This window comes from Castanea sativa, chromosome 6, assembly GCF_040712315.1.
Source record: "Castanea sativa cultivar Marrone di Chiusa Pesio chromosome 6, ASM4071231v1".
Classification (NCBI taxonomy): domain Eukaryota; kingdom Viridiplantae; phylum Streptophyta; class Magnoliopsida; order Fagales; family Fagaceae; genus Castanea; species Castanea sativa.
The window spans coordinates 15,678,628-15,822,806 of NC_134018.1; the positions used below are offsets into that span (position 1 = coordinate 15,678,628).

The window sequence follows — 144,179 nt, forward strand, 5'->3', positions numbered from 1 at the left end:
AAAAGTTCCTTGATTTTAATGCATGTTTAAAGTTTGGGATTTGAGGACAAATTGATTGAAAATCTTGTTTTTGGAAGATCTGGCTTAAATTCAAGGGTTTTTGAAAAACTTTTCATCTCATACTCATACATTTTATTCATAAAACATTGTGCTTTGAGGAGTTTTTGCATTAGAATGCTTTGTTTTTCAAAAATTTGATTTTTCCAGATTTTCAATCAATCGAACCTATTGCTCAACCAATCGAAATTGTGATTAAAAATTTGGTTTGAATTTGTCTGGCTCAATTGCTGCTCGATTGATGTTGGATCGATTGAACATGTTTTTCGATCGATCGAACCTATTTTCTGACCAATCGAAAATCGGTCAGAGAGTTTTTTTAAAACATGAGCTTTTCACGTGTTCTTCTCCATTTCAAAAGTTTTCAAAAAGCTTTTCTCTCTCTCTTCGACTGATCTAGATTCAAAGACAAATTTTTGTGGTTTCCCTCAATTTTTTCTCAAGGATATTTGTCTTCTAGTGCTGATAAGACTATTCTACCATTTCTTTTTCATTTTTATTTTCATTTTTCATGCATTTTAGGTGTAATTTTCGAACCTATAGAAATTTGGGATTTTTGATTTTTGAGTTGGTTTCTTTCAAAATTAATCATTGGGTTTTTGTTTTTAGATGCTATTCACATGATTCCCATGCATTGATTTGGTTAATTTTGTGATTTGGAACAAATTGAAATTTCTAGGGCTTGAATATCTAGGAAATTGGGGATTTTGTTCAATTGGGCTTAATTTGATAAAATTGGTTTGTGTAATTGATTAATTATATCATTATATACTACTCTTTAACTTGTGTAATGATATATTGATCATTTGTTGGGATTTTTTGAAATTGGATTTTTCAAAGTTTGGGTTTTGGTTTTAAAACTCTAAGCTCAAACCAATGTTGTGTTTTTTTAAAGTATATTTAGATTATTCTTAATGCATTAGAGCATGCATCATGTGTTTAATCTGTTCATGCATCATTTAGATTGTTTTTTAGGCTCTAACCATGTCTAATGTAGTCTGCCCTTGGGTTTTCTTTGTTTTTCTTTCTTTAATTTCTTTTCTGTCTATCCTATTACAACCTTAACATCATGGTTAGGAAAACTAGAGCCCATGGGACATCCACCTCCACCTTTACTCCAGCTTTTGATAGTGAGAGATTTCTCAGTGAGAAAAACCAAGAGACCTATGAGAAGTTGAACATCCTTAGGTTTGTGTGGGCTAAGAGAAAAGTTGTTTTAGATGAGCTTGATTCGGAAATTAGGAGGAACTTTGAGCATAGGGGTTGGTTACATTTGTTAGATATAGACCATCTTCCTTCAGCTACCTTAATTAGAGAGTTCTACTCGAAACTCTCTGTTCACTCCACTTCATCCACCATTTAGTTTGTGAAGAGTTAGATAAGGGAGGGAGAAGAGTATACCATTACTCTTTCAATTGTGGCTTCTGCTCTTGGGGTGCTTGTGGTACAGCAACCTGTGTATTCTTATGATAAGACCCCTCCTGTTGATGATATTATGTCCTATATCACTGGTACTTCCATTTAGTGGGGTACTAATCCTCGGATTACCTCTCATGAGTTAACCGAGATTCATTATTTGTTCTTCCAGATTTCTTGTCATTCTATTTGGCCCATCTCTCACCTTCACAACATTCCTATTGAGCGTTGTGCATTTTTGTATCCCTTGTGACAGATGCTTCTATGAGTTTTCCTCATCTTTTCATTCGATCCATGGTTGAGGTTCATAGGAGTAGTTCTTCTGCTTATGCTCTTTTCTTCCTTGTTTTTCTTCATTGGATTTTATTACATTTAGGTTTAGATGAGTTTCCTACTTCTAAGCCCGTACACATTATTGCTCCTATATGTGCCACCTTCCTTAGGCAGAGAGCTGCTCAGATGAGAGCTAGCTTTAAACGCCCTAGAGTTGAGTCTTCTTCAGGTGTTGCTCCTCCTCATCCTTCTTCAGGTGATCCCACTACTGAGGAGTTTGTTGATCCAACTGCTGCTGCTGCTTCTCCACCTTCTACTTCGAATGATTCTAGCATTCGTCGTATGTTGGACACTATCATAACCGTTCAGGCAGCCCCTGGTCAACTTTTGGTGGACGTGCTCATGGAGCTTCAGGCTTTGCGTGCAGATTTGGTGAGTTTTAAACGATTCCCTCCACCACTTCCTTTTGATGATGAGTCTTGATTGCCCTTTGGCAATTCGTCACAAAAAGGGAGATAACATATGGATGGAGATAGGGAGAGATTTTTTTTTTTTTTTTGGGAGCTGTGGAGCTTTAGATTGTATCTGGGTGCTTCATCTTTTTTTTTTTTGCTCATGATGTATATTATTTTTTTACAGGTTGTATATGTTAAGGGGAGACATTATGTTTTTATTTCTATTTCTTGTTTCACATTGTGCTACATTGACTATTGATTTATATTACGAGGTTATTCATGATGTATGTCTTTTTATTTTATGTTGTGTGAAATCAAGAATTTATTTTGTTTTACTTGTATTTTCTACACATAAGTTTATGTGTTTGTTGAGTGTTTCAGGAATATACAAGTTGATTCAGTCGTGCTGTTGTCTACACTTGCAACTGAAAGATAGTAGTTAGGTCGAATTGTTTTTGATTGGGCAATTTTAATGTAATGGGCTGTTTGTTTTTGTAACTTTGAGCATTTTGTTTTATTATGTGTTTTGTCACGGATTATCAAAAGGGGAGTTTGTTAGGTTCTAAGGATTTATGATCTAATTGTATTAGAACTTTAATATATAATGTTGGCAAACTATGATCAAAACTTAGAGTCTAGATTTAGGCTGCTTAAAGTGATGTATGTGTAAAGTTGGAATCAAGTAATTGTAGAAAATTACTGTTCAAATTCTACAAGGCTCGATCGATCGAAAATTAGACTCGATCGATTAAAACTCGTGGAGAATGTTTTTTTCTACAGAATTTCCAACTCAGCCCAAGCCCATATGACGTGTAGGGTTTTATGTTTTGCCTTATAAAAAGAAAAACCTTAGCCACGTTTTGAAATTGTTGTTTATGTTGTGTGTATGAATCTTTTATGAGATCTAGAGGTGTTTGCCTTCATACACACTTAGGGTTATCAAGATTGAGATTGATGTTGACAGCGTGATGGTTGTTTCAGTTGCTGCACAAAGAGCTTAAAGAAAAGCAAGTGATATACTTGTGAATGATGTGAATCTGAGAAAGAAATAGTCTGTGGACTTGGAGCTGTCACGTGATCATAGTAGTAAGTTTTCTACTCGAGGTAGCAATAAGATGTTAGTGTTCTAAGTCGCTATTGTAAAATTTCAATTCTTTCATAGTGGATCTGTTTTACCTTGAGGATAGCTAGGTTAAATCCTCCTTAGGTTTTTTACCGGTTTGATTTTCCTGAGTTATCATATTGTTGTGTAATTTACTTTCCCTACTATTTCAATGATATGATTTACTTGTGTTAACCTAGATCCGAATAATTTACCTAAGTTAATTACTTCGCTAAATAACTAAGTTAATCTATTTGTGTTTAGGGGGTTTAAAAACGTACAAGTGGTATCACAACGGGTTAGCTCTAGTGTTTAGATCCTTTGATCTAAGAATTGATCATTGACCCTTGTTGTCATGGAACATGGTCACTCTCTTGTGATCTCACCTCACTTTGATGGGAACAATTATGCCTACTGGAAAGTAAGGATGAAAATATTTCTGAAATCCATTGATGAGAGGGTTTGGAATTCCGTTGAATTCAGATGGGAGAAGCTGAATACTCATGTAAGCGTGTGGCAAACTTCTCAAAAAGAAGCAGCCGCTTTTAATACCAAAGCCATGAATGCTATTTTCAATACTGTTTCTATGGAGGAATTCAAGTGAATCATAAATGTTGAGGTTGCTCATAATGCTTGGAATATTCTCCAAATTGTGTATGAAGGCACAAAGGCAGTTAAGATCAATAAGTTGCAGCAGTTAACAACTAGATTTGAAAGTATTAGGATGTCTGATCGATGATAAAAGTTTTGATAAAATCTATGCTAAGCTTAATGACATTGTTAATTTTGCTTATAATTGGATGAAATCTATGATCAACCTAAAATTGTTAGGAAGATACTTAGATCATTGACTGAGGACTTTAGACCCAAAGTGACTGCCATTATTGAAAGCAAGGATATGGACTCCATCCCTATTGATAATTTGATAAATGGACCTTAAAAATATTAACTTTAAATTCCTTGATATGCTCTTAGGTTATGATGCGTTGATTCAAAGACAAATCAAAACAATTGGTTGATATTATTATTACTTCTTTCTTCATAAGTGCCATGGGGCATTGCAGATGCATAATCTATACTATCAATTATTCAACTATGTATTGTTTGTTTCTCTTCGTATTTTTGTTTTTTTCATATACAACATGACAAACAATAGTTAGGAAATACTTCCATTTCTGTCTATTTGGTTGCCGAGAGAACAGAAGATGTATATATGAATTTTGCTTATAAGTCTGGAGTGGAGCCTTAACAAAAAAAAAAAGAGTCTTGAGTGGAGCACTTTTTCTGTCACAATTTCCCAAAAAAAAAAGAAAAAAGAAAAAGAAACTTAATTGTACTCCTTACCTAGAGTTTCTTGGCCATCATTTTCTTTTCTTTCCATATTTTGTAAATTTTTTATGCATGATACTTCGCAAATTTTCATGTTGGATCTTTAGTCTGATTTGCCATGTTTGATGTGTGCAATCGGTTTGAGATAACTCCATTTTCATACGATTTTTTGTATCAGATTCTATGTGGCCATAGAGGTGGAACCTTATGAAAATGGAGGTGGAAGAGCAATGGAGGAGAGAGAAACATGTAGTGGATGAGAAAGAGAAAACAGGGAGAAAAATATACCTATTTTTGGAATTAGAAATAGGTATAGAATGTTATAAATAAATATTATAAATAAGATCTTTATCAGAATATCAGCAATAATTAGTGCATTTTTTTTACCATTGAATTTACTTAAATCCAATAGTTTAGAAAATGTGTAATTCTTTAGAGTTACACCAAGTGTAACTTGAACCTATCTCACTTTTTATATATATTTTGAAGGGTCGCCTATCTATCATCAAAAAATAAAATGTAAAAGGAAATTTAAATATAGAAAGGGAAAATATGAGGGCAATTTTTTCAAACCCTAATTTGGAATTTATGAACCTACCTGTGTCACTCCTTTCTTACCGTATCTCCTTCGACCAAATGTCACAAATAGTATATCAAAGATTGTTTTTACTTGGTTAAGACTTAGAGATCGTGATGTAGAATGGAAAGCATGATAGATTCTAGATCTTATTTTAACTTTAATGAAACCTTTAAGTCCAGTAGGAGCTGTTACTTGAATCCACCTGAAAAGAGAAAAATCCACTGAAATTTTATTAATGAAATTCTCAACTTCGGTTTCTATGTGGTTCTCATGGATCTCACATGAGAGGCTATGCAGGTGAAGTAAAAAAACACAGCGAAAGAAAAAATCCAAAACCAAGTTGTGCTACTTGAACTTATGTGCATGTGACCCATCAAGAAGTCTGGAATACAACAAATTAAGAGAAAATAACATGTGAGGAGAAGATTGTTAGATACAAATGCGTGTGTGGAGTCCCACATGAAAAAAGAGAGTAAAAAAAAAAACCTAGAGAAATTGATATAACATTATTTGACCATAACACAGTCTCAAAGTATTGGGTTAAATTGTTACTGTATGTTATGTTAATGCCTCCTTTGGAGTCTCCCAACTATTATCCCCCAAGAGAGCTTTCCAGCAAGGAATTACATAAAAACTTTCAAATCTAAAATATTCTTATTCACAACATTTCTCTTGAATATTATTGCAAAGCTTCTAGATTATCAACATTCATTTATGAGACAAATTTTTTTACTCAAATGCAAAATTGTCCTGTCACTCAAAATCACTCTAAAATAGTTTGTTGTAGGGTTGTAACAAAAACTAAAATATACGTTCTCCAGCATAATATAGCTTCCTATATTAGCATTGCCACTTTGAAGTGACAAAAAACACCTTGAATTTCATTTCAGACATGCTTGTCTCCACCAGAGCAATGCGAGAAGCTAATCTCTTGAATGTCAGGTACCAACGGATCTTTAGATGATACATGTCAGAACCATAATACATTTGAATAATGTTGTTAGGCCATAGGCAAAGAAATTGAAAGTTTTTGGATGATTTACTAGGATATACTAATGCTTATGGCTTTAATTCAAAAATGTTACCGGCCTTCCATAATTGAAACAGTTGCATCACTCACAGAACAGATTTCTGCCCTGCTATTATCTAGGTTGGCATTCATCACACTTTTCATATTCAAGAAAGCAGGTTGTTTGGGATAAGGTAGAGCTGCACTTTCGTTGCTAAGCATTGCGACAACATCAGACATTGTAGGTCTATCCGCTGCACTTTCTTGAACACAGAGGAGACCTATGTTAACATATTTCAATGGCACACGGATAGAGGATACATCATCAAGTAGTGGATCCACCAAGTCCGATCCCCTATCACTTGTCCATAACTCCCATGCCTTAAATATTGGGGAAAGAAAAAAATAAATGTTAGTGTAATAATATAGTCAAGTTTCAAACTACAAATAAGAAAGAAAACAAATAAATCAGTAAGTATAAAGCTTTTTTTTTTTTTTTGGTGTGGAGCTAAATTTGGTGTATTTTAGAATTAAAGGAGTTAGATTCATACTAAATTAAACTAATAAATACATTTTGTTTTTGATAGGGAATAAATACATTTTGTTAGGTTAACTTGTACACGATAGTTTTTTTTTTTTTGGGAGATAGTTGTACATGATAGTTTTAAAAATTATTTATCAAGTTACCTAGAGGCTAGAGACCAAATAATCTAGGTTTCGTTTAAGAGTTCATAGAAATGGAATTAAATAGAATGATCATAAATGAATTGAAATTAATGAAATGTACTTAAGTAAGAGAGTGAAATGAAATGGAAATAAGTAACATTGTTTGAATATTTTAAAATAAATGAATGAAAGGTAAGTAAATAACCTTGTTTTGGAGTAACATAGAGAGAAATGAATTGAATTATTTTATAAAAATATTATTATTAGATCCCTATTTTAAAATAATTAGCTAAATATATAGGAGCATTTTAGGAGTTTAGTAAAAAATTCATTAAATTAAATTTCATTCCCTCCAATTCCTTCTAATTTATGGAAGAATGAAAAATTGAAATTTTGAGGGAATAGAGAGGAATAAGTCCCCCCAACTATTCTATTTTCTTGTGATGAGCTACTGACGTGGTAACATAAATAATAAATTATCATGTTGTTGTACAATCTCTTGAAATATATATGGGAAGATAAATAAATATATAAATTATAGATATTTAAAAGTTAAAACTACGGAATCCCAAAGCAATGTTTAAATGCTTGTTATTATTGTAGTCCCTTTAGCTTTTATGGTTGAAAACCATTTTTTTTTTTTTTAAATGGATGTAACTTGGAGTTACATGATATCTACGTTCACAGGCGGCAACAAGGAGAACTTCTCTATGAAGATGGGAAGAAGTTAAGAAATTCAAAGTACAAATACACCCAAAGAACACTCTCTATTAAACATTAGCACACGAAAAGGTACCTGATTATATCCTTCTCAAAAAAAAAAAAAGTACCTGATTATAACACGCACGTAGGAGTACTAGTTAAAAGGTTGAATATATGTTCAGCACATGGTAGACACAAGGGAACCTGGAAGGCTGGAACCCCTTGCGCAAGTCGAATTTAGCTAAAGGTTTGCCAACTTTCAGGTGACACAATTGAAGCCACAAGCCACATCAACAAATCTCCATCTTAGCTTGAGTTGGATCAAGTTATACAAGGAAAAAGCCTATATTGCCTCGACTAAAGCCATCAAGGGTATCATAGATCTTGGAATAATTACATAATAAAATCTAGAGTTTAATATTATTTAAGTTTAGGTTCATAATTGTTCTGAGTATGATATTAAATTTTTTATAAGTTGGGGTCCATTTAACAACTAAAAATTATTTCATATGAATGCTAAATGAAATTCTAACTATGAATTAATTATAACAATAACTGATTCATGTGAAAAACCATTCATAGAAAAGCACAAATAAATTAATATATTATTATTGTGTGGGTTTCTTTGGAATGAAAATAGGGGGTGCATAGGTTGGGTCGGGTTGAGGGGATTTTTTGACCCAACCCACCATGATGGGTCAAAAAAAATTCAACCTAACTCAACCCAACTCAACTCATCACATAAGTCTAGCCCAACCCAACCCACATGAGTTGGGTTGGGTTGGGTCAGGTTGAACTTATGGGTTGAACAAATTTTTTTTGTTATTATTATTAAATTGAGTAAAAAAATATAAATATAAATATATTAAAAAAAACCCAAAGATTGGTATCAATGTAACTCCTTAAAGGCAAACAACACTAATGACTAAATAACAATAGTAATTTACTAGGGTTTGTGTGAATTAATTGGCTTTTATATAGGATAAGAAGAGCTGCTTATTTTAAAAATTTTATTAATTATATAATATATTTTAAATATATATATATATATATATATATATATATATATATATATAGTAAATTTATGGGTGGATCGGGTTGGGTTTGGTGGGTTTGAAATTTTATGACCCAACTCGACCCGACCCACTATAAAAAAAAAAAAAAAAATTTGAAACCCAACCCAACCCAACACAACCCACCAAGGCCTAAAAACCGACCCAACTCGGCGGGTTGGGTTAGGTTGGATTGGATCAGCTGTGTCGGGTTAGCTGCACACCCCTAAAAAATACTATATGTATAAGGATTTGAAATATTGTGCACGTTTGTGTGTGTTAGGGGGGGGGGGGGGGGTGGGGAAGTGAGATGGGGGGATTGTTGAAAATATTAATAAATAAAAAAACAGTAACTGTTAATAAGAAGTAAAAAGTAAATTGAACTTTTGCAAAAACAAGTGGCAAATAGGATACTCACATATCCAAGACGATGGAAAGAATCGGTTTGATAAAACCCAGTGTTCTTCCTACCACTCACAATCTCTAATAGCAAGACACCAAAACTAAAAACATCCGACTTGATGGAAAAGAGGCCTTCCAAAGCATATTCAGGGGACATATAACCACTGAAACCATAATCAAGTTAAAATATTAGTAGTCATGTTTTGTCTCTCAATCTGTTTGAGCACATATCATGTTGGTTTGTACTTACTAAGTGCCAACGATTCTATTTGTATTTGCTTGTGATTCGTTTCCTCCAAATATTCTTGCCATTCCAAAATCTGAAATCTTTGGATTCATTTCGCTATCTAGCAAAATGTTGCTAGCCTTTAAATCTCTATGAATAATCCTCAACCTAGAATATTGATGAAGGTAAAGAAGCCCTTGTGCAACACCTTCAATCACTCAAATCCGTGTTTGCCAATCTAAAATCTTGCGTTTTTCTAGATCTATTATACAATCATGAGAAATTAGTTGTACACAATTAAAAGATCATATGCAAAGATCGACCATGAAATCAATCACAATTATATATGTGGTGTATATATATATATATATGAAACATTACTAACCAAAAATGAAGAAGTCCAAACTTTTATTTGGCATATACTCATATATTAGTATCTTTTCATCTCGTTCAATGCAGCAGCCCAAAAGTCTAACAAGATTGTTGTGTTGGAGCTTGGCTATGAGCATAGCTTCATTTTTTAGCTCTTCCCATCCTTGGCCCGATCTTCTTGAAAGCCTTTTCACAGCTACCAAATCCCCTTTTAGTAATATTCCCTGAAATCGTTTTCCTTAAGCTTAGTTTTGTGGCCACCATGAACAAATTAGGATAGCTCAATTATACTTGACAGAAATATACAGAGTAGGGATTATAACAGGCGCAGTAACAAATTGGCAATGCCTGTTTGTTCTCATTTATATGGCAAGTGTAAAGTTGATAAGAGTTAAACCTTTGTATACATTCCTCATCCTAAGCATTGCGTTCATGGATACTCATACCTTGTAAACAGGTCCAAAACCACCCTCTCCAAGTTTATTTGCATCTGAGAAATTATCAGTTGCAGCAGAAACACTTGCAAAACTGAATAATGGCATTTTGACTTCCTTTTTCCTGATATCTCCACGCTTATTTTCTTCCAGCTGCTCCGAATTTTCAGACTTTATGGTCATGCCCAAATCTAACTGTACCAAATCCTCACCTGAACAGTGAACAATTACAGCACATATATTTATGGCAATAATTAAGGATTTACATTTTGATTACTTAAATAGCCTTATCAGCAATTCTTTTCTCACCCTTGCTTGTCATCCTGAGTTTTCTCCATACACAATAGACAAAGAGGCCCAACATAAGCGTTGCAAGAGGCAGAGATATAGCCAGAATGGCGACTAATTGCTTAGTTCGTACAAGAATTACTCCTTCAGTTGCTCCAGGGGTTGCTACTGGGCTAGATTCATTCCTTGAGATTGGGACTGTCGAAGAAAATCAGAGAAATAAATAAATATATGCATTGTACTGCTTTACAAATTGCAATGCCCACTATCTCAGATAATAATAATATGGCAAAGCCAAGAATTATCCGGTAAAAACTCTGAAACTCAACAAGTGTAAATGTAAAGTAGTGACCGACCTCGAATTAAAGAAGATTTTAACACTTGTTTGCGATATAGTACCTTAGATATAACACATTAGATTATCCAATTAAAATTTAACACTTGTTTGCAATGAATTTAATTGTCCTTACTTTAGGTTACCTAATTAAATTTTAAGAGTACATTTTCTAAGTTTTTGTGATTTATTGGTCAATAAAATCAATATATATATAAAAGCAGAGACCTCATGCAAGAGAGCATGAGGTTCTACCATGTGGCACTCTATTAGAGTGATTTACATTTAGCTTTTGTCTCCTTCTTCTTCTCCTTTTTTTTTCCCCAAATTTGCTGTAATCAATTACAATTATTCAATTTTTCCCTCTAATATTTCCAATAACTCTCCTTTCTCATTTATTACTTCAACTCTCTATTAATTCTATTCAAGTGTCCCACGTATTATATGTTATCCATCCACTCACGTGACTTCTCATCTCCTTATCAAAACACAAAATGGTTAACAATTCTCCCTTTATTTACTTTCCCATTAAATCACATTCATCATTTTGGCATTCCTTTAACTCTATCTTTTTGGGCTCTTCCTCTCCTTATCAAAACCTTCAATGCCTGCCCCTTTGGAATTAAAACCCATTCATTTGTTTTTTTTTATTTATATATAGATTTCTAATTCTGTCTCGACCCCTGCAGAAGTCGCCAAAGTACAAGCAGAGTTGGAAAGTCCCTTTGAGGTGAGTTTTGCCTTTTTAGTTTTCCCCTCCATCTTCATTGGTTTGTTTGGTACAAATTGCATTTTCTCCCATTAGAAGATTAAATGTTTGATTTCAACGTTATAAAAAATCTAATTGCTCGCTGCTGGACAAAGGAAAGTGTTGTGGTAATAGAGAAGATGCAAGTGTAAAGCATTTGTAGGTGGCTTTTTGTGTAATGGGTCTTTCAAAAATATATTATTATTGTTTTACAAGGCTCACGGCATGATACATTATTGTTCAATTCCTGATTCATTTGGAATATTAAAAAATGTGATAAAAATAACATAGATAGATAAAATAGGAAAGCAACTAGACCATGTCGATATATTTTATAAAATGTCAATGTTTATGCTTTTTTTTTTTTGTGTGTCTCTTTATATTCAATTATATAAACATTTTAAATGTTCTAAAAAACTCTTTAAATTGATTAGAATGGAGAAGGTTAATATATGAAGCTCAAGAAGTATTACCAAGATAATAGGGACGATCTTTAGCGTTAGCAAATCAGTCAATACTACATTGCTCTCCAAGTATGACTCAGAAAAATGGTATATGCATATAACTCTTTTGGTGTTTTTTTTTTGGTAGGAATTTTGATGTGAAGTAAGGAATAAGTTTTTCATAGCCAGACTTCTTACTTGGATGTTTTCCAATGACTCTTTGTAATGAACACATTTTGATTACTTAAAATTTTTCTTACAGATGTTGAATTGGATCTGTAGTTAACTTTTTTGTTTAGGCTTGGTGCATCACAAAGAGGTCCCCTCTTCTCAACAATGTCCAACTCTCTGTGCACAATTGATGTAACCATTTTCCTTCTATGTAATAAAAGATGTGTTTGTCTTCAGCTTGCTAAGTTGCTAGGTTCTTTTTCTATGATCACAAATTTTAATGTTGTGCTTTGGGTGAAAGCCGAATACCTTGAAGAGGTAGGCGGTTCCAAAGCTACTAAATGAATCTTTAGAGAACAAGAGTAGTAAAGTTGCTTTGGAAGAACCATGATTTTCTTAAAGTCAATCAATGTCCATGTAACTATATTTCAATAAGCAATGAGTAAAATGTATAACTTTTTTTGCTCATAAGTGTTTCATTTTTTTTTTCCCTCTGACTTCTCCGTGAGATGGGAATTTGGCATATAGTTACAAATTTTCCTGGAAAATTAGCCGACTAAGAGTTGCCATTTCTGTATTGCACATGTATGATATTCCAATTATGTGATTTTTTAGGAATTAAGATGATATTCTAATCAGTACCTCAGCATAATGAAGCGATTCTTCATTATTCCAGGGTATCACAAAAACAAACGTTGGTGTCAAACTAGATTTAGCATATGAGCATATGCATGATCTAGATATTTAGATAATTTACATACTTTTTTACAAAAGCATAGACTGTATGATAAATTGCAAACTAAATCATGTTCAAATGTGCACATCTAAATGTTGCTTTGACCATGGTGTCATTTCTCTTTCCCAAAACAATTCAGGTTAAAAAAAATGGACATTTATAAAGAGTTTTGTCTTGAATAAGTTTGCATTTTATAAAAGTAAATTGTTTATAAATGGAGTTTATAAAAGCAAACTGTTTATTATGCAAGTTAACAATTATGAACCGCTTAGCTAACTAAATATATATTACATTATATCAATTATGAATAATGCTAGAGATACAAACTATTTTATAAAAAAAAATTTACAAACTGTTGAAGTAGTGAATGATTATTGGTAAATGAAAAAATGATGTTAATGATGGGCCTAAAAAAAAAACTAATAAGAGATTGGCCACATCGTAAAATAATTTGTAGTTGTAGCATTACTCATCAATTTTACTCCATTAGAAAAATAATTATATAATTTTGAGTTTAAGACTAATACTTATAAGTTCCATGTACTTATTTCTTCTTTCACTAAATAATAAATAAATAAAAACAACGTCGAAATTTCCCGTGCATCGCGCAGGTTTACGGCTAGTTAAAATTAATTGGGAAAGCTAATGTAGTGCACCCAAGATAGTATAACCGAGTTTTACCTTTAGTTTAATAACATGATCAATTGCCTCTTGCCTAAAATCCTAAACAGTTAGGAAAGAGTGACATGTATATTTTGATAATTCAATAGTTGGGAGAATGTGTGATTTAAACCATGAATGTCTCTAACAAGAGGTGTCAACCAATTGAGGTGTAAGACCCTTGAAAGGAAAGAGTAAATTTGATACCATTTAACAATTTTTCTAACACAAATAAATTAAGAAGAAACAACAACATCCACAGTACTAGTAACGAGAAGTCGTTTATATTTCTTACCATTGGTGAGCAAATCCGAGGGGGATAGTTTGAGATAGAAATTATGTCCAGATATATCATCGTCTGGTAGTTGTTTCAGATAAGACAAAGAACCATGCCATACTAAGCACTTAGATTTGTTCTTATGGGAACGGTAATTATCTTCATAGGCATAAGCAATACAAGAACAATTGTTCAAGCAAGCTGATTCGCACTCCTTAACACTACCAATGTCGAAAGACAGCGGACTATCAAGCCAATCAATTCTAGACATGGGAAGAAACCTATCGTTCTCATCACTATTATTACTGCAGTTCAGAGCAGTTTTCCTCACACAGTCCCTGGACACGTTTCCTTTGCTCCAAACATCGGCAGAAACGGGTTTGAAGCCTGGCAAACAGCCACATGGATCCTGGGCTGTCTCATCGCATATGCTGAAAGTACCGCATGCAACATAATCCCCGCACCCAGATGACTGTAACGAGGACTTCCACTTTTGCTCATCTTCTGACCATGACTGCAGTTTAAGCTTCCCGTATTCATCCAACACGATTCTCGAAAATTGAGTCTGAGAAGTGTTATTAACAGGCCAAGTAACATACTCCAAACCATAAGATAAAAAATCAAAGTTAACGATTGGAATAGACCAATATACTTTAGACCCCTCCTTTAATGTCAGCCAATAGTCCCAATACCAATATCCCCGGCTTTCCGGCTCTAGGGAGAAATTACCTGGAGCAGGGTCATCTTTACTTTTCCATGATTTTAACGACCAATCATTTCTTCCAAGAGTCATTCCGGGCAAAAGAGTATCAGTAGGTTGGTCAAAGCTCTGCCACAAAATCTCAAAGCCCCTGTCTGTGAGTACAAAATTACCTGTATTCAATAGCATGGCATAGGTACCGTTGCCAGCTGAAGTGTTGGTCAACGGGGAATATATTCTGCTATCGGATATTACAAGATCTCCATCCTGATTAATTTTAAGAACAACGGAGGAATCTATGAATCCATACTCTCTGTTTGCAACCCAAACTACATTCTGCTCAGAAACTTTCTTGTATCGTATTACCAAGTAATACTTTGTCGAATTTTTTGGAGAGTAGAAACAAAGTTGGAAGTCTCCATTAGGCGATACAATGGTGTCCGAGGTAGTCAGGGATTGGCCAGGTTGGATAGTATTCGTGACAGTGACATTGGTGGTAGAATTGGTGGACTGAAAACCCAGAAAGAAAAAAAGAAGCAGGAAAGCAATAAGAGGGGAAATTCTACTATACATGTTTGTATCAGGCAGCTATGCAATGCAGCACAATTTGCAATTTGTAGTTCAACCCGGAAGGAGACTTAAGGAGACTCAAAATTCATGTTGTTAGCAGGGACAGAGTCATGCTTTGGCTTGGAGGGCAACGGTCCCCCTAGAATTTGAAAAAAAAAATAGTATATATATATATATATATATATATATATATATATATAGAGAGAGAGAGAGAGAGAGAGAGAGAGGTACTAATTTATCATTTTTGTTCAATAAAACTTATTACACTTAAGGCTCCCTTAAAAATAGAAAGCTCCAAAAAAAAAAAAGCCCCAATAACAAAATCACCAATAGCAAAGTTACAAAAATAATTAAGCCCAATCTACCAATTTTACCAAAATAAAAAGAGCCCAATCCTTTAAAATTTTTGAAAAATCACTAATTTATGAATTTAAAGTTTCAATCCTTTCATCAAATTCCCAAGGAAAAAATAAAATAAAAATCTCTTACTGAGAGAGAGTAAGAGACACTGAACTAAAAAGAAAGGCAAAGAAGTAGAGTCATTACAACACAACATAACAGCAGATTGAGCATATATATACATGCATAATTGATGTTTTGAAGGACACTTAAGAGAGAGAGAGAGAGAGAAGGTTTACAGTGGATGAAATAAAGAAAAATGAAGATGAAGAACAAAAGAAAGAGAAACAAGCCATAGAAGGAGAGGGGAGAAATATAAATGATTAATTGTGTGGATATGGAAAAGGGAGAGAGGAAAAAAAAAACAAAAAACGTCTAGAAGATAAGGAATGGGTGGAGGAGAATAAATCAGATGAAAACAAAAAACCTAGCTTGTAGGTGGTTCTGTGGGTGACAAACAGAAAACTAAAGTAAAGATAATGTAATTGTAGTTCAAATATAATATATTTTTATATTACTATATATTAGGTTAATATATTGATATTATATAACGTGTAATAAATATATATATTAACGACATACTGACATTAATTGAGTCTTTTGACTAAAAATTGTAAAAAACGGAGTTTATTATTGTTATAGGTATTGTTTAAAGTTATTTAGCAAAATGAGGAGAGAGATTGAATTTCGACAACGGTATTGCTGAAATTGCAAGAAAAAGTAGAACGCTGCGAGAGAAAAAATCAATTTTGGTAACGAGATAGACAAATTCTTGCCGCCCTTTACTCGCGTTGAAGGCCTTGCCCAAAATACTGAAATAAAAACCAATTGTGGCAATGGCATTGCCGAAAATGGGAGGAAAAAAAAAATTTGTGGCAACCAAGTTGCCGAAAATGGAGGGGGAAAAAAAAATTCTACATCCACAACATTTTTCACAACAAATTACAGGTGGTTAGTTGTTATTGGTTCAAATTTGAACCTAACACTAAGATAACTTTTTTGCTCCAATAATAACAATAAGTAATAACTTGTCACTTTTTTGCCTCTATTTCGGCAACGGCATTGCCACATTGCCACTTTTTTTTTTTCTTTTCCTTCTATTTCGGCTCCACGATTTTTTTATGAAATGATACATCCACAACATTTTCACAATATTTTTACAACAAATTATAAATAGTAAGTTGTTACTTATTGTTATTATTGGGAAAAAAAAGTTATCTTAGTGTTAGGTTCAAATTTGAACCAATAACAACTAACCACCTGAAATTTATTGTGAAAAATATTGTGGACCTAGCATCTTTTTTTTTCCCTCTATTTTCAGCAACTTGGTTGCCACAATTTTTTTTTTTCCTCCTATTTTCGGCAATGCCATTGCCACAATTGGTTTTCCATTTCAGTATTTTGGGCACTTCACGGGCAGGCAGGGCAGGACAAGAATTTCGGTAATGTCATTACCGAAATTCAATTTTCTCTCTCCCCCGACACATTCTACTTTTTCTTGCAATTTTGGCAATACAGTTGCTGAAATTCAGTCTCTCTCCTCATTTTGCCAAATAACTTTGAACAATACCTATAACAATAATAAACTTCGTTTTTTACAATTTTTAGCCAAAAGACTCTATATTAACTAGTATAAAAATATTTTATTTTTTTAATCAAATTAGCTGCCTTGGTTTATTAATACTAATTAGAGTTCATAATATTCAATCAAAAAATATTACAGTTTCATAATAATTTTTTTTTTTATACTTTCGCCTTCTTAGATTGATAAAGGAGACTTGAGGTCAACTAGCAGCGCTTTTCGCCCTGTGTGATTGAAAAGACATAAATCATGATGTGGCGTTTCACCTAAACTACAATATCGTACAATTCTAGATATTACTGGAATCAATCTTATCCTCGGTGAACATAATATGACATGACATAGTTCGTAAACTTACTAAACAGCTTTTAATTTTTGGTTTGACTAACATTATTTGGTTCAGGAACGTTGAATTCAGATATCATTGGTGGTGGTAGTATACTCGTATAATAGTATTGGTGGTGTTTATCAACAAAAAAAAAAAAAAAAATATATATATATATATATATATATATATACTGGTGGTGGTAGAATACTAGTATAATAGTATTGGTGGCCTGAAAACCCAGCCAGAAAAACAGTAGCAGGGAAATAATAAGAGCTGAAGTTCTACAACTCATATTTGTATGTATCGAGATAGAGGGGAGGTTATTTTTGGAAGATTTTGATGTCTCTTGAGGACCAAAATTTCCTTCGGAGGTTCGTTTGAGAGATTTTTGTTTCTCTTTTCTTTGTTTTTGATTTCTTTGTCGTGAGATTTCTCCATTATTTGATCAATAAAGTATGTACTCGGACCCATGCCTTGCCAAAGATGGCATGTGTGGGTCTCTCCATTATTTGACTTCGTTGCCGAATTATTTCTTTGCTGAAGACTTTTGATTCTTTTTCTTTGTTTAAATTCTGAATCATGTGGTTTTTATGCTTCAAGTTTCATTATGGTCATAATGAGAGAATAAAGTTGAGAGAGAGAGAGAGAGACAGAGAGGGACCCGATCTAGAGGCGAGAGGGTGAGATGAATTCTTTCTTCTCTTCTCCTTTCTAAGAGAGAGAGAGAGAGAGAGAGAGAAATGAAAAATATGAGAAAACAACGAGTTTATAACTTGAAAGTTCAATAGTAAAACTACTAAAACTTATTTAGATCTCTAATTTTAAAATACGGCTTAATTGTTTTTACTCCACTTAACTAAGTGCAAAATAAGAATAAACAAAACGCAATTTGTTTGTTTGTTTAGACCCCTTAATAACAAATTAGTTTAATCTAATGAATTAGCCAAGTGTTTATTCAAGTTAACTATGAGATCTAGGCTAAACACATACAAACATATTACTTGGTGTAGAAAAGTAAAGAAGACAATAATATAATGACTTAGGAAAACAAATGAAACAAACCGTTTCAAGGTAAAAACTTGAGGATGATTTAACTTAGCTATCCCCAAGTTAAACAAATCCACTATAATAGAATGGAAGATTAAAATAAATTTAAATCCTAAATCTAACGCTACTTCTTGTAGAACTTACTAACACGATCACGTGCAATTCTGACTCCACAGACTCTTCTATCTTGGATTTGCTTAACACAAACTCTCTGTTTGTGACTTTAAGATCCTACTCAAAGGTTTCATATCACAATTAGTAGTAGATCTTTATGCAGCAACTTGTTTCTACCAGTTCTTGATTGTAGATCTCTTATTCCAATAGAGGCTTATTGAGTTAGAATGTATAAAAACCTCACAAATCTCACAAGAGTAACTCACAAGATTTTCAAGAACTTGTAAAACATAGTTAGAGTTTCCTTTTATACCTAATAGTGTTTCACTCAAACTCTAAACGTTTTCGCGGGCTTTAGGCATGATTTAAAATCTACATAATAGAATTTTTGATCGGTCGAGTTTCATAGAAACTGGACTCTTCTTTCTGCAGCTTGCATGTTCTTAAATCTTGACTTGAATCATCATGAGTAATTTTTAACACCTAATCTAAACATGTTTAATCTCGGTTTGCCAACATGCATAAATTTGAAAACTATATATTATTCCTAAATATTTAAAACCTAACACAATTAATCGGGATTACTACCTAGTGCATGGAGATACATAATTAAAAATTAAATATAAAGAACAAGGAGTAAGGGAAGAGAGATGCAAATTAGCATAGATAACACGTCGATGTGTTATCGAAGAGGAAAACCGAAGTGCTTGGTATAAAAACCTCTTCGCGGCCCTCCAAGCCAAAATGATTCACTGGTGAATAAAGTTGGAGTACAAGGATATCAAAAAGACCCTTTAAGCCTAATCTTCCCAAAGTACTTGAACTATCCAAGTCCCAACTCCCAATGGACTTCACTGAGTTATGTCTTCACTAGTTATCTAGATCCTGCAATTAGCTCCAATTGCATCCACCAAAGAATAGCTTTATCCAATACTTCTCATAGGCACCAAAACAACTCACAACACTCAAATTGGGTGTGATATGAGTTTGAGCTAAGAACCTCTCAAAGGGTTCAAAATTAGAGAGGTAGGAGTAGAGGAAAACTAAGAGAAATATGTAGAAGATTGTGGGTGTGCAATCTTTTACTCTTAAATGGATTTCTAAGGTTTTCTCTCTGAAATTCTCCTTACAATTTCGTGGGTAATTTGGGTTTTTATAGTATGGGTAAAGAAATGAAGAAAGCACACAAAACAGGCTAGAAGTGCATCTTGCGGGTCATCTCAGGAGTTGGCCAAGTCGCGAGATGCCTTCTAGCACTTGACTTTTTAGCTTTTAGCATGTGCTTCTCACTTGACATTTCATGGGTTGTCCACTCGCGAGTCAGTTGCAAGCATGTTACGAGTTACTCTGCTCTTCACAGTGCTTCACCAATCTCACACACTAACCCCTTACATTGAATCTCACAAACATATAGAGAAATGATTGAAGAAATACAATCAAATTTGACATGAAATTAAAGTCAACATAACATAATTAAAAATCACAACTTTACATAACTTCTTCTTTTTAATGAAACAAGTTTATTACTTTACTGGAGTGTTTGAATGACAGAATTTAGGTACATAAATTTGGATTTGGGTGATTAAAATTTAAATATCTTGTTTAGATATCTAAAAAAGAGTTAAGAATTTGGATTTGATAAATCTACAGTGTATGAAATTTTCTCCTAGAGACTTAAAGTAATAATTTGAAATAACTTCTAAAGCTATAGAATTTTTAGAAATTCATAAAACATACTTCAATATTTATAAATTTGAAATCAGGGCATTTTATTCCATCATTTTAAAATTTAAATTTAAATTTAAATCCAAATTCAAATTCAAATTCAAATTCAAGTATCTCATTGCAAACTATATGCTTTTTTTTTTGGATAATTGGTCCTCGTGTGCTTTTTAATCACGACTTACCATAGGTTTTCAAAACATATTCAAGATGTTCACATAAATAATCCATTCATAATTCTCAAAATATAAATATATATTCACACATACAAGTTTAAACAAATTTAACATGGGAGCAAATTAATTTAAATATATTTGATTAATAGGAAAGGTCAGGAAACAGAAAATAAAAGCCCGTTTGGTACGTATATTTAAACAACAGTTTTCAATTTTTTTAGAAATACGTGTGAGTGAAAAAATGTATAAAAATACATACAATATTGTTTAAAAATTAAAAACATGTGTTTACACTTACGTAACCAAACAAGCCAAAATTTTGAAGTCTACCTTTCCTTTCTCCAGTTTAATCAATAATTTATAAGCTTTTGAATCATGCGACTTGGTGAACTGCAACATTGATTGGATTAAAAAATGGGATCACAAAAAAGTCTATCAATGACTTGTACGTAGGGCTGTCCAGAGACCCGGCCAACATAACCCACCCACTGCCGCCGACCGAATCCGACCCGCCGTCGACCGATCCGACTTCTCCGGCGGTCGGCAACGGGTTTGTTCCTTCAAAACCCAAGTTTGGAGGGTAGGACGTCGGTTTTCCTTCTCCAGAATCTGATCAAAATCGATCCAACCGATCCACAAGATTACCAGCGATTTTAGATAGATCCGAGTAGATCTAGATCATTTTCGTCAAGATCTCGGCAAGATTTCACCGGATCTACCCAATCTTGCCGAAAATTGCCTAGATTAGGCCAGATCTGGAGAAACCTCAAAGATTTTTGCTGGATTTTCGCCGTTTTCATGCTGGATTTTCGTCGTTTTCATGTCGTTTTCTCCATTTTCATGCTGGTTTTCGCCCTTTTTTGGATTTTCAACCCCGATCGACCCATCCGCTACCATTTGATGGTCTGATCCGTCCGATCCATTCACTCCGGTGGTCGGCGACGGGTGCATTTTTTTGCCACCTGATTCCGGTGGGTCGATTTCGAGTTGGGCACAAACCCGACCTGGACCGACCCGTGGACAGCCCTACTTGTACGGTTTGACACAAAGCATTCCAAAATTGTATTATGCTACACTGTTCCCGACCATATTTGTCCTTTTTTACCACTTTTTCTACCATTTCCCTCCTGATTGATTTGTCTACTCTAGCAATGACAATAATTTATATGATTCTTTTCTTCTCTAACCACAGCTCATTTCACACCAATAATTAAAAATCCTTTATTTTTAAAGTAATTAACAAAATACCTATAATTTTAAAGTATTTAACAAATGTCTCTGTTTTTAGTACTCGGTTTTAACAAAATCAAGTTTTAGGTGGAAGTAATGTTGAGTTCTATACATATTTTTTCACTTCATTTTTATTTTTTGCTTGACATTGCTAATGTCGAGTTCTACTTAAAAATATGCATAGAACTTAATTTTGATGATATTGAATTTTACACAAGAGTAGTTCCAAAATAAGGACATTTTGCTATATACTTTGTGATAATACGAGGAAAATCAGTAGACTGGATGTTTCGGATTTCAAAGATCTTGTAACTATCTTGAAGGCCTAAAAAAGAAAGAACAATGATCAAAGGTGACCGGGGTTGTCGGCCAAGAACCCTCCGATGCCAAAGTTAGTTTTCTCTCTTAGATTTCGGAGTTCCAACTTTTCAGGAATTGTAAAAACGTACCTTTGTCTGGTCTGAATGAGTGTTTATATAGTGCGTCCTAGAAACGGCTATTAGACCTCTAACTTTCCCTATATTTGAGGAAGTTTAAGGGTTCAGAGATAACTTCCATAATCGTTTAGGAGTTACATTCTTTCATATAGCTGTCATTGGAAGTTATGCATATGATAAGGAGTTATAGTACATAAATTGGATTTTACTCACGTCCTAGAACATTAGCATGTAGGCAAGTTCATGCTTGGAAATTTTCCTAAGTGTTAGGAGCTTGTCCAAGAGCCTCCCTGACGAGCATACCTTGTTCCCATGGAACGTCATCCTTCTATAGACGACCTTCTCACGGACGGTTATTCCCCATGGACGACCTTCTTACATGGGATGCATCTTCTGTTCGAGACGGCTCCTTTGGACGAGATGGAGTTGGTCAAATTTATAATTCACCATCACTTTGTAAAGAAGATGTTTTTCTAAATACTTTAAATACAAAGGACATTTAGCCATTTTTCCTATTTCACACCGATTCTCTCACCCTTTCACAGCCCTTATTACCATTGGTCCTACCAAAATAAATGCCACACTTTTTCTTTTTTTGGAAATACTAAAAACTTCATTAAACACAAAATAAGAGATTATTTGAAAGAAGAGCTTGTTCAACAAAAATGACGACTTTTTTTTAATTCAAACAGAGAAATCATTGATGCCAAAGGTAAGTTTAGCTAAAAAATAAACATGTCTATTACCTTATTGTCTAACATAGGAAAACTCTACATTACAAAAACCATGAACTAATGACAAAATGCCATAGACAATCGGAGCAACACTGGATGGAAGAGGAGATTGTTCACATAGAGCACAGGAAATAAGATTTAAAGAAATCTTATGTTTGTAAAGGTCATACTTTTATGTATTGGTATATCTGAGATCAAAACGCACTTTATATGTATTGGAGTCTTAGTTTGTAGTATGTTCAAGAAGTACATTTGTTGACTAACAAGTGATATTATTGAAGATATAAGACTACTCAAGAAATTGCTCGAGAAAAGCTAAAATTGCAAGTTTTGATACCTCCTTGATACTTGTCAATCTATCAAGAATTAATGAAGCTCGATATATGTCTTTGATACCTCTCAATTTATCGAGATATGAGATTTTTTATATCATTTTATTTAAGCAACTGTTTATTTGTGAGTTTGTGCAACCTAATAGGAGAGCCTATTTAAAGGCCTATTAAGCTCTTATTTAAATAAGGTGGTAGAGGCAGAATACCTAAGGCTTTCATATTGAAACTCTACCCTCCATCTATTGAACCTATGAATTCTGAAAACAAAAGCTACAACTCTTGTGAACCTTTTGGTCCTGTACCAAGCAAAGTCTTTGACACTAACAATTGAAAATCTTATTAGTGTTTTGTGTGAAACTGCTACAAAAAGCTACAACAATTAAAAGAGTTGTTGTGGAATTAGTTACTTATAGGAGATTTGTACAAAGAAGAAGTCTTCTACAAGATCAAGTTCAATTAGTTGGAGTTGAGCTTCTTACATAGATTAGTAAGCTCTATGATAGGTAGATACCTCGGGATAGACCTATAGGATAAGATTTTTTGTACTTGTAACCACTTTTCTTATTAATAGATTATTCGGAGTGCTAACCTGAAATTCACATTGTGGGGTTTTGTCTACGAGCTTTCCAATTTATGATCAAATCACCATGTCTACTTATTTTTCACTGTACTCTAATTTAGTTTAGAGATTTAATTGAGCCTTAATCTGATACAGTAGCTAAAATGAAACCAGTGTAAATGTACAAATATTAGAGCATTTTCATCTAGTGTGTCAAATGCCAAATATTTGGCATTTGATATGCCACTCTAAAAAACCACTTTCATCAAGTGTTTTAAATGCCATACTATTTGGCATTGATGAACATTTCAATCTTAAATTTGAGACCACACTGTTTATAAATTGTAAAACTTATATTATTTTTGTATTCAATAGGACCCGCTTTCTTTTAAAGAAAGAATAAAAATTGAATTAAGTTGTAAAAAAAATGAATAAAAATATTAAAGAAAGAATATTTAAATGAAATTGTAAAAAAAATAGAATGTTTGATGTTTGGTATATTGTAAAATAAAGTGTTAAAATTATAAAAATAGTGTTTTAAAATTGTAAATACTAAAGGTCCGTTTGGTACATATGTTTAAAAATTGAAAATTATTGTTTGAAAATATTTGTAAAAATACATGTGGGTAAAAAAAAATGTATTAAAATATATATAATATTGTTTAAAAACTAAAAATCGTTGTTTAAAAATACACACCAAACACAAATTGTCGACGAGCATGCTCTTAGTTTATTTAGAACAGAACACGTCATGTTGCAATCGGAACAGAACATCAATTGGGGTGGTCGACATTTGGCCTCTCTCTTTTACCTTTCTCCTCATTTGGCCTCTTCTCATTCCGTCTCTCTCCCTCCCCTTCAAGCCATCTTGGAGTTTCTCTTTTGCCTCTTTGATCGACAGCATATGTGGTGGTCAGTCTTTGGCTGTGGTGGATTCAGCGTTTGACAACCACAAGGGTTCAAATTATATATTGTTGGCTTTGGTGGGTGTTAAGAGTAATTGAGGGCCGAGTTTGTGCTGGCAGCGTGGCATTTTGGAGGTGGTTCTGATTCTTTGGCCGGTTTGGAGAACTGGGCCATGCTGGTTTTGTTGGAATATAGAACTAAGATGTTTCATTTGGCTACATTGAAAAGCTTCATGTGAATTTGTTGTTGTTTTCTATTATTTATTTATCTGCAACCCCACCGACCTTCAATATGATGTAGTCAAACTTATCTGACGCTATTATAGGAGCACACTTTGATCATGGTATTCTTTTCTAGCGTAGACCTTTGACTCTGTAAGCTAACATAAATGTTGATTGAGTTGTTAATGCCTTTGGTAGACACTCTACATCAGGTAAAATTGTTTTTCTTGGCAATAATCCCATTACTTGGTCTGCCAAGAAACAATCCACAGTATTTCACTCTTCCACTGAGGTTCAATATCAATCATTGCTTCCACTGCTACTAAGTTATGTTGGCTTAGTACAATTTTATAGGACTTAAGTGTTTTCCTTTCCATCATATTGCTTGAATTTGCTGTGAAAATGTTTCAGCACTAGCCATTGCCCCAAATCATGTCTTTAGTGCTCGTAGTCTCGCACTAAACATATTGATGTTGACTTTCATTTTGTCCATGAAAAATTTGTTTTAAATAATTAGGAAGTTAATTTCATTCTAGCACTGATCAAACTGTCTGATATTTTTACCGAGGGCTTATGACACTCGCCCCACTCCAGCCAGTTGATACTCACCACTCAGTCAATATTGTAGCAGTTGCAGAGTTAAGATGTGGGCTGCTATTAGTTGCAGAACGAGTTATGGCTTTTTTTCTTTTGACAAGTAAGTTATGGCTTTTTTCTAACAATTACTTATGGCTTTTTTCTCCCACGCGTTTTCTTAATATACGTTTTAAATACCACTAGTTTGCAGATCATATGCTCGTGTAAATAGAATTATTCTTCTGCATTTAAGTCTCGTCATTTTTATCTTTGTTTTCTGCTTCTTCTGGTCCTGTACTTTCTGCTTCTGTGATTCAAACCTCTGTAAACTTTCAATAGGATCCATGGATTATATGTCAGTTTCAGAACAAAATGCCAGAGAAGCGCATAAGTAGATGTCTTAATTACTTAGATATTAGATAAGAAATAGCTATGATGGTCAATCCATTCCCATTAAAGAAAATACAGAAAAAGCTTATTAGTTTAGCTTTAAAGCACTCAAGCAAGTAGCAACTATGACCACCCAAATGGTACATTTACTTCTAAAAGCAAAAAAGATGCCAAAGACTCTAATCCCAAACACGCCCCTTAAACCCAAATTGATAAAAGTAAAACTTTCACATATAACTCCTCGGCAAGCTATTTATGAATTCCTATCTAGCTTCCGGCATAGTTATAGTCACTGCATTTTCTATGCTGGATTCTTCATTTCTTGATGTTGCACCTGCATTGCTGGAACTTCTTTCTATGAAGAAACCAGGCTGCTTTGGCTCAGGTAGAATCGCTTCCGCATTCGTTAACATAGAAAGCACACAAGACATTGCCGGCCTGTCTTCAGGGAACTTCTGAACACATAGTAAACCAACTTGAATACATCTTAGTACTTGAGATGTGGAATCTGAATCCTCTAAACAGGTAAACAATAGTTCCAAGGCCCTGCCCTCCTTCCACAGCAACCATGCTTGGAACAATTTCAATCCAGATACTCACATAATTCACCAAGAGAGAGAGAGAGAGAGAGAGAGAGAGAGAGAGAGAGAGAGAGAGAGAGAGAGATAATTTTCCACTTACATATCCCAAAAGGTTATGGTGGTGATCTGGATGAAAAAACTTTCTGTTTTCGTGCCACTCACTATCTCTAACATAAGCACACCCAAGCTAAACACATCGGATTTCAATGAAAATGTAACATCAACTGCATATTCAGGAGATATGTAGCCGCTGCATGAAACCATCAAATATAAGTTCTATTATCTTTATTGTTGTTGTTGTTGTTGTTGTTATTGATGAGTTGCATGTCAGTATATCTTTAACACATGACCTCACCCTTCACACCATGTTTATGAGGAAAGGAAGTGTCATTTGAGTCAGATCACATTGATGAAATATTTGCCATAGCATGACAAGCAAGAATCTAGTTCCATTTTTATATTACTTACTATGTTCCAACAACTCTATCTGTCTTCACTTCACTTTCATCCCCTCCAAAAGTTCTTGCTAAGCCAAAATATGATATTTTTGGGTTCAAGTTGATATCTAATAAAATATTGCTCGCTTTCAGATCCCTGTGGATGACTTGAAGTCTAGAGTCCTGGTGGAGACAGAGAAGTCCTCACACAATTCCAACAACAATGTCATAACGCTTTGGCCATGCCAGCAGTGCACTTTCATTTTGTTCTGCATATAATTTTTCCCTTGTTACCATGATTCCATCTATGACTATTTTTAGTTCTTTTAGTTTTTTAATTTTAATTTTTTTTGGTGAAAATCAATTGGAAGACTATTAGATACATATTAGGCCATAAACACAGGTGCACAACATATAAAAGAGGGAAAGTAATTATAATACATAAAGGGTCCGGAGAATTGTACCAAAAATGAAATAATTCAAACTTTTGTTGGGCATGTACTCACAGATTAACATCCTTTCATCTCCTTGAATGCAGTAGCCTAAATGGCTGACAAGATTCCTATGTTGAAGTTTGGCAATGAGAACAACTTCATTCTTGAACTGTTTAAGACCTTGTCTTGAATCCTTTGACAGCCTCTTCACAGCAATATCTTGCCCATTACATAGATGTCCCTGCAAATCATCACATAAAGATGCATGTTTTTTCCTTTTGAATTTGCATAATATCACCTTACAATTTGTGACCTGTATAACAAATTCAGAATCCTTTTTACCTTATACACAGGACCAAATCCACCAGCTCCAATCACATTTGCTTGAGAGAATTTGTTTGTTGCAGTAACAATCGTTGTAAAATCAAATAAAGGTACCTCTACATCTTCTTTCTTTCTTTCACCTATTGAATCCATATATTACCTATTCAGGAACTGCTTTTTAATTTTAGTTTAAGCACCGTTTAATATGCCCTCTTTAATTGATCTTGCTTTAATGGATGAGTGTATATATATAGGAAAAATGGATGAGCATACTTGCATCTTATATTTGTTGCCTTCCAAATACAACTAAAAACCAACCCCAAAGTAAGCAATCCAAAAATGATTGATACCATTAGGATGACCACCAGCCTTTTCTTCGTATTTGATTTGTGGATTGATCCTAGAACAGACAGCAGTTAAGAAATTTGTTCATTTTGCTTGAAATGTTCATGTTTCTTTTTGGTAAATGTATTAGATCATTGATTACACTTGTCAGGATTTATTATAAGTCAATTGAGAATGCTAATGAAAGCATGAACAAAACTATAACCTGTGAACTTAAATTGAACTGTATTCTACTACAGATTATAAGACTTTCTGCACCATGTTGGCCAAGGCTTTTACAAAGCCTAAATAAGCTAACATGTGAGAAGCAGTGTGTTATAGAGCAGATAAGTGCACTTACTAAGCTCTGAAGCAGGCAGTCGAATATAGATGTCTTGCCCAGGATTTTCTTCTGAATACCCACTAATATCATTTTCTTTGCTGTACCCCCTAATATCAATCAATTCCCCAAACCAGATCAAACAACTGTTGCCTCCTCCCCTAATAGCTGAATTTGCATATGCTGTACAGGAACAGTTCTTCAAGCACTCCGCCTCGCATTCCTAGGTGCTCATACTCTTATTTAACCAAAACTCCAACAAGTCAGGCAATTTCACCCATGCAAGCTTTATGAAACCATCTTTCCTCTGGCAGTCCAGCGGAGTTCTCCTCACACATCCACTTGAGCAAATGAGTTGTTTCCATTCTTCTGGTGATTTGGGGATGAAACCTTCCAAACACTTGCAGATGATGATTTGTAACTTGTGCAAACACTATTGGCACCACACTGTCCATAATTGTCACACAAGTCATTTGGAATTGCATTCATAATGGTCCATTCACTGCTTCCTTCCTTCAATAAAATGCCTTGCAGGATGCCTGACTGACTCAATGTTATCTTCATATTATTCAACTTGTCTTTAGGTTCAAATAAATTTCCCACCACGTCCTTTTGAAGTCCTAATATGGGAACAAAATATTGATTAACAGGCACAGGAAGACCGCCGAATCGAACTCCATTCCATAGCCCAGTGCGGAATTTTTTTAAGAATTATTTGAGGCAACCCCTCATAATCAAATTTGTATGTAAAGTCTCCAGGAGATGCAATATCTGAGTCTCTGCAAGATGTCAAAAATCGGTCTACACCATTGTTCATGTCCTTTCCTATTGTCATGCCCAGCAACTATTTGTTAAGTGGGTAATCAAAGCTCTTCCACAGATAGCTTTTAGAGCTTGATGTAACACTGTCTTCAAGAACAAGGTTACCAGAATCTAAAAGCTGAGCAACTGTTGTCATGCCCGGTAACCACACTATCACCAGATAGTGTGGTTTCTTTGGTTGAGAAGAATAAGCGTTCCATTGTTGCTGATAGTGAAAACTCCAGATGCATCTGTGAGTGGATTGTTCTGGTTCGCTATCCACACAAGTATCCCTGGGGTCTTCTTGTACCATATGCCCAAGTATCTGCTCTTGTTGTTGCCTGAAGAGAAGAAGCCTAGCTCAAAAACTTGGCATGAGGAAACTAGAGTCTGGTTACCGCTAATTGATTGCCCAGAACTAATGGTGTCAACTGCAATGCAGAATTGCAAGAAGGTTGAGAAATCAATGAGACAATAAAAGAGTGAGGGAAGAGCAAGTGTTTCCATTAATTTAGGCTCTTTTCCTTTCAGTTTCGCTGAAAAAAAAAAAAAAAAAAAAAAAAAAATTTTAGACAAAAGCAGTTGCAAACTGCTGCTGTCTGTAGAGAACTGCAAAACTATAAGCAGCTCGTCACTGCCTAAACAAGGACTTTACATTTCAAGTGATATTTTTTGTGTCCACTGCTTATGTGGAGCCATGTCTTCTTATTCTTTTTTTTTTTTTTTTTTTTTTTGCCCCACTTTTTGGATAAATTTAAACAAGGGAACCTAGTTTCTTTGCCCATACATCATGGTTCTAGATATAGAAGGACTTGGAAAAGACGTTGTGTCTGCTTTGAATTGTGTTGGTGTGAGAGTAACCTACAAGACTGAGGCACTGACATTGACTAATGATGATGAGAAGAATGTGGACTAGTATTGTTAAGATTGTGAATATAATTCTGCATGGCTTGAGCCTTGAGGAAAACCTTGGCTTTTTGGCAGAGACCAATATACATGTTATAATACCACTTTAGTTTGAATGAATATTACGGTCTTTTGTAATATATATTGATGAATTTTAATATTAATTAATAAAGGAAATGTAATTTTTTATTATTATTTCGATTAAAGTGGGTTGGGAGATGAAAATGTGTAGGAATTTGAATTTGTTGATGGAGAGTTAGTAGCATGCTTTCTAACTCCCATTCTTTAATTTTATAAACTTATACAATGACAATAGATAGTCTGTATATATATGTGTGTGTATTAATACTCTAGGAATACCATAATAATTTACTCTTTCCTTCTACATAGTAGCGGTCTCACTACCTAAACTCACGGTGGAATTTATTATTCATGTGAGAGGAGAAAACATGCCATTATTTTACCCCTAGGTATCTAATAATATAACATTAATGTGAATTCATAAGTAATAATTCTGATTTAATTTTGAGTGAATATATGTGAGCCTATAAATACACATTTGCACCAGGACTAATCACGACAATATTATTTTTATTTTGATAAGTACACAACAATATAATTTTTGTATTAATATATCAACTAATTTACCTAAAATAGATGCATATTTGAGAATATTTGAGCAAAGAGAGTTTTTTTCTTTTGGTGGAGTTTTGGGCTAAGTTATTAGTGTAGAGTTAGCTTAACCCACACGATCATTCATTTGGGATATTAGATCCTCAAGGAGACAAGTCAAATGAAAATCTATTACATTGGTTTGTAAGTTTTGCCAATTGCAAATGGCTTGAATTTATTTTGGAGTTCCAAATTGTCACAAATGAGTCATTGGTGGGAAGATTGTGTGGAATTCTAGAAATTCTACAATCATTGTGTTGTAAGTAAGCAGGTTGTTTGATGTAGGAGGAATCAAATCCCGAATCTCTTATTTTACAGTAATAAAAGATTTTATCAATTGAGCTAATTAGAACCTATAAGTGAGTTACTTGCCTAATTACATATAATTGAGCTATGAAATTTTGAAAGTAAGACTGGTAACAACTTACAACATGTAAGTTGTTTGCTTGATTATGTATAATCGAGCTATAAAGTTTTGAAAGTTAGACGGTAACAACCTTGGGGTAGTTTACTACTTTACCTTGGAGTAGTTTTTCTTTTGAAGAAGTTCTTCAAAACTTTTTAAGTACTTGTGTTATTTATTATTTACTTTTATTGTTGTATGAATTGTGGTGATATATGTGTGTTTGATTTACAATTGTGAATTCCAGGCTTTTTTTTATTGATCTTGTACGAACTTGATAATCAAAATTGATAATTTAAACAGTTAGCAGTCAAACCTGATTTATTTCTTTAAAGAAAATAAAATTTCCATTTAACATATTTAGAACCCAAAAGAAAAAAAGAGAAAGAAACTTCCTTTTTCTATAAGAAAGGGGTAAGTAGGGATTCGCATGTGTAAAAAAACAACAATATATTAACTGTTTCTCAAAAAAAAAAAACTCCACGTGACGTTAATAGACTAATAGGTTAATCTTAATTTGGCTGATATTTTCATGAAAATTATATGCCACAGCTCGACGAACGTGTTCAGTCCTTTGATTTTCAACTTGCGATCAGCCTATCACGCTCTCATTGCCTTCTCTCTCAAAAAACCTATTACTTTTCTCTTTGATTTGAAAAATCAAATTAGAAAAAGAAAAGAAATGATGGAAATGCCGAAATAGAAGCTACGCTGCAATGTGTTGAATTGAAACGTCTGGGGGAAAATTAAGCGACGGAACCAAGGATTTCTACGTAGTTGTATTATCTAGTAAGTTTTTCATGCGATGCACGGATACTATTGTTGTAATGTTTTATATAAATTTATTTTTGGAAAATATTAGACATATATTATAATATATTTATCATAAAACTTTTTTAGTAATGAGTTCATCATAAAAAGTAAGAATTATAAATTGCTCATATATATCTATTATAATTATTTTGTTCAAGTAATGAGTAATAATTAAAACAACTTAGAGTAATACTGTATAATAAAAGTTGATAAAAGCATATTAATTCATTCTATATTATTGATTTTTATTATATGATGTAATAAAAAGCTTCATTACAAAATCTTTTTTTTTTCTTCAATCTTTGTTATTAAGGTATATATGGTGATGCTTGTTATCATCATCAGTTTATCTATCTTCAATGTTTGAAGTTTAGTCCGTCCATATTTGTTTAATTTTTGAGCTTTCATCATTTTTTTTTCCTTTCGTTGCATCATTTGTGTTAATCACTAATGAATTGGCATCGAGAGACTCTTAATTGGATCTTACAAAGTTTGGACTTTGTCGCTAAGATTTTTCATAGTATTTGCATTTATATTAAATTTCAATGATGTTACAGTTTTTTTCTAAATATTTTTTTTTGTTAATTTTAGAATAGTGCAGCAAAAAGAATTAATATAGTATATTGAATTGTGTTTTTTTTTTCTTCCATACCTTTTTATCATTTGAAGGTGCATAAAAAAATCTTAGCAACTATGTAATTTTCAAAACCATCTTTTAGATTGAATTCAATCAAATGAAGTAGAGAAATCCATTTTTTTCCTAATTTGTTTTTCAAATCACGTGGAATTCGTTCTCTAATATCAATATTTTTACAATTATTTAAATAAGTTGTACCCCAATTTATTTTTCAGCAAAATATCTTGTAAATTCAATTAGAATTTTCCCGACATCTCAATCAAATATCACAAAATTTTTTTTGATAGTTGCATCAAAAACTTCAATTTGAATCATGTATCTAAAGTAGTTTGCAACTGTATATATATAATAGTTATAGTGAGATAAATATATTATAAATATTTGGAGAGTATGTAGTTAATGTGAGTGCCTCTAACTTTGGGATAGAAAGATTTATTTTTGTTTCACATTTTGCATACCAAAATGATTTTACTTGTGATTTGACATTCGTTTCACAAAGTACGCATAAAATGTAATACAAACCTATTGTTATGTCAATATTACTTATTATTGCAATACCCTAGTAGTTTACATCTTGCAATGAACTTTGAAATTAATATGTATTATTTTTTTAATGTAAATAATATGCTGTATGATTTTTTTTTACATAAATGATGAGTATAAATTGAAATGATTAATAAACTTGTTTCGTAGAATCTCATTCAATGCATTTTATCTTTACTATTGTCTTCATAATATTTAAAGATAAATCCTCCTATGAATTTTTTTTTTTTTGCATGTATTTTTGGTATTTCTTGTATAGGATCATGTTTTTTACCATTCCTATCATTGAATTTTTTTAAGAAAATATTAAGTTAATGACATTTTGTAAGATAGTATATGATATTTATTAGACTTTTTTGTAATTATAAATTTTAAAAATATGCATTTGTCAATTATTTCAGCAACCTCAGGGATCTTAAAATTTATATATATTTTTGTTGCACTGGTCAATGACAAAGAATTTGTCTGCATAAATTGCATAGAACATTATTATTAGACAAAAGCATATTGGATTGAAATTGGGGAAAAATGAAGACATGATTTCATGAGGATGAGATTTTCTAGAAGTATCAGCTATACGTGGGGGAGGAAGAAGAGAGCTTGTAAGAGGGTAAGAGTTTTTGCATTGATTTACACGTGAAAATGGTCAAATTTGGGTCATAATATGTAAGGTGAACTGATTTGAGTTTTTTATAAGGTTTGGTCTACATTTAAAAGGTAGTGTATTTTATAGTGAATTAATTTTGGTCTAATGGATCTAATTGTCAAGAACAACCCATATTTTATATAATAGTAAAAAGAAATTATTATGATCTATTGAGTAACTATAAAAAAAACTTAATAAAAAGAGGTAAAAAATGCTAAATTTATATAATAGTAAAAATAAGTTACTATGATCTATTAGGTAACAGTTAAAAACACTTAATGAAAAAAGGTAAAAAAAGTTAAATGCAATATTAGAGTACCATGTGGCAGGATAGTAAAAAGAAGTTACTATGATCTATTAGGTAACAGTAAAAAATACTTAATAAAAAGAGGTAAAATTGCTAAATTTATATAATAGTAAAAATAAGTTACTATAATCTATTAGGTAACAGTTAAAAAAACATAATGAAAAAAGATAAAAAAAATGTTAAATGCAATATTAGAGTGCCACATGGCAAGGCCTCATACACTCTCACATGAGGTCTCTATTTATATTTATATATATATATATATATTGATTTGAAAATGAACATCAAGACTTAACTAATGTAAGCATAATTCCAACTTCGAAGTCATCCGGCAAAAAAAAAAAAAACAAAAACAAAAACAAAAAAACAAAATCATAAGTCCAAGAAAACTCCATTAAACACTTCAAAACTAAATGCCTCAATTGAAACAAATGAAAATGTGATATAGAGAGCCATAACATACATTGCATTTTCCAGCCGATCGATGAAAATGATATGAGCCTGTCTTTTTCTAGCATAACCCATATTTTAACTTTTTGGGTCCGTTTGGATACAGTTGAAAACTGAAAACTGAAAAATACTGTAACAAAATAATTTTTAAATGTGTGAATAGTACAGTGAGACCCATTTTTAATGAAAGAGTTGCTAAAAAGTGATATTTGTGGATCTCATAAACAGTGCACAGATGCACTGTTCACATGGCTAAAAAAAACCAAAATCGTATTTTTCCACAACAAATTGATTTCCTTAACACTACGGAGACAAAGCTGTGATTTTTCTCCACAACGGGTGCAAACTCTAATTAAATAAGAAAATTTAAATTAATTGATTTGATATTATTTTGTAAAACAAAGCTAATCACTTCAATAATTATTCTTTGATAACTTTTTGGTTCTTCTAGGACCACAAGTATTACTATAACATAATATTGTTAGGTTCTAAATATTTAGATTAAATATTTAGAATCATGGTTGTATTGTGTTGGCAAACCGAGAGCGAAACAAGTCTAGTCTAAGTATTTAGAGTGTGCTTAAATAAGTGTGTTTCAAGATTTCAAAGTCCAGCTGATTGCAAAAAAGAGAAGTCAAGATCTACCTTTCTCGATCGATTGAGAAATAGACTCGACTGATTGAAAATCACAGATATGGTTTTCTGCAGAAAGTGATTTCAGTCCAATCACTACAAAAATTTTTAGGGTTTCAATTATCAGAAGAGAAGTTTATATACAACTCAGAGAAGCTAAAGTTGTGCAACTAACTTAACAAACAAAACAGAAAATCTTACTAACCCAAGCACGTGAGGCACGTGTAAACACTAAAGGAAAATTACAATGAGCTAAACTGTAAGTCGTTTCTGTATAAAGTAAGGAGAACTGAATTAAACTACTGTCGTTTTTGTACTTCCTTTATTCTATTGATTCTGCAGCTAGAACCTTCAACTACTGAAGCTTGTTCCGATTGTTCTTGTTCAATGACTGTTTGTTCAAACTGCTTTTTACTTGATTTCTGTTTAACATGACCTTGATAAGTTTCTCCAAAATATTTTAAAGAAAATATACTAAAATATTTGTATGTTGAAAACTTTAAAGAAAATAGAAAAAAAAAAAAAAGAGTAAGATTTTAAAAGTAGTAAAAAATTAAAAGGTAAAGCTTAAATTTAAAACTTAAAACTTAAAGCTTAAAGCTTAAAACAGACTCATTCAAACAAAAAATGAATTTCCTGAAAAATCTAGAATTGTACCACAATGATGATGGTTCCAGTTAAAAGTTTTAATCAGACAAAAATAACTAGCCTTCTCAGTCACAAATTTTATTATTTTATGGTGTGTTTGAAAAAAATTATTTTTGTTAAATTTATTTTGTTATTTAATTTATTTTTGTTATTATTTATAAGTCATGAAATTATTGTATTATTACAGTTAATTTCTACTTTTACTTATAGTAATTTAAGAAAAAAAATTTCAGTTTTATCTAAAGAAACGAATCTCTAACAAACCGCGTGGACGAATAGTATCATGGTTGACCTAAGTCTCCGCCTCAATCCAACAAATGACTTTAGAGTCTCCTTCCAGGTTGCACTGCAAATTGCAAATTGGCATAGCTGCCTTACACAAACATGATTAGTAGAATTTCACCTCTTATTGCTTTCCTGCTTCTTCTTTTCTGCATTCGTTTTCAGTCCACCAACACTACCACCAATGATACTATCACAAATACCATCCAACCTGGCCATTCCCTGAATACCTCCGAGACCATTGTATCCACTAATGGAATCTTCGAACTTGGTTTCTTCACTCCTGGAAATTCAACAAAGTATTACTTGGGAATACGATTCAAGAAAGTTTCTAAGCAGAATGTTGTTTGGGTTGCAAACAGAGAGTACCCATTCCCAAACTCCTCTGCAGCTCTTACTCTTAATTCGGATGGAAATCTTGTAATATCTGATGGCAGAATGACATACATGATGGCCAACACTTCAGCTGGAAACGGTACCTATGCCGTGCTATTGGATACAGGTAATCTGGTAGTCACAAACAAGGTCTTGGAGGTTTTCTGGCAAAGCTTTGACTATCCTACTGATACTATTTTTCCCGGAATGATACTTGAATTAGATTTTGTGGCAACATCATGGAAAAGTACGGAAGACCCAGCTCCTGGTCTTTTCTCCCTACAGCTGAGTTCTTGGAATCAGCTAACTGTAAGGAATGGGTCTGAAGTATACTGGACTAGTTCAATCTATACTTTTGGGGTTTTATCCTACAGTAATTGGTACGGGTACGGTATTACTTGGCCTATTAATTACACTTCTGGAATTTCAAAAATGGTGTTGGATGTGTACGGACAGCTTAAACTGCAGTCGTGGTCAGAAGATGATCAAAGGTGGCATTCGTTACAGTCATCTAGGTGTGGGGATTATTTATGCGGAGATTTTAGCGTATGCAATGAAACTGCTGAAGTACCATGTGGCTGTTTGACAGGTTTCAAACCTGTTTCTGCTGATGCTTGGAGCAATGGGAACTCATCCAGTACTGGCTGTTTGAGGAAAACTGCTCTGCAGTGCACTAAGAATATTGATGTTCAGAAAGATGGGTTTTTTAACATGTCAATAGTTGATTGGCCTGATAATCCGCAGCATCGGGAGACAGCCAATCCTACTGACTGCCAATCGGCTTGCTTGAACAACTGTTCTTGTGTTGCTTATGCTTATTATTACATAAAGCCAGGTCCCAAAGATCCCAAGCTAGATCCCAAGCGAGATCCCAAGCTAGATCCCAAGCTTCAATGCTTAGTATGGCATGGTGCTCTATTGAACCTGAAACAACACTCAGCCGATGACATAAACAGAATTGATTTCTATCTGAAACTTGCTACTGCGGATTTGGACAAGCTAGGTAAGAAATTTGAAGACTTGTTAGTAATTAGTTATTAGTATTGCAGTAGTGTTTTCTTCTTAGCACAATTATTTATCTTCTGTTTTTGAAAGAACTTTGAGGAGATACCTATAGTAATGATGCATACATTATTTATTTCTCTGATTTACTTTTTCAGATGCAAACTCAAGGAATCAAACCTCAATAGACACAGTAAATAACAATTCAATCTCTAGTACGAATTTCAAATTCGGAGTATTGAAAATTTTGGTACTGACCATGTCTACTCCCTTAGCAATGCTTACATTGGGCCTTTTGTTTTATTATGTGAGGAGAAAGCTCAGAAAGAAGGGTGAGTAAAGAATTGCTCGAATAGTTATTTAAGCAATAAAAATTTACATCCTTAATTAACACCGTATAAATTTGTTGTTCACTATTCAGGGGAGGATTTGTTACAGTTAGATGTGGGCATGACCCAAACAACAGAAAATTCTGAGCTTTCTGAAGTAAGTAAGCCTGGAGATGGTAAGAAAAAGGAAGTCAAAATGCCATTGTTCAGTTTAAAAAGTGTTTCTGCTGCAACTGATAATTTCTCAGATGCAAACAAGCTAGGAGAGGGTGGTTTTGGGCCCGTTTATAAGGTATGATTCAATATCCTTAAACGCAATGCTTAGGGGACTGTACATAAAAGACTAAACTTTGCCATCTTAGTAAGTGTTAACAAGCACAAACAGGCACATGCCGGTTTTGTTTCTGACTATGATATTAAAGCCTACAAAGTATAATTCTTCAGATTTAAGTGAGCTAACGTTCTCCCTAGTAGTAATGGAACTAATTAAGTTTAAGCACAAGAATTTCAGGGAATTTTACAGAAAGGGGATGAGGTGGCTGTGAAAAGGCTTTCAAAAAGATCTGGGCAAGGTTGGGAGGAACTGAAAAATGAGGCAATGCTCATCGCCAAGCTCCAACACAAGAATCTTGTTAGACTTTTGGGCTGCTGCATTGAACGGGATGAAAAGATACTTGTTTATGAGTATATGTCCAACAAAAGCTTGGATTTCTTCCTTTTTGGTTTGTAGTTTCTCCTATTTTGAAGTTTTCATAAAATTGTGTTTTGTGCTATTGTCCTTTGAATGTGTGCTACTAATTGTGCATTGCAATTTACTCATTTTATGTAAATCAGATCCAGAAAAGCGCAAGATTTTAAATTGGAAAACACGACTCCGAGTCATTGAAGGAGTTGCTCAAGGGCTTCTTTATCTTCATCAATATTCCCGGTTCAGGATTATTCATAGAGACCTTAAGGCCAGTAATATTTTGTTGGACAGTGACATGAATCCAAAAATATCAGATTTTGGAATGGCAAGAATATTTGGAGGAAACGACTCTCAAGCAAATACCAATAGGATTGTTGGCACTTAGTAAGTAAAATAAATAGAAACTTCTGAATCATAATAACAAACATGAATTTATTCATGTGCCCATACATTTAAAAAAAAAATTTGAAACTACTAATTCTTTTTACTTGATAATGATTTCTAGTGGCTATATGTCTCCTGAATATGCTCTGGAAGGCCTCTTCTCAATCAAATCGGATGTTTTTAGCTTTGGCGTCTTATTGTTAGAGATTGTGAGTGGTCAAAAGAACACTGGTTTTTATCTAACCGACTCTTGCCATCTTCTTGGATATGTAAGTATCCTATTTGCACTTTCACTTGTAAAAACTTCCAATCACTTTTAAATTCTGATTTTTTAGTTGGGATTTGCTGAAAAAATTATTTAATCACTATTAATGAAATGAAAACTATCTAGGAATCCTTAGGGGGAAAAAATGTGCCATACATATGAAGTCCCTTGCTTTCAAGAGGGTATTATACGATTATGTGTTACATATGAAAGAGGTTACTTACACATGTACCGGTTACATAAATTAAAAATTCCTTGTTCTAAATACCTTAGAACCCTGACCAAATTTCCTCTGACTTTCAATTGATTATTCTTTTCTTTTTCTTCTTCTTCTTTTTTCCTCCTGATTTTAAGGCGTGGGAATTATGGACAAGTGAGAGAGGATCGGACTTGGTGGATCCTCTACTTAATGATGTATCTTCTATGCATGTGGCACTCAGATACATTAACATAGCTCTCCTCTGTGTTCAAGAAAGTGCGGCAGATAGACCTACCATGTCTGAAGTTGTCACAATGTTAAGCAATGAAAGCATAGCTCTACCTTGTCCCAAGCAACCAGGTTTCTTGAATGTGAGAACTGTCGTGAAGGAAAACCCAATTAATAGCAACACTGAAATTTGTTCTGTGAATCATGCATCGATTTCAATTGTGCAAGGCCGGTAACATTTCAAATTCCATAACTTTTAAGTTTAAAATACTCAAAACTCTTTGCTTATGGAATGATCCATAACTTTTATTTAGACGTTATATTTTTCATTTTATGTTCATTTCAAAATCCACTTAAGAAAGTTTGTTGTGCTTTGGATCATGCACGCTTTATAAAGGTTTTCACAATTTGAAGACAATATTAGAATTGGTGCAAGCTGTGATCTTTAACAATGGTGATCTTTGACAATGGTGATGAAGAATTGAGAGAAACAATGTGAATGAGAAAATTGTGTATCTTGAATATTGCCAACAGATTACAAGCTGTGTCTTTATATACATAGATCAGAGTAGTAACTAACAGAATTATCCAAACTATAAGCCACCAATACAAAGAGAACGCGTGTAAAACAAACTGTAACTGATTAACTAATAAATACTGATATGCGACTTGTAGCTTTGTAACACTAATGCAAAAACGACATGTTGCTTCTTAATACCAACTGTTGCAGCCTTAATATCTTCTAATAGACAAGAAGAAAAGCAAAAGTCGAAGAGAAGGAAAATTATTAGTTTACATTATACTATCAATATAACTTTTACATTGTAAAACCAAACAAATATGCACAGAGCTCTAATCCAATTTCATAATTAATGAGAAATACTGAATTACTTTCACAAATTCTATATGCTTCTTTAGCTCCAATGGTAATTGATATTCAAAAGAATAAGATCCGCTTGACACATTAGTCAGACGAGACAAATAAAACGTACTTGAAATGAAATTTGAAGCCTATATCCTAAAAGCTGCCCGCACGAACTGTGATGAATACCATGTCATCTTGGGACCATGACTGCTGTTTAAGCTGCCCCAAAATGTCCAAAATTTCAAAAGTTCAGTTTGCCCAAACTTCGTTTTCTGTGGTAGTCAGTGATTGGCCTAGTTGGATACTCTATTATATGGGTGGTAGCATTGGTGGACTACAAACCCTGGCAGAAAAGAATGAGGCAGCTATTTATTCTAAACAGATTACACTTACCACACAATTATGTCTCAGATTTAGGAAGGAGATTTAGATTATTCGAAGCTGGGCCATTCAAAAGAGCCACAGTTTTTGGCCCATTCAACGCACGTCTTTGGAAGAGCTAGACTAATGGGCAAAAGATCCACATATCCTGGGCCTTTGACCCTAAACCAATTTCCTGAGGCCTTTGAAAGTTTTCTAGGACTATGCTCACTAGGGGTAGATAAACTAGATATACCTCTTTTCAAGCAAAGAAAGATCCATGTCTCTGATAAAACAGTGGAACTTCTCACTAAAAGTCAGAAACTAGCACGTAGTGTTTTAGTCTAATTTAGTCCAAAAACATGAGCTCAAAAAAAAAAAAAAAAAAAAAATCCAAAAGTACCAAAACAGCATGGAAATACCTCTTTTTTTTTGGTTCCTAAGATTGGAAAAAATTTTAATTCATGATATCCACTCCATGATTATTGTTATTTATTATTTGGTCAAGATATCATTTGAGTTTTTGGTATTGACAATGTTTGAATCCTAGATTTTTTATTTGAAAATAAAAGGTTTTTCCAGTTGAATTAACTTGAACCACCAACATAAAAGTCTTAGCGTTCTCTAGCATCAGATAAACAAAATATAATATAATAGTTGGTAGAGTCAATATTTTCTTTGGAGAGAGCCAAACCATTTTCTTCTGGTTATCTCTCCTCAAATAAAGTATATACTTTGTCCCTTCTATATCATAAAAAGGACAATTATAGATTATAAGTCATTGTTAAAAAAATCATAGTTGTTGAACCGAAAGTGGAATTTGACCTAGTGTAAGCTTTGAGTCACTAGGTGAATTAGTACATTACGAGTTGAATAGTGGCAAAATATATAAGTTGAATCTCAAAAATTCTTGATTTCTAATTTGAGATAATCAGATATTCATATAAAAAATTGTAGTAGTTGCATACCATGTTAGCTTTTCTTCAAGACGTGTAGGATTAAAACTAATTGATATAGACCAAAGGACGTAGAGTAAAACATTTACAGAAGTTTATAGATAAAAAAATATATACATTTTAAAGTTTAGAGATTAAAACTTAACTTTTAATAAAATTTTGGAACGAAAACAATATTTTTAGTTTGCATATATATATATATATATATATTTTTTTTTTGAGAATTAGTCTAAAGTATATATAATTGTTGGTCAAAACTTATAAAATCTGGAACTTTCTCTCTAAAATAGAAGAACAGAACTTTATTGATTCAGAAAAATGAATGTGATACACGCAACTTATTCTATATATATACACGTGTCTCAAATAACCAATTCCCTAATTTTCAGCAAAATTTATTTCTAACAATCCTAAACTATACAATGGTATTATAGCATTTACAAGACAGACCATTCCTACAAGCCACGTATATTATAATATCCAAAACTATATATGAACACTTCATGATAAGGCATAGCTTCAATGGTCTCTAGCACATCCTTGCAAGCCCACTAATGCTCTGTTTTTTATGCCTCTGCTTTGCATTGCTTGTAGCTGAAATTGTGTGCAAGTGGTGCTGCTCCGCTGTTGCATTGCTGTCCTGCATTAATCTCAGCAGATGCATCCTCAAGCATTGAGCAAAGGGCATTAGTTTTAACAAAACTAATAACCCATTTTCCAATTGGTCTATCTGCGGATGAAAAGTCTACGATCCTTCAAAACCCTATACCATGTCAAGCATCCGAACTTGCTTTCACATGCACAATCAATTGTAAGAGCAATTCGTTCTAGACCACCCTTCACACTCATCTATTTCCTCAGCAGCCACAAAATGCTTCGTATATAGTTACTTAACAATTGTTACCTTTCACTAGAACTCCCTTGCCCACACGCCAATAGTATTATATATGCTCATTACTCAGGCACTTTCTACACAATTTGCATTCGTTGCTTGATCAAATGCTAATTGTAACAACGTTGAAGCCATAAACAAAATTATAAAATGATAATTTCCCCTACTCCTGTGGATTGCTAATTACCGCATATCATTGTTCGAATAACTTGCCAGTAGCCATAGCCAAGAGAGAATTCCTTAAAGGCAGGCCCATTTTTCTCTCTTACATGATTCAAGCAATTGTTTTTGGTTGGTATTTAAAAAAATAATAATAAATAAATAAATAAATAAATAAACTTCATATTGACCTGGTAGGAAGAACCATCTTCGCTACAATACATTTTAACTTGCACTTGGAGCTTGGATTCCATTTTTGCTCTTAAATGATGCAAGAAAAATGTTTGATAACCCATTTACCCAAAGGTGAAATGTTTTCCTAATGGATCTTTAACTGGATTTGCACATTGGGGAGACAGGACAGTATTTTGATGCCATCCTTGTCAAAATTCTGAAGTTCAATTGGGGAGTTTTGCACGTTAAGGAAAGTTTTAAAAGTTAAATACTTTCATCCAAGTTAAATAAATAAATGAATGAACAATAGTATATTATACGCTCTTTTCGCAATGTTGGTCCCACTATCCCAATGTAACGGTCCTAATCATTCTAATTCTAGTTTTTGCATAATATGATCACTCTCAAATCTCAATAATTGAACCAGTGCAGCTTCACGACAATACCAAAGTTTTTATCATAACATCAAGCCTTTCCTATCCAAAAGAAGAGGGGAACCCTTCTTTCAGTTTCCAATCACAATGATGAGCTAAATGTTTGTTTGGTTAGTTTATTTTTGCTATTATTTATGGGTCTCACTGCATTTTTTAGTACTATTTATGGGTCCTTCTATACTATTTCAACTAACATTTACTTTTACTTATAGTACTTTCAGCAAAAAAATTTTAATTTTAGCAAAATAAAAGGATCTCAAATAGATCCTAAATATGTCTAAATACCATGCTCTATTTACCATAAATAAGTGTACTGATGTACTATTTCTTTTGGCAGCTTGACACTGAGGATTTTGCAAATTTGTACCTGTTTTGCACAATATCAAAAACAAGTATTGCTCACACCTTATAAACCTAAAATGTACCTCTTTTGCTCCACGGAAGTCTTAATTCAAACCTTAGCACCACAAATATAGTAACAAATTTCAAACTATGAAGTATCAATTATTTAGGTACCGCAATGGTTCAATTGTTTACCTTGTGCTTGTAAAGAAGCAATGTTTTAAATTTTTAATAAATTTCATTGTATTGCTTTCTCTTCTCCTTTGTCTCTCTCTTTCTAATTGCTCTACCATTTTTATAAAAGTGGGCAATGCATCTTTAAATCTCTCATTTTATAGATCTCTCTTATTTTAATTTGTTCATTTTTCTCAGCTAGCCTCATGACTCTCCTAAGTGAGCAAATTTGTAAGCTTTAAATTTGGGATAAATGAAAAATCATGACACTAAACCTCATAAAAAAGGCTTACCACATGTGCGAAGCACTTGTGATGAGACTAGTTTTTTTTAATCATTTGAAAAGGAGTGGCTTCAGAAGCCTTCTGAGGAACTCATTTAACAAAAAATTTTGAGAACACATTTTTAATTATAGAGTTTGCTTTAATTTATCCTTTCATTTTTTGGTGGGATAAGGTTTATGATGCTAGCTAAAAAGTTAGCAACTTAAATCTTTAAATCTACGACCGCGTACCCTTAGTGTGATAATTACTCCAAAAGTATAAGTTCTTATGCTATGGGAGGTAAGGGCTGAGGTTCAAGTTTTCAAGAGGAAGTTTCACATATATAAATACTTAGATTAGATAAAAGTAGAATTTCTATCTCGGCTAAAAAAAAAAAAACTTTTATACCCATGAAAAATCAACAATGATAATATAAAAAATTAAAGTATATGCAATAAATGAAGAAAACATTTATTTAAATAAGGTTATATATATATATATGTATGTATGTATGTATGTATATACACTTTTATATTAAAATAGATAGATGTATATTCCAACTTCAAGAACAAGGAATTTAAAGGTGTGGGGGGGATGAACTTGAGCCCGGGCTAAGAGCCAAAGGCCTAGCAAATCACGTCTTAAAAGATGGGCCCAGCCCAAAGATGTAAATAGGAGTGAAAAAGCCTGAGGAATAAAGGGTAACTCCCGAAAATAGATTCCACAGAGATTCGAGTTAGCTACCATTACCAAGGCTCCTATTCGAGGTAATTTTCCTATAGCAAATACGTAAGGAACCACTGGCAACCAATTCCCATTTTGTCCAAAATACCACCGTCATCAAACTTGCCTTGGGAAACGTTGCGAAAGGATAAGGACCACAGAGGCAGTCACTTCCGCATCAATGAGATGTTCTCTACCTAATTTCTCTCACATTAAATTCTTGTAGATTAGCCTGAACAGTAAAAACACCTCCAAAAGTCCTATTTCATGATGAAAGAATGGCAAAACAGATGAGTGATGGGACAAGTATCCCCTGAATCTAGCTAGAAGCAAGTCAACTGGGGAAGGAAGGGAAATGTGCTTGTAAAAGGAGGGGATGTGCGACAAGAAGAAGGTTCAGAAACCTAAGAGTGAAGACTTAGAGAATAACAAGAGAGAGAAAAAGGTGATAGCAGAATAGGACTAAGAGTTTTTAGCTATAAACCCAACCCTTTGTACCTCAGGAAAGTAGTTTCTATATCAATAAACAACTTCTCTTGTTTCTTATCACTTTGTAATCAATTGTTTAGACCTCCCATTGTGGAGTTTTTACCCTTTAGATATTATAAATTAACTATGCAAGTCAAACCTTCTCCCCTCTCCCCGTATATGTGTGTTAAAAATACTTAGTATTCTAAAAAAAAAAATTACCTAGCTACTTCAACTCTTAGTATTTGTTTTTGATCCCCATAAAAGGTATAAAGCAATATATATTGTAAATAAAAGACAAGATGGGTATTTACTGATTGAATTTTTTTTCTTATGTCTTTTCTAAGAAAGATGGTGAAATAGAAGAATAAAATATAATTAAAATCCCATGACCATTTCTTCTTACTATTTAAATAATACAATTAAAAGTAAATAACACAATAGACAGTAAAAGTATTTAACAAATTTGTTTTAAGTTATCTGCCAAATGCACAAATCTTTTATCAACATATAAAATATTATAGCTAATAATAAAAAATTTAAAATAAATAATTAAACACTTTTAAATGTCTTGAAATTTATATATCTAAATGCTAAAGCGTAGAGTTTAATGTTGCTATGCTCCTGTTGAACCACATCGGCATCATATGATCAACTTATTTTCAACATTTTCTCTCATTTTTAATTATTTTTATCCTTATTGATTTGCCACTTTACAATTACACATTATTCTATATTTACTTACTTTTACATTTTTATTTCCTCCCTACTCTATACCTTAACCTTATAATTTCTCCATCCCTTCATTTTCCTTTTATTTTGACTCTTCTTCTCCCCATTGTTTTTACTATAAAAATTTGTAATTTTCTATACCGTTCGACCCATATTTTCCTCACACAAATAGGCTCTTGTAAGGACCAAAAAATCATAAACCAGCTTCAGTTTCTCCTAGCTAGTTCCCTGACTAAAGATCCAAATACAATATATTTTGGTAGAGAGGGTCCAACAACAAAAAGTCCCCCCTCTGTATCTTCCGGTTCCTATTTATATCCTTGGCTCCTCTCATCTCAGCCCTACACCTTGCAATTTATTAAGCTTCTTCCCCCGACACCTATCCGTCGGTAATGGAGCAAAGCCCTAACTTTGCGTTCCATACTGTTCAGGTCACGTCTACATTAATGCAACGGATAAAGTCGGTACTTTCTAATTAATGCGGCCAGAAAAGTTGTTGCCAGACATTTAATGCAACCTTCTAAGTTATCTTGCCACATTCAGCTAGTCGCAATACATCCCCTATGTCATCAATGCCCGTGCCACTTCATCCTCGGGTATTCTCGGGTAAGTTTCCTTATTCCTTTATTTTCCCTTGTTTACTATGTCTCGAGCTTCCCTTCCTCGGGTCCTCGGGTTCTTGGGTCTTCGGCACCTCACAATAGCCCCTTTAACACTTGAGTTATTAACCATAAATTAATAACCAAGTTTTAACTTCGTCTACACGCTTCTTACATGTTCCTTTGTTTTCACACGTACAGACGTCTTTTCACTGCCCTATGACCCGCGTCTGGCGCCTCGTATCCCACAATGGAGCATTTATGGAGTCTGGCGTCTCTTTTCCCGCGCACGTTCTACGGCTAGATGAACATTGTACGGCTCAGATTTCGCTCTTAATTATGAGCGGGAAAGTTACCTCCCTTACCTCTACTTTCCCACCCCTATAAAAGCAAACCTTCAGGCTGGATGAAGCTCATTTTGGCATTTTGAAGGATTAAAAGAAGAGAGAGAGCTCCCGAGGACAAGTTTTAAGCATTCTTCAGAGGTGTGTTCATTTTCCTTTTGTTTCTTTCTACTTGTTTGTTTTCCTCCTCTTGTCGTGGGGATTAATGGGTAGGTACGCTGAGCTAGTTAACACCGATGAGGCGAAGGCCGCCTTTAAAAACCGATATAGGATCCCCGATGACGTAGACATTATGTATTGTGAGGAAGAAGAGATTCCACTCGTATCTCGGCCACCTGAGTCCGTTTTGATTCCAATGATTGCATTCATTGAGGGGGGAATGGAAATTCCTATGGGTAGAGTGACTAGGGATTTTCTGATAAACTATAGGCTTACCCCATCACAATGTTCCCCAAATGTCCTTAGAATTTTAGGATGTGTAGACGCCTTTAACCGAAGGATGGGGACCAATTTGACCTGGCACGATGTAAACTGGGTGTACAACTGCCAAAAAGGGGACATGACTAAATACTATATGAAATGTAGAATCCCCTCCGTTAGGCTGATCTCTTGCTTACCCGATTCAAGTAAAGGGATGAATGAAGATTACCTTGTCATTTTGGGAAATTGGCATGACGGCCTACACTGCCTTACCCGAGAAGGGGTGCCAGGTAGGGTTCCCGAGGACCGACCTAGTATTTAGGACTAACCATTTTTCCTTTATGTGACTTGGATTGCTTAATTTTTTCATTCTAACGGTTTTATTCCTTATTGCAGACGATTATCATACCGCTCCAAACTTGTCTGCTGTGAACCGTGAAGATCTAAACAGGATTCTTCGGTCAGAAATATTTTTACATAGGGACGGACAGCTCCGAGCGGCCCACGTCATCCTCGGCTACACCCCATCCACCAAACGTTTCCAAAGCCCGAAGAACGTAATCAGAGCAAAGGATCTCCAACTAGCTCTGATTGACGTTGCGGTTCCTGGATTCCTACTACCTGCACCTCCGCCCGTAGGAACTCACGACGCACAACTTCCTGCCCCACTTGCCGCCCGATTACTTTATCCCTTAGAACAGGCTGACAATCCTGTAACCAAAGAAAGAACTGCCACTCCCGAGCCAACTCAACCCGAGGTGACGGAGAAGGACTTTGAAGTGTTCTATCGTAAAGACGCTCCTTGCAGTTCCAATCCCTCAACCAGCACAATGGGTTTTCAGGAGAAAGAGCCCGACCTGTTGGCCTTGCTTCAAGCGCATGCAGGCGATTCCTCACCGGTAATGCCGGTCCCTCCTCGTCCAATTACCCCAGCTGTGACACATGCACCTTCTTCGGAAATTGTGGACAAAAAACGGAAGAGGGGCCAAAGTCATAAAAATGTAATAGAAATCGAAGAAGGGGAGAGTCTCGACCCTTCTTCTAAAGATACCAGGGCTGGAAAAGCCCTTTCCAAAAAGTCTGCTCCTACTGGTTCGTCCAAGGACCCCAGTAGTGAGCCTACAAGGAAGGCGTCAGCCTGGCGACCCAACTTCACCCTCAGTTCGGGTAATCCCGTTCTTGATGATGCCAACCTGAGGGACCCGAAGAAGGGAAGCTCGAGCCTGGTGGCCGAGTGTTTAGAGAAGGCTCTATGCCTTCCCGAAGATATGGCTGAATTGCGGTCATTCCACAAGAGGGAAGTCTTCCTGTCCTTGAAATAGGATTTAGCCAAGGTACTTCCCAAATCTTTGCACATTCCATCTACGAACCTAATTCCTTATGATGACTAACTTTGTTAATTCAAATGTATCATAGGCGGTCCAGGCCTCCTTTATGGCTGAAGAATGGGTAGACCACTCGCTGGACCTTGCCCGGAAAGCTGAGCACAACGCCGAGGCGGCTGTGAGGGCCCAAAAAGAAGCAGAGCTAAACTTAAAAGAGACCCTTACTCGCTTGTCTGAAGTAGAAAAAGCTCATAAAAACGCTGAGGCTGCCCTGCAGAGCTACGAATCACAAGTGAACCTTGCTCTTGAGGCCCAAAAGCAAGCTCAAAATAGGCTCGCCCTTACTGTTGTTGAGCTTAAGCAAGTGCAAGGATTGCTAGCCACCAAGGAGCAGGAGCAGGCTGCTGCTGAGCAAGCAGCGTATGACGCTGGGATGAAGAAGGCAGCTGATAGCTTGACCGCCCAACTCAAGGGGGTTGCTAGAGCGTTTTGTTTGGAGGTATGGGGTCATGCTTTGGATGCTGCCGGGGTAGCCGCTGACACTGAACTCCGAACTCCAGACAACATTTACTATCCTCCGGCATTACGCTTAGCTCCTGCTCCCCCCATGCCAACAAGTGAATCAGCTGCGCCCGTCCCTGCTCCTGACCCATCTGATGTGCCAGCAACAAGAAACCCTTCTCCTACAGCTCAGCCCGTGGAAGAAGTAATTGAAAGTGACTTGGCTGAAGAGCCAGTGAAAAAGAAGAAGAAAGATAAAGACTCTGAAAAGAGAAAAGACAAGCAGCCTGTTGCTTAATCGTTTTATTGTTGTTGTCTTCTTTTTTTTCTTTTTTTTTTTACGGGTGCAGTGGGCCACATGACTGCCACATTTTTGTAATGAATATCTTACAAGAAATTAATATCGGCCCTTTTTGTTATGCATTTATTATCACCATGTGTTGCCGTTCGACTGTTACCTTTCACGCATCCAGATAGAGGCTTAGATCAATTAAAAATCATGATATAAATTAAAAGTCGTTCATTATTATACTTGTGATCTTAAAGAGCATAGAAGGATTAACTTGGGAACCATAATTTAACTACTTAACTTTTTACAACGTTTGAGAGGCGAGGCACGAAACAAAATGAGTTTAGTGCATCTAAAGGTTACTTATACTAATACTTAACTGTTTGAAGTACACTTGCCTTTATCTTGTTTTTTGAAAAGCTACGATGTTAGACTTATGGTTCTTGTATCTGGCTCGTTCCTTTAGTTGCTAGACTTTCCTTGACTTATGGTCCGAAGAACCGGATAAGAACCAAGATCCGTTTAACACTTGTGTGTGTGTTTTTTTTTTTTGTTAAGTGGTTAAGTTCTCTTAGACTGGTGGCCCGAGGAGCCGATCAAGAGCTAAGATCAGTTTAACACTTGTGTTTTTACAATTGGTTAATTTCTCTTAGACTTGTGGCCCGAGGAGCCGAACAAGAGCTAAGGTCAGTTTAACACTTGTGTTTTTACAAGTGGTTAATTTCTCTTAGACTTGTGGTCCGAGGAGCCGAACAAGAGCTAAGGTCAGTTTAACACTTGTGTTTTTACAAGTGATTAATTTCTCTTAGACTTGTGGCCCGAGGAGCCAAACAAGAGCTAAGGTCAGTTTAACACTTGTGTTTTTACAAGTGGTTAATTTCTCTTAGACTTGTGGCCCGAGGAACCGAACAAGAGCTAAGGTCAGTTTAACACTTGTGTTTTTATAACTGCAAGATTGATTCAAATGAAGGCAAAGCAACCACAACAACAACATTTTTAGTACAAAAGGAAATTCTTTTCTTAATAATAATAACGTCATAAGTTATTTACATTCCAAGGGCGACGAATCACCCTCCCATCCAGATCTTCCAAACGATAAGCCCCTATACCTGCTAATTAGGTAATTTTATACGGCCCCTCCCAATCAGGTCCCAATTTTCCCCAAGCAAGATTTCTTGCTGCCCCCACTACTTTTCTCAACACCAAATCACCTGGTACCAAGGGCCTGGACCTAACTTTCTTGTCGTATGGCTGTTTGAGTTTCTGCTGATAGCTACCCATCTTCACACTGGCTACTTCTCTTCTTTCCTCAATAGTATTCAAACAATCATGCATCCTATCATGATTACTCGTATCGTCATACTGGTCAGATTTTAGGGTGGGAAAACCTGATTCTAATGGTATTATAGCTTCCATACCATACGTCATTGAAAAGGGTGTCTCGCCTGTCGATCTTCGGGGTGTAGTGCGATAGGCCCACAATACGTGAGGCAGTTCTTCTACCCAGCACCCTTTGGCGTCATCCAAACGTTTCTTCAACCCAGCTAAGATGACTTTATTTGTTGCTTCGGCCTGACCATTTCCTTGAGGATAAGCCGGTGTTGAATATCCATTTCTTATTCCCATTCCTGCACAATACCGTCGGAAAGCCTTGCTATCAAATTGAAGCCCGTTATCAGAAATCAAGGTGTGAGAGACTCCAAAATGAATTATGATATTCTTCCAAATGAATTTCTTCGCATCGACATCCCTAATGTTAGCTAACGGTTCGGCTTCCACCCACTTCGTGAAATAGTCCGTGCCGACAATAAGCCATCTCTTATTACCAACTGCCCGAGGAAAAGGTCCAACGATATCTAAACTCTACTTAGTGAAGGGCCACGGGCTGGACAATGGATTTAAAGTACCTCCTGGTTGATGAATATTTGGCGCATATCTTTGACATTGATCACATTTCTTGGCGTACTCTTGAGAGGTTTTCTGCATGTTCGGCCACCAAAACCCTTGAGTCATGGCCCTGTGAGCTAATGATCTCCCTCCGGTATGACTCCTACATACCCCTTCATGTAATTCCTCCAACAAAGGTTCCACAGCTTCAGGATGTACGCAGAGCAGATACGGCCCTGCATAGGAGCGCCTATAGAGCTTCTGCTCCTCTGACAGCCAGTAACGGGGAGCACTTCTTCGTACCTTCTCGGCCACTGTTTCATCTTCAGGTAGTACTCCTTGCTGCAAGAAAGCTATGATTCGGTCCATCCAGCTTGGGCCCATACGAATGTTGTGAATCCGTACCGCCGAGATGCTTGTCAGGCTAGAGGTCAGTAAATCCTCCACTATGACCATCCGGGGTAATTTCGAGCCCAGTGATGTGGCTAACATTGCTAATGAATCGGCGTGAGCATTCTGTCCCCTTGGGACTTGTTGCACTTGGAAACTTTCAAACAAACTTAACACCCCTTTGACCCGTTCAAGATAACTCTTCATTCGTTCATCTCTTGCCTCAAACTCTCCATTAACTTGCCCTACCACTAACTTGGAATCACAATACAACTTCACTATCTTCCCTCCCAAGTGTCTAACCATTTGGGCGCCCACCAAGAGAGCTTCATATTCAGCCTCATTATTAGTGGCTGAGAATTCCAGCCTCAATGATTTTTCGATAACTAACTTTTCGGGAGTAATTAACACAACTCCAACCCCGGCTCCCTTTCGATTTGACGCTCCATCCGTATAGACTTCCCAAGGAGTGATGTTTCCCATCCCGATGGCCATCACTGTCACCCCGGTATCTTCCTGGTTAATCTGACCTTCTGTGAACTCGGCCACGAAATCGGCAAGGATTTGCCCTTTAATAGCTGTCCGAGGCATATATTTGACATCATAAGCTCCAAGCTTGGTTCCCCACTTGGCTACCCGACCCGTGTAATCCGACTTCCTCATAATAGCCTGCAAGGGCAACTGGGTGAGTACTACTACGGTGTGAGCTTGAAAGTAATGGGGCAATTTCCTCGTTGCATGCACCACAGCTAGCAGAGCTTTTTCTAAAAGTAGGTATCGCTGTTCTACTTCCTGTAAGGACTTGCTGACATAATATATTGGTTTTTGAACCCCACCATCATTCCGTATCAAGACAAGACTTACAGCGTGATTTGTGACGGCTAGATAAGCATATAACACTTCTTCCTTTTCTGGTCTTGATAATATCGGCGGTTTAGCCAAGTATTGCTTTAAATCCTCAAAAGCTAAGTTACACTCATTAGTCCACCGGAAATCTTTCCACTTGTGCAAAAGACGATAAAAAGGGCGGCATCTATCTGCGGACCGGGATATGAACCTATTCAAGGCTGCAACCATACCGGCTAGCTTCTGCACTTCTTTAGGATTCCGAGGAGGATGCAAGTCTAAGATGGCCTTGATTTGATCGGGATTAACTTCAATTTCCCGATGAGTTATCATGTACCCTAGAAACTTTCCCGGGCCCACTCCAAAAGAATACTTTGAGGCATTCAAGCGCAACTTGTGCTTTCTTAAAACTGAGAAGGTCTCATGCAAATCCTTCAAATGGTCTCCCGTCTTTTTACTTTTAATTACCATGTCATCGATATAAGCTTCCATATTACGCCCCAACTGTGAATCAAAAATTCTGGTCACCATCCGTTGGTAAGTGGATCCTGCATTCTTAAGACCAAAAGGCATCACTCGGTAATGGTAGTTGCCATTAGGGGCACGAAAGGCCGTCTTCTCCTGATCATTCAATGACAAAGGGATCTGATGATACCCTTGGAATGCATCCAAGAAACTCATTCGGGGATGCCCCACAGTTGCATCCACCAATTTATCGATTCTGGGTATAGGGAAGGGGTCCTTGGGACATGCCCTATTCAGATCTATAAAGTCAATACAGACTCTCCATTTACCATTCTTCTTTTTTACCACCACATTGTTGGCCAGCCACTCAGGATAAAAAATCTCCTTGATTGCCCCAGCTTGCTTTAGCTTACTTACCTCCTCTTTAACTGCCTCTGCATGCTCTTGGGATACACGCCGAGGAGGTTGCTTTCGTGGCGTAGCATGGGGATTAACATTCAAATGGTGGCAAATGACTTCTGGATTAATTCCCGGGACGTCATAAGTCATCCATGCAAAAACATCAATGTTATCCTGCAAAAATTGAACCAGCTCCTCCCTTTCCGGTTTCAGTAATTTTGATCCCACTTGAAAATATTTCTCTTTATCCTCCCCTATAAATACCTTGTCTATCTGCTCGGCAAAACCTCCACCCTCAACTTCCCCGCCTTCCCGAGCAGTCTCCTTTAATTGCTATGATGTCTCCAGAACCTCCCCTGCCAATGAACTCTGACCCGTTCGGATAGTGGCAGACGTCAGACATTGCCTGGCTACCATCTGGCTACCATGTAGTACTCCCACATTTCCTCGTATAGGGTATTTCACCATTACATGCAAAGTAGATGAGACTGCCTCGATTGCATGGAGCCAAGGCCTGGCCAAAATGGCCGTGTACGGGGAGTATGCCATAACAACTATGAAGTTCACCTGTACTTCGGAACCCTCCACCTGCACAGGTAACTTAATCATTCCTCGTGGGATTACCTGTTTCCCATCAAAGCCTACCAACGGATGGTTATATTTTTCCAAATCTTCTTCTCTCAACTTTAAACCATGAAACAGGTCAGGATACATGATTTCTGCACCACTTCCATCATCCACCAGGACTCGTCGCACATCATATCCCCCGATACGAACTGTTACCACCAAGGCGTCATCGTGGGGTTGATACGTGCCCTCTTTATCTTTATCGGAAAATCCCAATACTGGCATCGCCGAGATCCTCATCCTTTTATCTACTTGTTTACTTTCCTCCATGACTTCATTCCCAAATCTGTTTTGAACGGTCATGACTCGAGAAGGTTTCCCAAATTCTCCTCTCGGCTGTGCCAGAATGACGTTAATAGTGCCCAGGGATGGTTGAGGGGCATGACCCCCATACTTTTGAGTACCGTCCGGTTTAGCCAATAAGTGATTAATCTTCCCAGCCTTAACCAATTGATTCAGATGATCGCGCAATGTCTGGCAATCCTCCGTGGTGTGTCCCTTGTCTTGATGATAATGGCAGTGGAGGTTTTGATTTCTCATGGACGCATCTCTACTCATTTTGTTGGGTGGCCTGAAATATGGTTCGTGCCGAATTTTCTCCAGTATGTGATGCACGCGTTCCTTGAATAATGAATTAATTAGAGGAGTTTCGGCGGTCATCGGGCGGCTTGAAAAATCTCGTTTAGGCCGACTACCTTGGAACCCCCCTCCCCGAAGATCTTTCCTCTCTGGATACCCCTTCATTTTTCCTTTGCTTTGCACCTGGTCTTCTTCTACCCGTTTATACTTTTCTATCCGGTCCATGAGTTGACGCATATCTATCGCGGCCTTCATTGTCAAGGACTTCCTTAACCCATGCTCCGTGGGAAGGCCCACCTTGAAAGTTCTCACGGCTACATTCTCCACATCTCCATCAATTTCATTATACATTTCCCAGTATCGGTCGGAATAGGTTTTGAGTGTTTCGCCTTCCCTCATAAACATAGACAATAGAGCATCCAAGGGTTTTGGAATCCTAGTACAAGTCATGAATCTTGCTCCAAATGCCCTAGTCAACTCTTCAAAAGATTTCAAAGAACCTTCTGCCAAAGCATCAAACCACCTTATGGCCATAGGCCCCAAACTGGAGGGAAAAACTCTGCACATCAGCGCCTCATTATTCGAGTAAACGGCCATCTTTTGACTAAAATGACTGACGTGTTCTACAGGGTCAGTCCTCCCGTTGTACATGGTAAAAATGGGTTGAGAAAACCTACGAGGTAGTTTTGCCCTATTTATCCTGGACACAAAAGGGGATTTAGCGATTTGCTTCAGGGCTTTACCCATTGCGTCACTTCCATCATCGTGATATAACCCATCAGTACCTGGCAACCTCATCTCCTTCTGCTTCTTAGTCCTAACACCCGAAGATGCGCTGTCACGGGTCACACTTCGAGTAGGCTCAAATACTGGGGGCTCATTTCCTCCAAGGTTTGCTTCTGAACTATCACTGGAAGAACAAGCATAACTCTTACGTCTCCGTTTTCTACTATCCAAGCACTTGCGTAAGTAAGCTATCTCAGATTGCATTTGCTGTAATACATCATCGCGAGACATCTGCCCCTCAGTTGGTGATCGTTGTTCAGCCCCTTGACCGCTATCATGTGCTTCCGCCACCCCTAAGGTATGTCCCTTCCCCTTTCCTTGCTGGAGGCTTATAGTTACGTCCCTACTTCGTGAACTCACTGATTCCTCTCTTTCTAGATACATCTCAGCCATATACTTCCAAACGGAATGTATCAAGTTGTTGTTCCCACAGACGGCGCCAATTGTAAGGACCAAAAAATCATAAACCAGCTTCAGTTTCTCCTAGCTAGTTCCCTGACTAAAGATCCGAATACAATATATTTTGGTAGAGAGGGTCCAACAACAAAAAGTCCCCCCTCTGTATCTTCCGGTTCCTATTTATATCCTTGGCTCCTCTCATCTCAGCCCTACACCTTGCAATCTATTAAGCTTCTTCCCCCGACACCTATCCGTCAGTAATGGAGCAAAGCCCTAACTTTGCGTTCCATACTGTTCAGGTCACGTCTACATTAATGCAACGGATATAGTCGGAACTTTCTAATTAATGCGGCCAGAAAGGTTGGTGCCAGACATTTAATGCAACCTTCTAAGTTATCCTGCCACATTCAGCTAGTCGCAATACATCCCCTATGTCATCAACGCCCGTGCCACTTCATCCTCGGGTATCCTCGGGTAAGTTTCCTTATTCCTTTATTCTCCCTTGTTTACTATGTCTCGAGCTTCCCTTCCTCGGGTCCTCGGGTTCTTGGGTCTTCGGCACCTCACAGCTCTCATTTTAAATTATTTTTATTCTCATTAATTTGCCACTTTACCTTTATATATTTTCCAATATTTATTTACTTTTAATTTTTTATCTTCCACTACTCTATATTTGAACCTTAAAATTCCTCTATCCTTTCATCTTCCTTTTATTTTGGCTATTCTTATCTCCATTTTTTTACTATAAAAAAATTGTTATTTTCGTTTCTATTCAATCCATATTTTAGCACACACAAAAAGATGAATACTCTCTCTCTCTCTCTTTATATATATATACATATTCCTTCTTTTGGTGGATTTTTAATTCCTTAGATTGATGAGTTTTTATATTTAACTCTACTTTAGGTTGAAATGATTTGGTTATGTTTTAATTTTTTTATCTTTTTAATTTTATTTTCTTTGTTTATTACATGGTATCCTATAAAATTACAGAATGATTTAATATCATTCTATTACATAGTATGACTTGGACAATTTGGTGTTTACAACTATACATTTTCTTTCGAATATTCTTCTACTCGTCTTCTTTTATATAATTTTGCTATTTGTCTCACATTCTCTTCCAAAAAAGGTGATTGTTCTCTCTCTCTCTCTCATCAATTCTTTCTTGCAACTCTATTTTAGATTGATGATTTTTTTTTTACTATACTTTTGGATGATACACTTTGGTGGTATGTCTCTTGAGTTATTTCTCACATGCACTCTCTATCCCTCTTATAGTTTTGGTTTGAATTTAATTTTTAGATATTTTACAAGTGAGATGATTATGTATTTAAATGTCTCTATAAACTATTTGTGATGAGGTTTGATTATCATGATAATCTTCTTGAGAGAATGAGAAATTCAAATAATTAATTTTGGAACTTAAAAATTTTAGTTGTAGGGAAAAAAAACCATAACACACTATACAAAAGTTTGAATAATATAGATCACTTAAAAAAAATAATAGTATTTCTATCTTTTACCCCGAAAAAATAATAAAATAATATCAATCAAATGCACCTAAGTTTTTCAAGAAAAAAAAATCAAAATAATAGAATGATATATTTGTAGCAGGGTAGTTGATACCGTACCGGCCAATGCACTGGTACCGGTACACTTCTATTTTGTATCAGAAAAAATACCGGCCATACCGGCCGCGTACGTTCCATACCGGCCAATTTCAAACAATACCGGCCGGTACAGAAAAAAGTTTTTTTTTTGTTTTTTAGTTTTGTAATTTTTGAATTTTTGTAAGGGCATAATATTAACTTATTTACATTAACTTATTAGTATTATTTGTTTTCTTAGTATGCAATCAACAACTAAGCTTTCTAGTTTTTATATTGTGTTTTTTTTTTTTCCTTTTAATTGATACTAAAGTCTAAAACTATGAATAATTTGTTTTGAATTGAGGTAATATTTTATGATAAACTTTTATATTTACTATAATATAAGTGAAATATTATATGCTTATATGTAAATCCAGCGTGGGGTGTGGAAGGTTTTGATCCTTTTGTTCCGGGAGGAATAGCCTCTCATCATATTGCAGCAAGGACATTGGGCATATTAGCCGGCCTATTCCATCTTAGTGTCCGTCCGCCCCAATGTCTATACAAAGGATTACGCATGGGAAATATTGAAACCGTCCTTTCCAGCAGTATCGCTGCTGTCTTTTTTGTCGCTTTTGTTGTTGCTGGAACATAGTAAAATAAGAAATTGAAAGATTTCGTTGAAATTGTTCCTTTGGAAATTTCCCGAAAAGCTAATCATAGGTTCTTCTCTCCATCGGAACTACAGGGCCGTTATGCTCATTACTAAACTTGTTGAAGAGATGAAATATAACCAAGGTATATCTTTTTGATCAGAGGTTAAATCGATCATCAAAAAAAGAATTAGGCCAAAAATTAGGATACATTCTGGGTTTTGAATGAGAGAAAAAAGTGAGGAATCCTCTTTTCGACTCTGACTCTCCCACTCCAGTCGTTGCTTTTCTTTCTGTTACTTCGAAAGTAGCTACTTCAGCTTCAGCCACTCGAATTTTCGATATTCCTTTTTATTTATCATCAAACGAATGGCATCTTCTACTAGAAATCCTAGCATGGTTCTAGAGATTTTGGTGTGTATATAATATATATATATATATATATATATATATATATATATAATAGAGGTAAACCCGAAATGGTACAGTCTCCGATACGGTATTGACTTCCTTAATTTATAGAGATGAAGAGATGAAAAATAATTTTAGAAATAATATCTCCAGTATGTTTTATAGAATAAATTGTACATGTAGGGATAAAAGGCCTAAAAATGCATATTGGGCCATGAGCTTTGTCCGAGGGTGTTCATTGGTCCAATGAAAAACTAACGGTAATGAAGATGTCAGACCTAAGGGTCCACAAGCAAGTTGTGACCGAGGAGGCTAAGGGTGGTAGGCCGAGGAGGGGTGTCTCCTCAGCTAGGCGATGCAAACGTCAGATGATACATCCTATTGTCCAGAATGATCTTCCAGGAGGTTCTATTGATGAGGATATGTTTCATAGGAGCACAGAGCAAAGGAACAACTATAAAATATCTAAGAAAAAGCTGCTACCACCATATTAAATGTTCTGTATCCAACTCTATGACCGCATTAATGAGGAAATGATGTCTGAATAGTGATTTTCAGCCTTATAGATACCACCCAAAGACTTCAGGAATGGGCTAATAAGACAAGTATCAGCACTAGCAATCTAGATCTACACGTGGAAGGTGGAAACAAGGAGGAGAGAGGGGTATAAAACTGAGGAAGGTCCCTAAAAAAGGGGGATCGGGAAATTGAGAGAAAAATACTGTTGCAATTTAGATTTAAACTTGTAATCAAATTTAAGAAGAAACATATATATGAACTGACGTCCTCAGACTGTGTTGAGGGTAATTTTCCTTTAGTTTAAACCAGTCCATCTCCATTTTCTTGTCATCTAGATCCACTTTACATATTTTCTAACTCACTAAAGCCCAGCTTTAGAACCCACTCTTTTGAAATTCATTGTATCAGGCTCTTTGGACGGAAGTTCATCTATCCTTTGGGCTTGGGAACCAAACTGTGACCTTACAATACATTATATCACGTTACAAAGTAGTTGTATATTCCCACACATCGCGTGAGTCTGCGACTAGTTTTTATAATTTTTAATAACACATTTTAAGTGGATGAGAGGTTAGTGAACAATGTTTACGTTGAAAATATCAAGATATAACATTTGACAAAGAAGTTATTGGCAAAATTTTTTATAATTGAGTTTTAATTGGTGTCATATTTTATTTTTTTTTAATTTGGAAATATAGCTTCACTTAAACTAAAATATATAAATAATTTTAATCTACTTATTATGAATCACATTATAAAATTTTGTTGTAAAACTTGTAATACTTATATTGATTCACATAGTGCAAACATAATGTGCACACTGTACAGCACAATTTTCAATATTAAAGCAGAACATAAGATAGATTATGAAAATAATATATAACTAATAACTTCTATTCAATTCTTGAAAGCTTTTCGTAGTAGAATTTTAATTCAAGTGATTTTTTTTTAGTTTATGAAATTTTGACAGTAGAATTTCACTTACAACAAACATATTAATAAATTTAATATAAATATTTTGTATCACATGACATACCGAAGAAAAAAATATATTAAAACTTTTTAAAATTTTGGAGTTTAATTTGAAATTATATCAAACTATAGGGGAATTATGTAATTTATACTAGTCTTATTAAAAGGTAGTCATTTGGCACAAAGATGATATCACTTGGGAATGACCATTTTGCCCCGCCCTGCCTTGACCCGCCCCTTCTAGCATTGTCTCGTGCAGGTTTTCTCGCCTTGCAATAAGTGGTAAGGCGGGAATGGGACAAGATTTTAGCCTCCACCATGGGCCGAGGTGGGAATGAGTTTAGACATTTTAGCCCCACCTTGCCCTGCATTGATAAGATCTATAATTGTAAATTTTGAGGATTAATTTAGAGTCTCTCCAAGGTGTTATCTTCTTAACAAGTGGTATCATAGCCCATGATAGTGTGTGTCAAGATGGCAAGGTTATCAAGCTCCCTTTCAGAGATGAAGTAGGGATAGATTCCTTTCGCAATTGAAGTACGAACAAGGAGTGTGTACTTAGAACTCACACAAGTGTGCATCGCATAAGGCAACTCGACAAAAGCCCACACAATTAATCTTTGAAAATGGCCAAGAAAGTATAGTAATGTCAATACTGCTAGTTCAGAAAGAATAGTAAGGTGTAAGGTTCCATGGAAATATGGAAGCATGGAGTCCTCGTAAATGAGTGTGTAGGATTTAAACCTGATTCTCATGAATGGCATATGGTGACAAGTTGTTAGATATATAAAAGCCATAGACAAGGAGGAGTAAGTAGGACTTATTTATGGTCGACTAAGAGGCTCAAAGCTCATGAAGAGAAAATTACTCACACGTGATGATAAGATTGTTGAATGTATACACATGAGTGAGAGTACCACATTTAAGAAAAAAAATGCTAACGAATGCTTTTAAGACACTGGTTAACAATTTATTTAAAGAAATTTTTATGGAAAAAGGAAAAAAAAATCGATTAATTTTTTGACATATTTTTTCATTTTCCATAAAAGCAATGTCAAAACTTTCCTAAAATAGATTATTAATTATTTCCATAAAGGTACTCATTAACATGACCTAAAAAAAATAATGGAATTAAGGAATTGCTATGACATAACACGGTCTAAGTATTTAGCTTTAAACTTTTCGGTTAACTAGCATCTTATAAGTTGATGATGCCGAAAATCGTCAGTAAGCTGCACAACCCTTACGTGCCCAAACAACACCTGCACAACACCGAAAAAGAAGACCTCAAGAGAGTATCGGTGTAGTACCGGCCAAATACCCTCCGAAGGTTAAATCAGAAAATTATCACAACTCTAGAGTACCAGAGTTGGGGTCAGTTATGCGTACCTTATTTTCTGAAAGTTTTGGACTTTTTATAGTAGTAGAGAACCGACATTGGTGCCTTGGCGAAGAGGAATATTTCCTTGTAGAGAAGATCCTCATAAATCTGCATAATTTAAGGGACCCATTCCATATAGGGGCTCTACTGATTAGGGTTAATCGTGGAGTACAAGTTATTGTCATTTGAAGTTTCTTGGGGGCCAAGTAAGCCACGTCATTGCCACATCATTGCCACGTGGCTTTTTTGCCGCCGTCAACCTCAGTATCCGTTTGGACCATTATCCGTTCACTGTAGGCGACCCATTCTCTTTAGATCATCCGTCCACCTTCAAGGAGTTTTGTCGCCTCATCTTTTTTTCCGTCATCCTAGTGAAGCTACCTATAGTACCTCTTTGTAATGTCTGACTGTTTACTTTAATTTCAACACATGAATCAATTAAAAATTTTCATGTATTATTTCCCAAGTAACGCGCTTATGACAGTGCAAGTTATCATCCATTAAGCTGACCCATCCAAGATGGGACATATATTGGATGAAGTCTAGAGAAATTAGGTAGCTGAAATATTGGGGGGCCTGCACCATGTAAGGAACAATGGCAATATGGTGGCCCACAGAGTGACGTGATATGCATAGAATATAGAGGATGTGAGGGCGATGGTTGTAAACGTATTCTTGCAAAGCATATGAATAAAAGTTCAAACTTTCAATCAAAAAAATAGTTCAAATTTTAGAAAATTTATGCAATCTTAGTTACAAATTCCACCTCAAAAGGCTTGCGTTAAATGGGGGAAAAGATTCCTTAAAACAAAATGGAGGAAAAGTAGTGTTGACTACTTCAAGTTGCAGCATTGACATCTAAAAGTCTCCTTCCTCAATCCAAGAACAGCATACATCTGCAAAGTGCAATTTCTCTTTGCATAGCTTCCTGAAAAATATGAGTAGCAGAATTTCCCCACTTATAGTTATTGCTTTGTTCCTGATTGTTTCCTGCATTGGTTTGCAGTCCACCAATGATATTGTCACGAATACTATCCAACCTGACCATTCCCTGAATACGTCGGAGACCATTGTATCCGCTAATGGAAACTTCGAACTCGGTTTCTTCTCTCCAGGAAACTCAACAAAGTATTACATGGGAATACGGTACAGCATGAAAGTTTCTGAGCAGAATGTAGTTTGGGTTGCAAACAGAGAGTACGGATTCATAGATTCCTCTGCAGCTCTTACTCTTAATTCGGATGGAAATCTTGTAATATCCGATGGCAGAATGACATACATGGTGGTCAACACTTCAGCTGGAAACGACTGGAAACGACATCTATGCCATGCTATTGGATACAGGTAATCTGATAATCACAAACAGGGTCTTGCAGGTTTTTTGGCAAAGCTTTGACAATGCTACTGATACTCTTTTGCCCGGAATGACTCTTGGAGTTGGAGGAGATTTTGTGGCAGCATCATGGAAAAGTACAGAAGACCCAGCTCCTGGTCTTTTCTCCCTACAGCTGGGTTCTTCAGATCAGTTAACTATAATGGAGGGGTCTAAAGTATACTGGACTAGTTCAAGAATGGTGTTAGATGTGTCAGGGCAGCTTAAACTGCAGTCGTGGTCAGAAGATGATCAAAGGTGGAATTCGTTACAGTCATCTAGGTGTGGGGATTATGCTCTATGTGGAGCTTTTAGCATATGCAATGAAACTGCTGAAGTACCATGTGGCTGTTTGACAGGTTTTAGACCTGTTTCTGCTGATGCTTGGAGCAAAGGGAACACGTCCAGTGGCTGTGTGAGGGACACTGATCTGCAGTGCACTAAGAATAATGATGTTCAGGATGATGGGTTTCTTCACGTCTAAAGTTGACTGGCCTGATAATCCGCGGCATTTGGACTTTGGCAGTGATATCGAGTGCCAATCAGCTTGCTTGAACAACTGTTCTTGTATTGCTCATACTTATTATTACAAACTGCGAGGTCTCAAGCCTCCATGCTTGGTATGGGATGGCTCTCTATTGAATCTGAAACAACTCTCAGCCGATGACATATATGGAATTGATTTCAATCTGAAACTTGCTACTTCGGATTTGGTCAACCAAGGTAAGAAAATTTGAAAACTTGGGAATTAGTAGTAAATCACTTTTTTTTTTTTTATTGCGGTTGTGCTTTCTTCTTAGGACAATTATCTATTTTCTGTTTGAAAGAACTTTGAGGAGATATCTATAGTAATGATGCATAGATTATTTATTTCTTTGATTTCCTTTTTCAGATACAAACTCAAGGAATCAAACAGCAACAGCCGCTGTAAATAACAATTCAATCTCTGGAACGAATAAGAAATTGGGTGTATTGCAAATTTTTGTACTGACCATGTCTACTCCTTTAGCAATGCTTACATTGGGCTTTATGTTTTATTATGTGAAGAGAAAGCTTAGAAAGAAGGGTGAGTGAATTGCTCGAAACACTATTTAAGCAATAAAAATTTACATCCTTAATTAACACCGTATACATTTGTTGTTCACTATTCAGGGGATGATTTGTTACAGTTAGATTTGGGCATGACCCAAACAACAGAAAATTCTGAGCTTTCCAAAGTAAATAAGCCTGGAGATGGTAAGAAAAAGGAAGTCAAAATGCCATTGCTCAGTTTAAAAAGTGTTTCTGCTGCAACTGATAATTTCTCAGATGCAAATAAGCTAGGAGAAGGTGGTTTTGGGCCTGTTTATAAGGTATGATTCAAAATCCTTAAACGCAGTTAATGCTTAGGATAAGGAGTGTACATAAAAAACTAAAATTTTCCATGTTTAGTGTGAACAAGCACAACAGGCACATGCCAGTTTTGTTGCTGCTTATGATATTAAAGCCTACTAAACGTTTGGATAGAGCTTATTGCTGAAAACTGAAAACACTGTAGCAAAATAATTTTTAAATGTGTGAATAGTATTGTGAGACTCATTTTTAATATTTTTTTCTGAATAAAGTGCTTGTGGGTCCCATGAACAGTGTATGAACAGTAAAATTGGTCTCCCGCACAGTAAAATACCGTGCATGAACAGTACCGGTTACTGTTCATGCACGTTGAAAAAAAAAAAAAAAATCGCAGAATCGCTGGACGTGGCCACAAAACGCTGTATCCAAACTCAGCCTAAGTGTATCTTTTCAGATTCCAAGTGGGCTAACGTTCTCCCTGGTAATAATGGAACTAATTAAGTTTAAGCGAAAGAATTTCAGGGAATTTTACTGAAAGGGGATAAGATAGCTGTGAAAAGGCTTTCAAGAAGATCTGGGCAAGGTTGGGAGGAGCTAAAAAATGAGGCAATGCTCATCGCCAAGCTCCAACACAGGATTCTTGTCAGACTTCTGGGCTGCTGCATTGAATGGGATGAAAAGATATTACTCATATTAGTTTATGAGTATATGCCCAATAAAAGCTTGAATTTCTTCCTTTTTGGTATGTAGTTTCTCATATTTTGAAGTATTCATAAAATTGTGTTTTATGTTATGCTCCTTTCAACGTGTGTGCATTGTAATTTGCCCATTTATGTAAATCAGAACTAGAAAAGCGCAAGATTTTTAGTTGGGGAACACGGATCCAAGTCATTAAAGGAGTTGCTCAAGGGCTTCTTTAACTTCATCAATATTCCCGGCTCAGGATTATTCATAGAGACCTCAAGGCCAGCAACATTTTGTTGGATAGTGACATGAATTCAAAAATATCAGATTTTGGAATGGCAAGAATATTTGGAGGAAACAAGTCTCAAGAAAATACCAATAGGATTGTTGGCACTTAGTAAGTAAACTTCTTAATCATAATAACAAATATATGCGCATATACTTTTTTTTTTTAAATGAAGCTACAAATTTTTTACTCGATAATGGTTTCTAGTGGCTATATGTCTTTTGAATATGCTCAAGAAGACCTCTTCTTGATCAAATCAGATGTTTTTAGCTTTGGCGTCTATTGTTAGAAATTATGACTGGTCAAAAGAACACTAGTTTTTATCTAACCGACTCTCGCCATCTTCTTGGATATGTAAGTATCCTATTTGCACTTTCTCTTGTAAAAACTTCCAGTCACTTTTAGATTCTGATTTTTTTTTTTTTTTTTTTTGGGATTTGTTGAAAAAATATTTAATCACTATTAATAAATTGAAAACTATCTACTAATTCTTAGGGGGGAAAATGTGGTATACATATTAAGTCCCTTGTTTTTGAGAGGGTATTATGTGTAATGGTTACATGTGAGAGGGGTTACTTACACATGTACGGGTTACATAAAAATCAAATAAGAAATTCCTTGTTCTAAATATCTTAGAACCCTGACCAAATTTCCTCTGATTTTCAATTGATTATTGTTTTTTTTCCCCGATTTTAAGGCATGGGAATTATGGACAAGTGAGAGGGGATCGGACTTGGTGGATCCTCTACTTGATGATGTATCCTCTATGCATGTGGCACTCAGATACATTAACATAGCTCTCCTCTGTGTTCAAGAAAGTGCAGCAGATAGACCTACCATGTCTGAAGTTGCCCCAATGCTAAGCAACGAAAGTGCAGCCCTACCTTATCCCAAGGAACCAGCTTTCTTGAATGTGAGAACTGTCGTGAGGGAAAATCCAATTAATAGCATCACCGAAATATGTTCTGTGAATGATGCATCAGTTTTAATTGTGCAAGGCCGGTAACATTTCAAATTCCAGCCGTAAGGGTTATATTTCAATTTTAGTGCTTATGGTGGTCCATACTTTTATTCAGAAGTTATATTTTTCGTTTTCGTTTTCGTTTTCGTTTTCTGTTATTTCCTTCCTCCCTGTTTCCTTCCTATATAAACAGAGTTGTAACCCAATTTCATAATTAATGAGAAATACTCAATTGCTTTCACAAATTCTATATGCTTCTGTAGCTCCTCTCGTAATTGATATTCAGAAGATTAAGATCCAGCGTACCTGAAATGAAATTTGAAGTCTATCCTAAAAGCTCTCTGCATAAACTGTAATGAATACCATGGCATCTTTAGTCATCTTTGTTCGACCATGACTGCCATTTAAACTGTCCTGACACGTCCGACACCGTTCTTGAAATTTCAGAAGTTCCCGTTTGCAATCCAAACTTCGTTCTACTCAGAAACTTTCTTGTACCTTTACGTTTCCATCGGGACAATTGTTTGATTATGTGGCCCAAATAGTCCACAATGTGTGCAAGGGTTAAATATTATTTTATATGAAAAAGAACCATGCACAAGGCGATAAATTATAAATAAGATAATTATGAACAATGAGGATTGCTTCTTTGGCCATGGCTGGTTGTGTGGGGTTTGACTTGGTCAGACATGTAATTGAGATTTTTTTTTTAAAAAAGATAATGAGTTGTAAATGGGGGGCAATGAGATGAATAAGAGAGCTAATTTTAATGTTCAAATAAACATGGGAGAGTTAATATTTTGTGTCCTAATTTGTAAAAACCAAAATGAACATTAACAACTTTTATGGATTTTTAAATAACTCACTTAATTTCTTAAAACAAAAACAAATGACCACACAGAAATCCTTTAGGGAAAAAAACCTACAACAACCCAAACACCATTCACTCTTATCACTCCCATTCACTTAATTATACATTTAAGCTATTCATTTTTTTATAAATAAATTGTTCTATTTTTAATTTTGCTTCAACAATGGTCTACATTATTATTAATTTCTAGCCAACTTTACTCTACTTCCACTTAGAGATAGTTATGGGTAAGATATGGGTAGGGTATACCCATACTTGACCCAATTAATTTGTCCATATGTACCTGATTACCTACCCAAATAGTACTCATGCTCAAAAACCAATAAAATGACCAAAATATCCAAAAAAATCTCTAAACTGAGCAAAATACCCATGAAACCTCTAAAATGACCAAAATATTCCAAAATCTCAAAAATGAGCAAAATACCCATGAAACCTTTAAAATAATGAAAATACCCCCAAAATCATCAAATAGGCTCAAAACCCACTTAAAATTACCAAAATGCCCCCTAAAAAATGACCGAAATACTTTTGACACCTAAAAAATGACCAAAGTACCCACAAAACCTAAAAAATGTCCAAATACCCCCCCCTCGAAACCCAAAAATTACCAAAATACCTCCCTAAACCTAAAAAATGACCAGAATCCTCCCGAAATCTAAAATTTGACTAAAATACCCTTGAAAAATAAAATTACCAAAATATTCCATAAACCTAAAAAATGACCGAAATACCTCCAAAACCTAAAAACTGACTGAAGTACCCTCAAAACTTAAAAATTACCAAAATACCCCTGAAATTTAAAATAAAAAAATAGCCGCTAAACCTAAAAAATTACCGAAATACCCCCCGAAACCTATAAAATGACAAAAATGCCCCTAAAACCCATATGATGATAAAAATACACCCAATTTTTCTTTACGCTATACTTAGAACTTTATTCAAGGGTATTTTCCTCAAATTCAAGGTTCTAAGAATATTTCAGCCATTTTATAGGTTTTGAGGGAATTTCGGTAATTTTTTTAGTTTTCAGGGTTATTTTGTTCATTTTTTATATTCTAAGGGTATTTTGGTCATTTTTTAGATTATGGGGGAATTTTTGTCGTTTTTCAGGTTTTATACTTATTTTGGTAATTTTTATATTTTGGGGCTATTTTGGTAATTTTCTAGGTTGAGGTATTTTGGTAATTTTTTTAGGTTTCGAGGTATTTTTGGTCATTTTTAGGTTTTGAGGGTAATTCGGTTATTTTTTAAGATTTGGGGGTATTTTAGTCATTTTTTAGGTTTCGAGGCTATTTTAGTCATTTTTAGGTTTAGGTATATTTTTATTATCTTATAGGTTTTAGGGGCAATTTTGTCATTTTATAGGTTTTCAGAGTATTTTGGTCATTATATAGGTTTCGAGGGTATTTCGGTTATTTCATAGGTTTTAGGGGTATCTTTGTCATTTTATATGTTGTGGGGGTATTTTGGTAATTATTTAGGTTTCGAGGGTATTTCGGTCATTTTTTAGGTTTCGGTGGTATTTTGATTGGTTAGGTTTATGGGGTATTTTCATAATTTCTAGTTTTCAAGGGTATTTGGATCATTTTTTAGGTTTTAGGGGTATTTCGGTAATTTTTTATGTTTTGAGGGTATTTCAGTCATTTTTTAGGTTTGGGGAGTGAGAGTATTTTGGTAATTTTTTGGTTTTTGGGGTATTTTGGTCATTTTTAGGTTTCAGTGGCCTTTCGGTCATTTCTTAGGTTTAGGGAGTATTTTGGTCATTTTTAGGTTTCTGGGTATTTCGGTCATTTTTTAGGTTTCAAAGGGGTATTTTGGTCATTTTTTAGGACTTGGTGGTCTTTCGGTCATTTTTTAGGTTTAGGGAGTATTTTGGTAATCTTTAGGTTTTGGAGGTATTTCGGTCATTTTTTAGGTTTAGGGTGCATTTCGGTAATTTTAGAGGATTTAAGTACTTTGGTCATTTTCAAGTTTTAGGGGCATTTTGGTAGTTTTGATTATTGAGTAATTGGGTGGGTTTAGGTTTACCCATAATAATTTGGTTGAGTTGGATTTGAGTTAGATTTAATTAGTTAAATGGGTAATAATGGGTAAATTCAAACCCTACCTAAAAAATTTGGATAATATCCAAACCCTACCAAATTATCTTCAACCCATTAAGAACTGGGTATTACTCAGAATATTTAGGTCGGATAGGGTTAGATATCCATTACCCAGTGGGTATGACCATCCCTACTCCCACTCAATCCAAATTATTCATCAGCAATTAGCATGGTTGGAAGGATAGATACTATTATGGGTGGTAGCAATGATGGACTGCAAACCCAAGGGGAAAAAAAGAGCAGGGGAAATTCTTCCACTACTCAATTTTGAATGACGCTGCAAGCATAGATTACACTTTACACAAGTATGGAGTTCTCAAATTTAGGAAGGAGAATTAGATTATTAGAGCATATTCACTAATGCTTATATAATAGAAAGAATATCACATTTTAGTCAATCAAACCCAAAATTCACCCACATTAGTTCATGCAAAGTTGTGTAAAAATACATAATTGTTTCAGTAGCTGTATAAAATTTACACTAACACTATTCGTTTTACACTTAGTTTTTTATTTGTCCTCTACATATCCCAATGATGAAGAAAGTGAAAAGGTTTCTCTCTAAACTAGTTCAAAGAAAAACTCTTTAAAACTCTTCCTATATCCTTTTATTGTATATGAATTTTTAAAATCTAACTGTTGAACTACATATTTTTATTATATTTTCCATACTTGAAAAATTTGAGGAAGATAAAAAATCGATAGTTGTGTCATCAATCAAAAGTTTAAATTTCAAATTTTTTTGGTCTAATATTATGCATAAAAATAAGTTTATTGATCAATTAATAAATAACATCTTATTTGAACGAAATTTGACGTGTGTTAAGAATATAAAGAAAATGCAATTCAACAGTCGAATTTTCAAAATTTATATCCGATAAAAAGATATAGTAGGAGCTTAAAGGGTTTCTCTCTAAACTAATTTAAAGAAAAACCTTGTCCCGAAGGAAGAGAGTGTATAATAGTTGTTGTGTGTAAAAAAAAATTAATCAATTTTTTGTTTATATTTTAATGAAATGTAGTATAAAATAAATAATCTTTTTTTAGAGAGAGTTTCAACCTATGATGTACGCTCATGACGATAGCTCTTTATCATCAGACCAAGACATCAATTAGTTTTTGATATAGGCAGAAATTGAACATCAGATTTCTTATTCAACCATCAGAGATTAAGAGATTTTACCAGCTAATATATGTTACTTTAAAAAATGATTATATAAAAAAAATTATACTAAAATAAACAGAATTTTTTTAAACGGATTGATACAAATCCTCTAAGGAGCCACCTATCCGATGTCATGGGCCATCCAAAACAACCAAAGTTGTAGGCCCATTCAATGCACATCTTTGAAAGAGCTAGACCATTGGGCAAAAAGATCCACGTATCCTGGGCCTTTGACCCACTCTTTTCAACCAAAGAAAGATCCAGGTCTCGATAAAAAAAAGGTGGAACTTCTCACTAAAAGTCTAAAATTAGTTAGTAGTGTTCTAGTCTAATTTAAACTTCAATCCCAAAATATCAAAAGCAATATGGAAATAATTTTTTTTATATAGATATGATAGAATTTTAACTTATTGTAAGGTCGCAATTTGTACCTAAGCCCAACAAGAGAAATGGTATAGGCCCAAAGAGCCCAATACAATAAATTTATAGGGAGTGAGTCAGAAATCTTGTTTCTAATGAACTTAAACAGTAACAACAATGGCCCAAGATTACAAAATGATAAGGATGGATGGGTTTATATGATGAAACTTATCCTTGGACTCAAGCTGAGGAGTAGATTCTTATGTTTCTCCTCTCTTAAAGATTAATTACAGATATCCAGTCTACAGTGTTTTCTCTTCCTATCTCTCGATCCCCTCTTATTTGGGACATTCTTCCTTCTTACACTTCCTCCTTCCCCTTCATTTTTGCTCCCCACATGTAGATCTAGACTACTCCCCTTGATACTTGTCCCATCAACATCTTTTTGAAGTCTTTAGGTAATAGCTATAAGGCTGAAAATCACTATTCAGATATCACTTCCTCATTAATGCGGCCAAAGACTTAGGTACAAAGCATTCAATGCGGTGGTAGCAATTTTCTCTAAGATATTTTCAAATTGTTCTTGCTCTCTGTGCTCCTATGAAACATATCTTCATCCACAAGACCTCCTAAAATATTATTCTAGTCAACATGACGTACCATTTGACCCTTACTTCACTTAGCCAAGGAGATACTCCTCCTCGGATTACTTCCATTAACTTCTTCCGCCACATTTGCTCATGGGTCTTTAAGTTTGACATCCTTATTACCATCAATCCATTCTCGGACAAGTAAACGTCCTTGAACTAAGCCCATGACCCAAAAATGCATCTTAGGCCTTTTATTCCCACAATAGCCCCTCAAAACTTCATTTTTCTCTCCCATTCGAGGAGAAAATTGGGGTTTTGACCCAACATAACAGCTTTTATATGCTTCCCCCACCTCTACAAGTGAAAATGTCGTTTCCCACTCTTGTAACTGTTTCTAATGCTTCGAAGCCCATGATGCCTCATTAAATGCTCTAGGCGGTGCCCTGTCCTCCACATTCAATGGTGCGATGCAAATCCTACGGTTAGAATTTCTCTTTGAATTTTGAGCAGGATAACTCCCACTCAATCCCACCTCTCATACAAAACGTTTGGGAGATCACCATTTTCCCATTACTTCATAAACTAGTTAGCCCTTAAGAATCTCTCATTTTCCTAACTCTCAAGAAGTTCCTGAAGAGTGATCTGTTCTTTCTCTCGTAAATTTTCACACTCCTAGGTTCTTTTTCTCCTCGGCCTCTTAATCTTTTCCCCTTTTCCAAAATCATTGTTTTTATTTTATTCAAATGGGTAGATTCAAAGACCTAGTAGACACTCCTATTGGTATGGAAGGCTTTCAAGCCAAATACCACATCCCCTAGGAAGTTGGTTTGAGGTATTGTGCCCCAGACCAAATACTTACCCATGGGAAAGAATGGGAGGTCGTCATTCCTATAATCGCATTCATAGAAGGAGGAATGACACTTCCTATAGGGAGGGTAACCCAAGACTACTTGTATAACCATAGGTTATGCCCTCACCAATGTGCACCTAATGTATTTAGAATTTTAGGTAGCGTCGACGCTCTCAATGAGCAGATGGGTTTAAGACTCATATGGCACGACGTTGTCCATATGTATGAGTGTCACTCGCTTGCTGACTCGAGTATTACCTTAAGTCTAGGTATAGTATTGTTAGGCTTATATCATGTCTTCTCAAGTCCAACAAGGGCATGAAAGACGATTACCTAACCACTTCCAAGGAGTGGCACGACGATCTTTACTACCCAATTCAGGAAGGAACACCAGGTGTGAATTCATAGGTTTAGGCCCCTTGGCACGGGATTTAGTTCTTTTAACTTTATCATTCATTTTTTGTTTTATATTCATTTCCTTTTGGTGGTGAATTTTATTGATTAGACCATGATTTGTTTCTCGAATGTTTTTACAGACAAGCAACATGTAGCGCCCCGCTTAAGCCTAACCAACATCAAAGACCTCAACAAAGTTTTAAGGTCCGAGGTGTTTATGAGTGAAGACGGGCAGCTGAGGGCGGTTCATCTCATCTTGGGTTTTAAGCCAATATCGACCATCTTCCAAGACATAAGTAACGCAATCACAGCAGGTGATCGTAGGCGCCGAAGAATAGACGTCTCTAAAGCAGGATTTCTTGCCCGACAAGACCTGCCCGACGAGTCTCCTCCCCTCCTTCTCGCACGCCTGATAGCAACAATCCCCCCTCCTGTACATCCTGAAGTAGCAGCTTCCAAGGAGGAATCTACCTCCTCACGCTTTTCTCTCAAGGAGGAAATAGACCAATTTCAACTTGAAAAAGAAGAAGAGGAGTAAATCAATCCAATCGACCTCTCAGACTCCAAGAGTGAGCCTGATAGATCAACAACTCATTTCCCTCCTTTGATAATTGCCGAGGTAGATAGCGAGGCCGAGGACGAATCAATGGCTTTGAATCCAAGGATGGGTTTGAAGGATATAATGGCTGCTAAGCACAAAGGGTCATCATCCAAAGAGGCCCCTAAAACCCAACTTTTACCCACCCTTCCACCTAACCTTCCTCCTCCTATAAATACAACTGGCCTACTTCCCATGGATAACTTGAAGAAGAAGAGGAAAGAGCAGGAACTGGAGGAAGGATAAGTGGTCCCTCCAAAAGGGGCTAAGCAACAAAAAATGGCAAAAGATAAACGGTTCACCCCCGCAGACCACAGGGAGGATTCGACTGCAACCGAGGCGCTCTAGAAACGCTTAGGCTCCTCGTCTGGAGTTGGATGGCACTGCCATCCCGTGGGATTCCTCTATTAGAGAATTCTAGAGGGGGCATTCTGCCTACCTTGCTGAAGCTTTGGAGCAACCCATTCTCTTATCGAAAGACATGGATGCTCTGAAGAACATGAGGCAGCAAGACCTCTTCATGTCGTTGAAGAGATATCTTGGCATGGTAAGTTCTACTATCGCTTATGTCAGATAAATTTTAAAGCTTCCTTTTAATCCTTTATTCTCTTACCCACTCTCTTTTTCTCCTTTATTAATTCATATTACTTTTTTATACAAGCTATCCAGGAAGTTTTTATGTTCGAGGAGTGGGTCAAGGATGCTCGGAAGAAAACTCAGGCTGAGGTCCAACTCCACGCCTAAACCATTAAAACCCTAAGGGCCGTGAAACAAGAGAAGCAGGAGTTGGCCGACAAATTGATCGCCGAGGAAAGGGCGCGTGGAAGCGTAGAATCTGGCTTAAAGAGCGCAGAGACCCAGGCTGAGGACCAGCGCAAGTAGCTTCATCTAAAGGAAATTGATCTGGCCACACAGCAGCAACTGGTTCTGGAGCTTAAGGTGGAATTGGAGAAAGCCAAAGCCTCTGCTCAGGGGTCGAGGAAGCTACTAAGGCCGCAAAACAAGCATCCTACAATTGTGAAGTAGAAGAAACTGAAATCCGGTTAGCTGAGGTGCTAGCCAAGGTGTGTAGGGATTACTGTAAGGAAACTTGGGAGAAAGCCCTTGACCTTGCAGGAATTCTGCTTCCTCGGATTGGAGGCAACCTGGGAAAGTGTACTTCCGTCCTGACATTCGTGAGCTCCCAGTTGCCCTTACACCTTCTCCTGCCACTACTCTAGAATCTTCTGGGCAGCCCCTTGCTGCGTAAGGCCTTCCTCTGCCCCCTGAAACTTCCAAAGGATCCACCCAAACTGGTGATGAAGGCCAAAAGGGCGAAGTTGGCAAGGATAAAGGTAAGGGCAAGGAGGCAAGCCCTTTTCCAAGACCAAAGATGCTGCTAAGGCCAAGGATGATGCAAAGGCCAAAGATGCTGCAAAAGCCAAGGATGACACCAAGGCCAAGGATGCTGCCACGGCCAAGGATGCTGTTAAAGACAAAGATGATGCGGCCAGAGTAAAGGAGATAGAGGTCAAATCCAAAGAAGACCATCCCCCTCTAGCCAAAGATGATTTTGCTCCTGCAGCCAAAGCTTAGCCCCTAGGATTTTACTTTTTTATTAATTTTTTTCTTTATATCTTTTCCTTGATGATGGCATTTTGCCACTATGTAATCATGTTTTTGTAAGCAAATGAAAATTACAAGTTCTTTGTTCATGATAGTTATGTTTATATCATTTCTTTGTGTAACTTTTGTCTTTCTTAATACCTAACTAGAGGGGCAATGAGACATTCAATAGAACCAAGAGTTACTAAGTCAACAATATTAATAACTCACCCTTGCAATTTTAAAATCTATACATTACAACAGAGTAATCATTCGCATCATTCCACATAGACCTGAAGCTCTTGATGAAGCATCCAGATATTAACCAGACCACAAATATATATATATATATATATATATATATATATATATATATATATATGATATACTTGCAAATGCTTTAAGTGATGCTCATGAACCTCAGTTTGTCCAAATCATTATGATCCGAGGAGCAAAATGTTACACAAATCAATTTTCACACTTAGAAAAATAATAGAATATATCAATTTTTCCCAAGGCATGTGGTCCAAGAAACCAGGCATGACCAAGGTTCTATTTGATACTTAGGGAAATAGCTGAAGATATCAATTTTTTCAAGGTATGTGGTCCAAAGAGCCAAACATGGTCAAGGTTCTGTTTGACACTTAGAGATAATGGAAGATATCAATTTTCCCAAGGTATGTGGTCCGAGGAGCTAGGCATATCCAAGGTTCTATTTGACACTTAAAGATAATGGAAGATATCAATTTTCCTAAGGTATTTGGTCTAAGGAGTCAGGCATAGCCAAGGTTCTATTTGACACTTATAGATAATTGAAGATATCAATTTTTCCAAGGTATGTAGTCCGAGAAGCCAGACAAAACCAAGGTTCTGTTTGACACTTAGAGATAATAGAAGATATGAAATTCAAGGTATGTGGTCCAAGAAGCTAAGCATAGTCAAGGTTCTGTTTAATTCTTTGAGAACTAATAAATGTAACGCATGAAGTAATAGGTTATATATAACAAAAAAGATTTCCATTAATAATAATACCTTCGTATGTTATTTACATTCCAGGGATGTGGTACAACGTTTTCATCTAGGTCTTCAAGATAATAGGCCTCCTATTCCAGCTACTAAAGTGATGCGATATGACCCTTCCTAGTTTAACCCTAATTTTTCCCAAGCTGGATTTTTTGCAGTACCCAAAACCTTCCTTAATACCAAATCCTGTGACACCAGTGGTCTCAACTTCACGTTCGAGTCATAACCCTATTTAAGCTTGTGCTGATAATATGTTAGTTGAACCATGGCACTTTCCCTTTGTTCTTCAACCAAATCCAAATTCCTTTCTAACAACCCATCATTGTTGCTCGGACTAAAAGAACTCGTCCTCAACGTCTAGAAACTTGTTTCGAGAGGAATGACTGTCTCGGCCACATAAGTCATTGAAATTGGGGTCTCTCCTGTGGACCTATGAGGTGCAGTCTTGTAGGTCCAAAGGACATGTGGCAACTCTTCCACCTATCTCCCCTTAGCATCATCCAACATCTTCTTAAGTCCATTAACTATTACCTTATTAATAGCATCGGCTTGTCCATTCCCTTGTGGATACGCCGGAGTGGAATATCTATTTGTAATACCCAGATCGCAGCAATATCTTCTGAAGGCTTTACTATCAAACTGAATGCCATTATCTAAGATAAGGGTATGAGGAATTTCGAATTAGGTGACAATATTTTTCCAAACAAATCTTCTTGCCTCCAAATCCCTGATATTTGATAGTGGCTTCGCTTCAACCCATTTAGTGAAGTAATCTGTGCCAACCAGTAACCATCTCCTATTCCCTGCTGCCTTGGGAAAAGGTTCTACAATATCCAAGCCCCATTGAGTGAAAGACCAAGGATTGGATAGAGGATTGAGGACACCCCCTGGTTGATGAATGTTGGGAGCAAACCTCTGGCATTGTTTACACTTCTTTACATATTCTAGTGTTTCCTTCTGCATATTAGGCCACCAGTATCCTTGGATAAGGGCTCTATGAGACAAGGATCTTCCCCCTGTATGACTTCCGCAAATCCCCTCATGCAATTCTTCTAGAAGTAACTCTATTGCTTCAGGGTGTATACACAGCAGGTATGGTCCAGAAAAAGAGCGCTTGTATAACTTTTGATCCTCAAATAGCCAAAACCGAGGAGCCTTCCTATGTACTTTGTTAGTTTCAGATTTTTCTTAGGTAAAATATTCTCTTTAAGATACAGCACAACGGAGTCCATCCAGCTAAGTTCCACTCTGATCTGATGAATGTGGACTGTACCCATATTCATCTTAGTAGGCATACACAAATCTTCCACTAAAATGATCTAAGGTAAAGTCTGTGCCGAGTACGTTGCCAATGTGGCTAGAGAATCAGCATGAGTATTTCTGTTTCTGGAGATTTGCACTAAAGTAAAAGATTCAAAATTTGATCGCAAACATCTAACCTGACTTAAATACTCCTGCATCCTTGAATCTTTGGTTTCTGACTCCCCTTCCACCCGACCTACAACCAATCTTGAATCTGAGAACATTTCCACAGTTTTCCCTCTCATTTTCTGAACCATGGTCATTCCTACCAAGAGAGCTTCATACTCGGCTTCATTATTTATGGCCGAGAAACCCATTCTCAAATATTTCTCAATGACAATCTTTTCTAGGAGATATTATAACCAATCCCACTCCAAATCCTCTTTGATTTGCTGCACCATCCATGTACACCTTCCACGATAGAAATTCTTTCCTCGAAATCATGCCAACTGATTTTTCATCCATGTTTGACTTCTTTGTATTTTCTTCTAACGAGGGCTCTGCAAATTCAGCCACCAAGTCAGCGAGGACCTGGCCTTTTACAGAAGTACGTGGCATATACTTGATATCAAAATCCCCTAGAATTGTTCCCCACTTCAACCCTTCCTGTATAATCAACACTCCGAAGTAGAGACCTGAGCGGGAGTTAGGTTAAGACCATAACTATGTGAGACTAGAAGTAATGGGGAAGCTTTCGTGTGGCATGCACTAATACCAAAATGACTTTTTCCAATAGTAAGTAACGAATCTCAGATTCATTCAATGATTTACTAACATAATAGACTGGCCTCTGAACATCGTTCTCAACCCCTATCAGCACCAAGCTGACAGCTTGGGAAACCACAGCAATATAAGCAATCAATACCTCATCTACCTCGGGGCTGGACATAATGGGTGGTCGAGAAAGATATTCGTTAAGCTATTGAAAAGCCAAAACACACACCTCAGTCCATTCAAATTTCTTCCATTTATTCAGCAACTGGAAGAAAGGCCTACATCTGTCCGCGAACCGAGAAATAAACTGGTTTAAGGCAACCATCATTCCTGTCAATCTCTGAACTTCCTTAGGATTACGAGGTGGCTGCAAGTTGTTAATCGCCTTAACTTGATCAGGATTAACTTCGATTCCACGATGTGTAACCATAAAGCCCAGAAATTTACTAGATCCCACACCAAAAGAGCATTTGGAAGCATTTAGGCGCAAATTATGTTTCCTTAGTGTCTCGAAGACGTTTCCAAAATTCCCAACATGCTCGGACACCACCTTACTCTTTACCACCATGTCATCCACACAAACTTCAATACTTTTCCACAACTGCGATTCGAACATCCTAGTCATCATCCTTTGATAGGTAGCCCCTGCATTCTTCAAACCAAACCGAAAGGCATTACCTTGTAATGATAGTTTTCTGTAAGAGTGACGAAGGCTGTTTTCTCTTGATCGTCCAAAGCTAAAGATATTTGGTGATAATCTTGAAAAACATCTAGAAAACTCATTCGAGGATGCCCAACCGTGGCATCCACCAACTGATCAATGCGAGGCATAGGGAAAGGATCTTTGGGACATGCTTTATTCAAATCAGTAAAGTCTACACATACTTGCCACTTTTCATTCTTCTTCTTAACCACCACCGTGTTGGCCAACCAATCAGGATAAAATACCTCTTTGATAGCTCCTGCTTACTTGAGCTTACTTACCTCTTCCTTGAAAACTTCAGAATGTTCTTTAGATGATTGCCGAGGTGGTTGCTTCCTTGAAACAACTGCGGGGTTGACATTCAAATGATGACAAATGAAGCTCGGATCGACCCTAGGGGCCTCATAAGCACTCCAAGCAAAAACGTCAAGATTTTCCTTAAGGAACTTCATCGATTCCTCCTTCTCCTGAGGAGGTAGCTGAGCGCCAACCTGAAAATACTTCTCTTTATACTCACCTATAGAAACTCATTCTAAAGCTTCACATTTTGCTTCCATTGATAGACCCCCTGATAACACCAGCTCCTTTAATTGCTACAAACCATGCTCATTTGATGCCGAGGACCCGCCCTCAACCTGATTTCTAACTACAGCCACCATACACTGCCTCGTCATAGACTGGCTTCCGATCAACTCTTCAACTTGGTCACTAGATGGATACTTCACCTTCAAATGCAAAGTGGAAGGGACAGCGCCCATGGCATGAAGCCAGGGCCTTGCCAAAATGGTTGTGTATGGAGAATATGCATCCACCACTATGAAGTTGAGCTCTACAACTTCTGACCCCGTTTGTACTGGCAACTTTACTTGCTCCATTGGTATAACCATCTTCCCATCGAAACCTACTAGAGGTGAATCATAACTAGTCAAATCTTCTAGTTTTAACCCTAACCCTTTATACAAGTCGAAATACATAATTTTCGCCCCACTACCTTTATCCACCATCACATGCCTTACATCATACCCCCTATCCTAAGTGTGACCACCAAAGCATCATTGTGTGGTTGTATAGTTCCAAACTTATCCTTCTCCAAGAAACTTAATGTCAGTTGTGTTGCAACCTTAGCCCTCTTCGGCTCATGATTAGAGTTCTCAGGTAGCGGCTGAGCCACAGTCATTACACAGGAGGGACACGAACCAGTCCTCCTAGTAGCTACAATAATGACATTAATGGTGCCCAATGGAGGCCTTGAAGAGGTGTTTCCTTAAATGCCTGAGCCTGTATGATAAACTTGCCCATTGGGCCTATATAAGAATTGTTTCAACCTTCCATCTCTAACCAATCGCTCCAAATGATACCATAAGTTTCTGCAATTCTCGGTGGTATGTCCGCTCCTGGTGATACTGACAATGAAGATTTTGGTTACGTCTAGAATGGTCTCCACTCAACTTGTTAGGCCATTTGAAGTATGGCTTATTCTTGATCTTCTCTAGAATTTGATGAATTGGCTCTCGGAACACCGTGTTGACAACTTGTGGCACAATGTCAACCCCAGTTTGCTTGGTGAAATCTCGCCAAGGACGATTATCGTTATATTTGTCCTACCTGAAGTCCCTCCTATCTTGAGAGACCACCTTCGCCTTTCCTTTACCTAACTGCTGGTCCTCTTCAACTCATTTATACTTATCAATCCGATCCATGAGCTGGCGCACACTACTAACTGTTTTCCTAGTTAACGACTTCCTCAAACCATACTCTACCGGTAAATCGACCTTGAAAGTTCTGATGGTCACATCATCAAAGTCCCCATCAATCTCATTGAACATCTCCTAGTACCTGTCTGTGTATGTTTTTAAGGTTTCACCCTCTCGCATAGTCACAGATAACAAAGAATCCAAAAGCCGAAGGACTCTACTGCATGTAATAAAGCAAGATCCGAACGCCCGGGTGAGTTCTTTAAAGGAATTAATGGACCCTGATCCCAGGCTATCAAACCACCTCATCGCGACAGGCCCTAAGCTGGATGGGAAAACCTTACACATCAAAGCCTCATTTTTGGAGTGCACAGCCATTCTCTAGTTGAAATGGCTTACGTGCTCCATAGGGTCAGTTCAACTATTATACATGGTGAACGTTAGCTGAGTGAAACGCCGAGAAAGTTTTTCCCCTTCAACGTGTAAAGGGTGATTTAGAAATTTGATTCAATGCCTAGCTCATAGCATCAGTTCCCAGATCCCTGCTGGATGAATTCCTATTCCTGTGATTATGGAGATTACTCTCTTCGTACGAGTAAGACTCATTAGGGGGAGTTCTTGATCTATGCCTGTAGCTGCCCTCCTCATTCTCACCCGAAGAAGAGTTAGAAATGGATGGAGCTCGCCACCGTCGTTCGTGACGTAACTGTCTCCTCAAATGATCAAGTTCCAACTGCATGGCCCTGGCATTCTCTTCATGGGAGACTCTGCTTCCGATTCATGACTGACTCCTGCTAGTGTGGGTGGTATGTACACTTCCCTCTCACTCTCCACCTCGTTCAAGATTGAGAAAGTCATCTTGACGCTGGGACCCCCTAGACTCCACTTGGTGTGGACCTGAATTTGCCATAATCAGGCCTCAGACTCACTAAAAACCAAAGATTCCCACAGACGGCACGAATTGTAAGGTCGCAATTTGTACCTAAGCCCAACAAGAGAAAGGGTATAGGCCTAAGGAGCCCAATACAATAAATTTATAGAGTGTAGGTCAAAAAACTTGTTTCTAATGAGCTTAAACGGTAACAACAATGACCCAAGATTACAAAATGATAAGGATAAATGGGTTTATACGATGAAACTTATCCTCAGACTCAAGTCAAGGAACAGATTCTTATGTTTCTCCTCTCTTAAAGATTAATTACAGATATCCAGTCTACAGTGTTTTCTCTTCCTATCTCTCGATCCTCTCTTCTCCGGGACTTTCTTCCTTCTTATACTTCTTCCTTCCCCTTCATTTTTGCTCTCCACTTGTAGATCTAGACTGCTCCCCTTGATACTTGTCCCATCAACACCTTCTTGAAATCTTTAGGTAATAGCTGTAAGGCTGAAAATCACTGTTCAGATATCACTTTCTTATTAATGCGACTAGAGACTTAGGTACAGAGCATTCAATGCGATGATAGCAGCTTTCTCTAAAATATTTTCCAACTGTTCTTGCTCTCTGTGCCCCTGTGAAACATATCTTCATCCACAAGACCTCCTAAAATATCATTCTAGTCAACATGACATATCATCTGACCCTTACTTCACTTAGCCGAGGAGATACTCCTCCTCAGATTACTTCCATTAACTTCTTCCGCCACATTTGCTCGTGGGTCTTTAAGTTTGACATCTTTATTACCATCAATCCGTCCTCAGATAAGTAAACATTCTCGGACTAAGCCCATGGCCCAAAAACACATCTTGGGCCTTTTATTCCCACACTTATGACATCCACTTTTTAATTATTGTAATTTGTTATTGGACCAAGACATCAATTGAATTTTTGGTATAAACAAAGTTCGAATCTCAAATCTCTTATTTTAGGATAAGAAGTTTTACTAGTTACACTAACTGAAATCCATCAATATAAAATTCTTAAAGTGATCTCTAGCGCCTGATAAAACATTGTACATTTCAAAATTTTGCATGGATCAATCATTAGTGTTATATCCTAAGAAAGTGAACCAAAACAAAAAAATTCACAAAATTAAATATGATATGATAATTAGAAGGGTAAATATTTTCTTGGGGGGGAGGCAAACCAGTAATTTCTGATTATCTAGCTTCAAATAAAGTATGTATTTGTCCATTCTACATCATACAAGGACACCTATTGATTATAAATCATTGTTAAAAAAATCTAGTTATTAAACCCAAAGTAAAATTTGACCCATGTAAGCTTTGAGTCACTAGTTCAACCAATAAATCACAATTTGAATAATCACAAAATATACAGAATTGAATCTCACAATTTCTTAATTTCTAAAATGGGATAATTAGATATACGCGCGTATAAAATATTGTAAGAATTGGATACCAAGTTAGCTTTCCATCAAGATGGTTAGAATTAAAACTAATAGATATAGAAAGAGGATATTTGAGTGAAACGTTTACAGAAATTTTTGGACCAAAAAAAAAAAAACTTTTAAAGTTTAGGATTGAAACTGAACTTTTAATAAAGTTATGAATGAAAAAAAAATTTTAGCTTAAAACATATTTGATTGATGGTCAGAACTCAGATACCATTTTCTTCTCTCTCTCTCTCTCTCTCTCTCTCTCTTATTATTAATTACTGAAAACTAAAAACTCTAGGATCCTTCAAAACCACATACCATGTCAAGCATCCGAACTTGCTTTCACATGCACAATCAATTGTAACTAAGAGCAATTCGTTCTAGACATCCCTTCACACACCTCTATTTCCTCAACAGTCACAAAATGCTTGTTATATAGTTACTTAACAATTGTTACCTTTCACTAGAACTCCCTTGCCCACACACCAATAGTTTTGATATCGTCCTGAGAAGCAGACCCATGTTTGATAACCCATTTACCCAAAGGTGAAATGTTTTCCTATATAATGGATCTTTAACTGGGTTTGCACTTTGCAGACTGGGGAGACAGGACAGTATTTTGATAGCGTCCTAGTTAAAAATTGTGAAGTTCAATTGGGGAGTTTCGCACGTTAAAGAAACTCGGTTTTAAAAGTTAAAAACTTTCATCCAAGTTGGATAAATAAATGAATGAACAATAGTATATCCCATACGCTCCTTTCACAATGTTGGTCCCACCATCCCAATGTAATAGTCCTAATCATTCTAGTTTTTGCATGAATGTTCACCCTCAATAGTTGAACCAGTGCAGCTTCATGACAATACCAAACTTTTTACCATAACATCAAGCCTTTCCTAGCCAAAAGGTTTTTCTCAGTTTCCAAATCACAATGAGGAAAATGTGCCTAAATACCGTTCTCTTTATACAAGAATCAAAGTGTAATGATTTGGTACTATTTCTGTTGGTAGTTTGACACTGAGGATATTATTAAGCACAAAATATACAATAACCAAAATCAAGGATGGTACGTGGCAAATCTGTACCTGTTTTGCACAATACCAAAAACAAGCGTTGGCTTACACCTTATAAACCTAAAATGTACCTGTTTTGCTCCAAGGAAGAGTGATAATTCAAACCTTAACACCACAAATATAGTACCAAATTCCAAAATATGAAGTATCAATTATTTAGGTACCGCAATGGTTCAATTGTTTACCTTGTGCTTGCCAAGAAGCAATGTTTTAAATTTTTAAGAAATTTCATTATATTGCTTTCTCTTCCCCTTTGTCTCTCTTTTTCTAATCGCTCCATCATGTTCATAAAAGTTGGCAGTGCATCATTAAATCTCTTATATTAGGTTTCTCACATCTTAATTTGTTCATTTTTCTAAGCTAGCCTCAAGACACTACCAAGTGAGCAAATGTGTAAGTTTTAAATTGGGATAAATAGAAAATTATAATACTAAACCCACAAAAAAAAAAGTCTCTTCACACATGCGAAGCATGTGTGATAAGGCTAGTTTTTTTAATCATTTGAAAGTTCATTTTTGAAAAGGGGTGGCTTTGAAAGCCTTTAGAGAAACTCATTTAACAAAAAATTTTAAGAACACATTTTTAGAGAGTTTGCTTAAATCAAACCTTTCATTTTTTGGTGGAATAAAGTTTATGGTGCTAGCTAAAAAACTACAACTTTAAATCTGCATACCTATCACCGCGTACCCTTAGCGTAATGATCATTCTAAAAGTACAAGTTCTTATGGGTGAGGGGCGACAAGGGTTGAAGTTCAAGTTTTCAAAAAGGAGTTTCACATACATGATATACACTTAGATTTGATTAAAGTAAAATTTCTATCTCACAAGATTTGAAATCATCCCAAACTATATGGGGTTATGTGAATTTCAATTCTAAGACTCTTAGACAATAAAGATAAAAACTAATTGAAGGTGTGAATTGAAATGATTTTATAAATTCACACTTTTAATTAAAATTTTGGAATTTAATTTGAAATCATATCCAAGTATCAAAATATAAGGGAATTACATAATTTATAATAGTCTTATTAAAAGCTTATCATTTGGCCCAAAGATGATCTCACTTAGGAATGAAAATTTTGCCCCTCCCCTCTCGTCACTTTGCCGCACACCTAGGTTTTCTCACCTCGCAATAGGGGATGGGGCGGGAATGGGGCGAGATTTTAGCCCCCACTGCGGGGTGGGTTGGGAATGGGTTTAGACGTTTCAACTCTGCCCCACCCCGCATTGATAAGATCTATAATTGCAAAATTCTCATACCTTAAATCCCTACTATATAAACAAACAAATCAATGCTAACTTTTCTTTTTTTTTTTTTGGATAGGAATACTAACTTATTTAAATGCATGAATATTAAGATTTTTGTTTTTATTGTGATATTTTCAAACACTTAAAAAATATTATTCAATTTAAGTATATTTATATTAATGAACAGGTTTAAAAAAATTGTAATAATTAAGGCAAATTAAAATGAATTAGAATTTTACGGGGCCCCAATGAGCGGTGATGGTGCAAGTAAGTTTTTCCCATCATATGGTATGGGACTGAACCACACAAGGCAGGAGTGAAAATCTCATCCTTTGGAGAAATTATAAGGTCCTCATGATAAACGTGAACAAGTGACGTGATCTACCATTCCACTAAAAGACTCCCACCTGTTTAAAATTGCTAAGTTAGAAAATTTTTTAAAACAAAAACTAATTATTGACTCAACAATTTTAAACAAATTGAAGTCTTTTAGTGGAAAGGTGGACAAGTGACGTGGTCTACTAGAGGACTATATAATTTCTCCATCCTTGGGCCCCATCTCTCCCCTTTGCCAACCCTCACTCTCTCCTTACTATCAAGTTAAGATATCAATGAAATTTTGTTTCTCATACCTACCATTGAAGAAAATCAACTACAAAGGTTAGACCCTTTTGTAGTTATATACTAGTCATGTAATGTATTATAAACCTGGTTTAAAACATTATTATTATTATTTTCGTGTGTGTTCAAATAAATAAAACTGTTTACTAAAAAAATAAATAAAAATGTTTATCTCATATTGGTTGTGTGTGTCTACTAAAAAAAAACTTTTTTTTGGTAATGTAAACTAAAGTAAAATTTTGATATATACTTGTATGCATCAACTATTTCTGAATTAATTTGTAAATCCACTCCACAATAAATACTAACAATTGGAAACTCCAAACCCTACCTCAAGCTGCACATAAAAATTGATAGGAAAAAGACCGATACCGCGACAGTACAACAATAAAAACGTGTATACAAGTTGAGTGCAAGATTGGATCTTGTTGTTGAACAAAGGGGGAGCCAAAAAGAAAAAAAGGAAAAGAATAGTTGAACAAATTTTCAGTAGTTGATAGCAATGTACTAAACTGTCTATTTTCTCTAGCTGGTCGGTGAAAATATAGTACTTCCTCTGCGTAAAAAAATGTGAGCAATCACCCTCTTTAAATTACAACAAGATAAGTATTATGTTCACAATATTTTTACAATAAATTTTAAGTAATAATAAGTTGTTACTAGTTTTAATTTAAATTCACTACTAAAATTACATTTTTACCCACCAATAACTGTAATATTGTGTGTATATCATTTCTCATTACAAAAATACTAGAACCACCGTTAAAGTCACAACTTGTCCAAACGGTGAGTTTTTTTTTTTTTTTTACAAGATAGAATTCTACTCTAGCCTAATCTAAGTGTATATGTGTGTGAAACTCCCTCCTAGAGACTTGAATCCCGGCCCTTGCCTCACACACCCCACAAGCACTTATACTTGTGGAATGACCATCACACTAGGATATGCGGTAGTGTGAGTTGTTACTTGTTAGTGGTTAGTGGTCTAGTAATCCACCACTCATAAATGCTAGACGCACAATTAAAGTCACAACTTAACTTGTGCAAATGGTGAGTTGTTACTTATAGCACTATCGCTGCTTAAATAATATCCGGTTTGAATTGCATCACAAGCCACAACCATTCATCCCATTAGTCACATCCGGCTATGGACCACTAACTCCAATCATGTTATAAATTTTTTTTACGATGCGGAATTATTTGCTAGTGCGCTTCTTTTTTCTTTTTCTTTTTTTCAAGAATTACCTGTTTGTTTATACATAATGAAAACATGTGTTTATAACTTTATTACTTTTATCATTCTGAGTTTCTGACCTAAGGTAAGAGTAATCATTTAGTCACTTATTCGATTTTTTTTTTTTTTGGTAGAATTTATTCATTTACCTTTAATATTCAGGAAAAAAAAACAATCTTTTATCGCTTTCCAAAACGGAATCGAAATATTTTGATGTCCACACAAGCTTAATAATATTATCATTCAAGAACTGACGATTTTTTTTTTTTTTTCTGAATAAGCAATGACAGTTAGAGGTAGGAGATAAGAAAGTACAGTACAGAGCTCTTGTAGTTCTGGATAAGAGGTATGGAGCAGTTCTATGAGAATGAGATCATTTTATTTCTTTCATAGAGATGAGATTCACAAATATGAGGGTTTTTATATGTATCCAAATATATATATATATATATATATATATATATATATATATATATATATATCACAATGAAACCCATTATCGAACCTTTTTTTTCTTTTTTGGAGAAGAACCCATTATCGAACTTGATATAAATACTATCACATTTGAAAAAATAAAATAAAAAACATTAAGATTATGAAGTTATCGCTTATTAGTGTTATTTGAGTTTTTTTTTTTTTAAATAAATGTGACTTTTTTTTTTTTGTTTAAATAAATGTGTGACTTGATTTACTGATAAATGTTACAAAACTACTGTCATGTATATCCTTGTTATTAGCTTAGCAACATTAAGGGCCCGTTAGACAGCATAGTTTTAACACATTTTAAACAACATTACACACTTTTTCACCTACACGAATATAAAAACACTCAAACTCAAACTACTCTCCAAAACACCCCATAATTCCCCCCCCCCCCAAAATGCTTAGCAACATTAATTTAAAAATTAAAAAAAAAAGGTAGTTATGTAGAAGTTCCTATATAAAAATTGTTGATGGGATTAGAGAATTTAAAAGGCAAACATCATATCCACAATGTGTCGTTTAATTGGGGAAGGAAAGGGATGAAGGAAACTGCACTGAAACTTCCTTTTGTCGGAGGGATAAAACCAAGATGATTGAAAAGTGAGAACTTTACCCCCATTGTAGATCACCATCATATCCTTTCTCCAATTAATTTAATTAACAAGAACCCATTGTCAAATTTGTCCTTTTTGAAGATGAAAATATCGATCAATTTATTTTGATTTTTGGCCACAAAATTAATAGATTACTTAAACCTCGAACACCTTATCAAAGACTACGGAAAACAAAGTTGACGAATGAAAACTTATTCAGAAAACAAAGATATCATTGATTTCATCAAAGAAAATACACGAATATAACACTGAATTCAAAATGATAGAACAAAGAAAATTGGCATTTAATTCATGCCCGTATCATTGTGATTTCAGCATTTTGTAGGACTAGAACAATAAAGCATAGGAAAGAAATCATTTTACATATGGTAACACAAATTCTCTATTCCACCTTTTGTATTCTACTCTATACTCGCTAATCATAGCATGCTGTGGTTGATTTTTTTTTTTTTTTTTTTAACTTTGATTATTTTATAAAGAAAGTTAAATGAATACATAATAAGTTATAATAAGTGGAGCAAAACAAGTTTTTTTTTTTTAAAGAAGATTTCTATGCAGTAAAGGATTACTAGTTGAATCAATTTAGATCGATCCATTTTCAATTGATAGACTGTTTGAAATTGATTGATGACTGAAATGGATATGGGATTTGGCTTATGTTACAGATTAACTGATTTAATAGCTGACAAGCTCGTCTTTCTGCTTTCATTTAGACCCATTTCGGGCTTAGTTTCGGGACCTGATTTTAAACAACCCTAGTTTGATAAGATGGTATTCTTTGGTGTTCAAATTTTTGTCTTTGAGGTCCCTTACTTTAATCAGTGCGGCAATTATTGAAACAAGCTTAGCTCCATCACACAGGTACACAATTCAAATTCATGTAGAGGTGACAAGAGACAAACACCGGAAGGACGATAAAGTACATGAAAGGACACCAGGCATACGAATCTATGGCCTAACACCAACACACTAACAATTGCAATGGTTTTCCTCCTTTTGAAATTTCTTGGATTAAATAGCAAAGTTGTCCAAATTAAGGTGTAAATGTATTCATATAAAATAAAACATACTCTTGTTAGCAAGTGTCCCAATTCAAAGATTATTTGAATATTTGATTTACTTTTTTGTGTACATAAAATTCAAAATGGCTGTGTGTGTATAATTTAAATTTGTACAAAGTTGGATTATATTTTTTAAATAGGCAAAACTTAAGTACAATACTTAGGTGATGTTCCTTAAGTTTCCTTTTTAAATTTTGCCATGTGATTTTTTTTTCTCATAAGATGAAAGTATATTTTTTTAATTAAATAGTTATATAGTTGAATTTTAAGAGGACAATCTAAAAAACAGCACTTAAGGTACTGTACATAAGTTATATCATTTCTAAAATAAGTAAAAGAAAATAACCATTGATAGAGTACTAAAAATAATCTCATGAATATCCTAAGAGCACACCTTAACAAAATCTACAAAACACAAAATAAATTTTGTTTGGGTTATAAGTTTTGGAAATATTAAGAAGTCATATGGATTTGAGTTGGCATAGGCAAAAATGAAAAAAATTTCCCACACAAACAAGTCATAAATTTGGACCAACCAGTTTTTTCTCCTTATTTCTGGTAAGAAATTAAATTTGGACCACACAGGCTCATGCCACCCAACTAAACTATTCATTTGCACAACCATGAGTGATTTTTAAGCTTTTTGCCACCCAATAAGACTGAAAAAGAAAATAGTAGCTAAGCTGTACCATCTCTTTCATAATTCAATGATTTGTCTTCTAATAACCGTATGCTCAAAGTACATAATGATTAAGAGAATAAAAATCACATGTTAAAGCAGTAATTAATGTCTTAATGTCAACAAGGTTAAAAACACAAAGACATGTTGCTATATATGCCATGTATTGAAGCTAGCCACACATATATGCAACTTCCAGGAAGGAGAAGCTAAGCGCTCCATTAGAACCAAAGATAAAGAAAACAGGTTTCTTCCGATGAAGCCTGCAAGAAGCTCCCCAATACAACCATAAACATTTATCCTCCCCATATTATGTACCTTCCTTCATTGGCTTTTAGAACCCTTGCCCTTTTTCCACGAACGCCACCAACTCTTTCCTTTCTTCACTTATATAATACACCTCTCACTCCCTCACTCTCCATCACTCCTATTCACAACCTTGTTACCATTACAACCCATCACTCGAATCCTACTCCTTTTCTTCCTTTTTCTTCACGTACAAATTCACGTACAAGTTCGAGTCTAGCTAAGAATGGCACAATTGGCACTAGACAACTCAGTTGAGTTCGAGGACTACTTCCCATCCATGATTGCGAGGTTGGGTGCAGAAGGGTTTATCGGGGAACTCTGCAGCGGCTTTCGTTTGCTGATGGATTGCGAGAAGGGACTCATCACGTTTGAGAGCTTGAAGAGGAACAGCTTTCTGCTGGGGTTGCATGACATGGGAGATGAAGAGATTGTTTTAATGCTGATGGAAGGTGATCTTGATGGAGATGGAGCTCTGAGTCAAATGGAGTTTTGCATTCTCATGTTTAGGTTGAGCCCAGGTTTGATGGATGGATCTAAAAGGTGCTGGATGGATGATTTCGAAGTATCTGAAATGTAGGCTTATTATTATTATTATTTAGTTGTTCTTATTCAATAGCATTCTCATTCATCCAGGAAAAATAAAAAAACAAATAAAAAAAAAATATTTCTGGGCTTCAATTAATTTTATCAAATGCTTTGTTTTTCCTGGATGAATTCAATGTTTATTTCGAATAAAGAGATTATTTTCATTATATAATGCTGTTATTGAACTCAATATATATTTATTTATTTATTGGTAGAACAACTTTTTATTTTCACAAATATCTTATCCACAATTGATCGAATCCTAAAGTACATATTCCCTAAATAGAAGAATCGATGGAAGGATTCCATAATATTCTCTCAAATCCGGAAATCCCTCATCCACTGTCGATCAAATCCTACCATTATTAGGCTATAAAACCATTGGTAAAAACAAAATTACATCATATCTACGGATCTCTCACCAAATTTAATGCAAATACTTGTAGGGGTACTTTCATATGAACATACTTAAGGTTTCACCATAGTCCAAAGAGCATTGCGATCTAAAACATATTAAGCTCTATTCTTTAATTAAAGTGATATACACTCAATCAAATTATATTGCCTATATATGGATTTGAGAAACTCGTTTTCTGCACTAGCTAGTCCAAGAGCATGTCAAACAGTCAAAGTTAAGAAAATCTTCAATCTAATTGATTCTATCTTCATTTGGCCATTTTCTAGTCTACTTCAATCGGCACCAACCCAAGAAAATTATACATTCTGATCAGTGTCTTACATGTGAGGGGAAATTGTTATAATGGCAGAAGTTCTTATACTAATTTATTATGGCCAAAAAAGAGTCTTCAAATAACACTTTCACTTTAATTTTAAAAATACTATGGGCATGAAAAAAATCTCCAAAACAAATTATAGGAACGTAGAATACTAGAAAGAAAAATATCTAACTACACACAAGATGATACCAAGGATTAAAATCACTTGGCAATAGTCTCTGTTCATGAATACGTCGTAAGATATGAATTCACTATATCAAAGAGAGAGTACAAAGTGTTTATACACTCAAAGAACACTCATAAATAACAAAATCTTTCTGAGGCTTTCTCAAACAAATTCAAAGTCTCTTCCCATATGGGAAGACCTTTCACCAAAGCCACCAAACTTTTAATAGATTGTCTATTTATAAGACTTCAAGACCTATTCTTTGATACAAAAAAGATACATTTCTTAAGAAATAAGAAATGCTTTTCTTTATAGAAAATGAATATCGTTTTGTAGTGGATAAGAAATATAGATTTTTCTTCCATACCAAAAAAATCCAAATGAAGTCAAATCTGGAATTTTAAGCAACTTCTAAACAAAGATTGTTGAGTATGCACAATGAGGATTAAGCGTTTCATTTAAGTAGCTTCCATACAAATTATATTCAAGTCTCAATTGGAGTTTCCATTTTTTTTCCAACAAAACTTAATGTTATAGTTTTCAAAAGATTCAAGTTGCTACCTTTAATCAGCATTGTTTATATCCCTCGAAATTAAGTTCAATCATATAACAATTAAAATGAAACAAATTAATAAATATCATGTTGTAACTATTCTGCATTAAGATCACACTTAATTTCTATTGTTTTGTGCTTGCATGAAGGAAAATATCAAGTTTTTGCTGAAATTCAGGTAGTTAAATATCAGAATATTTGAATAGCCAACGCTAGTTGTAACATCAATTTTTTTCCCATCCCTTTTATGCCCCATTGGAGAGGGTGTTTGTCAAGAAATGGTTCGTCTATGAAGATCAATGTACGTGGCTAACATCATGACCAAAAGCAACATCACTACAAATGTGTTTGCAATCACAGTAGTGTGGCTTTAATTAATTATATATTAACCTTCCAGAGCAATAGGAAGACCTTAATAAAAGAAAATCATTACTTTTCCAAAATTTATCTAGAAGCAGCAAAAAAGAAATTAAACTGTCTACAGAGGTTCATTTATTCAAATATATATATTAAGCTCAAAAAATATTGAACTCACAATCCTTGCCTAGATAGGTCTCCATTTTCCAAGTCATAGTGCAAGAGAAATTACCTCATCCTCTCGTCGTACCTTTTCAAATTCATAATGCTTCAAACTTTTACAAATAGTGCAGGAATTTGTCTGACAAGCGAGGAACTCTCTAAGTCTTGATCCTTTTTCAATGATTGTTTTGTCAAGTTCTTGGCATAGTGTAGTGGAGAATGTAGAGTCTCGAAATACGAACTCGCAGTGACATATATTCAACACTTCCAAATGCTTTAAGCCGTCCAGTATACAGATCAAAGTTTCCTTATTGAACACTATTGTGGCCCGAAGACTGAGCACCTTAAGCTTCGGCAAACACTTAACAATAGCATTAGCATAATCTACGTTTAAATTGCATGTAAGTTTAAGTTCTGAGAAGTTCTTGCAAATTGTGCCAATCGCTTTCATCAGTTTCATGGGACTCTTGAAGTCAGGAAGAGTTAAAGACTCAAGCCCTTTCCAATATTTGAAAGCCTTTCGCATTCCACTTACTGTTAATCGACTCCAAATTGGTAAAGCAAGTCGTTTTAGATTACGATTCCTACCAAGAAAAAGGTCTCAATGTAAGTCCACCAATTTAGCATGCAAGTAAATTAAGGAAAGAAACACGGTACGTACCTTTTAGCTGCATAGACCAAGTGCTCATCTTCTACATATTCAAAGAAGTTAAAAATCAAGCAAGTCACATTTCCCTGACTGAGATTTGAAGTTGTCTTCAAGATGTTCATTAGCCTATTGTTGTTTGATACGCTATAAGACCAAGCATCTGATTGTAGGGGAGCATAAATGCAAGAGTCAGAAATCTGAATACATAAGTCAAGCTTCTTCCATAGAATAGGATCACAACAAGCCGAGCGCCATGAGCTGCATACTTGAGAAACAACAGAAATTAAATCCATAACATTAAGACTCATGAATATCTTAACAAGGATATCATAGTCCATGTTATTCCAGTGGTGAACACTTGAGTTTTTGTTCCTCATTTGCTCAAAACAAATTTTCCCTTCAACACAAAATTAGAAAACATTGTGAGAAGCAATTCATGTTCTCAGATTTAAGCAAGTAAGCCTGAAGCAAACAAAGGGAACACATTCAAAAAAAAAAAAAAGTTGAATCTCATATTATAAATTTCTATTCCATGAAACTAAAAACTCAAGTGTTTAATTTTTTGTAAGAATGAAATAATTAAGAGTGAACTTTAATCATTTTTTTTTAAATACAACATAAGCTATATTAGCATAAACTAGCTAAGAAATATATAATTTAATTAATACCTTCAGTATTTCCAACGGAAATATTTACAATTGAAATCCGTCAACGCCTAACTATTGGTGTATAGAGATAAAAAGTATAAAGTAAACTTCTACCCAAGATTCAAGTACACTAATTAATTCTATGATGGTGTTGTTGGCTTAATTCTTAAATAGAAGATTAAATCTTTAAAATATATATATATATATATATATATATATATATATATATATATATATAGAATAGAAAATTGTAGGATTACATTATGTGAAGGTTAATACACCTATATGAATGATACCAAAAGTGACCTTTTTGCATTTAAACCATGCCCCTAAGTCTAGAAATGTTTTTCTATGCTACACGCATCAAATAATGAGCAAGCCTACATGGAGTTGATTGGGAATATATGGGGCCGTTTGGTACATGATTTTGAGTAACAATTTTTAGTTTTTAAACAACATTACACGTATTTTAACACAATTTTTCACTCACACATATTTTCAAAAAATATAAACAACGTTACTAAAACAACATTACTAAATACCCCTATATCTTTTACAAAGCCTATCCCCCATCCCGAAAATTGTCAAATAAATTGTGGAGGAAATCCTTAAAAATGTATCTTTGAGATCACCACACTATTTACATGTATGTAGTAAAACTATTCTACATTAAGCGTGTGGTAACTATATTGCCAGCTAGAGATTTAAGGTCTTTCTCCCAAGTTTCTATTATCTTTTGCGTAAATAAAGATTTTTAATACATTATACGTCACAAAAATCCAGGTATCACTTGAAGAATAAAGGATCAGTACCCTATGCTATAGTCATTACATACAAAAATATCATATTCAATTGTAGCAAACAATTACAACAACAAATTTGAATAGTCCGCAATTGAAGGACATGAAAATGAGTGGATTTGTCTATTATTGATTCCCAAAAAATATCCCATTAATTCTTTGTAGATTTTAAATTCTCTTCTTGCTATGAGTAATTCTTAAGCATTTTTAGACCATAAAGAATGGTGTTCTATCTTCTCACATTCATAATGGAGCCCACTCATTAAATTCATGGTAGAGTCTATCATGAATGTAAGAAAATGGAGCATCATTTCTCCATACTTTATGAATACCTAAAAATTTTCCCTTACTCTTTATGCAACATAAAAAAAACTGAGATCTAGTTCATATATTAATAGCTTTGCTAAGAAAGCGGATAAACAAGGACAATATTAATTAATACAAATTTCACATTTAAGCAATTTTTAAAAAAACTTTTGAAAATTTACCTTAATAAAGAACATGCAAACCTTCGTGAAGGTTCTATAAATTTATAAGAAAAAAATTATTTCATTTATGATAGCTCTATTTCATTTTGGATTACCATACATATTAAGAAATTCGTTAAGTACTTACAAAATTCTAGAATCTCCTCACCGAAAAACTAACTACCATAAAAGCTACCGCTTGTCATACATGTTGAAATTGAATAGCTTGGACAAAGATTGGGTCCAGTGCTCAAATTTCACATTTAAGCAATTTTTTTTATACTTTTGAAAATTTACCTTAATTAAGAACATGCAAACCTTAGTGAAGGTTCTATAAATTTATAAGAAAAAAATTATTTCATTTATGATAGCTCTATTTCATTTTGGATTACCATACATATTAAGAAATTCGTTAAGTACTTACAGAATTCTAGAATCTCCTTAACGAAAAACTACCATAAAAGCTACCGCTTGTCATACATGTTGAAGTTGAATAGCTTGGACAAAGATTGAGTCCAGTGCTCCCAGTACTGCACCCATTAAGAAGTGGACACTTGACAAGATTTTAACAAATGTTGGCACTCCAAATTTCAAACAAATCCAATGCACATAAGCACTAGACCCAAACTGGTTTCGAAAAGTTTTTGGTTTTATAATATGTTAGCGCTTCTTTTAAGGAGTATCGCTAACAGTAGCACATTAATGTATTATTCATAGAATTACAGGAAGTGTATCAAACAACTTGAATAAATTGAATTTTCCCTCATGAATTTGAGTTTCTTGACAAAATATTTTTATGTTTCTAATATATATATATATCCATTCTTCAAGCAAACGGGCAACCTAAAATTCTAGAGCTTTTTGTTTTAATTGTTTGTTTACTTGTATTTAACTTGCTTGTTTCATAGTGAAAAAATTCATCCAGAAATAATTACTAGAAACACATCAGGGAATTTTTTTTTTTTTTTAAATAATAACTTTAAATTAAAAATTAAGTTTCACAATGTATTATTTTCCCAAAGAACACCTTTCAGGCGCTGCAGTAAACAGAAGATTTTAAATTAACATAAATGTATATAGCACTATAAATCGATTACTCTATAAAAATGAAATTCCAAGCCCTTTTATGCAATCTAAGAATCTAAAAATATGGATTTTATCAGATTTTGATCATTATAAGCTTTTTTTTTTTTTTCTATCCAATCGCAGTAATTTTTTACTTTTTAAGCTTATATATACTCCTCCAAATCACAAAAACAAAACTACTCAAAAAAAGATATATAATTTTTTTTTGAGAATCAAATTAAGATATATAATAAAATCACTTGATGGAAGTTTTTCTTTTTTGCATGTTGACAAATGTAAGCTATTTTACAGTGGTATTGACCTCTTTTTTCTTTCTTTTTCACGATAACATGCAGGAGAATAAAATTTTTCTCTTTAGTAGAAAAATTCTAACACACATAAGAAAATGAAGGAAGCAAGACATGAAAAAAGATAGATGTACTTGTGAAGAAATGGGCTTACCTTAAGCGAAGGTATTGTTTGGATCTTTTCTTTCTCTCGTAGATTTGGAAGTCTGAAAGAAATAAGATAAGTGTTTTCATATATAGAGATGCATGGCTTGAAATTACTAAGCTCTCCTTTCCATTTGTAACGCATGGAAACAACTCAGATTCTCGAAGTCCAAGAAAGACTTCAATTCAATGCAGTGAGTCCAACATAGTCACATGAAGTACAACCAATGAGAATGAGACACATATGATATAAAAGGTTCCTTTTGTCATTTAAGGTAATTGGAGTAGAGTGCTCTAATGCACTAACCTGCTTTTATAAGTTAAACGAAATTAATAATTTTCTTAAGCAAATAATAATAATAATTTTCATGTTGCAATGATGTGTCACAAAGAAATTAGTAATTGCTGATGTGTCAATTGACACTTGACTAAACTGGTTCTTGGCAGGCTACTTGATTAAAATTTAATTATTACCATTTTACCAAAAATATGGTGAATGACCAACCTTAAAATTTATAGTTTCCTCACCCACCAAACCCACCAAAATAACAAGTTCATTACTTTCTTACTTTTTTTTTCCTTTAATTAGACTTATTATCTTTTGAATTTCTGTTGGTAAACTAATGTTTTTAGGGCTTTTACGGTTCCGATTAGTCAATTTTGAATATAGGTTTATGTAACTACAAGTTATTTTTCCGATAAAAACTACAAGTTTATTTAAATGTGGTGCAATAAATTTTCTTTTCTCTCTCTCGCTCGCGCGCGCGCGCGCGCACACACACACACACACACACACACACACACACATATATATATATATATATAGTATTTGAGCTAGAATTTTTACATATGTGTGAAACTCCCTCTTAGGCTTGAACTACAGCTCTTACCCCCACACCCTACAAGAACTTTATACTTGGAAAGTATGCGGTGGTGTGAGATTTTTTTAATTACTATGGATTTGATAAATACAAACTTTTAAGTGCAATTAATGTTTCAAACACTAAAAAAATCTATCATCATCAATATTCTATATATATATAAAAGCAAAAACCTCATGGGAGAGAGCATGAGGTTCTACCAAGTTGCACATTAATTCTTCATTTAGGCTTCTACCTCAACAAAAATTACATTTATGTCAATTTAATTATGTATAATATTAGTTCATTGAATGTGTTCCTGATTATTTTTTATATATAAGAGAGCAAAAATCTAATGTGGGAGACCATTAGGTTCTATCACATGGCAATTTGCTACATTAATTTTTTATTTAGCTTTCCATCTCGCTTTTTTTACGCTCTTCACCAAAAAAATTTACAATATATATATATATATAAACTTTTAAAAAAAAAATTGATCTTTTCTTTCTAAGTGTCTTCGAAAATGGATGTGTTTAGCATACTTCCCAAGTTGAGAACTAAATACTTTTTAATAATGATATTTTAATATTTCAAAATATACATGAGCAATAAAATATGAATATTTCATGGAAATATACGTAAATATCATATTAAAATTGTATTAGAATGGGAAAAATCTCTCATGCACCTGGTGCATGAGATACCAACTCATTAAAATGATATTTCATTTAACTTACCACTATGATAATCTACTAACATAACCACTATCATTTTTCTTCAGGTTGATAATGATTTGAGGCCTGGCTACCTCGGATTAGTCACAAAATTGTGGTTTTTACTCTGTTGATATGGGAGGTTCCATTTTCTTTTTTGTTGAGTCCAAGAACTTTGAGTTCTCTATTGAGGAGGGAGGAACTTATTATATGTTACGCATTTTTGAGAGAAATTGAGATTCTCTCCGATCAGTTTTCATAGGCAAAGAGGGTGCAAAACGTTTGCTAACTATTGTGGAGGATCTCATGTCTAATGTAACTACTGGAAATTTTGCACGAACCTTTAGAGAGGGTGACAAAGTATTTATCTTACAATTAGGTTCCAATTCCCATGGCAGATTTTTTATGATCTCAGAACTTGTCCATGGCTGGCGGAAAGGCTTTATCGTGGTGCCAGAAGGTAAATTGGGTAGTGGGTGGAGAGGGTTTGGACTACACTTGCGGAAAGTCATTGTTCCTGAGTCGAAAGTCAGCACACAACCACAAGCTGTCTTGAAACAGACAGTGGAGAAGTCCAAGTCTCTCTTGATGGCAACGGCGGAGACTGATCGGAGAGGGGATGGTGGTAGCAAGAAAGGAAAGTCATTAATGTCAAATTTTCAAAATTCAAACACAACAAACTTGCGCAATCATACCCATGATACTCGTGAATTGAATGCCGAAAAAGAACATGCGAGGTCTGAGGCTAAATTTCCGTTTGAAATTCAAGATATCGCTGGCAGAGCTGTATCGCTGGAGATTTCCGTGAGATTGGAGTGTGGGCCGGATGGTAGATGGAAGGTTCAGTGGTCCAATGTTCAGGAGGTTGTAAAGTCCAAACCTTCAATTAAGCCTATAGCTCCCTTCAAACCAAAGCCCAAGCCCAAACCCATACTAGTCTGGCGGCCTAAACCGATACAAACCCATTTTCGTTCTTTATCAACTGGCGAGACTCAAAACTCTGGGAGTTCTTTACCATCGGTATCGGTAAGTTATGAGCAAGATCCCCGAAGCAGTAACGCAGTGGTTGCGAAGCCGACTCACCCTCAAGTCGATCCTTGTAGCTCTCCGACGATAGCCTAGTCATTGAAGCTCGCCGATGACGCCGATATTGATGCCGATATTGGGATTCTTGGCTCCGACGGGGCCGATACTGAGTCTCTTGGCTCCGATGAGGCCGATGAGCAAGCAACCACCTCTGATGGCAAAGATAATTTGCAGCGAGACATCCGATTGTTACTTCAGGAGCATTCCGGCAATGTTATCAAGAAATAGGGGAATTCAGACCAGTGGGTGCTTGAATTGAGAGACGGAAGGAGAGTGGCGGTTCCGATACAAATTTCTCTGCCACCGAGTGAAGTCACAGAGGTTCTAGAAGTGCAAAAACAGTTGGCTTTGGTTCCATTGAAGTGTTCAGACTCTTTGGAGGTGTCATCAGCTCAATTTGAAAAGGGTGAAGTACTTGTGGAGGACTGGGTTTAGAACACATATTCGGAGGTTGCTAAGTTACCTAACGAAGGGGGTTTGTCACCTATAGCGGTGGAACCGTTGGCCTTTTCTCTACCATTGGGCACGGAAGGACAGGAAATTTTGGGTCTAGAGAGTCCAGTAAAGAAGGAATTTTACTCTGACTGGTTTCAAAGTAAATTCAATGGGTTTGATAACTTCCTGGGCGTATCATTAAAAGGTTTGGAAAATCAAGCAACAAATTCTTGCTAGCTGTTGAGGCTGAATTGTAACGTAGGGCTGCGTTAGAGATTAAAGCACGTGATTTGAAGAGTTCAGGAGTGAAAGGTATCAGAGAGCTAAAAGGTCTATTCAGTTCAATTAATTATGGTTCTACTTCTTCTAGGCGGAATGGTACTAGTAGGGTGCGGGCACTATCTGTTTCTAAATGAAGTTGAAGATAATTTCTTGGAATGTCAGAGGATTGACTGGGGTTGAGAAGAGGCTTTAGATTTGTAATTTATTGCGTTCATGGAGGGCTGATATAGTATGTTTGCAGGAGACCAAACTTGAGTGGATCACTAGAGGAATTGTTCGAAGTATATGGGGTTGCCCATATGTAGATTGGCTTTACCTGGGTTCTGAAGGTGCTTCTACGGGTATTGTTTTGATGTGGGATCGAAGGGTGGTGGAAAAAGTAAAGGAAGCAGTAGGGCATTTTTCTGTTTCGTGTAAATTTAAAAATGTTGGGGATCAATTTGAGTGGGCGTTTACAGGTGTCTATGGGCCTAATTTAAATAAGAGGCGGAGGAAAATGTGGGAGGAGTTGGTAGGGCTGATTAGTTGGTGGGATATGCCATGGTGTCTAGGAGGCGACTTCAATATAATCCGCTTCCCTTCGGAAAGATTAGGGGCTGCAAGTTGTACTCGGGCTATGTATGAGTTTTCAGATTTTATCTCTCTCCATGGGTTGATGGATATAGCTATGGATGGGGCCTTTATACTTGGTCCAATACTTCCTCCGCTTCTAGAATAGACCGATTTCTTTTCTCTCCACTTTTGGCAGATCACTTCACTTTGTTCTCCCAAAAAAGGCTTTCAAGAGTACTTTCAGATCATTTTCCAATTTTGTTGGAGGGGGGAAGTCATCGGAGAGGTAAAACCCCTTTTCGTTTTGAGAATATGTGGTTAAAGCTGGAGAATTTTGTTGACAAAGTGAAGGCTTGGTGGGCATCTTACTTGTTCCAAGGCAATCCAAGTTTTATACTAGCTAAGAAGTTGGCAACTTTGAAATTGGATCTAAAAAAGTGGAACGAAGAGGAGTTTGGTAATGTCACTATTAAGAAACAGCATCTATGGAACAAATTGAATGATTTGGATGTTAGAGAAGAGATTCAGCCTTTAACAGCTGAGGAAAAGTTAGAACAAACTAATCTCCGTACGGATATTGAAAAGCTCACTCTCTTAGAAGAGATTAGTTAGAGGCAGAAGTCTAGGATGTTGCACTTGAGGGAGGGGGACGCAAATACCAAATTTTTTCATAGAATGGCTAATTCCCATAGAAGAAATAATGGCATTGAGAGCCTTATGGTAGATGGAAATTTGTCTTCCGATCAAGGCATGATTTCTGATTATATTACTCAATTCTATAAGAAACTATACTCTGAGGAGCAAGTTGATAGACCTTTTCCAGAAGTATTGGTATTTCCAAGGATATCCGGTGATAATGCAGATTGGTTAGATAGACCCTTTGATGAGGCAGAAATTTTTGAGGTCATAAAGAATTTTAATGGTGACAAATCACCTGGTCCAGATGGGTTTCCTATGGCTTTCTTCCAAGCTTGTTGGGGAATTCTCAAACCTGATCTTATGGTTGTTTTTAATCATTTTTATGTTAAAGGTCAGTTTGAGAAGAGTTTGAATGCAACATTCATCACTCTCATCCCTAAAAAAAATGCAGCAATTGAAGTTAAGGATTTTCGCCCCATTAGTCTTGTTTGGGGGGGTTTATAAAATCATTGCTAAGGTCTTAGCCAATAGGCTTTGCACAGTCATGGAAGATATAATTTCAGCCTCACAAAATGCTTTTGTGAGAAACAGGCAGATTCTTGACCCTGTACTTATTGCTAATGAGAGCCTTGACAGTAGATTGAAATTTGATTTGCCAGGACTACTTTGCAAATTAGACGTTGAGAAGGCCTTTGATCATGTAAACTGGAGATTTCTTATGCAGCTGTTAGAAAAGGGTGGTTTCTCTGCTAAATGGAGCCAGTGGATTTTCTTTTGTATATCTACAGTTCTTTTCTCTATTCTGATAAATGGCTCTCCTTGTGGGTTTTTTGAGAGTTCCAGGGGGTTACGACAAGGTGACCCATTATCCCCTTTGTTATTTGTATTGGTTATGGAAGCCCTTGGGAGGATGTTGGAAAAGGCTGCCCATGATGGTCACATGTCAGGCTTTAGTGTGGGTTGTGTAGAGGGAAGATCATTGGTGGTGTCTCACCTTCTCTTTGCGGACGATACTTTGATTTTTTGTGGTGCTGATTTGAACCAGGTTCTGTTTCTCCGTATGATCCTCATTTGGTTTGAGGTGGTTTCTGGCTTAAAGATTAATTTGGGCAAGTTAGAGTTGGTTCCTGTTGGTATGGTGCATAATTTGGACTTATTGTTGACTGTTCTTGGCTGTAAACAAGGTACTCTTCCAATGAAGTATTTGGGTCTTCCTTTAGGAACTAAATGCAAGGATAAGGCAATCTGGAACCCAATTCTGGAAAAGATAGAACGGAGATTAGCAAGATGGAAACGTCTGTACTTATTCAAGGGAGGTAGAGTCACTTTAATTAAAAGCACTTTATCTAATTTACCTACTTATTTCCTATCTCTATTCCCTATTCCTGTTGCTGTGGCTAACCGAATTGAGAAACTACAGAGAAATTTCTTATAGGGTGGCATTGGAGATGAACCAAAATTCCATTTAGTTAAATGGGCTCTTTGTATCGATCCCGTTGCTTCGGGGGCCTTGGGATAAGGAAGATAAGACTTTTTAATGAAGCTTTGCTTGGAAAGTGGCTATGGAGATTTGGGATGGAGAGCCCTTTTAGAGGCAAGTGATAGAGGTGAAATATGGTTGTGAAGGGGTGGCTGGGTGTACTTAGGCACATTAATGGTCCATATGGTGTGGGTTTGTGGAAAAATATTTGTACGGGATGGCCTTCTTTTTCTTGCCACATTCTATATGATGTTGGGGATGGGTCAAGAGTGAAATTCTGGCAAGACCATTGGTGTGGTGAGACTTCCCTTGCAGTCAATTATCCGGAATTGTATAGATTTTGCAGAGACAAGGAGGCTAGTGTGGCTGAGCTTATGAAGCTTGATAATGGAGTCCTCTTTTGGGATGTAAGTTTCTTTAGGGGTGTGCATGCTCGGGAATCAGAGGCATTGGCTGGTTTTATGGATACCATTTATGGTGCTTCGGTGAAAGGATTTGGTGAGGATAAGATGTGCTAGAAACTTGATAGAGAGAAGGTTTTTCTGGTTAAGGATTATTATAGTCTCTTAGTGGGCTCTAATGATTGTTGCTTTCCTTGGAAGTGTATTTGGAAACAGAAAATTCCTTCTCGAGTTGCTTTCTTTGTTTGGACTGCTGCTTTAGGGAAGTGCTTAACGATTGACAATTTACGAAAAATGAAGATTTGGATATTGGATTGGTGTTACATGTGCAAGTGCAATGGTGAATCGGTTGATCATCTTTTTCTCCATTGTCCGGTTGCAATGGATATGTGGGCAATGGTGTTTGGATTGTTTGGAGTTAGCTGGGTGATGCCACAATCTGTAGTGGGGCTATTAGCATGTTGGCAAGGCATATTTGGTTGTCATCGAAATGGGCATATATGGATGATTGTTCCACGTTGCTTATTGTGGTGTCTTTAGAGAGAGAGAAATAGCAGGTGCTTTGAAGATAAGGAGAGATCAATTTCAGACTTGAAGCTATTTTTCTTTAGAACCCTTAGAGATTGGTTGACTGCTTTGCGGAACCAATCATTTTTATCTTTTCTTGATTTCTTAGATTCTTGTAATTTTTGTTCTTGATTGTTTAACCCTTGTATACTCCCTGTGTACTAGGGTGTTTCATTTTTTGATATCAATAAACATCTTACTTATCAAAAAAAACATAAACATGATATCATAAAATTTTTACAATATTTCCATAAGCCAATCATAAATAACTTATACTAACTCTAACGTATCAAAGAAACAAAAGTTATGATTAAGTGAACAAATAACTTATTACACCACATAGTAAACATCAATATATGGAATAGATTCAAATGCTTTTATCATTATTTAAACTACAATATTCCTACATTATTCTTTTATACTTTGATGGCTCTTTACTTTAAGTGAAAAAATGTAATGGACATGTGTGCAATTTTAAACTTTCGCTTTTCAACAATGAATTCGTTATTTTAACTAATTTCTATGACCATTATGCTATAGTCAATTCTTTGTCCTCTTGAGATTAAAAAATACAAATATAAAATTTTATTTCTCCCTTTAAAGTTGTATTATTTTAATTCAATAAAAAAATATTTTTATGTTATCGACGACAATACTTTATATTAATATTTTAACATATTTTGAACATTCTATATAATCTTTTCATGTGACATTTTAAAGCATTATCCATGAATCACGCGGGTGCTTTGCTAGTTACAATTAATTTGACAAACTATTTAACATTTCTTTTTCTTTTTCTCTTTTGGACATTATTGCCACCATTCAATAGCTTTCATTTGCTTATTGTCTCATTGTCCAAGTGTTCAAGATGCACTTAGATCTTATTCAAGACTTAATTGTTTCAACTTAAATCATTACCTACTTTTACCTTTTGTTTATGTGTATATATATTTTTGAAATTTCTCATTTATTTTTCTATGTGTAATACAAATATATTTTTGTTCAACATATTTTTTAAATAAGTGAACTAATGAAAAATATTCACACAAATATACTCAAATAAGAAATAAGACATCAGGCAAAAAGCTATAGTTGACATACTTTCTTCTCCATGCACCTTGTTTCATCATTACCACCCTTGCAGTGCCCAAATCTCAGAGTGTAGGTACCTGTTCCAGCCTTTTGAGGTTGCACACCACTCCGCCACATCTACTGAGAAGTGAATTAATACGTGGATCTTTTGGCAGAAGAAGGAGGCATCTCTAGTGGTAGCTTTGTTTTGTATTCAACTCCTCCTTCATGTATTTTGTTAAAGCTATTTGAAGATGTTTGGGATGTTTTATACCTTGACTTTGTAATATTTAATTTTTCTTAAAGCATACCCTCTTCACACACACACACACACACACACAAAACAAAAACAAACATTGGAATTATAAGTACAATATTTTAATATTAAAATTTTAATTAGAAATTTTCATTCTAATAGTAGGATTAAATTAGGTGGATAATAGCTTTTGGGCCAAACCAATACTAGTAATGGATTTTAAATTTACTATATTAGTGTACTTTTAATAATACATTTTACTTCTTTTTTTATTATGTTAAGTTAACTTCATACTAACCTCAATAAATAGATCTGAACTGCATCTCTCTCTCTCTCTCTCTCTCTCTCTCTCTCTCTCTCTCAATGGGGTATGAAAAATTATGTGCTTCTTTGGTGCTTTAACATTTTCCATTTTTTTCTGTAGTAATATTTACAAATATTTAATTTTAAGTTATGTTGATCCCTTATAAGATTTCAAAGCAAACAGTCAAACCATGCAACCTTCATGACCATATGAATGTACATTTTGCTCTTCTCAAAAAATAAAAAGTGTACATTGCTGACATTATTCTATCTTTTTTTTCAATGTGGGTGTCCAAACTAGTTTATATCGGTTTAATTAGGGCCAAGGGAACAGAATATTTTGATATCGATCAATACAGATTTAGCGTTTTAGGATTACCGAAATAGAAAGAATAGATGAGTTCATATATACCTTATGTTACTTCACAAGAGTTACACAATTTTTAAACTATTGATTTCAATTAAATCTAACGGTTCAAAATAACTAGCAGCCATGTCATTAAAATGTTTTATTCTCACTTATCCTGAAAAGGCAACGTCTATTATTTTAGTTTTTTAACTAAATCGATCAAGTCACAATTTTTTTCAATAAATAATTTGTACTTAAAAAAACATTTTAACATCCTAAAATTATTCATCTCTCTCTTAATAAGAGGGCGTTTGGATGCAGCTTAAAGTTGCTGCATCCACGTTTTGCTGTTTTTTTTTTTTTTTCGCTGCTGCGGGGACAAGCGCGCAGTGCGTGCACTGTGCGCTTACTGTGCGCACACTGTGCATGTACTTTTTTAGCAATTTTTTATTAAAAGTGGGTCATGCAGCACTATTTACACATTTAAAAATTATTTTGCTACAGTGTTTTCAGTTTTCAGTATTCAGCAATAAGTTCTATCCAAACGGACCCTAAGTCTCAAATACCACATACAAGATAGTTTTTTTTTTTTTCTTGTTTTAATCTACACATGAATAGTTGTACACAGTTTCTCTCTTAAGTCTCCATTTCGTTCCTCCTCAAAAAAAAAAAGTCCATTTTGTGGACATGTTAGAGCTCACCTCCTCCTCTGTCCTCTCCACCACCCTTGCCGCTAGCTAGGTCGCGTAGGCCATAAACCCAAGAATAAATCTAATATCACAATTACTTTCACAATTTTGTCACATGACGACTTTGTGAGTAGTAAAATTGTAGATCCACAAGGACCCACTATTTTTTTCCAACACTTTAACTTGCCATGCAGGTGAGTTGTGGCCAAAGTTGTGAAAACCATTCCAGTAGTAAATTTACTCTAAACCCATGGTTGGGACCAGCATAAAGGAAATCCTTCAAATGTATCACCATGAGGCCCATGACCCACAACATCAACTCCATAGTAAAGGTGGTCATGGCCTTGATATCAATAGCAGCTTTGAAGGTCACTGCTCGGATGACAACATCAACATGGTGCTCAACAAGAGCTTTCCACTAAATGGTTTGTTCTCATAATTTGAAAATGCTAGTTGAGCAAGAGGAATCAATTGGGCAATGGTTTCTACACCCAGCGGATCATTGTACATGAGTCTCATTTAGTGTTAGTCTATCATCACTATCTTGGCCTAAATCACACTGAGATGGAAATTTATGATGCTCTTTTAGAATTACCCTTAAGACCATAACTAAAAAGGGAGGGTCTAATGGCAATGGAATTGACTACATTTTCACTTTCACAATTTAAAGTTGAGGGCTGAGGTATCTATAACTACTGTATAATGTCTCTCTCCCCTATAAGAGTCCTCTCTCTCTCAGCTTAGCACGGGTTGCTTTCTCCCCAAATCTCTGTATAGGTCTTCACTTGGCATGCCTTAATCTTTCAAGGTAGGGCATAATCAAATCTCAATGGACCAGGAGGTGATAGATGGCCTTCAGCACCTCTGACTCACCAAAGAAGAAGAAGAAGAGATCTTCATCATTGCTATATGCATATCTAATCTTCTTGAAGAATATTCCTTAAGCTTATTTGATGGTTTGCTTTCTGATCGTCACCAAAACCAACAAGCCTTGAAAAGCACACTTTGATTTGCTTGAAAAATGGGTTCCGATCTGAGAATAGTTGATGTGGGTACGGACATATTCCAGTTCAAGTTCAGTTCAGAATATCAAAGAGAGTAGGTTGAAAGAAATGGCCCATGGAACTTTGACAACAACTTACTGCTCCTCTGCAGATGGAAAAAAGGCCTATCAATATCAAATATCTCCTTCACCCACTCTCTATTTTGGGTCTAAATTTGGGGTCTACCATTTGAAAACATGTTAGAAGAAGTTGGCAGAGATGTGGGATATAGTTGTGGATACAAGTGCTCATGGCAATTAGAACAAGCTAAATTTATGCGGGTGTGAGTTGACCTTTTGATTAACAAAGTTTTGCCTAGGGGAGGTAACGTGGTCAATTGAGAAGGAGGTAAGTTCTAGGTTACTTTCAAATATGAAAGGCTACCCACCTTTTGCTTTTGTGTGGGAAGCTTGGTCATGATGAAAAACACTACTCTGAATCTCCAGATAATCATAATCCAGGTAGATAATATGGGGATTGGCTTAAATAAAAATGGAAATCTCAAAAATGGTTTTGTAAAATCCAAAGCTTCCTGTAGTGGAGGGTATGAAGATAGAGATTGAAGACCTAATAATAGTTCCTATCCGGTGACATCCAACATAGGGGACCCAGCATTGAAACACGGCAAAAAATCAATGACCCCAAGAACTAGTCAGAGTTTGAATGACACAACTCTGGTAAAGGTTAAAATAGTAGAAATGTCAGCAGTTCAGGCGGCGAAAAATTAGGTGGGATTGGACAAGCCAAGAAAATCCAATCACGTGCCTAGTTCTGAAAAGATCTCACATGTTCAGCAAAAAATGCTAACGTTAGAACCCCACCCAAATACTTTGAGTAAAGACATCAGAGATGAATCGTAAACTGTGGGCTTTCAAAATCAATACATCCACGAAGCCTAAGAAGTCACCAGACCTTTGAAACCAAAAGAATTTCCCACCTCTAGTCTTGATCAACATATTAATCAATTGGGCCCTAACAAAGGAAATATGATAAAAGTCAAGGGGAAGTGGAAGAAAATAGCTAGAGAGAAAGGGCAACAGGCCCAAGAGATAGATATGAAAGCCTAAGACAACATTATTGGGCACAAAAGGCCAAGAAGGCTAGACTATGCAGGCGAGGAAGAAGGCAAACCACAAAAGAAGGTATGTGAGACACAACCCTCCGATGCTGATGGCACTTCTCTATTATCAGCGACGGCTGCGTGTCAATGGCGCTAGGCCAGGAAAAATGACTTCCTTATGCTGGAACTACTGGGGAATTAATAACCCCATGACAGTTTATGCGCTGCATGATTATTTACGCCACTAGAATCCCAATATAATATTCCTTTCAAAGACAAAGCTGAGAATGAAGCGAATGGAGAAAATAAAATTCAAGTTAGGTTTTGCCAATGGTTAATTGTTCCTAGTGTGGGTTGAAGTGGAGGCCTTGCTCTACTTTGATCTAGAGATGTTGGTCTGGAAATCAAGAGCTACTCAAACCACCATATTGATGCTATTATTAATGAGTTGTCTAGAGCTTTCAAGTGGAGATTTACTGGTTTCTATGGGTACTATGAAACCCACCTAAGGAATGAATCTTGGAACCTTTTATCTTATCTCAATAAACAATTTTCTTTGCCTTGGTTTTGTTATGGTGATTTTAGCAAAATTTTATATGTTAATGAAAAATCAAGAGGAGTTCTAAGGCCTCAGCAACAAATGGAGGGCTTCTGCCAAGCTGCCAATAGGTGTGGTTTTCAAGGTTTAGGGTACTGTGGCCCGGATTTCACATGGTGCAATATGCAAGAGGGTGCCAGTAGAATCTACGTGCGCCTAGACTTCTGCTATCCCTAAATGGATTAATCATTTCAAGGAAACTAGAGTGCATCATTTAGTCGAATCAACTTTCAATCACTGTGTCATGCTGGTTTCTTATGCAAACTCTCCCTCCAAGCCTCACAAACGTTGGTTCCATTTTGAGGCCATGTGGACCGAAAGGAAGGATTGCCATAAAGTCATTAAAGTTTCCTAGAGCAACGGTGAAATCACAAATACTCTAGAGGGGATAGCACTAGGTCTCCAACATTGTGCCGCTGAACTTTCAAGGTGGACCAAAACTGTGGTAGGAAACATTCCAAAAAAAAAAGGCTTAATTCCCTTACCATCCATGATAGTGATGGAACTAATGGTGCAGAAATTAATATGCTGAGAAAGAAAATCAATGAACTCCTTGATAGTGAGGAAACTATATAGCACCAATGTTCCAAAACTCACTGGTACATTGAAGGAGGTCGAAACACCAAATTCTTCCATGTCCGTGCATTAGATAGACGTAAGAAGAACACAATCCTGGGTCTTTGGAATAATGAAGGCAAATGGTGTGAAGAAAAAGATAGTATAGCAACTACAACAGTCTCCTACTTCTACAACATCTACGCTACCACCTCTCCCACCAATATCAGTGAGGTTACAAGTGTAATCCCTACTCGAGTTACAAAAGAGATGAATGCTAACCTCTCTCGTATTTTCACTAAGGATGAAGTAGTTAAAGCCTTGCAACATATCCACCCAACCAAGGCTCCTGGACCTGAAGGTATGTTTGCTATTTTGTATCATAAATATTGGAATATTGTGAGTCCTAATGTTTTAAACATGATGCTAAATGTTCTTAACTCCAATCTATCTATGTCTGAAATTAATAAAACTAATATTTCTCTCATACCAAAAACTAACCACCCCACCAAGTTGACAGAGTTTCGGCCTATTAGCGTCTGCAACGTAGCATACAAGCTCATTTCAAAAGCACTTGCCAACCGCTTCAAAGCTATTCCCCCTAATATCATTATTGAAAAATCAGAGTGCACTCAGTTCTAGCCACTTGATTACAAATAATGTCTTGTTTACTTTTGAACTCATGCACTACCTGAACCACAAAAAGGAAGGGAAGGACAACTTCATGTCAATAAAGCTTGATATGAGCAAAGCTTTCGACAATGTCGAATGAGCTTTTATTAAAAGGGTTATGGAGAAATTGGGTTTTAGCCAAAGATGGATTAATTTGATTATGCAATGTATCTCTTCTGTTTTGAACTCAATTCTTATTAACGAGGAAGCTCACGGCACCACTACTCCTACTAGGGGTCTTTGTCAAGGCGATCCTCTATCCCCTTACTTATTCATGATATGTGCTGAAGGTCTCTCTACCCTCATTCATGAAGCTGCTCGAAGCCAGCTACTTAATGGCATATCAATTTGCAGGGTTGCCCAATAATTACCCATCTCTTCTTTGCTGATGATAGCCTCTCATTTTGCAAAGCAAATGCTCAAGAATGTAAGAAACTCGTTGACATCCTTAAAAGCTATGAAACGGCCTCTAGGTTGAAAATCAACACTGACAAATCATCAGTGTTCTTTAGCCCTAACACCCCCCAAGAAACCAAAGAGGAGATCCTAATTATTCTAGGACCAATGCAAGATTCATGTCATAAAAAATATTTGAGCCTCCCTTCAATCATTGGGAAGTCAAAAATAGAAGTGTTTGCTGAAATTAAAGAGAAAGTGGGGAAGAAGTTGGCAGGTTGGAAAGAGAAACTCATGTCCATCGAGGGTAGAGAAATCCTCATTAAAGTAGTAGCCCGAGCCATACCCACATATACCATAAGCTGCTTCCGACTACCTAAAAGCCTTTGTGATGATCTTGAAGGGATGATGCAAAACATCTGGTGGGGACAAAAAAAGCAGGAATCAAAAATAGCTTGGGTGAGCTAGAAAAGGATGTGTAAATCTAAGCTTAATGAAGGAATGGATTTCTGCAATCTCCAAGCCTTTAACCTTGCTATGCTTGCAAAACAAGGCTGGAGAATTCTCCAAAATCCAAATTTGCTTGTTGCCCGGGTATACAAAACTAGATACTTTCATTTTGATGATGTGCCCAACTCAAAGAAGGGTAGCAATCCTTCTTATGCTTCAAGAAGTATCCACAACAATTTAGAGGTAACAAGGAAGGGTACCTGATGGAGGGTAGGAAATGGCCAAAGAATCCATATATGAGAAGATAAATAGCTCCCCACTCCAACTACTTATAAAGTGATTTCTGCCCCTAAAGACTTTGGAGACTTTCCAATGGTCTCATTCCTCATCGATAAGGATACAAAATGGTGGAAATTGAATACTATAAAGGTTCTTTTCCTCCCTTTTAGAGCAAAATCAATCCGAAAAATCCCTTTAAGCCACATCTGCTAGAAAATGAACTAATATGGGTAGGAAATAAAAGTGATTCCTTCACGATCAAAAGCACTTACTACATTGCTGTTAAGATTGTTGACTCAGTGAGAAGGGAGAAAGCTCAAACAGGGATTCTAGGTCCCAACTTTGGAAAATGATGTGGCAACTAAAAATACCAGTAAAAATTCGTATTTTCGCTTAACAAATGTGCATGAATGCCCTCCCCACAACGCAAAATTTAAAGCTTAGAGCAACTGCATCAGTTGATGCAAATTTTCCTTCTATTTTGCATTAAAAAAAAGAACTACTTTTTCTATTTTACACACCTATTTCTACAAAACAACCACATCAGTTTATTTATTCTACACATTTATTCAATAAAACATTCATTTTTTTACAATTTTTTATTATTCTCTCCCTCACCTCTTCTCTCTCACAGACCCAATCTGAAACCCATCTCCCTCATCGCCTCTCTCTATCTCTCACAGACCCAATCCGTCTCTCTCTCACTTTCTCATCAACCAAACAATAATTACAATCATCCATTTCATAATAAAATAACCACAAAACATCCAAACGATGCCATGGAACAAATTTTGGGTTTTTTTGACAAATTTTTCTGTCTTTTAAAATTTTGGGTTTTGTTTGTTTTTGTAGGGTGAAACGGAAATGGAATGAGTGGAAGCACCTTGTGAAAAAATTTTCCATGGCGATGTTTACAAACCCAATCCGCCTCTACTCTTGTGGCGATTTTTTTGTAGATAAACTACTTGACTTGTCTAACGAAGATGGGTTTGTGAAAGAAGAAGAAGAAGAGGAAAAAGATAAAAGCTTTGTCTCTGACCACGAAAATTCCAACACCAAAACCACCACTTTCACTGCCAGCAAAGACGAGTTTGGCTCCATACCCACAAGCAAACTCAGCAGGGACGAAGGGGGAGTGAGGTAAGGTAAGAGTAGAGACAAGGAGAGAGTCAGCTAAGAGTGAGAGTGAGAGCAGAGACAAGAGAGAGAGAAAAAACTAATAAAATATTAAATACACATGCTACAGTAACCGTGTATATATGCACGGTTACTGTAGCAATTGTGCATAAATGCACAATTTTACACCCACTGATGTGGGTGTTTTTTTTGCTCAAAATGTGTAAAATGAGCACATTTTTCTATTTTACACAATTTTGCATCAACTGATGCAGTTGCTCTTAGAGGTGTGAACAATGTTGGTTTTTGCTCTCTTTGTGACAAAGTCCCTGAAAACCTCCCTCATGCCATACTTCACTGTGAGCGTGCAAAACAAACCCGGGCTTGTTGGCAAAAGTACCCTGTGGACTTGTCTTTAGAAACTTGGGATATTCTATACATCGCCCTCAACTTGCTAGATAAAGGTACTGCCCATGACTTAGAACTATTCTTTATTGTAGCTTGGACTGTTTGGTGGAACCGTAACCAAGCTACTCATGATGACTTGGGCTCTCCTCGGCAAAATTTGCTCAACAGTACATTTTTTGGAAAAAAAAAAATTGATGGTTAGCACGCGTTTGAAGTTATTTAGTAAGTTGGACTGTTTTTTGAAAATTGAGTTTATGAAACTCGAGTTCCAACCCAAATCGAGTTTCTCAAACTTGATTTATGCCCGACTTTGATTTTTAAAAAAAAAGGTGGAACTCGAGTATAACAAACTCGAGTTCCATGCTTTAAAAAAAAGAACCCAAATGGAACTCGAGTGTAGAAAACACGAGTTCTGTTATTTTTTTTAAATGGAACTCAAGTTCACTAAACTCGAGTTCTACCTTTTTTTATATATAAATCAAGGTCGGGCGTAAGTCGAGTTTGAAAAACTCGATTTTGGGTTGGAACTCGAGTTTCACAAACTCGATTTTCAAAAAACAATCCAACTTATTAAATAACTTCAAATGCGTGCTGTCTATCTAATATTTTTCTGAAAAATTGCTGTTGAGCAAATTTTGCCGGCTCTCCTCCTATTCAAGCTTGGAAAATAATAAATAGAACTTTGCTAGAATATAAAGGTGCCACCTCAAATTCCCTCCCATTACAGCCCTTATCTATCTCTAGTTGGAAAGCCCCTCCTCATGGTTTTTCAAAATCAATGTTGACGGGGCTAGTTCAAATGACAACAGAAATTCTAGCATCAGGGTGATTATTAGAGACAGCAAATGATCACCCTTAGCAGCTATGAGTAAGCTCTTGCCAATACCCTATTCAGCAGAGGTTACTGAAGCCCTTGCATTACAACAAAGAGTCCAGCTTGCTTCAAAAATGAACCTATCTCAAACCATATTTGAATCCGATGCCCTTTCCCTCGTCTAAGCTCTAAACTCTGGTGAAGATGGAAGGCAAATTGGGACATATTCTTCAAGAAATTAGAAGTACCAAGTGAAGGAAAAATTCTGGTTTTGTATCTCATACAAAACCCACAGCGGAAGCAACGAACTAGGATCTATTTCATTCATGATTGATAACGTGCACAATGTAAATTTCAGAATTTAAAAACAAGATAGCGTACCTTGGTGTGGAGAAATTCAAAACAAAGATTAAAAGCACTTGGGAACACTTTTAATCTTCACTCCAATTCCACTTTACGCCCAAGATGTGTGGTCTCTCAATCAGTTTTTCAAACGGAGAATGAAAGTGTGTCTCGCACTTTCTCACATACCATTTCTTTTCTTCTCTAATCTCTTCTAATAAAAATTCTGTATGTTTCTCCCTTTATAACTAACTAATTATCTAATTGGGTTGGCCTATTGGGCATTTCCAATTGGGCTTTAGTGTGTGACTTGAAGTGGGACTAAAAGGGACCAATAAGACACTAGCTCCAATGGGCCTTGGGCTTTTCCGTCAACTCTTGACAAGTCCAAAGTTACCATTAATTATATTTAATACCATTATATAAATATAATTGCACTCTAGGCCTTATTAATAAATTATATCCCAAGACTTTATTATACACGTAACTCCTTCATAAAATATTCATAGTAACACAAAGTCATAAATGTAGACTGCCACTTTGTAAATTACTACATCTTATCTTTGAGTACCCGGTTTAATTCTTTAAAGTTATTCATTATATATTTATGAAATCCAATTTCATAAATATATACTTTAGTAATTTCTTACTAAAGTGGTTAGACCTAACTCTCTGAATAACTGAACCCATTAAACTTATCTCAAGGAAATATTTTATATCTCCATCAAGAGACTATGAATTTCATCTTGAGAATATATGTTCCATCAACACTAAATGTGGCTGCCCAACATACTGAGGTTTTGACCGTCACTTTAGATCTCACTCCTGATATATCAAAGCAACCTACACTTCATGATCAGGTCCATTATTCTCTCAAGATTAAGAGTTCATGCAAATAGAAGTCGTGAGATTTATTATTCATTTGACAGTCGTTAAAAGAATAATAAATCTCACAACGGTCCTGTTCAATATGTTTTAACTCTTAAAACATATTAACATATCAACTAGAAGTCTCCACTTCCATGATCAAGACAAATCATCGTAGTTGACACGTTATAGTCTTCGCAGATGAAATGCCCAATTTCATCACCGACTACGAACTATTAATTCTGAGTTTACAAATAACTTGTGATTTACATCTTCTGTGACTTTTCACATAAATCACATACAATGCATCTCATGGACTATATGATAATGTCTCATATTCATGTTACCATTATTTTAGATAATAATAAAATAACTTTATCAACCACAATATTAAGTCATACATCATGTCATACATAATGTCATACATAATATCATACATAGCATCATACAATAGGATTTAAGGGCACTAATCCTAACACCAAGAACTCCTTTAGCTCATGTTCCTTTCAGCACCGGAAAAGGGAAGGCAACAGGGTAGCGCATGATTGGCCAAAGCAGCTAGATCTTATGGGATTACTCAAATATGGAAATGAGTCTCTCTTCTTCTGGTGTAGCAATTTCTAATCTCTGATTTGTCATGTAATTCTTCTCTAGCTGTTTTCTTTCTATTGTACTCCAATTTCAATTGGAATATATCTATTCCTAGTTTTACCATAAATAATAATAATAATAATAATAATAATAATAATAATAATAATAATAATAAAGGTGAGAGCTAAGGCAGTGGTTTGTCCATAGAAAAGGCCTTAATTTTAAAGGTGAGAGGCAGTTAGAGAGAATCAAAGAGAGGTTCATGAGTCATATTACAATGTTATATTGGTAAGTTTGTTTCTGTTTGGATGTTTCTCACAATTTGGGTGGTAGGTATTGCTTTGGAAGAGACCTGAAAGAAGAACGGGAATAATTGATTGGTTTGTTCTTTTTGGGCTGTCATATACAAAGAGAAGATAATGACTTCACTAGGAGAGAAATTGGTTTTACTAATGTATCAAGTAACATCATAATTCGATCCTCAAATCAAAATCCTTGGTTCCTTCACTGTAACATATATAATGTAGTGTAGCAAATAGCCAAATAGACTCTATATATGAAAATGAAATTACCAAATATTTTTCTGAACGAGGCAAGAATTCTATATAGAATTAAAGCACTTTGTTCTTGTCTACAAATCAGAGTCATTTCTCATAGGATGCTTGCCTTATTTGTCATCACATACCAAAAAATGTTCAGTACTTACCGTAGAAGTAGAAATTTTGCAACCAATCATAAGGCATCACATGCTATTTAGTGGGTTCCACTGACATTATTTAGAAACCAATGAAAATATTCCAAGTGTTTCTAAATGAAAATTGCAAAAAATACTCAAGAGTCAATCACATGTCGACACGTGTTGATATTTTAATTTTACATTACATAAGCAGTCAAATTAAATACTGTAATATGTTATTTTAAATTAGAACACTGTGGCTAATTCTATAATGTCATATGTCCCTTGGAGAACAAAACATAAAGTACCTCCGTTTAAATTATGTCATATGCCACTGCTCATAACCAATCAAGTGTGATCACTCCTTCTCAAGACTCCTATAAATAGAGACCCTCCTCAATCTTATGGGGGGATTCAAAAACATTCAGAGGTCTTAAAGCTCTTCCGGAATCAAGCTCCAAAACCTCCAAGAACTTCACCCATGAAAACGAAGAACATTTGAAGCAAAAGTATTCAAGTCATCCTTCTAGATCTCAAAGTTCATTGGAATCAAGCTCAAAAGCCCTCATAGACACCAAGAGTCTATAAATTAGTGAAGCTCTACGCATCCAAGCTTCCAAAACCCCAAAGAACTTTCACTACAAATCTTCAAAGACAAAAAACATTCTTCCAAATTATTCTTCCAAGTTTCAAAGTTCTACCGAAATCAAACTTCAAAGCCTCTTGAAACTTTAAAAACTTTGATCCATCGGAAATTCATCGAATTCAAGCTCTAAAACCCCGAAAAACTTTCACCACAAATATTCGAAGACCAAGAAAATTCAAAGAATTCAGGAAAAACATGAAAAAATCAAGAAATCTTGAGTAAGCACACAGCTAAAGATTCATTGCAATTTCATTCTAAAGATCTTTCAATCCACTTTACAATTTAAGAGGAGGACATCTTGTAGTCAAGTCAAGAGTACATCAACACAATACTTGACTTGAAAACTTTTATAAAGAGATCAAATTAGAGGATTATTCTATTGTATCTAAATATAAAAAACTGTACCATAAATTTATTAATACAAATTTACCCTTGAGGTTTTGTGTTTGCATTGCGGTACAATCTTTCATGATTTCTCACCACCTTTTTCATGCAATCTCAATCCATTGACCCTTGACAATCTTTCATGATTTTTTTTTTTTTTTTCTGTTCACCTCCTTCATATAGCAATGTTAACTACTATGATGCTGACAGCTGACCTTTAACTGGCTTTCAGTGTTCTAAATGTCCTTTTTGCTGATGCACACATCAATTTTGTACACTGATAAGAACGAGGGAGCCATCTTCTCCCGGATCTCCCATGCTTTTACACTGCGTTTTTTGAAAAATTGAACTTGGCATTGGATAACACACCATTAATTACAACGAACTTTAAGTTTATCCAATTCAGAATGCCAATAGTTCTACCCAGTTTAACACCAGACTCTGAACAAATCTAAAATGTAGAACATGCATGAACAGTAAAAATGTGATGCTTCGCACACCAAGTATTACAATATATTAAGGTGTGAACCAAGTTGAAATGAAATATAATAATATTGTACCTCACCCACCACAACTCAAAAAAAGAGTGCTGTAAAAATATTAGATTTTTTTCTTGTCCTTAAATTTTCAAACAATAAAAAATGGGCAAAATTTTGAGTTTTGTTACCTGGAAAAATATTTTGGAAATAATGTAATGATTATCCTAGCTGCCTAGATTAATCCATCATATTTTGTGATTTTCCAATTAATCTTTTCTTTATTCAAAAAATCAAATCCCAATTTTTTGTTCATCTTCTCACTGATCACCTCTCTGTTCTCCTTTTCTGCATTTCAAGTTGGCTTCTATTTACTCTCCCCTTCCTTTTTTTACTTTAACTTCCTGTTACAATCTTGCAGTACTTTTCTATGGTTGTTGGTTTTCTCTATTTTGTAATGGCTTAATGAAAAACTCTCTTTAGTCTCCATGGTGCTTTTTTTTAGTCTTTTTTTGAGTTTTTAAATTTCTCTCTCTGAACTGATATTGATATAAAAAAAAATGTAATTCTACACGTTTATCTTATCCAAAAAAATAAAAAATAAAAACAACACGTTTATGGTTGAGAAGCAATTTTCTACTTTTCCCTCTTGCACTTATCACATCAACCCATGTGAACTACAATTTCTTCATATAATTAATTAGTTTTTTTTTTTTTACTGTAATTAATTAGTTTTTAACTTTTCCTTCTGCACTGTTTTTAACTTTAGTAAATAGTAGGCCGAAATTTGTTTTTATTTTGCCAGTAAATTTGCCTTCAATTCAACCCATGTGTATTTGCTTTTGTAGTAGGAAGAGTTCATGCCTCTATTTGGCTTTATATATATATATATATATATATATATATATATATATATATATATATATATATATATATATATATATTAGGGTTTGATTTGCTTTTATAACGTTCATGATTGACCTCGCAATTAGAGATAAATTATCAATGTTTGAGTTTGAGTTAAAGTTAGACTTGTCAAAGAAATAGTTTGAGTTTGTTAAATTTGGATTAAACAAAAATAATTTTGTTTTAAAAATAATAATAATGATGAGTTTGCAGTGGCGGCTCTAAGAATTTTTTTCAAGGTATTCCTTAAGAAGCATAATTTTTTCCAGTGGCGGCTCCAGGAATTTTTGCCAAATATATTGTTGTTTAGTTGTTTCATTAATTTCTTTGTCTTTTATAAACTATAAGTTGTTATATTGTTGTTTCATTAATTATAAAATTATTAAATGTTGTTTAGCCTAACATAATTTAATTTGTTTGTCTTTTATAATGTATTGGTTAATTAAATTATTAATTATTGCTTTACCCAATTACATTGCTTTAATTATTAAATATTAATTTAGTCTAACATAATATTATTGCACTACTTTATCCAATTACCCGCCTCATGTGTCCATCAGACCCCACTCAATAGACAAGCCTGTCTGACGCCCCAATCACAAGAGCCAGCTGCCAATCAGAATATTTCACAATCACAAATCACAATAACATTGCACTAAAAGACAATTAATATCTCACCAATTGACCAACACCAACACCAATACCAACACACAGTCACACACCAACCAATGGGTAAGAATAATGAGATAAAGCCTTTTTTTTTTTTTTTGGAACCGAGATAAAGCCAAATTCAAACAGTCAAAAAAATAGGCAAAATAGTCGCACAAAAAAAAGGCAATATATTAATAAAGTTAAACTTCAGCCAATCACAGTTCAAATAAATTTGCTTTCTTAAAGAATAAAGAGAGAGACAGAGACTCATTCATTATTTCATAATTTCATTTCGTTTCAGAGAGAGAGAGAGAGAGAGAGTCAAAGAGAAAAAGAGAGAGAAATACATGTGCGACGGCGACGGTGTGCAACGCGAATCACGTGATGTGCGAGCGATCTCCGACAAGGACGAGCGATCTCCGACGAGCGTTTGGACTGCAACAACGATGATGTGCTCTGGACTGCGACTTTGCGACTGGACCGATCTATTCTCCGATGAGGGGCAACAACGTGCTCTAGAGTCTGGACTGCGACTGGACCAATCTAACTTCTAAGGGGGAGGCGTTGCTCTGTTGCTCTGTTTTTAGGTTTGCTTTAGCAGTTTAGCCTTTAGTGATTTCTGATGTTTTTAGGTTTGCTTTAGCTTGAGTGATTTCTAATGTACTAATTTACTGATTTAAGGTTTCTGATTTCTAACGTGCTCTACTTTTTTTCTTTTTTTCTTTTTTTTGAGAATTCATGGGTTTGCTTCCTCTTATTTGTTGGGCTTTCCGTGGGTTTTGTGTTGGGCTTGTCGTCCGTTTTTTTGGTCTGTTACAATTTTTTTTTTTTTTTCAGATTTTAGTTGAAATTTTTTTGGGGTTTTTTTTTTTTCTTGAAAGTAGAACAAATAATTTTTAAAAAAATTTTGAGGGTATTCCTAATTTTGATTTAGGGTGTTCCTATTTTTTTTGTAAGGGTAAACAAATAAAAAAATTTAATTATTATATAAAAAAAATTTCAAAGTCAGGGTGTTCCTAGGAACACCCTAAGTATAACGTGGCGCCGCCACTATGAGTTTGAGTTTAAGTTAAACTTGTTAAAGAGATAGAGTTTTACTCCTTATTAAGTTTGGACTAAATAGAAATAATTTTATTAAAAAAAATATAATGATGCGTTTGAGTTTAAGTTGGACTTATTAGAGGTATAGAGTTTCACTCCTTATTAAGTTTGGATTAAACAAAAATAATTTTATTTAAATAAAATAATAATTTTATTTAAATATTGTATTGACGTGGAAAATTGAAAAATTGATAATGATGAGTTTGAGTTGAAGTTGGACTTGTTAAAGAGATAGAGTTTCACTCCTTGTTAAGTTTGGAATAAACAAAAATAATTTTATTTAAATATTGTGCTGGCGTGAAAAATTGAAAAAATGATAATGATGAATTTGAGTTTAAATTGGACTTGTTAGAGAGATAGAGTTTCACTCCTTATTAAGTTTGGACTAAACAAATATAATCTTATTTAAATAAAATGATATATTTAAATATTATACTGACGTGAAAAATTGTGGGAACTTTAGAGGTTTCGGTTATATATATAGATTAGTTACTAGTGATAAACATATAAATTTAGAATAATCTATTTTGTACTCCCTCTGTCTCAATTTGTTTGTCATGTTTGAAAAGTCAAACTTTTTAAAGAAAATATCTTTTATTGTCTTGTCTGTCTCATAAAAATGTATAAGTTTTCAAAACTACCTTAAGTAAATTTATCAGCTTTTTTTTAAAAGAGTTATTCTTAATGAGGCAACTAAAAATGTGTCCTAATTAGATTGATTTTTTAAATATTTGTTAGTTTTCTTTCCAAATAGTTTTGAAAATAAAGTAAGGGTATAATAGGAATATTAGTAAATTAATGACTTCTATTTTTAGAAACAGGACAATATTTTGGGACATCCCAAAATGGAATAGAAGGCAAATAAATTAGGACGGAAAGAGTATTAATATTAATTTGTTGAATTATCAACTATCCAATAAATATATTTTACTAACAATATCTATTACAATTGAATTTGCAGAAAGAAAAAAAAAAGTTTTTTTTTTTAGGAATTGGAATTGATAAAACTCTATTTAAGATTGTTGATGCCCGCTTTGGCGAGAAGACCCAATAACAAGAAAAAGCTCAACAATATATAGAAGGGAATAAGGAAGAAGAATTAGCTAAATGAGAAGAAGACCATTGAGTCCGAATGGAAGGAATAATGGTTTGCAGGCCTATAAAATAGTAAAAAAGGCCCCAAAGAAAGCAAATGGGTCCAAGGGAACTCAAAAAAGGAAGTAGTAAACTCATGGGAATTATAAGAAATGGAAAGCAAACAAAAATGGGTTGGAAGAGCCTGAAGGAAGGAATTAGTAAATGGGGTTGACATAAAGGCCAATAAACCCTGAAAGTAAAGAATGCGGTAATTGGGTCGAGGAAGCCCAAAAGATGTAACAAAAGCCCATAGGAATGTAAGAATGGAACAGGCCAAGGATGCCCAAAGGAATAAAGTGGGTCAAGGATGCCAAAGGGAATAAAATGGGTCTAGAAAGCTTAAGATGGTATGAGAATTAGCCCAGCAGAAACATTGGGCAACGTGAATTGAATAAAAGAAAAGCATATGGCAAGCCTGAAAGAGGCCCAGCAAATACAAATCAAGTGGTAACATGGCAAAAGCAATGAAATAGCATGGCAGGAACGCTAGCCTACCCACAAACCAGAAGTAAAGAGAGATGGGGGCCACACTGAAGGAAGAAGGGCCCATGACCAAGCAGGACCCAGCCCAAAGAGGAAACAAGGTGCGAAGGATGGAGGCCCAGTAATTCATCCACGCCACAAGAGGTTAAAAATGAGCAGCCGAACATGCAGCAAAGACCAGAAAAACCCTAGGCAATGGTAAACGCATGAGCAGCACAAGGCTCAGGCACCACCCACTTGTACCCAGCCAATACAAGGACGGTAGGCCATGGGTTAGAAGTAAGAGAGAGTATGGTCTGGAGATTGGGAGAAGGGGGAAGTCTATTCTAGAATTTCAGCTTAAGCTCTTTTCGAGGAAATGTTCTGCTAGGATGGCATACCACCTAAAAGATGGAAAGATATACTAGAATCACTAAGTGCATGACATAGGAGTTAGTAAGAGAGAAGGTCCAACCCTTACCCGAATGGGAATTGCCACGGAAAGCAGCAAAACAAAACAAAACTCTTTTGTCTGGGAATGAAACGTGGCATGGCTAGCACAGGGTAGTGGTGATGGTTGGGCAGCCAACAGACTAATGAGTGGTCTGGGAAGGACACCCACACCAGGCCAAAAGTAGTTGAGGGGTAAAACATTAAAACTCATCATGGCAGACAGTATAAAAAGGCTTTAGCTGTGCACAGTGAATGGCAGAGTGGAAGTAAGTGAGTAAAAAAGTAAGAAGTGTAGGAAGAACAACAAAAGGAAGGCAGAGAGCAAGTGAGAAAAATAGTAAGAAATAAAATAGAGAAAAACAGAGGAGATATGGAGAAAAGTGAGGAAACAAGAGTGTGATAAGGGCATACACCAATAGGCTACTCCCTTCTCTCCTTCTCAACAGCCTACTCTCTAGTAAGGTTAAAAGGTTTCAAGGATAAGCCATTTAGGCCCATTATTTGAAAGTAGACAATTTCCATGGCAAGATTCCCCTGTGAGATTGCCCACATTGCAGAGTGGTTTCTTTCCTAGACTTAAATCTCCTAAGGAACCAAGCACGGCAGATTAACCTCTCCTTTTCTTTTAATTGATCAAGCACTGACATTACTCTTTCTTCTTTTATTATTGCCACTAACTTATTTCTGCCATACTCATATCGTTGTGTCTTTCCTTACTGAGAAAATGGTTTAATCATTGTTAGTAGAAAATATATTCTTCTTATTTTATTATATTATACCCCCTTGCTCTAACCTTTTTGTGACAACATCTTCTGCCATGGGCACGTGACCAAGATCACAGCAAAAGGGGCTCTAGTTTGCGCACAAACTGGCTTGAGGTGAGTTACAATCAAGTCAATCACAACTCTCCTACCCCAAAACTATTGGGCTACAACGCGGCAGGAAGCAATCCAACCTAAAAGTACAGAAAAGCTCACCACAAAGATCTACCATGTCACAAGAAATATTAAGTGATTATCAATATTATCAATAAAAAATGAAATATTAACGGAACTTGAATACAAAAACTTAATTAGTAATTTTGCATTTCAAAAAGTAATAAAAATATTTTTTAAATATAAAAAATTAAACTATTTAAAATTATGGCCTTACGCCCCCAAAATGTAGGAATGGAAAAATTTGTCTGACTCACAAGTACCCAACCTAAATGGGGTGAGTTTTACTTGACCTGCGAAGCAAATAGGGCGAGTGTGGGTTTTTAAAACCTCACCTGTAGCGGTTTCGGGATAGGTTCGGGTATTAGACAAACCCGCCTAAACCCGACCTACATATATATATATATATATATATATATATATATATAAAATATTAAATAATTTTATAAAAAAAGTCTAATTATAAATATCTAACTTTCTAATTCTAACCCTAATCACTTTCCCTCACTCTCACTATCACTCTCTCAGCCGCCCTCCCTCTCCTTCTCCCCTACTCTCACTCTCACCCTCACTCTCTCAGTAGCCAAACCCTCCACCTCACCAGTCCCTCACCTTGTTGTTCCGTCTTTGTTGGTCCCTTCTCCACTTCTCCTCCCCCTCTGTCACCATGGGTATTTTCTAACCAAACTTGATCTCTCTCTTTTTTTTCCCCCTTTCTTAGGGCCTTAAAGCTTTAGAATTTTTTTTTTTTTAATAGATTGGGCCATAATTCAGGGTCTTCCGATTGGGCCCTAAAAGGTCATAGCAAGGTAGGGCGAGGCCTGCAAGGGCCCATAGGGGCGAGTATGGGGACAAAAAACCCCATTTAGTTAATAGAGTGGGTTCGGGTAATGGGGGCGGGTGATGGAGCAGGGGTGGGGATGAAGAAACTCACCCGAACTCAACCCCGTTGCCATTCCTACCACAATGCATTGACTTAGCCCTGCACCTACAAGACACGAAGCTTGGCCACACAAACCCATGAGAAACCCACCACAAGTCACTATGCTAAGCTCATGAGAAACCCACGACCACAGAAGTCATCTAACAAATCAACCTTTGCCATGCTAAGCTCACTCATAGAGCCCAAATTGATCATCATGCCAAATACAATTTAGCTATGGTTAAACTACACACAACTCTAAATTATCAAGTCATACACAACTTAAATAGAAACCCTGACCAATTCCTAGCCAAATGGATTCCTCTCTCCCAGTTGTAGGCCTCAATTCATACCTCCAACTAGTGCACAAACAAACCCCTCTCGCCGATCCCCAAACCCATGCCCATCTTAGACCTTCAAAGAGTGGAGATGATTAGATATTTAGGAAAGTAAGAAATTAGATCTAATTCATCTTTCTATTGTTTTCTAATTATTCTATTTTTTATTTACATAATTTTTTAGATTTTAAAGAATGGTTTTAATTTTAAAAAATAAGAATAAGTGTTTAATTCACATGGTATAACTAAAATAACATGTCATTATTCCATTGGACTGGTTAACTTACATGACAATCTTGGATCACACATCAAGGCACGAAGCAAGGATAAAAGTGTACAACTTACATTTATTCTTTATTTTTTTTAAGGGTACAGCTGCTATGATGCTCTCAATAGTCAATTCAAGTACCTTCTTGACAAAAGTTTGTTATAATTTTGTACTTATGATGAACAGAAAATAAGTAGGTTGAATGCTCTAGGCTTCAATGGGCTAGTGATTGCTTAGAAGGCCTGGAAAAAAAAAAAAATAAATAAATCAAAGGTGACCGGGGTGAACCAGCCGAGAACCCTCTGATTCTTAAGTTAGTTTTCTCTCTAGAACTCAAAAATTCCAACTTTAGGAGTAGTGGAAACTTACCTTCACTTGATATAGATGAGTCCTTTTATAGTGAGTTTTGAAGTGGTTATTTGTTTAGTAACTTCCTCAACATTTATGGAAGTTAGAAGGTTTAGACTTAATTTCTACAACTACTATAGAAGTTAGAAGGTTTAGACTTAACTTCTACAGCTGCTATCAGAAGTTAAGAACATAAATTGTTAGAGCAATGAATAAGGATTTTGCTCATACTTCAGAATAGTAGAATATGGTCCGGATTATAAGTTTTTGAACATAAATTTACCCTAAGAATTTCTAAGTGTTGGAATGTTTCAGGTGCTTCTATGTTGGACGACCTTCTTACACTTAGATGACCTTCTCGGATTGGAACAACCTTTCTAGGCTTGGACAACCCTATGGACCAATAGGAGATAGTCCAATTTTTGGTCTACCATCATGTACTAATCATACAGCTATTGAAATACAAGTAAAAAAAAAAAAAAATCTTAAAAAAAAAATTGTTATTTATATTTATTTTTTACATTATTTTTAAATTATTATTAATAACTTGTCATTTAAGCTTTATTATGAAAATATTGTATCATAACTTTATTATAATTATATGTGATTATGCCGAAAATCGTCAGTAAGCCACACAGTCCTCACGTGCTCCCGATGAAGAACCTGCACAACACAAAAGCTGAAGATCTTAAGAGGAGTACCGGTGTGATACCGACCAAATACCTTCCAACGGTCAAGTTAGAGAAAATATTTTGTTCACAACTCTAGAGTGCCAGAACTGAGATGAATTATGCGTACCTTGGTTTATGAGGGCTTTTGGGTATTTATAGTAGTGTAGGGCCGAAATCTGCACCTTGGCCAAGAAGTACTTCCCTTCTAGGAGAGTAACTCGTGTATTTTGTGTATCTCTTAGACCTCTTTTCCTTATAGGAGTCTTTTTAATTGGGATTAATCGTGTAATGCAAGAATTCTTTTTACACACGTATGCGTGAGAACCAGCAATGTTATGGACGGATTCGCTTGTCTTCTTCAGCCTTCGTTCCCGTCAGCCTGCTGAGTCGTCCTTTTCATAAGGTCGTCAGCATATATCATTGATCCCAGTAAGGTCGTCGGCTTACGACCTTCAGTTTGATGTCGTCACTTCTCTCACTTCAGCCTAGTGTCGTCAGCATATGAGATGGGGCTATAGATGTTTACAAGAAGGGGTTTAATGGGCAAAATTGACGGGAACGTTATATCCGTCGCCTTTCATTCCGTCACGAGTTAATTATAAAATTATCCTCATCAATATGCAATCTCTTTAAAACTTTTTTTCATTTTCTTATGCGTATTAAAATATTTAGCATTCTTTAAAAAAAAATTATATATAGTTTATAATTTTATTTATTTGTTTTTTATTCGGAGAAAAATGGAATCAGAAATTTATTAACCACGAGATAAAGCAGACTTCTCTGAAGCCACAGCCTCATTTCCAAGCTACCTGTGGGGCTCAAAAGTCATAAGCAGCCCACCACACATCAGTATTCTCTCTGCTTTGGGGAATTGGACTTTGACACACTAAAAAAACAACCCAGAACACGCACCAACGGACCAAACCCTACCCTACCCCTCCTGTCCCTGACAAGTCTAGATGCACCGAACCTCTATCATCCTCCTCCACCACACAAAAAAAAATTCAATTCAAAATTTGCTTTGCTTTTCTGCCACACAACTCCACGTCCTCAATCAAAGATTTCCTAACACCAATTCGCATCCCCACGTAGGACAACCCACGTGAAGAAATTGCCACATCACCCCATCCCAATTATAGCTTCTTCTATTCCCATACCACCTTTCTTTTTAATTACTTTTTATCATATCGTTTTCCTGTCACTTTGTTATGGTTGCAGTTGCCCCACATCACCAGACCTAGTGCACCTTTCCCTGCCCATACATCTTTTCGGGACCTATATATTATACCATGTATATTCCCAATATCTTTTTTGAGAAAAAGAAATAATGTTATTACTCACTAATTAAATTGAACAAAAATAAATAATAGATAAAATTAAAGTACTGTATTTTAGGTGCAGTTTTTAAAATTTTTATTTTAATATTCAGTTATGTGATTTTTTTTAAAATTATTATTTGCTAATTAAATTGGACAAAAAAATAATACATAAAATTTAAATACATTATTTTAGGTGTAATTTTTTAAATTTTTCTTTAATATTCAGTAATATGATTATTTCTTTTTGGAGAAAAAAAATAATATTATACTCTAATTAAATAGGACAAAAATAATAGACAAAATTTAAGTATAATGTTTTGAATATTATTCCTTAAATATTTTATTTAATATTCAGGTATGTGATTATTTAATTAAAATATATATATTTGTTTTATTGTAAAAATTAACTTAAAAAAAAAAAAAGTAAAAAACAAAAGAGGACCTACCTACCTAAGAAACAGCATTACTTAAGTCTGACTCAAAAATAAATTAAAAAAAAAAAAAGGAAATATATCTACACCGAAAGAGGCGTGGATAAACGTAGAAGGTGGGACCTCTATTGATTTTCACGATGCATATAAAATCACAATCAGAGCCCAGGTGAACGTCACGTGGCTTGTGACCCATTTGTGGATGGGAAACATCCACGTAGGATATATCAGAATCTCAAACCCCAACAGTAAGGCTGACACGTCATCGCGTAATCCCAGGGAAAAAAATATCTCGTAGTGAGAGAAAGGCGAAGAGACTAGGCGATCTATCTATCTATCTAACTAACCAAAAAATAATAATAATAAAAAAGAGTACAGTAAAGTATTTTTAAGTCCTTTGAACACGCAAAGCTCTCTCCACCATGACTGCGCGACACGTGTCATTAATGCGGCTCGTATTTTGTGGTGGTCTTTGGAATTGCACGGTACTCAGTAGCCCAAAAAGCTATCATCCACTACGCATCGTCTCACAGTTTCCAAATTAAAACTCCCCAATAGTTCGTTGCCACGACAGCTTATAATGACATGTCTGTTTACTATTGGGTGGAAGATGATAGATATTAATTCCTTTTGCGCAGGGAATTAAAGTTGAGTCATTTTGAAGAAGCAACAACTTGGGGGTGAGGGGAGGGGGAACTGGTACAGATATTTAGTTGCTCGCCACAATAATGAAATGACTAAAGTACCCCTCAGTCTTAACCCAATTTAGTGGAGAAAATCGCGTAATTAATCTCTAGAAACAAGGGCAGTTTCCATAAATCTCTACAACTTGCACTTTCCCTTCTTTCTTTCTTTCTTTCTTTCTCTATTATTTCTTGCTCTGCTACGAGAGAAAGAGAGAGAGAGAGAGAGAGAGAGAGAAAGAAATGGCGAAGGGTTGCGAGCTGTGTAGGAAAGCGGCGAGGATGTACTGTGAGTCAGACGAGGCGAGCTTATGCTGGGACTGCGATGAGAAAGTTCACGGTGCCAACTTTCTTGTGGCGAGGCACGAGAGGACCTTGCTTTGCCAAGTCTGTCAGTCTTTGACTCCATGGAAATCCTCCGGTTCTAAGCTCTGTCCTACAGCTTCTGTGTGTGAAGCCTGCGTTAACAACAACAACAACAGCAACGAATGCCAGCGTGGCCAGGTCACTGAGAGTCAAGAAAGTATCAACGATCATGATGAGGATGAGGATGATGATGATGATGATTGTGATTCTAATGATGAGGATGGAGATTATAGTTCTGATGAGGATGAGGAATATGAAGAGGAGGAGGAGGAAGAGGAGGGCGAGAATCAGGTGGTTCCGTGGTCCTGTGCTTCATCGCCGCCACCGCTACCACCGCCGCCGAGTTCCACGAGTAGCGAGGAGGAGGAGGAGGAGAAAGAGGAGTTGTCGAGTACGGCTTTTTCGACATTGAAGCGAGCGCGTGTGAATGCAGATCTCGATTCTGATGTATGTGTTTTTTTCTTTTCTCTAATTTGTGTCTCTATTATTTTTAGAATTTGGTTCGTTACATTTCGCAACGAAACCGTTAGAAAATTTTCATTCCAGGATTTTAGGTTTTTTTTTTTCGGTTGCGTTTCTGTTATCTTTTCCTAGAATTTCTTGGCAACCAAACAGATATTTGTTAGGTTTTTACTTGGGAGTCCAAAAATTCAAGGCTGTGAAATTTGGTTTGTGCAGGATGAGATCGGGTGCTGTACATCTCTAAGGGCCACTGGAGCTTTAGCCAATGAGGAAGCGAGCTCTTTGGGCTCATTGAGGGCACGGAAGCAGCGAAAAATTACCACCGAAGCGAACCAATCAGAAAAAGGTCAAGAAGAGCCAAGATCGACGGCGATCATAAACTCGCTCAAGAGACTCCAAAACGACATTGCCATTGACGGTCAAGATGCGGCCGCTACTGTCCTCAAGCTGAGCAGAGATCAGAGCCGTTAATCTTGGAATTTTATTTTATTTTTGTTTACTAACTCTTTTTTTCATTTATTTTTTACCAAGTTTTTTTTCCTTTTTATTAATCTATATTATATGGTATGAATTAATTTTTCTGCTACTCCAAATTTGTATTGGCTTGTATATAAATTAGTGCGGATTTCACCTAATATTCTTTTTTTAAGTTATTATTATTTTTATTGGCATTGTTTGCATGAGTAATAGATTATTTGTATATACATTAGAAAAAGTCGTTGAACTAAAAAATTTGTTTAAAAACTGATTAAAGATGAGGGATTGGGTTGATTTGGGTTGCTTTGACCTTATTTTTTGGGATAAAATAAAATGTCACATATAACCTGCTCCTAAACTAAAAGCTAAACCCCATTGGGTTCGTTGAGTAGATTTATTGATTTGTTTCTCCCATGTGGAGCATAATTATTATTATTGTTGTCACGTTGATGATTAAATATAATATTGGTGGGTATTAGCCATTGGATCATAAAATTGTCATCATAGCCCTGTATAAATTGTTATCATGGCATGCTTTATAATATTCACAAAAGAAAGAAACTTAATGATATTTGTATTATTATAAGAGCATTAACATTGGGATGAAAAAAAAAGTGTATCATTAGACATTACTTTATTTATTTTATTAATTCATTTTACAGCTCAATTTATATTCTAATTTTTATTTTTATTTATATATAATTTAATAAAATAATATAAACTACTTAATAAAATTAAATAAAAAATATTATTCTTTCTTTTTCTTCTTTACTCCCACAAGATTAAAATAATATGTATTTTTTACCACTTATGAGGTTGCATTACGTAAGTACACTAAGGTTGCATTTATATGCAACCTTACTATTCATTGGTTGGAAATTTTTTTTAAGTTTGCAAACTTGGATGAAGTGAATTTTGGGTGGTTTAGGTTGTAAAATGGCCACTGAGAGGTATTTACACTCCTAATGTTAGTAAATACCCCCTAATGTTAGTGCTCGAAGGATAGAGTGAGAATTCTACTTATGAGTTTAGTTAGCTCAACTGATAAAAATTCTTATAGTTGAATAAAATATTTAAGGTTTAATTCTTATCTACATCAAAAATCGATTGATATTCTTGGTCTAACAAGATCATTAAGAGCGAATGTCATAAATTGAAATTTTTTTTTTTAAAAACAAATTATACTTTGGGTTCTTCATTATGGGGTATTTACTCCCCTAGTGCTCTAAGGATACATATCCTATTTTCAAGAGTGAATTATATTTGTGAGTTCAGTTAGCTCAACTAATAAAGGCTCTTATAGTTGAATAAAATATTTAAGGCTTAATTTTCGTCTATACTAAAAATCGATTGATATTTTGATCTGCCAAGATCATTAAGAGTAGACGCCATAGATTGAAATTTTTTTTTTTTTTAACAAATTATACTTTGGGTTCTTCATTATTTGTGCCTAGCAATTGTTAACAAACTATTTTAAAAAAATTTTAACACAATTTTTATAGAATATATAAAAAGCTATAAAACATTAATTTTTTTTCATTAAAGTTTTCTTAAAATTGCTCATTAACAAATGTCTTAAAGCGAAGACAAATTTCATTAAAGCATTTGTTAATATTTATCTTAAATCTATTTTTAAAATTTTAATATAATGATTACTTCTCGGTCATAATTTGTATTTGTTATATTGGAATTTCATGCGTTATATTATTCTTGAATCTTTTTTTTATAGAAGAATATTATTATTGAATCTTTGTGGTCAATTCACATTAATATTTTAAGAGAAGGATATTAAGGTCAATCCGCCAATGACTATGAACGATAATATTGAAGTTGTTTAATAGAGTTCAGCTTTGAAAGGTTTTAGACTTTGGAGCTCCTCTATTTGTCCTTGAAAGGTTAGCAGATATTTTAGAGAAGGTAAAGGAATACAGATCACACAAGACGTAAGATGCGGAAAATTGTGTGGACTATATTTAGCGGTTCGAAACTTGTGGCTCTTTCTTGGTTCTAGGAGGCATATATTTTCTTCTCAAAAAAAAAGGAGGCGTATATTTAACATGGTCTTTATATGGAACAGGAAAGGAATGTTAAATGTATGGTCGAGAAAAAACACAAAGCCATTTTAAAAGGCAATTGCGTCACTCAACATGGCTCCGTTTTATCGTCTTCATTCGGTTGGTTAGGGATATAGATGTCTTTTTATTTTTGGTTGGTTAGGGATGTAGATGTCTTTTTATTAGGATGTCGTTAGGTTTGTTTCAACCATAATATTTTCAAGAAAAAAATTTATTTTTAAAGTATTTTTTATAAAATTTTTTTATTTTATTATGTTTGGTTGAATTCTTAAATGAGTTTAAAAAAACAATTTTTTAACCCCCTTATTTAACTTACTTTGAAATAGAGTAGGTGAAAAATAATTTCAAAAATATAAACCATATTTTTTATATTAACTAAGAATAATTTTCCTTTCATTCATTTATTCTATATTATCACATACTGAAAAAAAGAAAGAAGAAAAAAAAAAAATATATATATATATATATATATATATATATATCTATCTTTACACAATATTTCTATCAAAACAAACAAAGCATTGCATTTACATATTTTAGCATTTACATTAACTCGAAAGATATTTATTGATTTAATAATTAGTATTTACTTGTAAGTTGTGACGGTATGAATTTATTGATCCGTAACATTGATAAAGAGTGGTGAAGGAAAAAGATTTCTAGAAGCACCATGTTATTAAATATTAATAGATGTTTATGGAAGTATGTGGTCACACATTTACATCCTTTGAATTCTATATCGAGGGACCTCCCAACACCAATCCTTTTGATTTGATCCCATCAGTTGTCATGTTGTGCCTCTGCTTTGTAATTTCAAATTTTCAAAACTAGGAAGCTGCAAAGAGAGGTGGTCCTCCCATAAAAGATCAAGACAAACTATAATGGTCAACCTGAAATTGAAGGGATAGCCAATAGCAATGGTATGGCAGGTGGTTTATGTATTCTCCATAATATTTTCACAATAAATTTTAAATAGTAAATTATTACTAATGAGTAAAAAAGTTATTTAAGTTTCAAAAATAAATTAAAACCAATAATAACTTTCTACTTATAACTTATTATGAAAATATTATAGATATAGCACTCTCATATAATGATAGTTATAGGATTGCTTGTAGCTATCTATATTTATGGACATATGGGGTTTCTCTTTTGGGCCCGACCAGATACGTGCGTATCCCGGATAGATAGAGCACTTTTTTGTTTTTGTTTTTTCTTTTTCTTTAAATACGACAAAGGAAAACCAATTATATATAGTATTATCACAAGACCCAATTATATCCATAAAAAAATTTTAAGCAGCCAGAGATGCAAGCAACTTGGAGCATGTTTGTAATGTGTTTTTAAAATGTGTGTGTAATGTGTTTTTAAAATATTTAGGGTTTGAAATTCTCTTATCTTGAAACTATTGAATTTATAATAAATAAATAATGTGTTTTCAAATTTTAGCACTTAAAATTAAATTCTTGTGAGACGTACCAAAAAAACTTGTTTGATTCATTGTTTTTGAAAATTCATCTTTAAAATCATGTCTCAAATACATTGTGCAAATAAATTTTTAGAGGACAAATTTTTGGTGTTTTCAATATCAACTATTTGTTTTAAATGAGGTAGTGGAAAACTTGTAATAAGAAACCCAAAATAAATTAAAAAAACAAAAATACATTACCAGACATGTTTGATATAAAAAATTTATCAAAACACAATTTTAAATGTAATTTAAAACTTTATCTATAAAAAAAAAAAAAGTGTATTTTAAAACTGTTTTCAAACCCTAACTTCGTACAAAATGGTTAGAGACACTACAATGAATCAAACGTGTGGATCTTATCATTTTAACTTTTTGGAAATGAAAGAGAGAGAGAGAGAGAAGTACAAATTACACCCTATTAGCTAATTTAGCTTGATCACTTGTCATCTTGGTCATGTAAGCTTCATTTTGGTTATAAATTTACCTAGTTCACTTTGGGGATTCAAGTTAGAAGAATCCACTATAAAATATTAATGTTACAATTATAAGAAATCTTATCATATTCCAAAATACCTGCCTACAATAGAATCTACTAATCTATCCAAACTCAACTCCAAGTCAATTGGACTACTCTTTCTAGCAAACTTCTTCTATGCAAGAATCTCCACAATCCATGATTGACACCTACAACAATGCTTGATTGACGCCGATTGGTGCAAAGTTCTTCATAGCAACACACTCCAATATGAATTGGTAGCAGCTTAGTACAAAAACCTAGGTGCACAAAGTTGCAACAACTTCTCAATATGAATGTCTTCTCTTTGTGTTTTGATGACAACCATAAATTATGGCTTATATATTTCTTTGAACCCTAATACACAAATTCCAAGATAGGCCAAGTCATCATGGGCAAGAACATGCATATCTGTTTTGAAATCTCATAGCTCAATTAATCAAGAGATGTCAATTTAGGTAACGAGTTTCATTAAGTTTTGATTGATCGACAAGTATCGAGGGATCTGTTTCAACAGTTTTCTAGAGCAATTTCGTTAGACGTTCTCAAGCGTCTTTAACATGGATCTTCATCCTGCTACTCTATACACCAAAATATTATGACTCAAAATACTATAAAGTACATTTTGGAACGTGTTTGCCAACATCTAAATATTATAACCCTAACAATTACGATACTTTGTATTCACAAAACCTTTGTAGATCTAAAGAGCTGGCTTTGTACAGTAGCCTTTATTGCCTATAAAATTTCAACAAAAAGTGATTTATAAATTTGCATAAAGTAGGGTTAAAACTTTGCAAAATTCGGATTACAAATCCTAGAAATTTCGCTTGAGCAAAAAAAATTTTGCTTAAGCGTAGCTCCCAAAAACAACACATATGATTGTGCTAATATCAAAATATTATATCGCACTCATTTCAAATCCAAATTAGATCAAATTTGTATCCCTTTTGAAGTTCCAAATGTCTACTTTCCAATGGATCAAGTTTCACTTAGAAATTCATAATTGTGCAAAAAAACATGGGAAAAATATCAACTCATCGTATTTGAGAAGATCGAAACCATGTCGTCTTTAACTAGAATGAGACTCAACCCTAAAACACTTTTATTGATACGACACAATCTTGACATATATTCGATTCTAGTATTTGTCAACACATGTATGAACCCTAATACTTGGAACATATTCCAGTACTAGATACATGTCATGGTATTGCTTTGTTTCCATTCCAATAGTCTTTCATATTCTTTATCCAAATTAGCACTATTATTTTTTGAAATCCCTATCTCTAGTATCATTTCTCTTGCCACAACAAACAACTTGCTCTTATATCATAAGGCATATGCCCAATGCACTCTGCCAAAGTCCCTGGTCTTGTCTTGATTTTTCAATAAAACTGAGTATTTCCCCACTTGTATGATGTATCTAAACTTAGTGATGTGCATGACATATATATAATAAAGTACTAACATATCTACATATTTAGCCTACTTTTATGTTATTTTGTGACTGATTATATAATATCTTTGTGTTGCAGGTAACAAGGGCTTTACATGCTAAGTGGGGCTATGTCAGTTGCTAACCCAACCTAAAGGACCTGGAGGGCATGAAGTAAAGAAAAGAAAAGCAACACGAGCTAACAAGAAGAAGGAAAATTAAAGAAAGAAGGTTCAGGCATATTGATTCAAAGCCAACATGAAAAGGACCTGGAGATACGTGAAGGAGCAAAGAAAAGAAATAATTGATAGGGAGCTTATTCACGTGGAAGAGATACATGGGCTTGAGGTTTGAATGAACATTTGTAATTGTTGGTGGGCCTCTCTATTTCTTATTGAAACACAAACACTCTTGGGCTAGTCTTTGGTTTTGGCTGGGCACAACTTCAAGCGTAGCGTGTGGCCTACAACTAATAATAAAGTCATTGACTTGTACTAAGAGCAATCACATCAACTCATCTATAATTTTTTTAAATAAAAAAAAAGTACAAATTTTACATATTCTAACTCAAAAAACATCAACATCAGTCTTTGTAAAAATATGCAAACATACACCATGGCCGTGTAAATAAACAGTAACCGTGCATATATATACGGTTACTGTTCACCATGTAAATGACTTTTTTATTCTTTTTTCTCTCTCCTCTCTCTACCTCTAACTCACCTCACCGTATAAAGAAATGTGTATAATATTTTACACTGTTCACCATGTAAAGAAATGAATATTTTATTTGAATAAATGTATATAATAGACAAACTGATGTGGGTGTTTTGTAAAAATAGATGTGTAAAATAGAAAAAGTAGGTTTAAATGTGTAAAATGGAAAAAAAAAAAAAAAAAATTCACATATTGATGTGGATGCTCTAAGAATGTGTCAGGCGGCTTCTCTTTTTTAAGTGCTATAGGTTGGTCGTTGTGTGAGATATATATATATGAGCAAACGATAAAAAAAAAGGGAGACAACTAGGGCTAGGCTGGAGTGCAGGCAGCAGCACATAGTTTCTTATATGGCTTTTCTTTAGCACTGTGACTATTTCTTTTTCTATTTTATTTGTCTAGCTGAATGTTTAGTATTTTATTTTTGTTTTTTCTTTCAATTATTATGAGTAGCTAAATTTATAATTAGGGTTAAGGATGAAATATTGTTAAGAATTATCAGTAATATTTATGTGATTTGATTTTTTTCACAATAGTTGCTCTTTAATTATTTAAATTGTTCTTGCTTCATATCAATTGACTAAGATGAGATTTTAGATATGAGTTCAATCATGTTTTTCTCATGATTTAGGATTTATCTAAATTAGTTGAATGTTTGGTTTATTAATTCTTGATTATAAAATTGGATAACGCTTGTAATTTGTCTGTCGATGGATACAATTTATGATTTGATTTTTAGAATTGGATATATTTTGTGATTTATATAGCTATGGATACAATTGATGATTTGATTCTATACTTAAGAAGCGAAGAAGAACATGCTTTTGATTTTTAAAATAAGGATTTTAATAAGAATATTTTTCATGATAGCAAGATTGATTTATAGATTATCATGCAGTAATTGGGAAAAATCAATGATCATAAATATATGTTGATATGAATTAATAAGGTGGATTCCAAAACCTTAATTCTTTTCCTTTGATTGTTTACATCTTTTTATTGCTTTATATCTTTTGCTTAGTTTAACTATTTGCTTAATTTTATCATTTGCTTAGTTTATTTAATTTCAAAGCAACCATTTTTTATTAAACTAGATTAGGATTAATTTGGTTAAGATTTGATTAATTTTCTTACATTTATACAAGTCCTTGTGGGTTCGACCTCATTCTTGTCAAACTATACTTCAGTATGATTCGTACACTTGCGAGTATTTTAAAATTTCACAACACTTAGCAAATGGATTTAGGTCAAGTTAATCAAGTTACAGATCAAAGCAAGTTCAAGTCACAAGTGGGTCGTTCTAAACGGGTGGCAAGCAACTTGTGTCATTTATGATGATGATGATCTTTGACTTCCTTTCAATACAAATAAGAAAGCAAATAACAAATTACTTAAAAAATAAAGTTAAATAATACCTAAATTCTTAATTAGGGCAAAGCATGGAACTCGCCCAACTTGATAACCCGCTCGACCCGACCAAAACCAAAGGGCTTTAGGCGGGCCAGGTGAATTCTCATGTTAGGTTCAGGTCTTGCTCTCATATATTTTCGATTTTTGGGTTAGACTCAGGTTTAACCTGACCCGCTTGATCCTAGTTTTTTTGAAATTATATATTTTTATTTCCAATTATAAATAATATTCCTATTATAAATTTCATTTTTTCAATTTAAAACTTGACCTAATCTCCTCATTTAAGACTCTATCATCTTTTATACTTTCCATACATTATTTTCAATTCAAATTTTAAATAAACCTTAAAAGGAAATCTCTTGACATCAATGACCCAACTTATTTGAGAAAATATTTAAGCACTTATTAAAAACTTTCCCAATAGAAATGTCAAATTAAATTTGAATTTAAAAACTTAATTCTAATGGAAAGATTTAATCTATAGTTACCGGGGGAATGTGCAGATTAGGCATGTGGATACATGAATATAGTAAGTTAGGCATAGTTTGAAACTATGTAGGAAAATAGCAACTCGAGTTTTTGAAACTCGAGATTTACATAATAAATCGAGTTTCAAAAACTCGCTTTATGCTCGCTTTGGGCTTGCTGAGGTGGAGAAAATGCCACCTGGATCTCGAGTTTTATAAACTCGAGTTTTAAGTCTACCTAAACTCGAGTTTTATAAACTCGAGTTTAACTATATATCTTATTATAAATTATGTAGTTTATACGCATATAACTCGAGTCTTAGAGACTCGAGTTTTATGCAGTAACTCGAGTCTTATAGACTCGATTTCCTCTGGGCATGTTTATTTAAAACTCAGCCCGTGGCATTTAACTCTCTCACATTCTCCACTCTCACTGCTCAACACACAGAGAAAACCTAAAATCTCAGCCTCACTAACTCTCTCACTCACTCACCCTCACTAACTCACTCACCCATAACTCTCTCACACCACTCACTCTCACAAAACCACATTCTCCACTCTCACTACTCTTCCCTCTCAGCAAATTCATATCTAAGGTAAGGGTTTGCATAATTTGATTGTCATTATAGTTGGGTATGTTGTCTATGGGTGTGGGTTAAAGAGTTTTACCATTTATTTTGTAGATAGTTAACATAACTTAGTTAATTTATCAATATTGTGAATTATAGAACTTTGTTTTGTTAGTGTTAATTTTTTGAGTATTTATTTGTATAGTTTTTGTTATCAAAATTTTATTCATCATTTTATTTTGATCATGATCTTACAAATTTCTTTGACTTTATTTATCATTAGTTTGGGTATGAAATGGGTAGTGAATGAATGTAATGAATGGGAATGAGTATGTAATTATCAAAATTTTATTCATCATTTCTAGGTTTTTATTTTTATCATGATTTTACAAATTTCTTTGACTTTATTTATCATTGGTTTGGGTATGAAATGGGTAGTGAATGAATGTAATGAATGGGAATAGGTATGTAATTATCAAAATTTTATTCATCATTTCTAGGCTTTTATTTTTATCATGATCTTTCAAGTTTTTTTGACTTTATTTATCATTGGTTTGGGTATGAAATGGGTAGTGAATGAATGTAGTGAATGGGTATGTAATCATGCTCCTCTACCCACCTAGTTCTTTCAGAACCCTTTTAGGCATTATAGGTCACCACACAATGGAGTAATAGATAATTCCGTCTCTCCATCCACTAGGATTAGAAGGTTTACGTCTTGGCCTTTAGATATTAATGGGCACTCTATAACCTCGGCTTGAATATGTTCATTGGTAAGATTGCATTACTTTTTTCCCTCACTTTACGACTATGTGATTTAACTAACATAGGACTTGACTTGAACAGGTTCACAATGCCTGATATTCTTATAATCATATACCATGGTGGTCCGCTTAAGAATCTCAATGCCAACAAGGGATTGCCATTTGAGGGGCCGGGTATGAAAACCTATTATGCCGAAGTTGATCGTAGGTTGAAAACCCTTGATGAATTGAAGATACTTGTCATGGAAGAGTTGGGTAAGAATCCTGATGCGTACAACATGCAAATTACTTATCGTATGCCAAATGAAATCATGAAGCACCTGATTAATTACAAGTATATGCTGATAGAAAAAGACAAACATGTGAAGATCATGTTTGACAAGTTGGAGAGTATAGCTGAAGTAAGTAATATTGAGTTGTACATACAGTTGGAGCCTCGTGCAGGATGGCAAGAGGATATCCAACAAACAACTAGAAGCTTACAAGTTGCGCTTCCGGATGCTCAATATGAGTATTCTACACATGTAGAGGATGATGATGTTCATGCCGATGGAGATGATGATGATGATGACGACGACGACTATGTTGATGAGACTACTGCCGTTAACAATGATGATGACGATGATGATGACGACGACGACGACTATGTTGATGAGACTACTGTCGTTAACAATGATGATGACGATGATGATGATGATGATGACGACTATGTTGATGAGAATCTTGCCATTAACGGTGAAGATTTTGCCGATAAAGATGACTATGAAGACATGATTGAGAGAGGGGACTTTCGGGACTTTGGAGACTTTGAGAGGGACATTGATGACGATGAGACATTGGACGGCGGTGAACCTAATGCAGACAATGTTATTAGTGTCCAAAACATTACAAACACAATCCCTGCCTACGCACCTCCTGCGTTGTCATTCTCTGCAAATACTTGGGAAAATATGGTTGATCCTTCGCATATTGAGATGCCATTTGTGTCTACTTGGAGAGAGGGGATGAATTTGTGCAAAGGGTTGACTTTTGCGAGTAAAGTGGAGGTGAAGCGCGTATTAACAATTTGTGCCCTCAAGGAAAACAAAAACTTTAAGATCACTAGGTCGACGAGGAAAAATTTTTGTGCGAAATGCGTGCATGAGTCGTGCAAGTGGTATGTCTACGCAGCTTATGAAGCCCGAGCTCCAAAATCTATGGATGGTCACCGTGTATGTGGGTCCTCACACGTGTTTACCGACTTGGGGTGCGAAATGATGGTAGAATGATGAGTTGTAATTTTATTGCAGCAGAAATCCATAACAAGTTACTTCGAGGATCACACCACTCAAATTAAGCATCTCGATCTCGATAGAGGCGAAATATAATGGCCATAAGCCTTCTTACTACAAGGTATGGGATGCGAAACAAAAGGCGATTGCGCTTATGTTTGGAGATTGGGAAGAATCTTACCAAAGGCTGCAAAAGTTGCTAATGGCGTATATTGATCAGACCCGACTACCCGCCTTTGCTATCGTGTCACACCCACCGATGAAGATCACACCGTATTGTTGCATTATGTGTTTTGGTCTTTCGGTCCATGCATATCAGGATTCAAATACCGCAAGCCGGTTATCAGGATTTGATGGGACCCATCTGGATGGTAAATATCAAGGAAAGTAGTTTGTCTCAATTGCAACCGATGCTAACAACAAGGTATTCCTCTCGCCTTTGCTGTTTTGGATTGTGAGTCAGGGTCCAGATGGAGGTGGTTTTTAATATGCATCAGAGAAACGATTGACCACCGATACTCGACGACGGCATTTGCATAATTTCCGACCGACATCTCGCATCAAAAACGCCATTGCAAACTGGCCTAGAAGGGATGATGGAAAAGCAAAGGTATTTCATAGATATTGTCTTCGACATGTTGCTAGCAACTTCAACACCCATTTTCAGAACTCGACTCTAAAGTCAGCGGCGTTGAAAGCGGGATATGCTAGTCAGGTAGTTAAATTTGCTACCATAATGGACTCCATTAAGCAGGTGGAAATTGAGGCCATTAGGAAGAAGAAGAAGGTGACGGGGAGGGATGGTAAGGAAAAGAATCAAGATTATCTTCCATACACATACCTAATGAGCGAGGATGTGGACATGTGGACCCAGTCATACGATGGTGGGAGACGTTTTGGAGCAATGACAACCAATATATCAGAGTGTTTCAATAGTGTGCTGAAAGGTGCACGGGGCCTTCCTATTGCCGCGTTGGTTGAGTTCACTTGGAGCAAACTTGTTCAATATTTCCACGACTGGCGCAAAGAATACCATTATGAGTTGTCAGAGGGTAAGAAATGGAGTGAATATGCCTTATCCACGTGGGATGGAAATAAGCGTAAATCTGAGAAACACTATCTCAAGCCATTTAGCAATGAAGAGCTGATATTTCAAGTAGTTACCCAACTCAACGTGTCTAGCGCAGGAGGGGGAAAACCACAGTTACGAAGTTCGGTTACGGGAAAAAACATGCAGTTGTGGGAAATGGCAAAATATAGGGATCCCGTGTTCACATGCAATTAGAGTATGTGACTATTTACATATTGATTCGACCACGTATATTCACCCATGTTATGGTTTGAACCATGCCCTTACCACTTATGAGCATGCATTTGTGGTTCCTAAGTCACAGTCATTATGGAGGGATCCCATGGGGCCAAAGTGGTTGCCTAATCCGGCATTGTTGCGGGCCAAAGGTCGAGGTGAAGTCACGAATAAGAAATGAGATGGATGGAGTGAGGAATAAGGATCAAGAACCGGGATGGCGGAGGGAGGACGCAGATTTGATGTAGAGTCAACCGAAGCAGACATGTGGACTGTGTCATGCTTCCGGGCATAACCGCAGAAAATGTCCGCAGTCCCGCGGTGCTTCCACAAGCGGCCATGTTCCACACTAGGTAGGTTGGCAAAAATTTATGCATCGGTTAAATAATTGTTGTTCATTCGATGTTTACTATCTTGTCTCCTAACGTAAATACTCTACGTTTTTCAGGCATCCTTCCATGGACGACGTTGTATTGGCTCTATGTGAACCCAAACTGACGAAGGACACGATCTGGGTGGTGTATCTCTACTATGCAAAAACACACAAGTGGCACCCTTGCCGTCCACGTATCCCTCCCTGCAACGCAAAAGTCAGGAAGGTGGCCGAAGTCTGCCTCGTATGGCTGCCACACAATCTACAATAGAAACAAAAAACAATTATCATAACATCAAGTTTATTAAAACAAAAATTAACATAACCAAACAGAATTTTTGTTTGCCATACTTGGTCCGGCTGAATTCTAACTAATTGCTCGCGATAGTGGATCAAGGCCATGCCGGATGGCCTACTCTTCGAGCTTGGCACCCGCACCCACCTACAGTTAGAAGCGAATAACATAAGATAAGATAATACCCATGTTATAGTTAATAAGAAGAGTACATTGCACACACAATATTAGAAAAATACTTACTTAAATGCAAGTGGAGCATATGGCCATGGGCCATAATCACATCCAGGTGGGGGCTCTATCCTCGGGCACAAGAATGGCAACCTTGCCCATGCCCAATACCGGACCAATGTGCACGCCCCACCAACTGCGATGCCCCTTTTCTCGCTTGCCCGACACAACTCTCTCGTACAACCAGGCCAAGCAACCACTACCCCAACTATACCGTGGCGGATCACGAAGGTCATGTGAACGCCAAGAACATCAAATGCACCCTATCTCCCGACTTATCCATGAAAAGCTTATCCCCTAGCAGCTAAAATATAGCACCGAGCATACCGGTGTATCCTCGCATCTCCGTTGCGTCATGAGGCATGGCACCGCAATGGCGTGAACAAGGCGGCCGATGAGAATTCTTTGCCCCACCAAAGTTTTGTTGTCATTCGCCTGAGTAAAACCAAGCAACTCCATGCAGAGCATCTCGCCAATCCCCATCCACCACAGCGCCGGCCCAACCAAGACCTCACCGTCTATAGGAAGTCCGAAAATGACCTCCACATCTTGTAGGGTGATTGACATCTCACCATGTGGAAGATGGAACGTATGCGTCTCCGGCCGCCATCGCTCAACTAGGGCTGAAATTAGGCAATGATCTATCTCTCCGGGAAGGGGCCCTAAACAATCCTTCCAGCTTAGCAACTTGATAATGTCAATCACCCGATTATCTTCCATCTGAATGCTTGCCATCTCCTTAGTGCGACCACGCACGTAAGTGGGCCCGGGTCCTGCAAAATCCACAAAAATTATAGCGGTTATTACAACTACAAATTGTGTTTTGAAAGAACTTGCTAACTAAAAGTCAAAGACAACGTAAAAATTAAAGCGATTGTTAGAACTAGATATTTCACCTCGCCATTCCAAATGTCCTTCGATCGATGATATCGTTGTCGCGTCAACAATGACTCGTCAAGTGGACCAGGTGCAAGACCCGTGGCTCGTCATCAATCCGAGGCTCCATACTGCAAACATTCAGATACTTAACTGTGAGATCATTAATAGTGTGGGGGCAAAATGTATAAAGTTGATTTGGAAGAACCATTACTATTCTCTTAAAATCAATTAATGTACATGTGGTTTGTAAAATGTATAAATGTTTTAGTAACTCAACATAATGAAGTGATTCCATGGTATATAAAAACACATATGAATATGTATAAGCAATTCTATCATGTATACGATTTGTGTCCCCCTTCCCCTCCCCCTCCCCCCCCTTATGATAATTATGATTGACTAGAGCTACCCCGCATTTAGAATTTCCTCAATTTTTCACATTTTTAAAATTGTGTGGAAAGGAAAAAAAAGAAAATAGAAAAAAGAAATCAATATATGTTTTGGGGAGGAAAAATTTGTAATGGTTGCTTCTCATATACGAGTTTAGTGATTATCAAAATATAAATCATTATAGCTTTGCTTAATAATGTTCTTATGTGATAAAATGGAAGAAAAAGCTTTTATAAATTGCTCATTAACTTCTCCAAAAAAGCAAAATAATGTTAGGTTTCATATAAAATAATCAAGATTCATTTTCACGTTCTAATAAAAATTATACTTTCTCCAATTTTTTATTGTTTTTTGTTTTGATTCATATCTCACTATATTATAACATATTAAAAATATCTTGCCATATATAATAAATTAAAAGTAAAATGCAATATGTTTCCTTGCAAAAAAAAAAAAAAAAAAAAAAAAAACCTTACAAAAAATCAAGATGTAGAATTCTTTACTTACATAATATATATTATATATTCCAATATAATCACATTATTTTGAGATGGGTTTAAGACTATTACTTTTAAGTCTCAACTACTATTCTCAGTTTTCACTTAACAAAAAAAAAAATTATGTCAAACTTTTTTGCGCATTGAGCTACTTTTGTGACTAGTGATGTTAATATTAGGCTTATTAGCATCATTCTTCGCGGTTAGTTCCCTATTGTTTCACTGTTAACATCAGCTCCTATTTAGTTCAGGTATTCATATGAATCTTCACACAAAGATAGAGAAAACAAGACACAAGAATGAAGGTTTCT

The 144,179-nt window shown here is 35.4% G+C and overlaps 6 protein-coding genes, 1 long non-coding RNA gene and 3 pseudogenes across 7 annotated transcripts; 4 read left to right on the top strand and 6 right to left on the bottom strand.

The window, feature by feature from the left end:
- Positions 1-5,821: 5,821 nt before the first annotated feature.
- LOC142638742 (G-type lectin S-receptor-like serine/threonine-protein kinase At1g11300) lies at positions 5,822-15,119 on the bottom strand (annotated as a pseudogene).
- A 10,899-nt stretch (positions 15,120-26,018) lies between these two features.
- LOC142639526 (G-type lectin S-receptor-like serine/threonine-protein kinase At4g27290) lies at positions 26,019-27,684 on the bottom strand. The gene is made up of 5 exons (XM_075813687.1): positions 27,550-27,684; positions 27,280-27,448; positions 26,805-26,862; positions 26,499-26,586; positions 26,019-26,210 (listed from the first exon to the last, which is right to left on the bottom strand). Exons 1-5 carry the CDS (start codon positions 27,682-27,684, stop codon positions 26,019-26,021), a joined length of 642 nt encoding a protein of 213 aa, XP_075669802.1.
- On the bottom strand, positions 27,658-30,027 carry LOC142638431 (S-locus-specific glycoprotein S13-like; annotated as a pseudogene).
- Positions 30,028-35,977: 5,950 nt separating this feature from the next.
- LOC142638439 (G-type lectin S-receptor-like serine/threonine-protein kinase At1g11300) lies at positions 35,978-39,824 on the top strand. Its single transcript, XM_075812474.1, has 7 exons — positions 35,978-37,314; positions 37,472-37,645; positions 37,735-37,934; positions 38,154-38,364; positions 38,477-38,714; positions 38,836-38,983; positions 39,334-39,824. Exons 1-7 carry the CDS (start codon positions 36,039-36,041, stop codon positions 39,640-39,642), a joined length of 2,556 nt encoding a protein of 851 aa, XP_075668589.1. The 5' UTR covers positions 35,978-36,038; the 3' UTR covers positions 39,643-39,824.
- Positions 39,825-53,746: 13,922 nt separating this feature from the next.
- LOC142639527 (uncharacterized) lies at positions 53,747-55,798 on the bottom strand. Its single transcript, XM_075813689.1, has 2 exons — positions 55,063-55,798; positions 53,747-54,933 (listed from the first exon to the last, which is right to left on the bottom strand). The coding sequence occupies exons 1-2, from the start codon at positions 55,796-55,798 to the stop codon at positions 53,747-53,749; spliced, it is 1,923 nt and encodes a 640-aa protein (XP_075669804.1).
- A 6,471-nt stretch (positions 55,799-62,269) lies between these two features.
- Positions 62,270-66,012, top strand: LOC142638194 (G-type lectin S-receptor-like serine/threonine-protein kinase At1g11300; annotated as a pseudogene).
- A 23,786-nt stretch (positions 66,013-89,798) lies between these two features.
- Positions 89,799-90,152, top strand: LOC142639528 (calcium-binding protein KRP1-like). Its single transcript, XM_075813690.1, has one exon. It carries the CDS (start codon positions 89,799-89,801, stop codon positions 90,150-90,152), a length of 354 nt encoding a protein of 117 aa, XP_075669805.1.
- A 2,032-nt stretch (positions 90,153-92,184) lies between these two features.
- LOC142639529 (F-box/LRR-repeat protein At3g48880-like) lies at positions 92,185-93,122 on the bottom strand. Its single transcript, XM_075813691.1, has 2 exons — positions 92,797-93,122; positions 92,185-92,719 (listed from the first exon to the last, which is right to left on the bottom strand). Exons 1-2 carry the CDS (start codon positions 93,120-93,122, stop codon positions 92,185-92,187), a joined length of 861 nt encoding a protein of 286 aa, XP_075669806.1.
- Positions 93,123-127,863: 34,741 nt separating this feature from the next.
- Positions 127,864-129,359, top strand: LOC142640687 (uncharacterized). The gene is made up of 2 exons (XM_075814892.1): positions 127,864-128,709; positions 128,941-129,359. The coding sequence occupies exons 1-2, from the start codon at positions 128,140-128,142 to the stop codon at positions 129,193-129,195; spliced, it is 825 nt and encodes a 274-aa protein (XP_075671007.1). The 5' UTR covers positions 127,864-128,139; the 3' UTR covers positions 129,196-129,359.
- A 12,338-nt stretch (positions 129,360-141,697) lies between these two features.
- Positions 141,698-142,206, bottom strand: LOC142639180 (uncharacterized). Its single transcript, XR_012845142.1, has 3 exons — positions 142,115-142,206; positions 141,928-142,018; positions 141,698-141,838 (listed from the first exon to the last, which is right to left on the bottom strand). It is a non-coding gene; the product is annotated as an uncharacterized LOC142639180 (long non-coding RNA).
- Positions 142,207-144,179: the final 1,973 nt, after the last annotated feature.

What these genes read in the sequence shown, in the direction of transcription:
- LOC142639528 (XM_075813690.1), top strand. Translation starts at nt 89,799, where the DNA reads ATGGCACAATTGGCACTAGACAACTCAGTTGAGTTCGAGGACTACTTC.
- LOC142638439 (XM_075812474.1), top strand. Translation starts at nt 36,039, where the DNA reads ATGATTAGTAGAATTTCACCTCTTATTGCTTTCCTGCTTCTTCTTTTC. An exon ending in GTTTTGGGCCCGTTTATAAG is followed by an intron (nt 37,935 to 38,153) that starts GTATGATTCAAT and finishes CAAGAATTTCAG; the next exon opens with GGAATTTTACAGAAAGGGGA. An exon ending in CTTGCCATCTTCTTGGATAT is followed by an intron (nt 38,984 to 39,333) that starts GTAAGTATCCTA and finishes CCTGATTTTAAG; the next exon opens with GCGTGGGAATTATGGACAAG.
- LOC142639527 (XM_075813689.1), bottom strand. Translation starts at nt 55,798, where the DNA reads ATGGCTGAGATGTATCTAGAAAGAGAGGAATCAGTGAGTTCACGAAGT. An exon ending in TGGAGCAAGATTCATGACTT is followed by an intron (nt 54,934 to 55,062) that starts GTACTAGGATTC and finishes TGGAGAATGTAG; the next exon opens with CCGTGAGAACTTTCAAGGTG.
- LOC142640687 (XM_075814892.1), top strand. Translation starts at nt 128,140, where the DNA reads ATGGCGAAGGGTTGCGAGCTGTGTAGGAAAGCGGCGAGGATGTACTGT. An exon ending in ATGCAGATCTCGATTCTGAT is followed by an intron (nt 128,710 to 128,940) that starts GTATGTGTTTTT and finishes TGGTTTGTGCAG; the next exon opens with GATGAGATCGGGTGCTGTAC.
- LOC142639529 (XM_075813691.1), bottom strand. Translation starts at nt 93,122, where the DNA reads ATGGACTATGATATCCTTGTTAAGATATTCATGAGTCTTAATGTTATG. An exon ending in TTGGTCTATGCAGCTAAAAG is followed by an intron (nt 92,720 to 92,796) that starts GTACGTACCGTG and finishes TTTTCTTGGTAG; the next exon opens with GAATCGTAATCTAAAACGAC.
- LOC142639526 (XM_075813687.1), bottom strand. Translation starts at nt 27,684, where the DNA reads ATGGATTCAATAGGTGAAAGAAAGAAAGAAGATGTAGAGGTACCTTTA. An exon ending in AGATGAAAGGATGTTAATCT is followed by an intron (nt 26,863 to 27,279) that starts GTGAGTACATGC and finishes ATTTTGGCTTAG; the next exon opens with CAAGAACTTTTGGAGGGGAT. An exon ending in GATAGAGTTGTTGGAACATA is followed by an intron (nt 26,587 to 26,804) that starts GTAAGTAATATA and finishes GGTTTCATGCAG; the next exon opens with CGGCTACATATCTCCTGAAT.